This window comes from Pseudorca crassidens, chromosome 1 (genome assembly GCF_039906515.1).
Source record: "Pseudorca crassidens isolate mPseCra1 chromosome 1, mPseCra1.hap1, whole genome shotgun sequence".
Classification (NCBI taxonomy): Eukaryota; Metazoa; Chordata; class Mammalia; order Artiodactyla; family Delphinidae; genus Pseudorca; species Pseudorca crassidens.
Window position 1 is genome coordinate 100,191,458 of NC_090296.1, and position 144,179 is coordinate 100,335,636.

A 144,179-nucleotide genomic window follows, 5' to 3' on the forward strand; every position below is an offset into this window, starting at 1 on the left:
GAATCCTCCCTCTAGCTCATCAGCCTCAGGACAGAGCCCCACCAATTTCCACCAGACTATAGACACAAGCACTATGGGGCTGCAGGCCAAGCAGCTAACTGAGCAGGGGCACAGCCACACCCACCAGCCAACGGGTGGCTTAAGACCCTCTCAATGCACGGTTGCCCCTGGACATGGCCCAGCCAACAGAAGCCCCAGGACCAGCCTCCACACCTCAGTGCACAGGCACTAGATCCAAGACGCCCAGGACACCTCAGGCAGAGACCCTGGATCCAAACTCCATCCACCAGTGGGCAGGCACCAGCCTCAGGATCCCTGGCCACTCTGACAAGTGAGCCTGCTCCGACAAGTGGCCTTGGAATCAGCCTCAACTCTTGTCAGGTGATTACTGCACAGGGATTGGATGGAGCTTGGACCTACCCAAGAGCAAGCCTGCTCTAGCAGTGGGATCAGCCTCATACACCAACAGGCACACACCAGCTCCAGGAATACCACAGCCCAGCAGCCTGTGTAACCAGGCCACTCACTTGCAGGCCAGAAACAGCCAGGGACTCAGCTGGCTCCTGACCCTGCCCATCAGAATGCCAATACAAGATTAGGGATACCCCAGACCCTGCAGATAACTGTGTCCGGGACAGTTATCCAACACCAACTCTGAGAATTCTGGGTCCTACCGCCAGAACTCAGGACCTGTGTCTTCCTCCCAGTAGCCAGCATAGCCCCAGGACCAGTGACTGGGCACTAGCCCTGCTATCACCTGGACTGCAATTCAACCCATAAATGATCCAGCACTAGATTTGGTGTCCCCCAGAGTTGTGCAGCCAGCTGCCTTATGATTTAGCCTCACCAAGCAGCACAGACAGCCTCCATACTAGGCAGAGTCTGGCAAACATGCACTCTGGGGGCAGCCAAGCCTACCAGACCACCCACAGTAGTCAGCCCACCACAACAGAAGAGCCCAAGCAGCCCACACAGGGGGTACACCTAGAACATATAGTTCTAGTGACCAGGGGACAGTGGGCTGCTGGGACACATAGGACCTCTCCTACAAAAGGCCACTTCTCCAAGGTCAGCAAATGTAACGAGCCTACTACATACATAGCAATAAAAACAGCAAGTTAAGCAAAATGACGTGACACAGAAACACGATCCAAATGAAGGAACAAGATAAGAACTCAGAAGAAGATCTAAGTGAAGTGGAGATAGGCAATCTCCTCAACAAAGAGTTCAAGGTAAGGACTGTAAAGATGATCAAAGAACTCAGGAGAAGAATGGACGGCCAGAGCAAGAAGTTAGAAGCTTTTTTAAAGAGTTACACTCCTAAGAACAACCAAACAGAGATGAGGAATACAATAACTGAAATGAAAATTACACTTAAAGGAAACTACTGTAGACTCGATACAGAGGAATGGATCAGAAAACTAAAGGACAGAGTACTGGCAATCACTGAAGATGAACGGTAAAACAATAGATTAAAATGAAATGAGGAAAGTTGAACAGACCTATGAACATCAAGTATACTAACATTTGCATTATACTGGTCCCAGAAGCAAAAAGGAAAGAGAAAGCAGTGTAGAACATACTTGAAGACATAAAAGCTGAAAACTTCCCTAACCTGCGAAAGAAAACAGACATTCATGTCCAGTAAACACAGTAAGGCCAAAACAGGATCAAACCAAAGAGGACCACACCAAGACCCATTGTAATTAAAATAGCAAAAAAATAAAGATAAAAAGACACTAGTAAAAGGAGCAAAGGAAAAGCGTCAAGTTGCAAACGTGGGAACTTGCATAAAGTTATCAGCTGACTTTTCAGGATAACCTCTGCATGCCAGAAGGGAGTGGCATGGTATATTCAAACTCATGAAAGGGAAAATCCTATAACCAAAAATACTCTACCCAGAAAGGCTCTCCTTCAGATTTGATGGAGAGATCTAAAGTTTCTAAAGTAAAACTAAGACCTCAGCATTGCCAAACGAGCTTTATGAGATATCTTAAAGGGGCTATTCTAAGTGAAAGAGAAAAGGCCTCGACTGAATCATAAACATTAGGAAAGGAAACTTACTAAAGGAAAAACCTCATTGGTTAAGGCAAATATTCAATAAAGGTAGTAAATCAACTATGTACACAGCTAGTAGGAAGGATGAAAGGAAACACTAATAAAATCATCTATATTCACAACAAGAAGTTAAGGGGCACACAAAACAAGTAGATGTAAAATATAAGGTCAAATTCAGTAACTGTGGGGGAGGAGAGTAAAAATGCAGGGTTGTTAATGTCCATTTGAAATTAAGAGCTCAGCAACTTAAAATTATCTCTCTCTCTCTGTCTCTCTCTCTCTGTCTCTCTCTCTCTGTCTCTCTCTCTCTCTCTCTCTCTCTCTCTCTCTCTCTCTCACACACACACACACACACACACACAAAACTGAAAGAAATCCAAACATAATATTAAAGATAGTCCTCACATCACAGATGAAGGGAATAAAAGGGGAAGAAAGGAACACTGAAGAAATTAATTAGGGATTCTAAAAATACCCAGAGAGAAATGAAAATGAACACACAATGATCCGAAACCTATAGGACACAGCCAACACAGTTCACGGGGGAAGTTATAGTGATACAAGCTTATTCTTAGGAAACAAGAAAAAATATCAAATAAACAACCTAACATTACACCTGAAGGAATTAGAAAAAGAAGAAAAAACAAAACTCAAAGCTGTCAGAAACAAAAATTAAGAAAACAATACCATATGCAATTACACCAAAAAGAATAAGATACCTAGAAACAAACACACCTAAGCAGGTAAAAGACATGTACTCAGAAATCTATCAGCCATTGGTGAAAGAAGTTGAAGGCAACAGAAAAAGATGGGAAAATATAGCAGGTGCATGGACTGGAAGAATTAATACTGTTAAAATAACCGTACTACCAAAGACAATCTACAGATTTAATGCAATCCTTATCAGGATACCAAAGCATTTTCACAGAACTTGAACAAATAATTTTAAAATTTCTATAGAAACACAAAGACCCCAAATAGCCAAAACAATCTTGAGAAAGAACAGAGCTGGAGGCATCATGCACCTTGACTTCAGACTATACTACAAAGCTACAGTAATCAAAGAGAATAGTACTGGAGCAAAAACAGACATAAAGATCACTGGAATAGAATAGAGATATAGAGATCTCGGAAATAAACTCACACACTTATATTTAATTGATTTATGACAAAGCAGGCAATATGGAGAAAACACTGTTCAATAAATGGTACTGGGAAAACGGGTCAGCTACATGGAAAATAATAAAATTAGAGTATTTTAGCCCACCATATATAAAATAAACTCAAAAGTGAATAAAGACCTAAATGCAAGACAGAAACCATAAAACCCTTAGAGGAAAATATAGAACATTCTTCAACATAAATGATAGCAACAGTTTTAGGTTCAGTCTACTAAGGCAAATGAAACAAAGCCAAAAATAAACAAATGGGACTTCACTAAACTTAAAAGATTTTGCATAGTAAAGGAAACCAAAGACAATATAAAAGACAACGTGCTGAAAGAGCAACAATATTTGCACATGATAAGAAGTTAACACAAAACGTGGACCAATGAAGTGTTAATATCTAAAATACAGAAACAGCACATACAATTCAATATCAAAAAACACCCAAAATCTTTTTTAAAAAAATTAGAACACCTAAATAGACATTTTCCAAGGAAAAAATACAGATATATAGCCAGAACTCATAAAGATGCTAAACATAGCTAATCGGCAGTAAAATGCAAATCAAAACTATGAGATATCACCTCACTCTTGTCAGAATGGCTGTCATCAAAAAGATCACAAATAAAGGTTAGTGAGGATGTGGAGAAAAGGAAACTTTTGTACACTGTTGATGTGAATGTGAATTAGTGCAGCTACTGCAGAAATCAGAATGGAGGTTCCACAAAAAACTAAAAATAGAACTACCATAATATCCAGCAATTTCACTCGGGTATATATCAGAAGAAAACAAAAACACTACTTCAAAAGAATAACTGCACCCCAAAGTTCAAAACAGTGTTATTTGCCATAGACAAGATATAGAGTCAAACTAAGTGTTCATCAATAGGTTACTGGATTAAAAAAAAGTTTTTTTTATGGTGACTTCAAAAAAAAAAAATGAAATTTTGCCATTTGCAAGAACATGGATGGACTTGGAGGGTATCATGCTTAGTAAAGTATGTCGCAGAGAAAACAAGCCTGGTATGATATCATTTACACGTGGCATCTAAACAACTGAATACAACAACAACAACACAACAGACTCACAGATTAAAGAACAGACTAGTGGTTACCAGCAGGGAGAGACAGTGTTGTGGAGGAGCAAAATAGTGGTAGGAGATTCTGAGGAAGAATCCACTATGTATAAAATCAATAATCTACAGTGACGTACTGTATAGTATGGGGAATAAGAGACACTCTTTTATAATAAGTATAAATGGAGAAGAACCTAAACATTTATGAATCACTATGTTGTACCTTTGAAACTGATATAATAATGTAAATTAAGTATAGATCAATAAAATATAAACTAAGAAACAATAAAGGGGAGACACAGATTATTAGATAGAAATCAATTAAATAAACACAAGTTTTGGAAATCAAGAAAATAAAAAACAACATGTAAGAAATAACATTGGCATTTAAAGTGTACAATCTATTCATTTAAAAGAAATGATTTAAGTGGTAAAAAATGTTACCCATTCTCACAATTTTGTATATCTAAATTATTATCTACAAAAATATGTAACAAATATTCACTCAAAAAGAAAGAGAAACTTTGGATTAACCAATTTTAGTGTAGAAATTTAATATCAAAGACTATCTAAAATTGATTTGAATTAGTTCTGTCAACGTTGAATAAGTTCTTTTAGCCACTTCTAGTCTCTTTGTGATGTAAAATCTTTTATAGCATACAAATCAACCTTTCTACATTATTCCATTAGACATACATAGAAGTTAAAAGAAATGAGAAGACAGAACAATCAACTAAGAAGGTGAATTTACTGAGAAACAGTCATTCTTTCTCCCTCTTTCTTTTCTTTTCCTCCTTTTCCAGGTCTCTCCGTTCCAATCAAGAGAAGTCTTGAGAGTTCTGAGAATATTTCTTTAAGGGCTTCAAATTACCATACCTAAGTCCTCTGCCACAACTACACACACGGGAACAAAAATAAACCTGTGCTATCTACTCATGTAGGAGGGATTCGTGCAAAATAAACTCCTACATGGAGACCAACAGGTGAGTTTTCTACCCGTTCTTTATAATGCCCTTCCATTATAGTAAATCCTACACATTACGAGGCAGAAGGGGTTATGTGAGCTTTACCTTGAAGTCAAAAATCTTGCATTCATTTCAAGTACCTGGTGATCATAGGGTACAGCCAGGGAAGGTGCCATCCCCCTTGGGGGGGGGGCAGTGAATGGGCTCCCGCAGCCATGCACCTCCGGATGTACAGATTCTGGAGAAACAAAGGGCGGTCACACCACAGTCAGCCTGTCAGGCTGTCGGACCACTGGGCAACCCCCCCAGCCTGGAAGTGCCCCATCAGTTGCTGAAAGCAAAACTCTGTCCCCCCTGTGAAGCCAGGCAATTTGGGCCAGAGAGTCAGAGGAGACCGGTAATCAACTCCTCCTCTCTGCTCACCTCCTTGGGGTTACAACAACCCCATCTCCAAACCCAAATCTGACCCTGCAGTGCCAAACTGGCAGTGGCAGGTGGGCTCTGCCGGTGCTTCACCGCCATCTGGCGGTTGTCCGCTCTAATGGCAACCCTCAGCCCTTTCTCCTCCTCCTCCCCTAGTCCTGGGGGCTGCCATGCCCTCTGCAGCTGCTGGCCTGATTTCATTATCCTTTTTTCTCCAATTACAACGAAGTGTCCTACAGAGGTTTGGAATCTCTTGAAGAAGGAGGATCTTTTAGTCAATACACCTTAACCGTGAGAATCTGGTTTCAAGAATGAACCTGAAATACTGTATTTTTGTCCTGATGATTCCAAGGGGAGACAGCTCAAGTTTTCTAACTCATAAGAAAAACCAAGGTAAATAGGATATTCTGAGCCAGAGATGAAAAAGCAGTTTTTAGCACCCACTCGTCATGTGATATGACTGTATTTAATCAATCAGCTGCCACTGGTTTTTAAATCCCACGACCCAACTTTAAATCAATCAGCTGCTTACCTCTAACTCACGTGACTTGGCTCTGAATAGACATGCAGAGGTATAAAAATGACATTCTGAACAATAAATGGAAAAACAACATCTTATAAAGTTTTTCTCTTTTCTAATGGACAATTCATTGTATACAGAGTAAAGTATTCTATTCTGGATTTCTTGAACTGTAAACACATACAATGTCTCCTTTGGTGTGGCTGACTTATTTTGTTTTTTTCGTTGTTGTTGTAAACATCTTTATTGGAGTAGAATTGCTTTACCATGTCGTGTTAGCTTCTGCTGTATAACAAAGTGAATCAGCTATTCGTATACATGTATCCCCATATCCCTGCCCTCTTGCATCTCCCTCCCTCCCTCCCTATCCCACCCCTCAAGGTGCTTACAAAGCACCGAGCTGATCTCCCTGCACTATATGCAGCTGCTTCCCTCTAGCTATCTATTTCACCTTTGGTAGGGTATACATGTCCATGCCACTCTCTCACTTCGTCCCAGCTTACCCTTCCCCCCGCCCCTTGTCCTTAAGTCCAGTCTCTATGTCTGCATCTTTATTCCTCATCAGTGACTCCTGCGAGGGGTGGATACTTCCTTTTATGCTCAGGGAATATCCCCTAGTTTGAATATGATTTGAGTTTGATCCTGTGAAACCATCAGAACTTCCCACCAGAATAAATGAGTAGATTCTGGCCTTTATTAGTATGCATAATGAACACGGGTGTCCGGGCTGTACTTGCCAACCCTCCTATTTTACCCATCTATTTTTATCCACCTTCCACCCTGTGAGTACTTTTGACCAACCCTGAGCTCAGACCCCTGACTTATTAGAGTGACTTTTTCACACTTTCTTTAAAAATGGACAGGTAATAAAAAGAATTTAACCTAGAAGCAGCAGCTCAGTAAGGGAAATAAAATCACCAGAAGTTATATAATCACAGCCACAGCCATCCAGGGCTCCTGTCTTATCTGCTGGGTCATAAGAATGTGACCTTCCTAAATTTGGAGGGCATCCAATCAAACAAGTAAAGGTGTTGCTCACCTCTGGCTCTTAGAGAGATTGCTAGGCAGTCTACCCAGTGTACACTAACTGGAAAACACTGTCATGGTTTTGAAACACCCATGTTCCAGGAAAGCTTTTTGGGGAGCATGGGAAAGTTTTATTTATTTTTTTGACATGAAGCAAAAAATAAATCACCAAGCTGTTTGTGCACAGGACTTCTTAAGAGGGCAGTAGAAGGAAGGAATAGGCAGAAAAGACAATCTCCTCTGACGTGAAGGTAGTTTTTCCAAAAGAGTAGGATTTAGGCACAGTTTAAGGAGAAAACTTTTAAATAGCTGGGACAGCTCCAAACTGCAGTTTAGGGAACGAGTGCTTCAAAAGAACAGTGCTTTAAAAGTCCTGGCAAGGCAGCAAGAGGATGAAGAGTTTGTTTTGCATAGTTTTGAACACAGGAGTAAAGAAGCAGAGGCATCTCTGACTAAACGGCCCTGAGATCCTATGGCATCAATGGGTCAGTTGCAGGGGGCAGGGGGTGTGGGGGGCGATATTTCTCTCTCAACGTTTCCCAGGGCAGCTACCCCTCCCTACCCTACCCCCCTACTCCCTTCACCCTTCCTCCCTCCACTGTTGGGTCCCCAGGGACAGCACTTCTTAAGCTGGAAGGCTCAGGCACCATCTCTGCAGTCTGGATTCTTCCTGGAGCCTGAGAAGTTCTGGGACAGGAAGGCAGGTCTGCAAGGCCGCTGGGGTGCAGTCGGACCTGGAAGCCTGGAGGGGAACTGGAGCCCTGAAGCCCACCCACGTCCTTGAAGCCAAAGGAGGAACACATCCTCTTAACAGTTCTTCTCAGGGGTCAGCGTGCTCCCCACCTGATGGTGATCCATACTCACTTGGGGCAGCAAGGACTGCCTCTAACTGGCCCCCTCGATTCCGCCTTAAGGGTCCTCGGACATATGTGAGAGCACAGGCCCCGGTTCTCCTTAGTCAGCTGAGGCCAGTGCTGCGGGGGTCCCTCCAGTCCCATCCCCCAGCCCCTCCCTCTGGGACTGTATCTAATAGAAGAAAGAGCACAGAGGAATTGGCTGAATCAAGGGACCTGGGAGTCTGGGTATGAGTTTGAAGACCGAGAACCTAAGGCGCAATTACATATTATTGGAAACTCTTGTGGGGTGTGTGTGGGGAGATTAGGAGGCTGAGAGGCTGAGTGGACCTGGTGAGTCCAGCCCCAGGACACCACACAGCCCCGCCCCCCCTTCCCTGCCATCAGACAAGGGGTGCCGCAACTCCAGCCGGGACTCTGCACTTTCCCCTCCCTGATTCTGCTCAAGAAGTGCAGGTGGCCCCCCTCTGAGGGCAGGGGTAAGACAATGGACCAAGTCCCCGTGGACTAAGGTGCTGCTGGTAGCTCTTCCTGAACAGCAGTGCTGGCTTGGAGCGAACGCTTGCACCACCAAATTTGGTCTTGTCCTGCAGCTGAGGGACGCAGGCTTTAAGTCAGGTGCACTGGCTTTAAATCAATCAGCCCCACTTTAAGTCAGGTGACCCGACTTAAATCACTGTGTGCCCCTCAAGCCTGCAACTTGAAAAGTTGGGAACTTCACGTTGATCCCAGCAGCTCACATAGCTGAATGCACACTGTAGTCACCCCCAAGCCTGCCTTAGATGCAGGATATAAGGTAAGGGGATGGGCGTGCACTCATGGTGATGAGGGTGTACTTCATGTACCAGAAGGGTCTAGGTACTCTGGGGTACAGCAAGCAGTGCACGATACAGCAGCTCCCTGGCAAAGCTGGTGATGCACAGGGAGAGCGGGCACACCCAGGCATGCATAGGGTCTAGGACGGGAGCTGGGGCACAGCCAGCCGGGAGGGTGTGAAAGCGGAGGATCTGAGCCTTCTCGAGAAAGGCAGACACCGAGGATGGATAAGAAACAAAGACCATATGAAACATGGATTTGAAAAACACACCCTGCCCTTGAAATTGGGGTGGGAGCACCCCAGATTTGAATCCTCTTAATCCCCAGTTGCTAGTGCTTTGGCAGTTGCCCAGTTACTTAAAAAATGTGACTGATAATATCTAACCCATATAATACTGTATTTGTAGTCGTTTTGCGTGTTTATGTTTCTATAGTGAAATAACCTTTTCTACAAGAAAAATGTATATTTTCTGAAATAAATTAAAACCCCTTTTCAAAAAGTACTATATAGGACTTCCCTGATGGCACAGTGGTTAAGAATCTGCCTGCCAAGGCAGGGGACATGGGTTGAAGCCCTGGTAAGGGAAGATCCCACATGCCGCAGAGCAGCTAAGCCCATGCGCCACAACTACTGAGCCTGCAGGCCACAACTACTGAAGCCCACGTGCCTAGAGCCCATGCTCCACAGCAAGCCCAACAAGAGAAGCAACCGCAATGAGAAGCCCGTGCACCACAACAAAGAGTAACCCCCGCTCGCTGCAATTAGAGAAAGCCCATGCGCAGCAACGAAGACAAAACGCAGCCAAAAATAAATTAATTTTTTAAAAAGTACTATATCCTCTGTACATGTTCTCTGGGAAGAACAGAAAGGAGTGGGAGAGTGAGAAAGACCAAAACTTACTGCACATCCCTGATGCAGGTGCTCTGCTGGCTCAGATAGTTTAACCCCACTTTACAGAGAAAATAACCTCAGAGAGGTTTCGTAATTTTCCCAAAGCCAAACAGCTATTGGGTGGCAGAACCAGGATCTGAACCAAGTCTGTTACCTTCAAAGCCTAAGTCCTCATCACAACAAAACTCAATTAATATTTACATTTATCGAATTACAATGAAAACTGGGGAGTTCTTGGCACAATCCTAAATAAGAGTGAGAAAGAAAGGAATAGCATTGTTCCTACAGTCAACCAAAATTTTTGGAGCAGCTGCTAAATACCTGGGCATTTGGGGGGTTCAGCAGTGATCACGACAGGAAGAGTCCTGCTTCCATGAACCATGTAGTGGGCAGGAGAGACGGGTGCAACTTGGGTGAGGGATTTCACCTTGCTGGGCCTCTGTTTTCTCATCTGGAAAATGGGACGGGTGCTCCTCATTTTGTGGGATTGTCCAGCCCTCACAATCTCTGATTCCATAAGAAGCATTTCTTTTCCTGTTTCTTAAAATCCAATCAGGCCATGAGCTGTGATGAATGTCCTTAGCTGCTCCCCAAGTCACTCTATTTCCACCCATTTCCCGTGATCAGGTGTTTCCCTCAACATGACTCACAATCAATCAAGTCACAGAAGCTAAGGGGCACCCAGCAGAATTCCAGCCTGGCTTCCCAGGAGCTCTGCGGTCTACCTGGCCAGGTAAACTTAACTCACCTGGGACAAGGTGGCCATCCCTAGTTTCGCATCAACATGATCTCAGGCACAAACCTCCTCGTTTTTCCATTTTGTCTTTAAGTTACTCGTTGAAACAATTGCACAAGTATGAAAAAGACATAAAATCAGGCATCCTGTGCCCCCAGTGCCTACTAATAAATGATTTTCTGCCACTTTAATGATAGAGAACACTTCAGCATTCCGCTGCCCGTATTACTTTTCATTTTTGTTGATATTTGTACTGAATACATCTTTCAATATTTTAACAACGGAACATTTATTTAGGTTGTTCCACACAAAGCCTTCAGTGGTAAGGGTTTTGTTGTTATATTTCTATTATGTTTTCTTTAAAAGTCATTATCCTGTTTAAATGGGTTAAGTCAATTTTATGGGCATTTATCATGATATTAATGAAATTAATATATACAGGGCAGTGGTACAAGTTACTTGGACTTGAGAGCCTCTATTAGCACAGTTAAATATAAATATTATATGTATATAAGCTAAATTACATGCCGAGTGAGATTCTCCTACTTTTTACACTCTGAGCCAATCAAGCCTGTGAGAAATGGAATATTTCTTGCCATCTCAGTAAACAAAGGATGTCACAGTCATCAGCACTTGCAGCCATCCAGTGTGAGCCGCGGGCCCCGAGAAATTCAGGATACGCAAATACAGAATGCAGGCCCCAGAGAGCTGAGGGTGCACGTCAAAGGAAGGATTTCAGTGACCCCTGACTCTGGCATCTTCGCATACAAAGAAAAGCGCTACATTCCTCACCTTGGGAGAGCTGGTTTTCCTTAGTTAACAATCACCTTTTGATGTTCCCCATTACCTTTGCCAGGCCCCTGCCCTGTCCCCTCCCCCCGGTACTTTAGCTCAGGGAGGAAGGAGCGCAGAGGTACTCGGCTGAATAAGAGGCCTTGCGAGCCTCCGGAGTTTTCAGCCGCTTTTCCCGCAGTCAGGAGAAGGGGCGCTGACGACTGACCGTGCGCCTCCCTTGCCCCGTTTTCCCTCAGGACGCTCAGGCCGACCGCCCTCCCCACGCCCCCCAGGCCCCGTGAGCCACGCCAAGAACAGGGGCGAGAGGAGGGACCGAAGTTCCCCAGGACCAGACGCTGGGGGCCGCTCTTTCTACACAGCAGCGCCGGGTGGCAGTGAACACCTGCCCCTCAGAAGCTGGTCTTGCGCTGTCGCCCGGGCACCGGACCAGGCGGAGGGTCGTCGCCCACTTACCGGCCCGCCGTCCCCACGACTGTCACGGCTTCGGCCGCCGGGGCCGCTCCATAGCCGGAAGCCTCAGTGAGGCCGCCCTCCCCTCGGGCTCCGGGCCAGCTCCGTGACGACGGAGGGAAGAGACCCCGAGCTGCGGGAATTCCAGCTCTGCGGAAACGCGGGCTCCGTTCTGGGCGCAGGGGGTGGGACCACTCTTCCTCGAGGCCTTCCGGGAGAGAAGGGGGCGCCGGGGGACGGAGCCGCTAGGAGCGTAGGGCCCCGTCGGTGGTCCTGGAGGGGCGGCGCTGCCTGGGGGCCCCGCCCACTGAGACCGCAGCCCAGGCCTTTTTCCTGGAATCCTAAACAAAATGTTAGAAAGATACACGGTCTACAGTAAATATTCACAAATGATTGTTGCTTCTGTGCTTACTATTCTATTAAACGTGTAAAATCCATAAAACACTTTAAGTTCAAAGTTAACTATGAATTCTTACCTTTCCGTATTATGTCTCTGCTATTCCCAATTGTGGTTAATGAATCATAGACTGTGGCATCACTAGTTAAACATGAGCTTGTTAAAAAAATGGAGTTCAAGTCCACCAGAACTACTGAATCAGAATCTGAACTTTTAAAGTCTCCCCAGTGTACTTGTGTACCCATGAATAGTTGAAAGGTTCATTTCTACCTTGACATGTCTTTTCTGTCTGAGAGATTCACACATTTTATCCAGTTTGATGTAAATAAAACACTCAAAAATGCATATGCCTGTGTTGAAACCATCATTTTATCATTTCTTTTCCAGATAAGAATAGTCTCTATACTGGTTTTGTGGATCACATGCCATCCTCTTTTCTTGTAGTAAGAAATAAGATAGAGAAACTTACTGTGTAAAAAAATTACTTACATATATATATATATATAAGTGGATAATTCAAGACATTCTTCTAAATTAAAAACAGTTCTCTTAACTTGCTGTTTTCTTATTGGGTCTCATTATGAACTCTTCCCCTGGCCACACGATATGTGTACTTTTAGTTTCAGGGACTGCTGACATTCCAGGTTGTGCCCATAGATTTCTCTCAAGAGCTCTGGGAGTGCCTAGACCAAGATCAATGGGAATTGTTACAGGGAAGTGCTGTTACCCAAGTATAGGAACCTTCTCTCCTTGGGTGAGGATACCTTCCTTCCAGATTCCTTATCCACCCACAGGGTTTAGAGTCCTTCATTTGTAGAATGTCTCCTAGAATCTTCTGCTTCCTACAATAGGCTTTCAGGTTGCAACGTTTCAGGAAAGATTGGGAATTTGTGGGTGTAATTTATCTTATTCTTTAAAACTGCAGCCTCCCTTTTAATATACTTTGTAACTGCTTGGGATGTGTCTATATGAACTGTGTACTATATGCTTCTGTTATAGTCCTTATAATATTTTATTGTCTTATTTTTTGTAACAATTTTCCATGGATTATTTGGGCTTAACATATATTAAAAGGGAAACTGCGATTCTGGGACTTCCTGGTGATGCAGTGGTTAAGAATTCGCCTGCCAATGCAGGGGACACGGGTTCAATCCCCGGTCCGGGAAGATCCTACGTGCCACGGAGCAACTAAGCCAAGGGGCCACAACTACCGAACCTGCATGCCACAGCCTTAACCTGCCTCAGCCTTAACCCTGTCTCACACAACATGAATTCCTCTTCCCATATCTTATACATTAATTGATGTAAATGTAGGCATACTATTTATATTAGCCATATCACAACTAGCCATTTATTCCATCCTCTCATCTGGATGAGCTTCACATTCAAAATACTCACTCACTGGAGCCCTAGTGAGTAGACAGTACAACATACTATCTCATATGAAGTAACATAGCAGTTATTCTATTCTCAGTCTCACAGATAAATGGATCATTTACACTTTCAACAGTAATTATTACACAAGAACACCTATGACTTATTTTCTCCTGACCGCTACCCAGAATTTGATTATCTCCGCAGTAGCAGAAATCCAATGAAACCACACTAGATTCAACAGAAGTAGAATCAAAACCTGTATATGTCTTCAGTGTAGAAAATGTAGCAGGCCCACACACCCCGTCTTTCCTAGAGAATATGTCAATTTCCTTATAATAAACATTTCCACAACAATCTATTTTTAGGAGCATTGGACAATCCCTAGGTGCCAGAATTATATACAGCCCAAGTCACCATTAAAACACATCTAACAATCTCCTTTCTATGAATTCGAGCATCCTACCCACAATTTTGATATGATCAATGTCTACATCTCTTATAAAAAGTTTTTTTACTACTAACATTAGCCTGATGTATATGAGAGTTTTCACTACCTGTCATCATACCAGGCAACCCACCACAAACTTAAGAAATATGTCTGACAAAAGAGTTACTTTGATAGAGGAAATCATAGAGGTTTCAATGCTCTTATTCCTGGAATTGAATTCTTCCTAAGAATTTTACATTCTCCATGCTACCACTTTACACCACATGCTATGTAGTAAGGTTCTCTAAGTAAGCTTCAGGCCCATACCCCCAAAATGTTGTTGTATATCCTTCCTGTACTAATAAACTCTCATTGTTTTTACTATCATTCTACTGACTATTATCTCAGGAAATATAATTGTATAACAAGCTCACACTGGTTAATGGTATCCCCATTCTAATAAAAAACATGAACCCATAAGCTACAGAAGCATCCAACAAATATTTCCTAAAACGATCCACCACATCAATACTACTTATAATGGCTATTATCATTAATCTAATATACTCTGGTCAAGGAACACAAAGAATAACAAAAATCCAGCAGCATCCACCCTCATGACAATCGCCCCTTGTCACAAAAGTAGGACTTTCCCCATTTCACTTCTGAGTGTCTGAAGTCACACAAGGCATCCCATGAACAGCAGGCCTGATGCTATCAGCCTGACAAAATTGCACCCCTATCAGTTTTATCCCACATGTCACCATTCATCACGCTAAATATACTATTAATCATAGTGATATTATAAATCATAGCTGGAGGCTGAGGCAGACTTGGCCATACTCACCTGGAAAAAATTACACCCTCCTCATCAATTGCCCATATAGGATGAATAACAGCTATTATAAAGTATATTCCAATTATAACAATCCTAAACATACTAATTTATATCATAACAACACCCTCTTCTTATTTATGCCCAGATATTGTACTACAAGAGTATCATTATCACACACATGAGATAAAACACCTCCCATCACAATCCTTTTCCTCACCATTATAGTATCATTAGGACATCACCCATCACTATCAGGGTTTTTACCCAAATGAGTAATTATCCAAGAGATAACAAAAATGATAACATCCTTCTACCAACACTAATAGCCATCATAGCAGTCCTCAACGTATATTTCTACTTGCAGGATACTCCACATCACTAACTATGTTCCCTTCATTAAACAACACAAAAATAAAACAATTTGAACATACAAAGAAATAACCTTCCTATCATTACCAATCATAATATCCACACGATTACTACACATAACACCCATTCTATCAGTGCTGGACTAGGAATTTAGGTTAGTTCAGACCAAGAGCTTTCATAACCCTGAACAAGTAAAATTTACTTAATTCCTAAAAATAAGGATTGCAAGCCTTCATCCTACGTCAATTGAATGTAAAGCAAACATTGTAATTCAGCCAAATCTTTACGAGATTGATGAGTTTTAACCCCAGGAAACTTTAGTTAACAGGCCAATCCTCTAGTCAACTGGCTTCAGTCTACTTCTCCTTCATTTGAGAAAGAAAAAAAGAGAAAAAAGACAGGAAAATCTCTGGCAGAATTGAAGCTGCTTCTTTGAAATTACAATTCAATTTGTTGATTCAGCACAGGGTTTACGAGAAAGAGGGCTCAATGTGTCTTTACATTTACAGTCGAATGCTAGCTCAGTCTTTTTACCTCTGTTCATACACTGCTGATTATTTTCAACAAATCACAAAGATATCAGCATTTTGTATTTACTATTTGGTGCTTGAGCTGGAGTAGCAGGCAGCACCTTAAGTATATTAATCCAGGCTGAGCTATGCTAACCTGGAGCGCTACTTGGAGATGCCCAAATCTGTAAGGTAGTCATAACAGTCCCTGCACTTGTAATAATTTTCTTTAGAGTTGTACCCATTATGATTGCAGGGTTTGAAAACTGACTTGGCCCACTAACAACTCGGACACCTGAGGTAGCGTTTCCCCGAATAAATCATATAAACTTTTGACTACTTCCCCTATCATTCTTACTCCTACTCATATAACCAATAGTAGAAGCTGGTTCTGGTACCAGTGGAATCCCATATTCAGCTATCTGGCCCACGCAGGAGCCTCGGTCGACCTAACCATTTCCTCCTTTTATTTAGCAGGTGTCTCTTCAATTCTTGGTGCTATTATTTTTATTACTATAGTCTTTAATACAAAACCAGCAGTCACATCCCAATACCAAACACCATTATTTGTTTAATCTTCCCCAGCTATAGCCATCTTAATATAATTACCAATGTCAGTCCAAGCAACCAGAATTGCCATACTGTTAAGAGATAGAAATCTCAACACTACTTTCTTTGACCCTTCAGGAGGAGACCGAATCCTATACCAACACCTATTTTGATTCTTTGGTCACCCTGAAGTCTGTATTCATGGCCTACCAGGGTTTGTTATAAACTCACATATCATTACATACTATTTAGGACAAAAAGTGCCTTTCAGCTATTTGGGAATAGTATGAGTCATGTCTACTGGCTTTTTAGGATTTCTCTTGTGGCCCCATCATATGTTTACCATAGGGATAGCTGTCAACTCAGGAGCATACTTTGCATCAGCTACCGTAATTACTTCTATCCCTACAGGAGTAAACGTATCTAGTTGATTAGCAACTCTCTCTTTAATTTTTCGTTTCTTTTTTTTTTCCTTTGGCTGTGTTGTCTTGGTTGCTGCACGTGGGCTTTCTCTGCTTGCGGTGAGTGGCAGCTTCTCTTCGTTGCAGTGTGCGGCCTTTTCATTGCAGTGGCTTCTCTTGTTGCAGAGCACGGTCTCTAGGCGCGTGGGCTCAGTAGTTGTGGCTCACAGGCTGTAGAAGGCAGGCTCAGTACTTGTGGTGCACGGGCTTTTTCTCGGCGGCATGTGGAATCTTCGGGGACCGGGGATCAAACCCATTTCCCCTGCATTTGCAGGCGAATTCTTAAGCACTGCATCACCAGGGAAGTCCCTGATTAGCAACTCTTCACGGAGGTAATATTATATGACCTCCCACTCTATTATGAGTTTTAGGCTTTATTTTCCTTTTTACAGTAGGTGGTTTGACAGGAGTCATCTTAGCCAACTCATCCCCAGACATTGTCCTCTAGGATACATACTATGTAGTAGCACACTTCCATGACCTAATGTCCATGGGAGCAGTCTTCACTATTATAGGAGGCTTCCTACACTGATTCCCACTATTCTCAGGTTATACAGTTAACTCAGCATGAGCAAAAACTCACTTCACAGGTATATTTGTAGTAGTAAATATGACTTCCTGCAGCACTTTCTTGGCCTCTCAGGGAGGTTACTACATTACTCTGAGTACCCTGAGGCACCACAACATGAAATATTTTGTCTTTAGGCTCATTCATCTCAGTAGCAGCAGTAATGCTAATAATCTTCATACTGTGAAAAACATTTATGTCCAAACCAGAAGTCTCAGCAGTGGAAACTAAACTGCTACTCCTAACCTAGAATGGTTGCATGGATGCCCTCCACCATATCGTATGTTTGAAGATCCTACCTATGTAAATGTAAAATAAGGAAGGACTCAAGTCCTTTTCAAGCAGTTTGGAGCCAAAAGCATAACAATTATGTCTTTCTCAATAAATGAGATAAAAGTAAAAATGATGTAAATTTTTCAAAGTTAAATTATAGGCTAAAATAGTTTATATCACGAAGGCATATCAATTTCATCTAGGCTCTCAAGATACAACATCACCGATTATGGAAGAACTTTTACACTTTCATCACACACATTAATAGTGATTTTTAAAAGAAGTTCTCTACTCCTCTATATTATTTCACTAATATTGACAATTAAACTAACTCATATATGTACAATAGATGCACAGGTAGAGAAAATTTGAACAATTTACCAGCCATTATTTTCATCTTAATTGCCCTGTCATCTCTGTGAATCCTTTACACGATACATGAAATCAATAACTCTTCCCAAACCATAAAAACTATGGGTCAGTAATGATACTGATGCTACAAATACACAGATTATGAAGATTTAAATGTTGACTCCACTGTAATCCCCACATCAGAGCTAAAACCAGGAGAATAATGACTAATAGAAGTCAACAACCTAGCAGTATAGAGATAGTCATTGAATATTAGTTTCATCTGAAATTGTTGTACACTCCTGAGCTGTTCCTTCTTAGGCCTAAAAAGAGCTGCTATCCCAGGATGGCTAAATTAAAGAATCTTAATACCGACAGGACCAAGCCTATGTTGTGGACAATGATCAGTAGAGGTCGTTTTCCTGAGTTCAAAGACAGGACAGAGGGATATGGCTGAGATATGGGGTGAATCTGGAGCCCATGGGGATGCACTGTCCAAGCTCCAGGATAGGAATGGGGCCTCTGGGGTCCCAGGCCACCCACCACGCCCTCCCGAGCAGGATCTTGGCACCATTCCCTGTCAGTGATGAGGCAGCCCTAGCACTTGTCATACCCCAGTGCTGTGTCCTATGTGGGTCCCATGCTCTTGGGACCACACCCACACTCTTCAGGTCCATGCTGCAGGGTCCTTCATGCCTCAGGAGTAGAGACCACACAGCAAGCAGTTCCCTCCCCAACCAGCAGGAGGAGGGAAGGAGAGCAGGGGCACCAGGGGAATCTCACTCAGACAACAACACCCCAGGGGTGCCAGCGGGGCCAGTGATGATGCAGATGAGGCACAGACCAAGAGATGGGACCAGAGGGCCCAACAGGCAGCTGGTCAGGTCCTGGCTCATCTGCACCCCGGACACCTTTGTTCCTCATACACCCCCTTCCTCATACACCCTCTCCTTAAATGCAGATTCTTCAGATGCAAACAGGCAGAGCTTCAGACTGAAAGTCAGCTCTTCCAAAGTGACCCGTCAGCAAACACTGCAGGATTCCACTCCAGTGGGTGCCCTGGAGTCGACAACTCAGGGACTGAAGTGGATATCGGTGCCAGGGGCAGTGGGAGGGAATGGGGAGTGAGACTTGCATGGTTGTCGAATTTTGGTTTTGCAAGGTGAAAAGTTCTAGGAATGGTGGTGATGGCTCCACGAGAAAGTGAATAGATATGATGCCTCAGAAACGTGCACTTAAAATGGTGATGATGGTAAAGGGTATGTGACGTGTGTTTTATTTCACTTAAAATTACTTGTTAAAATAATGCCTTGTTAATTGAGATTCCATTTCGACTCCCCTTCATCACAAATGTCGGAGGCCCAGACACAGTCCCCTACCTTAGGGGCCATCACGGTACCCTCACATGGCACATGGGAGACCATTCTTGGGGGGGGCTAGTCTGTGCTCACCTGACCTTTGTCCAGGGGGACCCAGGCAGTGATGACCCCCATAGATTAGACATATGATATGATATGATATTAATATGATACCACCAAGTGTTGTCACTCACCAGAACACAGAGCAGCAACCCACTCAAACATGCCTGACCTCATATGAATGTGAGAAGATTAAGAGAAGAAAAGGTACCACAGGTTAATCAGGGCAACACACTTAATGCAGAGGTTGGAAATCTCAAAGGGGAAAAGAAACACTGCAGGCAAACAGCACATATGGGGTCTCCCCATACATGTGATCCTGACCCATGCAGATGTGGTGAGACCCACACATTCCCCACACCCTTTACCTGGGATTGCACATCCACACTCACCACGGTGACTCCACCTCCCCAGACCCTGCACCTAAAGTCACACGTTCTCTCTCAAAATGTGACCCATCCTACCCAGACCCCTCTGCCTGAGTCACATGTCCACAGTCCCAGGGTGAACCGCCCTCACCAGACTCCCCCAACTGGGGTCACACATGCACAGTCTCCAGGGTGACCTCACCTCCCCAGACCCTGCACCTGGGGGACATGTCCCCTTTGTCAGGACACCATGGCTCTGCTGGTGGCTCCCCTAATGTGGAAACAAGCTGTGTTCCTGGGACCTCCTGGGATGGGAAAAAGTGGCAGGTGGGTCTCCTCTCCCCACACTTGTCCCAGAGAAGTCCTCCTCTTTTCACTTTGGTTCTGTTGATTTTACCTCTTTTTAAAGCTTTCATGCTAGAGGTGAACACATTACTTGGTTCTGGCAGGCTCAGTCCTTTCTTGTCTCACATACTTGTTGAGATAACTCATAGGACAGCAGGGCTGAAAGCCGAGGGGCAGCTCTGGACGCTTCTGAGTAGGGACGGTAGACTGGAAGGAGAGCTCAGCAGCAGCCTCAGCTGTTACCCATCGGCCTTTTGCCCAAACTGCGTGCCCTGCAATCAATTCACCAGCTAAACCTGCCTCCCTACGCACCATGCACATGATGGTGAATTGGAATGATTGCCAGGTAGCCCTCCTGCGGATTCTCCACAAGCCCTATGGAAGGTGAACCTTGCAGGGATTAAGACTAAGGCCCCGACCATAGCACTGACCCTTGGGAGGACCAGGTAACCACACTCAGAAGAGAGGCTGTTACTTAGATAAGCCCACCTCAGCTCCAGACCCCAGACATCTAAGCACTGACCTTCAGATGCAGGCACGGAGCTTCCCAGTACTGCGGCCAGGCTGGGTCTCTACCCAGGTTCCCATAGTCCTAGCGTACACAGAACACAGTCAGGTCTAAATCTTCTTATTATGGACAACACATGGTCAGCTCTAAACATAATCAGTAGACAGGACAGGCAGAGGTCTAAATCTACCGTGTAGACAGAACTTGATCATGTTTAAACTAGCTTAGGGCTGATCTCATAGGAGGTACAGGTCACACACATGGGTCCCTCATCTTTGGACACCCACATCAGGAAACTGAACAAAATCTTTGTCATTAAACATTTCAACAGGCAAAACAGAAATGTTACCAATATCTCTGGCCACCTGATGGTCAGGATCCACGGGTGAGCCACGAACTTAGAGTGCAGCCCAGTCTGCTGCCAGGATAGACAAGAACTGGCCTGATTCCAGCCTCCCAGGCTTCCAGAAGGAGGCGGCCGCACTGGAAGCCCAGGCAGGACAGTCCTGCATGGTCCGGGCCGGGAGATCCGGTCTGTGCATTCCGCTGGTCGATTCCGGGCGGGACGCTCAGGGCCACTGACAGCCCTGCACTCAGGTCCTGCTTCCCTGCAGCGTGTGCGTGTGTGTGTGTGCGTGTGCGTGTGCGTGTGTGTAGAGGGGGCGGTGGCTGACGGCTCCCATGGCTCCGGTCCCGGGCACCGCGCTGTCTTCGAGGGGAGGCACGGGGAGCGGTAGGGGCACAGAAGCCGTTGGAGAGGACAGCCCACCGTGGAATTCCTTGCACACTGGCTCGCCCCACCTGGTGACCCGTCTGCCCATCGTGGGCCGCATGTCACCCCCCAGCCCCCACCCCCGAGGGCAGGGCGCATGCTCTTTCAACAGCACAGGGTCTCACATGAAGGAGACCCAGTGGGGACTGTCACGCCCCCACTCCTGATGCTGAGTTTGGGAGAATGAACCCCCTTGACTGGGCGATGGGACCCTGTGAGGAAAGAGGTGGCGGCCCCATCCAAGTCAGGGCCTGGCTGAGAGATGGGAACACAGGAGCCAAGTGTAGAGCCTGGAGGCCAGGCCAACAGGAGGGGCACCCCCAGCCTTGGCCGGGCTCTCCAACTGTGACATTGTAGCTTTAGGGGACCTGGGACAGGTGACTGAATGTAATGGGGGTCTAAACTGGACACTGAATGTGGCTTAAAGAAGGTGTGAAGGATGTTACTGAGACAGTGACAGTCATTGGAAGACAGACTCTGTGTCAGGACATCCTGCTCCATCCATTTAAATCCCTGAGATCTGTGCCCTTTACGTGGCTACGCAGGATTGTTAGAGCAGCTGCATGTGGATGTATCTGCAAGTGGTTCCAGCAAACACACAGTTGTGCACACAGGCAGGCACAGCACACACACAAACATATGCAGGTGCACAGCACAAATATATTCACACACTAGCATATGAACACACATGCACATATATGCCCAGGCATACACTAACGTGAGCAAGTGCACACTAACGTGTGCAAGTGCACACACTTATGCACATGCACAGCATATGTATGCAAACAGGCACATGCACATGCATGTAATAGCACACACACAGGGAATAAAGTCTATCCATAAAGTGAATCCATAAAGCATTAAGCCCTGAACACAAGTGAAGCTGACATGTATTTTTCACTTTTCTTAGCTTTGATGTTTTTCACAATAAAAAATTTAAGAAAAAAGTTAATGGCAAATGACTTTTGATTCATAGGAGTTTCTGACGTTATTCCACAAATATTATGACAGGAGAAATGAATGTAGATATTACATGTGTCCACTAATGGATGAATGGAGAAGAAAAACATGGTCCATCAATACAACGGGATGTTATTCAGCCTAAAAAGGAAGGCAATTCTGACCCAGGCTGCAGCAGGGATGAACCTTGTGGGCATTATGCTCAGTGTTGTAAGCTACACACAAAAAAACAAACAGTGCTTGATCCACTCATACAAGGTCCCTAGAGCAGTCGGAAACATAGAGACAGAAAGTAGGATGTTGAGTGCCAGGGGCTGAGGGAGGGAAAATGGGGACTGAGTGTTTAACGGGGACTCTTTCAATTTTGCAAGATGAAAAAGTTCTGGAGAACGATGGCAGTCAGGTTTGCACAACAGTGTGAATTACTTCTTGACCCTGAAATGTGCACTTTAAAATGGTTAAGATAGTAAAGTTTATGTTTTGTGTATTTGACCACAATTTTTAAAACTTTTTAAAAAACAACAGGAAGTAATCCATGAATACCACAAGATGCACAACTTCACTAACAACCGAGGGATTAAAACCATAAGAAAACTACTGTGCACACACCTACCAGAATGGCAGACATGAAGACACAGTATCAAATATCAGCAGGATGTGGAGCAATGGAAAGCCTGGTGCACAGTAGGGGGTGCAACCACTTGTGAAACAATCGGGCCTCAGAGAACGAAGTCTGTGCACACAGACCCACAGTGTTCTTCCCAGCTGAACACAAACCCCCCAGCTCTGCACCAGGACACACGGACATGGACTCTGCAGCCACAGGAGCCAAACCTGAAAGAAACTGAAGGCCATCACAAGCGTATGCAGAAATAAACCATGCGTGCTCCTATGAAGGAATATTCCACAGCGATGGAGTACATTTTGTTTAAAGGTAGTAAAACTATAAAAAATATTTTTTAAAAAAACTATATTCACAAGATGAAAGAATCTATAATTCTAGCACCTAGGAATTGTCGAATGATCCTAAAAATAGATTGTTGTGGAAACGTTTATTATAAGGAAATTGACATATTCTCTAGGAAGGACGGGTGAATGGGCCTGCTACATTTTCTACATTGAAGACATATACAGGTTTTGTTTCGACTTCTGTGAAATCAAGTGGGGCTTCATTGGATTTCTGCTACTGTGGAGATAATCAGATTCTGGGTAGGGGTCAGGAGAAAATTAGTCATAGGTGTTCTCGTGTAATAATTACTGTTGAAAGTATAAATGATCCATTTATCAGTAAGACTGAGAATGGAATAACTGCTACGTTACTTCATATGAGATTGTGTGTGCTACTGTCCCTAGGGCTCCAGTGAGTGAGTATTTTGAATGTGAAGCTCATCCAGATCAGAGGATGGAATAAATGGCTAGGCTTGATATGGCTAATATAAATAATATGCCTACATTTATATTAATTAATGGATAAGATATGGGAAGAGGAATTAACGTTGTGAGAGACAGGGATAAGGCTAGCATTGGGGAAATAATATATAAATTGATGATGTTGATGGACATAGAGGTTCTTTAATAAGTAATTTGAATGCCTCAGCAATGGGTTGTAATAATCCATGGGGGCTGATGATTTTTGGCCCTTTCTGAATTTGTATATAGCCTAAGATTTTCCATTTAGTTAATATGAGGAATGCTATGGTGAATTAAATTGGATCATTTGTGAAAGAATGTTGATTATAAACATATTCTTAGGAAGAGGACTTGAAACAGTGCAGATAAAGGTTTCAGTTTTACATAATTACTGGGCTCTGCCACCATAACAAACCCGGTTCTACAGTAAGGTATGTATAAATTAATTGAATGTAGATTTTATCATCATTTAGCTTGCAGACTTTTTGTAAAGTAAGCCGTATTGCTCTTGTCCTTTCGTACTGGAAGAAACCTGCAATAGAGAGAAAGCAACCAGGATGACTCCAGTCTGAACTCAGATCACGTGAGACTTTAATCATTGAACAGACAATTAATAGCAGTTATACGATTGAAATGTCGTCATCCAGCATCAAGGTCATAAACCATATTGCCGAAATGAACTCCAGAATACAATTACACTGTTATCCCTAGTAAAACTTGTTCCGTTGATCAGTGTTTTAAAAGAACAGGTGATAAAGCATTTTGACTAGCTGGTTTAAATTTTGATCACTCAGAGGTGGTTTTATTCTCCAAAAAATAAATGGCACACGGGCTTAAGGTGCACCGGCTTCAGTAGTTGTGGTGCACAGGCTCAGTAGTTGTGGCCCACTGGCTTAGCTGCTCCATGGCAAGTGGGATCCTCCCAGACCGAGATCAAACCCGTGTCCCCTGCATTGGCAGGCGAATTCTTAACCACTGCATCACCACGGAAGTCCCAGAATCGCAGTCTCCCTTTTAGTATACATTAAGCCCAAATAATCCATGGAAAATTGTTACAGAAAATAAGACAATAAAATATTGTAAGGACTATAACAGAAGCATATAGTACACAGTTCATATAGACACATCCCAAGCAGTTAAAAAGTGTATTAAAAGGGAGGCTGCAGTTTTAAAGAATAAGATAAATTATACCCACAAACTCCCAATTTTTCCTGAAATGTTGCAACCTGAAAGCCTATTGTAGGAAGCAGAAGATTCCAGGAGACATTCTACAAATGAAGGACTCTAAACTCTGTGGGTGGATAAGGAATTCTGGAAGGAAGGTATCCTCACCCAAGGAGAGAAGGTTCCTGTACTTGGGTAACAGCACTTCCCTGTAACAATTCCCATTGATCTTGGTCCAGGCATTCACAGTCTTCTTGAGAGAAATCTATGGGCACATCCTGGAATGTCAGCAGTCCCTGAAACTAAAAGTACACATATTGTGTGGCCACGGGAAGAGTTCATAATGTGGCCCAATAAGAAAACAAGAGAACTGGTTTTAATTTAGAAGAGTGTCTTGAATTATCCACTAATATATATATATATATATATATATTTTACAAAGTAACTTTCTCTACCTTATTTCTAACTACAAGAAAAGAGTGTGGCATGTGATCCACAAAATCAGTATAGAGACTATACTTATCAGGAAAAGAAATGATAAAATGATGGTTTCAACACAGGCATATGCATTTTTGAGTGTTTTATTTATGTCAAACTGGATAAAATGTGTGTATTTCTTAGACAGAAAAGATACGTCGAGGTAGGAATGTATCTTTCAGCTATTCATGGGTACACAAGTACACTGGAGAGATTGTAAAAGTTCTGATTGTGATTCAGTAGGTCCGGTGGGCCTAAGTTCTATTTTTTAAACAAGCTCATTTTTAACTAGTGACGCCACAGTCTATGATTCATTAACCACAATTGGGAATAGCAGAGACATAATAAGGAAAGGTAAAAATTCATAGTTAACTTTGACCTTAAAGTGTTTTATGGATTTTACACCTTTAATAGGATAGTAAGCACAGCAGAAACAACCATTTGTGAATATTTACTATAGACCGTGTATCTTTCTATTTTGTTTAGGATTCCAGGAAAAAGACCTGGGCTGCGGTCACAGTGGGCGGGGCCCCCAGGCCGGGCCGCCCCTCCAGGACGCCCGTTGGGGCCCTGCACTCCTTGCGGTTTCCTCGCCCGGCACCCTCCTCCCGCCCGGAAGGCCTCGGGGCAGAGCGGTCCCACCCACTAAGACCAGAACGGAGCCCGCGTTTCCGCAGAGCCGGAACTCCCGGCGGCTCGGGGTCTATTCCCTCCGCCTTCTGGGAACTGCCCCGGAGCCCGAGGGGAGGGCGGCCTCACTGAGGCTGCCGGTTCTGGAGGGGCACCGGCGGCCGAAGCCGCGACAGTCGTGGGGACGGCGGGCCGGTAAGTGGGCGCCGACGCTCCGCCTGTTCCGGTGCCCAGGCGGCAGGGCAAGACCAGCTTCTGACGGGCAGGAGTTCACTGTCACCCGCCGCTGCTGTACAGAAAGAGCGGCCCCCAGCGTCTGGTCCCGGGGAACTTCGGTCCCTCCTCTCGCCCCTGTCCTTGGCGTGGCTCATGGGGCCTGGGGGGCGTGGGGAGGGGGGGTCGGCCTGAGCGTCCTGAGGGAAAACGGGGCAAGGGAGGCGCAGGGTTCGTAAATATCCCCTCCTCCCGTCTGCGGGGAAAGCGGCTGAAAACTCCTCCCGAGGCTCGCAGGCCCCTTATTCAGCAGAGTCCCTCTGTGCTCCTTCCTCCCTGAGCTAGAGTACCGGGGGGAGGGGACAGGGCAGGGGACTGACGCAGGTAATGGGGAACATCAAAAGGTGATGGTTGACTGAGGAAAACCTGCTCTCCCAACGTGAGGAATGTAGCGCTTTCCTTTGTATGCGAAGATGACAGAGTCTGGGCTCACTGAAATCCTTCCTTTGATGTGCACCCTCAGCTGTCTGGGGCCTCCATTCTGTATTTGCATATCCTGAGTTCCTCAGGGCCCGCGGATCACACTGGAGGGCTGCAAGTGCTGATGACTGTGACATACTTTGTTTACTGAGATAGCAAAAAATATTCCATTTCTCACAGGCTTGAGGGGCAGACAGTGAAAAAGAGTCAGAGAATCTCACTCAGCATGTTCTTTAGTTTACATATAGATAATATTTTTACCTAACTGTGCTAATAGAGGTTCTCAAGTCTTATCAAATTGTACTACTGCCCTCTAGGTATTTATTTCATCAATATTCATAAGATAAATGCCTATAGATTTGACTTAATCCATTTAAATAGGATAATGATTTTTAAAGGAAACGTAATAGAAATATAACAACAAAGCCTTTACCACTAAAGACTGGGTCTGCAACAACCTACATAAATGTTCATTGTTCAAATATTGAAAGATGTGTTCAATAGAAATATCAGCAAAAATGACAAGTAATAAGGGCAGCAGAATGTTGAAATGTTCTATCTTTATCATTAAAGTGGCAGAAAATCATTTATTAGTAGGCACTGGGGGCAGAAAATGTCTGAATTTATATCTTTGTCATATTTGTACAGTTGTTTCAACAAGTAACTTAAAGACAAAATGGAAAAACAAGGAGGTTTGTGCCTGAGATCATGTTGATGTGCAACTGGGGATGGCCACCTTGTGCCAGGTGAGTTAAGTTTACCTGGCAGGTAGACCGCAGAGCTCCTGAGAAGCAAGGGTTGGAATTTTTCTCCTGGGTGCCCCTTAGGTTCTGGGACTTGACTGATTGTGAGTCATGTTGGGGGAAAGACCTGATCACAGGAAACTGTGGGAATAGAGTGATTTAGGTTGCAGCTAACAACATTCATCACGGCTCATGGCCTGAATGAATTTTAAAGAAACAGGAAAACAAATGCTTCTTATGGAATCAGAAAATGTGAGAGCTGGACAATCCCACAAAATGAGGAGCACCCATCCCATTTTCCAGATGAGGAAACAGAGGCCCAGCAAGGTGAAATCCCTCACCCAGGTTGCACCCGTCTCTCCTCCCCACTACATGGTTCATGGAAGCAGGACTCTTCCTGTCGTGATCACTGCTGAACCCCCCAAATGCCCAGGTATTTAGCAGCTGCTCCAGAAATTTTGGTTGACTGTCGGAACAATGTTATCTCTTTCTTTCTCACTCTTATTCAGGATTGTGCCAAGAACTCCCCAGGTTTCAATGTAATTCGATAAATGTAAATATTAATTGAGTTTTGTTGTGATGAGGACTTAGGCTTTGAAGGTAACAGACTTGGTTCAGATCCTGGTTCTGCCACTCAATAGCTGTTTGGCTTTGGGAAAATTAATAAACCTCTCTGAGCTTATTTCCTTGTTTGTAAAGTTGGGATAAATATATCTGAGCCAGCAGAGCACTTGCATGAGAGATGTGCACTAAATATTGGTCTTTCTCACTCTCTCACGCCATCTCTCTGTTCTTCCCAGATAAGTTGTACAGAAGGATATAGTTCCTTTGAAAAATAATTAATTAATTGATTGATTAATTAGTTTTTGGCTGCGTTGGGTCTTCATTGCTGTATGCGGGCTTTCTCTAGTTGCGGCAAAAGGGGGCTACTCTTTGTTGATGTGCACGGGCTTCTCATTTCGGTGGCTTCTCTTGCTGCACTTGTGGAGCACCGACTCTAGGTGCGCCTTCTTTAGTAGTTGTGGCCTGCAGGCTCAGTAGTTGTGTTGCCTGGGCCTAGCTGCTCCGTGGCATGTGGGATCTTCCCTGACCAGGGCTCTAACCCATGTCCCCTGCGTTGGCAGGCAGATTCTTAACCACTGCGCCACCAGGGAAGTCCAGTATAGTACTTTATAAAGAGGGGTTTTAATTTGTTTCAGATAGTGTACATTTTTCTTGTAGAAAAGATTATTCCACTCTAGAAACATTAACATGCAATAGCACTACAAATGCAGTATTATATGGGATAGATATTATAAGTAATTTTATAAGTAATTGGGTAAAGGCCAAAGCACTAGGTACTGGGGAGTAAGAAGACTCAAATCTGGGGTGCCCCCCCACACCAATTTCAAGAGCAGGGTGTGTTTTTCAAATCCATATTTCATCTGGTCTTTGTTTCTCATCCATCCTCGGTGTCTGCCTTTCTCGAGAAGGCTCAGATCCTCCGCTTTCAGACCCTCCTGGCTGGCTGTGCCCCAGCTCCCGTCCTGGACCCTCTGCATGCCTGGGTGTGCCCACTCTCCCTGTGCATCACCACCTTTGCCAGGGAGCTGCTGTATTGTGCACTGCTTGCTGTATCCCAGAGTACCTAGACCCTTCTGGTCCATGAAGTACACTCTCATCACCATGAGTGCACGCCCATCCCCTTACCTTATATCTTGCCTCTAAGCCAGGCTTGGGGGTGACTACAGTGTGCATTCAGCTATGTGAGCTGCTGGGATCAAAGTGAAGTTCCCAACTTTAGAAGTTGCAGGCTTGAGGGGCACACAGTGATTTAAAGTCGGGTCACCTGACGTAAAGGGGGTGCTGATTGATTTAAAGCCAGGGCAGCTGACTTAAACCCGCTTCTCTCAGCTGCAGGACGAGACCAACTTTGGCGGTGCTCGGGTTCGCTCCAAGCCAGCACTGCTGTTCAGGAAGAGCTTCCAGTAGTGCCTTATGCAGGGGGACTTGGTGCCTTGTCTTGCCCCTGCCCTCAGAGGGGGGCCACTTGCTCTTTTGGAGGAGAATCAGGGAGGGGGAAGTGCAGAATCCTGGCTGGAGTTGCGGCACCCCTTTTCTGATGGCAGGGAAGGGGGGGCGGGGCTGTGTGGTGTCCTGGGGCTGGACTCACCAGGTCGACTCAGCTTCTCAGCCTCCTAACCCCCCCCCCACACCCCACAAGAGTCTCCAATAATATGAAATTGTGCCTTTGGTTCTTGGTCTTCAAACTCATACCCAGACTCCCAGGTCCCTTGATTCATCCAATTCTTCTGTGCTCTTTTTTGTATTAGATACAGTCCTAGAAGAAGGGGGTGGGGATGGGACTGGAGGGACCCCCGCAGCACTGGCCTCAGCTGACTAAGGAGAACCGGGGCCTGCGCTCTCACTTATGTGTGAGGACCCTTAAGGTGGAATCGAGTGGGTCAGTTAGAGGCAGTCCTTGCTGCCTCAAGTGAGTATGGATCACCGTTGGATGGGAAACACTCTAAGCCCTGAGAAGTACTGTTAGGGGGATGTGTTCCTCCCTCGGCTTCAAGGACGTGGGTGGGCTTCAGGGCTTCAGTTCCCCTCCAGGCCTCCAGGTCCGACTGCACCCCAGCGGCCTTGCAGACCTGCCTTCCTGTCCCAGAACTTCTCAGGCTCCAGGAAGAATCCAGACTGCAGAGGTGGTGCCTGAGCCTTCCAGCTTAAGAAGTGCTGTCCCTGGGGACCCAACAGCGGAGGGAGGAAGGGTGAAGGGAGTAGGGGGGTAGGGTAGGGAGGGGTAGCTGCCCTGGGAAACGTTGAGAGAGAAATATCGCCCCCCACACCCCCTGCCCCCTGCAACTGACCCATTGATGCCATAGGATCTCAGGGCCGTTTAGTCAGAGATGCCTCTGCTTCTTTACTCCTGTGTTCAAAACTATGCAAAACAAACTCTTCATCCTCTTGCTGCCTTGCCAGGACTTTTAAAGCACTGTTCTTTTGAAGCACTCGTTCCCTAAACTGCAGTTTGGAGCTGTCCCAGCTATTTAAAAGTTTTCTCCTTAAACTGTGCCTAAATCCTACTCTTTTGGAAAAACTACCTTCACATCAGAGGAGATTGTCTTTTCTGCCTATTCCTTCCTTCTACTGCCCTCTTAAGAAGTCCTGTGCACAAACAGCTTGGTGATTTATTTTTTGCTTGATGTCAAGAAGAAACCTTCCCCATGCACCCCAAAAAGCTTTCCTGGAACATGGGTGTTTCAAAACCATGACAGTGTTTTCCAGTTAGTATACACTGGGTAGACTGCCTAGGAGTCCCTCCAAGAGCCAGAGGTGAGCAACACTTTTACCTATTTGATTGGATGCCCTTCAAGTTTAGGAAGGTCCCATTCTTATGCCCCAGCAGATAAGACAGAGCCCTGGATGGCTGTGTCTGTGATTAGATAACTTCTCATGATTTTCTTTCCCTTACTGTGCTGCTGCTTCTAGGGTTAATTCATTTCATTACCTGTCCATTTTTTTTTGTTTTTTTGGGGGGGGAGTAAGCAGGCCTCTCACTGTTGTGGTCTCTCCCGTTGTGGAGCACAGGCTCCAGACGCGCAGGCTCAGCGACCATGGCTCACGAGCCTAGCCGCTCCACGGCATGTGGGATCCTCCCGGACCGGGGAACGAACCCGTGTCCCCCGTACTGCAGGCAAACTCTCAACCACTGCGCCACCAGGGAAGCCCTACCTGTCTATTTTTAAAGAAAGACTGACAAAGTCACTGTAATAGGTCAGGAGTCTGAGCTCAGAGTTGGTCAAAGGTACTCACAGGGAGGAAGGTGGATAAAAATAGGTGGGTAAAATAGGAGGGTTGGAACGTACAGCCGTGTTCACCGTGCGTACTAATAAAGGCCAGGATCTCATTTATCTGTGGTGGGAAGTTCTGATGATTTCACAGGATCAAACTCAAATCATATTCAAAATAGGGGGCTTCCCAGAGGGCGCTGAAGCACCGGAAGAGCCCACCTGCACTCCCACTTTGGCATTCCAGGATCAGAGTTGGGTTTGGAGATGGGGTTGCTGTAACCCCAAGGAGGTGATCAGAGAGGAGGAGTTTATTACTGGTCTCCTCTGACTCTCTGGCCCAAATTGCCTGGCTTTACAGGGGGGACAGAGTTTTGCTTTCAGCAACTGAGGGGTCACTTGCAAGCTGCTAGGGTTGCCCAGTGGCCCGACAGCCTGACAGGCTAACTGCGGTGTGACCGCCCTTTGTTTCTCCAGAATCTGTACATCAGGAGGTGCATGGCTGCGGGAGCCCATTCACTGCCCACCCCCAAGGGGGATGGCACCTTCCCTGGATGTACCCTATGATCACCAGGTACTTGAAATGACTGCGAGTTTTTATCTTCAAGGAAGAGCTCACATAACCGCTTCTGCCTCATAATGTGTGGGATTTATGATAATGGAAAGACATTATAAAGAACGGGTAGAAAACTCACCTGTTGGTCTCCATGTAGGAGTTTATTTTGCACAAATCCCTCCTACATGAGTAGATAGCAGAGGTTTATTTTTGTTCCTGTGTGTGTAGTTGTGGCAGAGGATGTAGGTATGGTCATTTGAAGCCCTCAAAGAAATATTCTCAGAACTCTCAAGACTTTTCCTGATTGGAACGGAAAGAGAGCTGGAAAAGGAGGAAAAGAAAAGGAGGAGGGAGAACGAATGACTATTTCTCAGTAAATTCACCTTCCTGGTTGATTGCTCTGTCTTCTCATTTCTTTTAACTTATATGTATGTCTAATGGAAAAATGTAGAAAGGCTGATTTTTATGCTTTAAAAGATTTTACATCACAAAGAACCTAGAAGTGGCTAACAGAACTTACTCAAGTCAATGTAACATAGAGACTTTGATATTAATTTGTATACTAAAGTGGGTTAATCCAAATTTTCTCTCTCTTTTTGAGTGAATATTTGTAACATATTTTTGTAGATAATAATTTATCCTAGATATACAAAATTGTGAGAATGGGTACCATTTTTCACCCCTTAAATGAATAGATCGTACACTTTAAATGCCAATGTTGTGTCTTACATGTTGTTTTTTAATTCCTTGATTTCCAAAACTTGTGTTTATTTAATTGATTTCTATCTAATAACCAGTGTCTCCCCTTTATTGTTTCTTACTTTATATTTTATTGATCTATAGTTAATTTACATTATTATATTAGTTTCAGAGGTACAACACATAGTGATTCATTAATGTTTAGCTTGTTCTCCATTTATACTTATTATAGAAGAGTGGCTCTGTTCCCCATGCTATACTGTACATCACTGTAGATTATTGATTTTATACATAGTGGATTCTTCCTCAGAATTTCTACCACTATTTTGCTCCTCCATCCTGTCTCTCCCTGCTGGTAACCACTAGTCTGTTCTTTAATCTGTGAGTCTGTTTTGTTGTTGTTGTATTCAATTTTTTAGATGCCACGTGTAAGTGATAACCTACCAGGCTTGATTTCTCTGCGGCTTATTTTACTAAGCATAATACCCTCCAGGTCAATCCATGTTCTTGCAAATGGCAAAATTTCATTTTTTGCTGAAGTCATCATAGAAAATCTTTTTTGTCCCCTAACCTATTGATGAACACTTAGTTTGACTCTATATCTTGGCTATGGCAAATAACACTGTTATGAACATTGGTGTGCAGTTATGTTTTTGAAATAGTGTTTTTGTCTTCTTCTTATATACCCAGGAGTGAAATTGCAGGATATTATGGTAGTTCTATTTTTAGTTTTTTGTGCAACCTCCATTCTGCTTTCCACAGTAGCTGCACTACTTCACATTCACATCAAGAGTGTACAAGAGCTTCCCTTTCCACATCCTCACTAACCTTTGTTATTTGTGACCTTTTTGATGACAGCCATTCTGATAAGCCTGAGGTGATATATCTCATTGTTTTGGTTTGCATTTTATTGCCAATTAGCTATGTTTAGCAGCTTTGTGAGTTCTGACTCTCTCTCTGTATTTTTTCCTTGGAAAAATGTCTATTTAGGTCTTCACATTTTTTATAAAAATATTTTGTGTGTTGTTCTGATATTGAGTTGCATGTGCTGTTTCTGTAGTTTAGATATGAACCCTTACTTGGTCATCTTTTTGGTGTTAACCTCTTATGTGCAAATATTGTCTCTCCTTCAGCAGGTTGTCTTTTCATTTTGTCTTTGATTTCCTTTGCTGTGCAAAATCATTTAAGTGTAGTGAAGTCCCATTTGTTTATTTTTGCTTTTGTTTCATTTGCCTTTGTAGACTGAACCTAAAACTGTTGCTATCATTTATGTTGAAGAATGTTCTGTATTTTCCTCTAGGGCTTTAGGGTCCTACATTTAGGTCTTTATTCAGTTTTGTGTTTATTTTATATATGGTGTGCTGAAATGCTCTAATTTTATTCTTTTCCATGTAGCTGACCAGTTTTCCCAGTACCACTTATTGAAGAGACAGTTTTTTCTCCATATTGCGTGCTTTGTGATAAATCAATTAAATATATGTGTGTGGGCTTCTTTCTGGGATCTCTTCTATTCCAGTGATCTTTGTGTCTGTTTTTGCTCTGGTCCAATTCTCTTTGATTACTGTCGCTTTGCAGTATAATCTGAAGTCAAGGTGTGTGATGCCTCCAGCTCTTTTCTTTCTCAAGATCGTTTGGCTATTTGGGGTCTTTGTGTTTCTATACAAATTTTAAAATTACTTTTTCAAGTTCTGTGAAAATGCTTTGGTATTCTGATAGGGATTGCATTAAATCTGTAGATTGTCTTTGGTAGTATGGTTATTTTAAGAGTATTGATTCTTCCAGTCCATGCACCTGCTATATTTTCCCATCTTTTTCTGTTGCCTTCAACTTCTTTCACCAATGGCTGATAGATTTCTGAGTACATGTCTTTTACCTGCTTAGGGGTGTTTGTTCCTAGGTATCTTATTCTTTTTGGTGTAATTGCATATGGTATTGTTTTCTTAATTTTTGTTTCTGACAGCTTTGAGTTTTGTTTTTTCTTCTTTTTCTAATTCCTTCAGGTGTAATGTTAGGTTGTTTATTTGATACTTTTCTTGTTTCCTAAAAATAAGCTTGTATCACTATAACTTTCCCCTGTGAACTGCGTTGGCTGTGTCCCATAGATTTTGGATCATTATGTGTTCATTTTCATTTGCCTTGGGTATTTTTAGAATCCCTCTTTAATTTCTTCAGTGTTCCTTTCTTCCCCTTTTATTCCCTTCATCTGTGATGTGAGGACTATCTTTAATATTATGTTTGGATTTCTTTCAGTGGTGTGTGTGTGTGTGTGTGTGTGTGTGTGTGTGTGTCTGATTATTTAAGTTGCTGAGCTCTGAATTTCATATGGACACTAACAACACTGCATTGTTACTCTGCTCCCCCTCAGTTACTGAATTTGACCTTGTATTTTACATCTACTTCTTTCATGTGTCCCTTAACTTCTTAATGTGAATATAGATGATTTTATTACTGTTTTCTTTCATCCTTCCTATTAGCTGTGTACATGGTTGACTTACTGCCTTTGTTGAATATTGGCCTTATCCAATGAGGTTTTTCCTGTAGGAAGTTTCCTTTCCTAATTTTTATGTTTCAGTCGCTCTTCAAAAAGCTATGACAGATGCATTCCAGAAATTGCTGATTGTGGTTTTAGGTAAGACCTTTTTGATTGTCGTTGAAGTGCTTCAGTTTCAGTGAGCCAATAAACTTATTTGAAAAGTTAACTGGATGAAAATAATGGTTATCTAAAACATTACATATTCTTTCATTCACCAGATGCTTTCCCAGCAACAGTCTTACATTTGTTCTTTGTGGAATTTCTGAGAAGAACAACAGCAAATATTATTGTCCCCAGTGTTTAGATGTAGAATGACTTGCCTCAGTTCATACAGAAAGTGTTTGATCCAGTTCTTCCTCAATTGCTTGCTTCTCATACAGAATAGTGTAGTGATTATAAGCCTTGGACACCTGTGTTTGAGTCCTAACATTGTCTCTTAGGTTTTGTTGCTGTTGTTGTTGCAATTTTAGGTTTTTCTAGCCAGAGACATTTGAAGGCATTTAATATCTCTAAGCTGCAATTTCTTTATCTGCATATAGGGTTAGTAATTCAGCTTACCACCAAATGGCGGATATTGTAAGAGTAAATGACATGATGAATGTAAAAGGCTTAGAACTATGCCTGAAACATAGTAAGCAGACAAAATATATTGACTAGTATTATTACTGTTGTTTTCTTGTTGAAGTGTTTATTTCTGATAAATTGGGTGAATATGATTCTTATATAATAATCGGCTAAGTTTTTGTGAGCCTTGAAACTGGTCATGCTATTGAATAGCATTGATTATGTTCCCTATCCAGTTATACAGCGGTGAGAATGTCACAGGCTGTGCCCAAAGGAAACTTTATGATTAGTAGATTCCGGGAACAGAATTGCTCCCCTGCTTCACAGCCCTGCAGGCTGAGAGACTGAGAAATCCTAGCTAAGTTGTCAGCGACCTTATTGGCTTGTAAGAGTTGACCCTGGATTGGACTTGGCCTTCCAGCCTGGGCAGTCCTTCCAGTGAAGTTTGACTTCCCTGGTCATCAGGCAGAATCTCCATCCGCTGTCAACTCTGGGTAACAACCTTTAGGAAACAAACTAAATGCCTGGGTTGTTTGTGCCTAATATGCCAAGGTACTCCTTATATGTACACGAAACCCCTTAGACCAAAAAGCCTGGTGGCTCTAGCTTGCCTTGAGGCAAGCTGTATTGTCCAAAGGGTACATGGGCCAGTTTCTGCCAGTAGAGTGTTCAAATGCTCTCTCTCTCTGTCTCTGTCTCTAAAGCTTTGTTCATTTTATCTGGTAGAATTTTGGTCCCAAGGAGTAGGCACTTGCCTTGCTTCTAATAGGAAGTATCTATTATAGTCCAGTGGTATCTCTCCCAGGTTTGAACTCACTTTGACCCCCACCTGATGCCTTCCTATTTAATTGTATTGTGATGGAACATTTTTGTTTCCACAGCTTTTAATTTCTATGTCCTTATTCCTTAGTTCTTATTTCTAAGATCATAAAGTTTTTGAACCAAAGTTGATACTTCTTATATATGTCTTCACAAATAATTATAATAAAAACTGACGTGTCAGATGAGGGAACTTCTAGGAAAATGCTCTTATTTTCTGCTTTTAGAAGTCAAAAGAATGTCTAATTATTCGGTGCTACCATTGTATATAGGAAGTTTTAGAACAAGAACACTTCTGAATTGATCCTTGTTAACTTTATTACAGAAAGTGGTAAAACAGCTGTGGCATATAGACCCTGTGAAGATGTCACAGATGCTAGAACCGAAGAGGAACTACAGGATTTAATTCAAGTGTGTGCAGTTAAAAACTCAAGAGATACACAGCCAGTGTAGCCATAATTCAAAACAATCAGCAGGATTTGGAAGACTTCAGCATATCTACTCAGTTCTGTCTTCCTTAGGAAAAGGTGAAACTCTGAAACTGCTTTTGAGGCAGGGCATTTCTAGGACTTCTCCAAGTCCCGGACCTTGTCTCTGGCCCCTTATTTGAAGTTTGGAGAGCAGGATTGAGGGCCACCAGTGTACATCTATGGTTGTGGACACAGGAGAAGGCACAGGCCTTTTAGAACTCCCCTCAAATAGAATTGCAGGGACTTGGGAACAAAGTAACTATGGTCTTAAGTGTGATTATGCTACACTGTTTAAAAACTATTCATGCCTTTCAAGTAAGGTATACTACCCAGATCTCAGCATCTCATATGTATCTTGTGTTAAATATTTTGCCAAAGAACCTTTCTGTAAAACAGTTATATGGATGCCTCGAATTAGGGATTAAGTTGTCAACGTAATTTCTGAAAGAAAACATTAATGTACTGCATATAGGATTTTTATTTAAAAGGAGCAAAAAATGTGTTTCATGTCATTGAGAGCTTAATTTTTGGCTAGATTTGTGATTATTTAACTCCCCCCAATGTTGCAAAGTTTGTTTTGAAGGGAAAAAAGTAGAGAAAGAAAAGGTGGTTGTGTTCTGAAAAATGTAAAAATTTTGAAAGTTTTTTCCTGTACAAACTAATTATTTTAAATCAGTCAAGGGAACTTGAAACGTATCCATGTTTGGGCTTTAAGAAGTCTAGCTTCCTATGAAATGTGAGAGGAAAGGGTTCCGTATTGATACAAAAGATTCTGGAAACCTAATTATAACAACAGATCCACTCCTAAATGAGGCCAATCTTGGAATCAGTTCCATTTAGAAACCATCATGTGCTAGGCACTGGAAATAAGGTGAAGCTCCTTCTCTCTTGGAATTTAGGTGTTAAAGGTGTAGCAGATGATTAAAAAGGAGTAAAATTAAATAGATTATGAAAAGGACTGTGAAGAAATTAAACTTCGTGCTCGTTACAGTATTTCAAGAAAATTACTTATCATGCTGACTTTAACATTCTAAGTGTCTTCTCCATATGTGCACACAGGGTAGACTTCTGAAAAGTGACACTGTAGTTTTTTCTAGATTAATGGCTCTGTTGAGAGAAGTTGGGATGTGGGAAGTCTTCCCATGCCAATGTAAAGGGCCATTCACTTGGTTTTAGACTCTCTTTCCCAGAATGAATTGCTCACCTGCCCGAAAACCCTCCTACAGAAGTTCTGGAGTCATCACTGATTCAGTGGTGACCCCTAATAACAGAGTGGTGTATGAATATTGAGACGTGAATACTGAGAGTTTGGAGGAAATGGCAACAGTTTCGAATAATTGTAAGGTGTGTTCCCCTCCCGCCACCCTAACTGGTGCTCATTTTGCAGGTCAGCTACTTTTCTTGTCAGCCGTGTGGCCAAAGGCAGGAAGAATGTCTTTCAGACTTCAGCTTTGTGGAGGAAGAGTTCAGATTGCCAGAACTGGACTAGCACTTTTGAATTTCCCAGAATGCCAGGTCCTTTGGTTTCCTCGGGAAGCTCTGCATCCTTCCCTCCCCAGTCCACCCCTGGGGTGCTGGAGTTTGGGGCCACTCGGGTCTGCAGCCCAAATCCCGCCTCATTGTTTGAAGCCAGGGTGGGCAGGGCGGGGTTGGGAAGAGGGCCCGGCAGGAGGTAATTGTTGCCTTTGCAAGGGGAAGGATGGCTTGCGCCCTGGGGACTCTGGGAAAAAGGCCTACACTGGTGGTGCGGATTGGATCTCCGCACAAGCCTAATAACTGTGGTGCAACTAAAGACGTCATAAATAACTTATGGTCCTATAGGTTAGGGAAATTAAAATCAAAAAGACACAGCCACCCCACAGTTTGGGACGGCTCTGTTTACAAGAATCTCATTTACGGTAGTGTGAAAAATATATAGAAAATACATTGCTGTAGCGTAATGCAATATACTTTCTTTGCTGACTACTCTTCAATAAGAAATGTGGGTTTCATACCCCTTCAGCTCAAAAATTCTGTGATTTCTCTTGACACAAGGAAATGATAGTGGGTACGTTCAATGGCCCGAAGGTGATTTCAGACTCAAGGTGAAAAGAGCTCTTCTACACCTGGCTTTGGAAAAGACTCTCTTACCTGTCTCGTGGGTCAGAAATCCAGTTTCACGCAGTTCACACATTTTGCGTTAATGAAGGTGTTGAGGCTGTGTCTGGAACTGGATTAGCAATTTGTACAGATGCCTATTTTTAGCGGCCTCCTTCCTTTCCCTTGTTAGTTTGCTGATGTCTACCTTGGGGAGAGAGCACCAAGTGTCAGTTGTTCTTTTGCCTGCACACCGGAGAGCAGGCTCATGAGGTCTCTTCACCAGGAGGTTTTACTAGCGTCAGTACAACGTCTTAAACTCACCACCTTTCCTAAACATCCAGTAACAGCAAGAGTTCCTTATAAGAATCAGAGTTTCACTATAGTTATGGAGGCAACACAGGACAATACATTGTGGAAATAAATAAATAAATAAATCGCAGTTTAAAACTAATGAATTCATTCAAAAACATTCACTGAGTGCCATGCCCACTGTGTGTCAGCACTGTACTAAGTGCTGGGGATACAAAGACGCATAGGGCAGGGACTTTCTCCCCAAGAAACTTTCATACTGAAAGGAGAAAGATGGATGTTGATGGGAAAACATATGTGAGAGCTATTCAAGCATCTATGCAGCAGGGTAACAAGGTGAGGGAGGTGGGTGATGAAGTAGAAAATGGGTGTTAGTTTGGAAAAGATTTGTAATGGAAGAGGCACCAACTCGTTCCCTTTGAATTTGTGTTCCTCTTAAATGACAGAAAAAGTTAGGGAAAGAATCAGAACTATCTGGTGTTGGAAATAAATTAGTACTGTACTCCTAAAACTCGTTCACAGTTACTTTCAAAAGATTGTCACAGTATAGTAAGTCTTTGTTTTGGGCTAAGTCTTTCTAATAGACAAAGCTAATTTGATTCAGGAAACATGTGCCATGGTGAGACATAAACTTTATTGCATCTCTTTCCAAACCAAGCCACCAAGGGAAGACAGCACCCTTGAGTTAAGTCATTTTACTACCTATAATGACATATTACTGGGGTGTTTATAATTTGCCTGCATTAAATAAGTTTGGAAAAGGGACCCAGCTTAGGTGCATTTATCATGAATTAAATGAAGCTTAGGGTTCAGGGCTCCTCACTTGCATAGGTCCCTTCCAAGGTCTTGAGAAGGGTCCTAACGATTTTTGTATTCATAACTTTGCATGTTTTTATTAGATAGGATTTCTCAACGTAGATGAGCTTCAGACCCCACAAAACCTTGAGTCATCACCGGGTTTCAGGTAAGTATAATTCAGCAGGTTTCTTGAATGAAACCTCTATGTTACTGAGAAACATCAGGTGAAGTAGTTGGCAGTGTGGTAGTCTATTTTAAATCCGAAATCTACTTCAAAAATGAGCCAAGAGCTTATTAATTAATAAAGTACCACTTTTTGAATGTTGGTAGTAATCATATCTCTTTCAGATAAAATCAGGAGTGAAATATATTATGGAAAAGCAGCAGTGGTTGATAACCCTAAATGTTAAGTATACTTTTTTTTCTGACTTTAAAATGTTTCTCCTTCATTCACCTATGCAGGTCCAGACTGATGGCTTATTTTTAAAATTCTTTTAGTCACTTCTTTGGTTCTAACAATACAAGCTCCTAGATTTTAGAAACTGAAGGGCTCTACAATGTACAAAGGCTATATAACTTAATGAGACAGAGAACATTCACATGCTGCCTTGTCTGTGGTACATCAATATTGTACCAAGAACATAAGGACTAAGAGAGAATAAGAGGAAAATCAAAGCCTTATCCCTATTAAATTATTTACCTCATTGTTGAGAATATCAATGAGGGAGGTGTGGCCACACTATGAAGGCAAATTGAGCTGTCATCACAGAGCAACCCTAATGCTGCCCCAGTCAACTATCATTGGTTTCCTTTAGATAGCTATGTACACACAAAAGCTAACACACTTCAGGGTGCTGTCATCACTTTTTGCTATGTACTAGAATCCTGGCAGCTTCTCAGATTTAGAAAGGCATAAACACTAAAAACAAAAAAACTTGGGTCTGCCCTTTGGGGTGATTCAGGATGGCTGTTTTATTTGTAATAGTTAAAAATTTTGAGATTGTCACACCTAGCAACTACTATGCTTTTCTTCTCCCAACTGCATCTTATTCTTCCCACCTGTAGTATTTTCTCCCATTCTATATGTTTTTCCACTTGCTTGATAGTGTCCTTTGGAGCACAAACTTTATAAATTTTATAAAATCCCATTCATGTATTTTTCCTTTGGTTCTTTGTGCTTCTGGTATATCTAAGAAACTGTTGTCTAAAGCAAGGTGATAAAGATTTACTCCTGTGTTTTCTTCTAAGAGTTTTATAGCTTTAGCTCTTATGTTTGGATATTTGATCCATTTGGAGTTAATTTTCATATATGGTGTGAAGTGCAGGAGTCCAGCTTCATTATTTTGTGTGTGGATGTACAGTTGTCCCAGGATCATTTGAAAAGACTGTTCTTTCCACATGGAATTGTTTTGGCATGCTTGTTGAAAATCAGTAGACCATATACATGAGGGTTTATTCTGTTCCATTAATTTACATGTCTGTTCTTATTCCAGTACCACACTGTGATTGCAGTAGCTTTGAACTGAGTTTTGAAACCAGGATGTGTGAGTCCTCCCACTTTGTTCTTTACCAACATTGTTTTGGTTATTCTGTTTCCTTGAATTCCCATATGAATTTTAGAATTAGCTTGGCAATTTCTGGAAAGAAATCAGCTGGGATTTTGATAGGAATTGCAGTGGAACCATAGGTCGATTTGGGAAGTAGTGACATTTTAATAAGATTATCTTCCAGTCCATGAATCCAGCATGTCTTTATATTTATTTAGATCCTTTTCAATTTCTTTCAACAGTTTTGTACTTTTCAGTGTGAATCTTGCACTTACTTGGTTAAATTTTTCCCTAAGTATTTTATTTGTTTTGATGCTGTTACACATGGAATTGTTTTCTTAATTTCATTTTTGGATTACTCATTGCTGGTGTGTAGAAATAATATTGATCTTATATCCTACAACCTTCCTGAATTCATTTATTAATGCTAACAGTTATTTTCCTACATTCCCAGGAATATATCTTGTGGTCTACCAGTTTCCCAGGAATACATTGGAACATTTAAAAGTCTCTGTGGACATCTCATTTCTCAGCTTTTCTTTTTAAGCTTTTTCGTTAGGCTGTTTTTTGCCCCAAACTGATATCCATTGCCTCATGCAACCGCCATGTTAAAATATTTGCTTGAAAATGTTTTCCAGTAATGCCACCTGAGAAGTGGCTTTTCTCACTAGACAGCTCTCAGGTCACAGGGAAGCCTTTCAAGTGAGGTCTTCCAGGGACCACAAGACATGTAAAACAATGATAGTTCTTTGGGAATGAGGCTTTGAAGGCCATCCCAGTCCATGCTTCTCCTTCTGGTACCAGGGATGTGGGCTGTTTTTCAAGGCTACCACTGGCATGGAGATCAAAGGTCAAGGACAAGTTCAAGCAACACAGATCTCATTGTTCTTACAGAAATTAATTTGTTTTCCTTGAATAAATTGCTCCTCAATGTGCAGCAACCTGTTGGTTAAATTTCCAGAGTTCAGAAGAAGTTGATTCTGACCATTTTTGCCAGTTTTATTGTTGTTGTTGTTATTGGTATTGTTGCTTCTATGGAGGGATGAATTTTCAGATGTCCTTCCTCCATCATTTTTACTGATTTTCCTGCAATGTTTTTTAAAATCTCTGACGTCTCAATGACCATAGGCTAATTAAATATTTGTCATGGGAGACGATTAAGGGAAAAATAAAAAGAGAAATAAATAAAAAAATAAAATGAGAAAATATAATTCTCATAGAGGCTTTCCCAGATGGGTAGATGAAGTTTGAAAAGGTATTTCTATATTTAGTGCTCTCAAAATTAAGGTTCAAGTAACAGATGTTTAAAACACGCCCACTTGTTTTTTCATTCAGGTTAAACACAGGCTTTAGAGTCAGAACTGAGTTCAAATTCCATCTCTGCTTCTTACTAGCTTGATGACATAGGACAAGTTATGAAACTTCTCTGTGCCTCAGTGTCCTCATTTGTACAATGGGGTAATATATCTATCACATAAGGTTACTATGAGGATTAACTGTTAAATGCTGATCACAGATGCCTGGCAACCCAAAAGATATTAGTTTTGATAGTTATCTTTCTAATATTCTGGAAAAATACGCTAGTAATTCTTGAGTAGAGTTAACCTAAAGTTAGATATTCTTTTCTTTCTTCCTGTTTCTTTTGGGGTTTTTTTTCCCCTTATTTGTTTTAAAGAATTAAGAAAAAAAAAGAAAGAAAGTACTAAGAAGGAAATCCATCCCAGCATTTTGGAATAAAATTTTGCTCCCCAAAATTAATTTGTTTATTTTATTGATATATAAACAAAATGTTATTTATTCGGGAAACATTTAGTAAATACCTAGTAAATATTAGGCACTGTGTCAGGCAGAGGAATAATAATGACAATAAAGTGTGATCCCTGCTCTCATGTTGCTGACAGTCTAAGAGACTGACAAGTAAACAGGTGATTACATACACAGTAACAAAGGCTGTGATACACGTATACACGTGGGAGTATGTGACGGGAGTATGGCTTTCACCAGTTCCTCTTGGATTTATCTCTTCTTCTTAGGCTCCAGAACCAAGGAATTAGCCCTATTTTTGTCTTTAACTGGGTAGTTTAAATCATTAAATTTAAAAAAAATTATAGAGATGAAAGAAAAACACCTTGAATTATGGAGGACACTAGGAATAGTACGTTTTTACAGAGCAAGGGCTTCCTACCAGCATAGTCACTTTGATGGTTTTGAACCTGAAAAGTTCTTTGGCATATTTTTTCTTTGCTAGCCACTTTTTTCTATTTTCTTCTTTGTTTCTCTTCTCCACTTTATCATCTAGAGACCTGGGTAGTTCCCAATGAAAGAGTGTTTTACAGATTCTTATAGTGATTTATAGGTAAAAACAGAAAATGATTTTTTTTTAACCTTCAAGTTCCATACCAAAAAAAATGAATATAAGCTTTCATGGAAGTAATTGAAAATGCACATAATTTTAATTCCATTCCATTTTTCAGAATTCTCAATGGTAATCCTTTGATGACAGTTGAAGATTCTTATCTTTTTAAATTGTCAGCATTAAAATATTTGTAAGTATTGCAACAGTTTCATGGCTCAAGATGTAATTTCTGCTCTTTTTTACTTTCGTCAGAGATTGAGTATTTTGCCTAAAAAGTCATAATTTAGATTTTAACTGGGTTATTGAAAATAAGAGTTATTGGCACACAAAAGAATTAAGAAAGAATATATATGGGTAAGACAGCCAGCAGGGAATGAGAACAGTGTTGAAGAACACATATAGTTATGAAGATGTAGATGCATGTAGGAATATTATTTATCCCAGAAAGCAAAAAGGAATAAGGGGTACATTATTTTTTTAAATGAGTGATCAAAGAGGTAGATGCAGTTGAAAATGAGAAGTTTGGATAATAAAAAATGATTTTGCTGTTCAGCACCATGGTCATTAATTTGATGATGCAAATTTAAATTTCTTCAATAAGAGTTCTTTAGAATTATCATCTATGGCAAGTCAGAAGCTAGAATTGAAGTAATCACATGTTAAGTATCTTTTGAAGTTTAGAATTTTTGTCTTTGGGTTTTATATCATGCATGTTTGGGCTTCTCCTTCAGAGACATGGGAACAACACAAGTGTCACTTACAACAGTTGAAGGCATGTTCATGATGACCCTTGAATTGGAAAAACTGTAAGTTGATTTTTCTGACATTTATTTTCACTCAATTGTTTTTATAGGTTTGTTTTATTATTTTCTTAAGTCAGGTTTATTTATGTATAATTTTCATTTCACAAAATTCACTATTTTTAAATACACAGTGTGATGTGTTTTGACAAATGTACACTTCTGTAGCCACCACCACATTTGAGGTAAAGAAAACTTCTGCACTCCCAAAAGACCCCTCATGTCCCTTTGTAGTCAATCCATCCTCCTCCCACTACCAGCCCCTGGCAACCAACAATCTGATTTTTGTCCGTATAATGTTGTCTTTTCCAGAATATCTTATAACTGAAAGCATGTGTTATATAGCCTTTTGTTTTTGGCTTCTTTCACTTACCAGTCTCTTTGGAGATTCATCTGTTTTGCTGCACCTGTCAGTAGTTCATTCCTTTTTATTGCTGAATAGTATTCTAGTTGTGTGGATACACAGTTTGTTTACACATTAATCGTTTGATGAACATTTGAGTTTTTTCTAGTTTTCTGGCTATTATGAACAAAGCCTCTGAAAACACTCACATGTGTGTGTGAGCATATGTTCTGTGCGATCATATGTTTTCATTTCTTTGGGGTAAAATACCTAAGGGTGGGATTGCTTCATCATATGCTAAGTGCATATTTAACTTTTTAAGAAACTGCTAAACTGTTTTCTAAAGTGCCTGTGCCATTTTGGTTTCCCACGAGCAGTCTATGAGAGTTGCAATTTCTCCACATCATCACCTGATCCTTATATATGTTTTTTTTTAAAAAAAATTAACATTTCTAGTATGTGTGTAGTTGCATCTCGTGTTTTTTGCCACATTTTGCATTTCTGTAATAACTGATGACGTTGAGTGTCTATTCATGTGCAAACATCTTTTTAAATGAAGTGTCTGTTCAAATCCATTTTTTAATTGGATATTTATATTGAGTTTTAAGAGTGCTTTATATAAAAAGCAATGGAAAAAGTCCTTTCTCTCAGGTATGTGTTTAGTAAATATCTTCTCCCAGATTATGACTTATTTTCTTTGTATTAGAGTGTCTCTGAAGACTAGAAGTTTGAAATTTTTGATGATCTCTAATTTAGCAATTTTTCTTTTATTTTCCATATTTATTTAATTTATTTCTTTGCTTGTGCTGTGTCTTAGTTGCCGCAGATGGACTCCTTAGTTGCAGCTCATGGGCTTCTTAGTTGTGGCATGTGAACTCTTAGTTGCGGCATGCATGTGGGATCTAGTTCCCTGATCAGGGATTGAACCTGGGCCCCCTGCATTGGTAACTCGGAGTCTTAACCACCAGGGAAGTCCCTTAGCAATTTTTCTTAGGTGGTTTGTGCTTTTTTGTGTCTTATCTAAGAAATCTTTGTCTGAGACCCCATTGTCTAACCCAAAATCACAACGATTTTCTCCTATGTTTTCTTCCAGAAGTTGTATAGTTCCATTTAGGTCTATGATTCATTTTGAGTTAATTTTCATATATGTTTTGAGGGAAGGGTCAACTTTCATTTTTTTGCAGTTTAAAAAACTATTTCTGTAGGACCCTATTGTGACAGTTTATTACACAACTTACTGCACCTTAAACTGTGCCATCCCCCCTCCAATATGGCAAGCTAATAGAAACTTTCTGTTATGCCAAGGCTAGGTGAGGGGATTGCATGAGATTAGTATGCAGAAAGGGCCCTGCATTTAGCACTCTATTCCAACCATCTTAGGTCAGCTGACAAATGACTGTCTTCACCACGCCATCACACATTGTTCACTGCTCTAGCCTCATCTTCTTCAGCCTCCCACAGCATCTGCCACAATTGCGATCCCTCTCTTGTCAGGTAGATGCCCTCCTCTCTGGATATTAAAAATTATTTCCCTATGTAACTACAATACTGTTAACACACAGTATTGAAGAAATTAAATTCCTACACAGTAATATTACCTAATAAAGACTTGCTCTTCAAATTTCCCCAATTGTCTCTCTCATATAATATCATTTCTTTTAACAGCTTTTTGAGGTATCATTGACATACAGTAATCTGTTTTCACACACACACATACATACACACCATGAAGACATCACCAAAATCAAAATGTCCATCACATCAGAAAGTTTCTTAATGTCTCTTTATAATTCTTCCTTCGTATCGTTCCTTGCCCTTCCCAATCGCCATGCAACCATTGATCTGCATTCTGTTTGCATTTTCTAGAATTTTATGTAAATAGAATCATACACTGTATACTTTTTTCTAACTGGCTTCTAACTCAGCATGATTATTTTAATCTTCATCCATATTGATGTATATATCAGTAATTCATTTCTGTTTATTGCTGAATAGTATTCCAGTATATGGATGTACCCCAATTTATCTATTCACCATTGATGGACTTGTGAGTTGTTTCAGTCTTTGTCTATAACAGATAATATTGCTATGAATATTTGTTTACAAGTCTTTGTATGGATGTATACTTCCATTTCTCTTGGGTAAATACCTGCAAGTAGAATGGCTTGATCATTGGTAAGTGTATGTTTTATTTTTAAAAAATACCTGTTTTCCATACTGGTCTGATCATTTTACATCTCTACCAGCAGTGTATGAGAGTTGCATTTTCTTCACATTGCGGCCAACACTTGCTATGCTCAGTATTTTTAATTTTAGATAGTTTAATAGGTGTGTAGTTGTATTTCACTGTAGTATCCCTAATGATTAATCATGTCAAACATCTATTCATATGCTTATTTTCCATGTGTATATCTTTGAATCTTTTATCTATATTTTTCTGGAGTTTTGAGAGTTCTTTATATATTCTGGAAATTAGTCCTTTATCCAATATATAAGTTGCTAAGCATTTTTTCCCATTCTGTGACTCATCTTTTCATTCTCAGGAGTATCTTTTGCAGGGCAGAAATTTTTAATTTTGATGGTGTCTAATTTATCTATTTTTTCTTTTATGCATTATGTTTTTGGTGTTGTATCTAAGAAATTTTGCCTAACTCAAGGTCATAAAATTTTTCACCTGTTTTCTTCTAGAAGTTTTATGTTTACATTTAGATCTCTGAACCGGTTTCAGTTCATTTCTGTATATGGTTTGGATGGAAGTTCTTTTTTTTTTTTTTTTTTGCGCACCTGGATATTCAATTGTTCCAGCATCATTTGTTGAAAAGACTATCGTTTCTCCACTTAAATGCCTTTGAACCTGAAAGTCAGTTGTCCACATCTCTCTACTTTTGAACTTCCCATTCTGTTCCTTTGATTTTTTTTTGTCTGTCTTTACACTACTATCACAATGTCTTGAAAGTGTAGCTTCATAACCCTTGAAATCAGTTACTGTTAGTTCTTCAACTTTGTTCTTTTTCAACGTTGTTTTAGTTATTCTAAATTTTATTTCCATATGAATTTTAGAATTAGCTTGTCAATTTCTGTAGAAAAGCCTACTGGGATTTTGATCTATAAAACAGTTTGGGGAGAATTGATGTCTTAACAATATTGAACCTTCTGATCCATGAATACATTATATCTCTCCATTTATTTAGGTCTTCCTTAATTTCCCCTAGCAATATTTTTCAGTTTTCAGTGTGCAAGTCTTTTACATCTTTTGTCAGATTTATTTAAGTATTTTATATGTTTGATTCTATTATAAGTAGTATTAAAAAACTTTGATCTCTGATTGTTGGTTGAGATAAATTAATCTTTTTGTATGTTGATCTTGTACGCTGCAAACTTGATAAACTCATTTATTAGTTCCAGTAGCATTTTTGTAATTTCTATCAGGTTTTCTACATAATCATGTTATCTGCAAATAAAGATAGTTCTACTTCTTCCTTTCCATTCTGAATATCTCTTATTTTTTGTTGCCCTATTGCACTGGCTAGAACCTTCAGTGCAATGTAAAATAGAAGTAATGAGAGTAGACATCCTTGCTTTTGTCCTGATCCTGGAGAGAAAGTACTTTGTCCTTCACCATTAAATATGATGTTAGGTTTTTTTGTAGAAGTCATTTATCAAGTTCAGGAAGTCTCCTTCCATTCCTATTCTACTGAGAGTTTTTTTTTTCCTTTAATCAGGAATGGATGTTAGATTCTCTTTTCTTGCATCTATTGCAATGATTATGTGATTTTTCCCTTCTTTTCTTAATTTGTTTATTTATTTTTGGCTGCATTGGGTCTTCATTGCTGCATGCAGGCTTTCTCTGGTTGTGGTGAGCAGGGACTAAACTTCGTTGCAGTATGCCGGCTTCTCATTGCGGTGGCTTCTCTTGTTGCAGAGCACAGGCTCTAGGTGAACAGGCTTCACTAGTTGTGGCACATGGGCTCAGTATTTGTGGCTCACAGGCTCTAGAGCACAGGCTCAGTAGCTGTGGTGCACGGGCTTAGTTGCTCCGTGGCATGTGGGATCTTCCAGGACCAGGGCTGAAACCCATGTCCCTTGCACTGGCAGGTGGATTCTTAACCACTGCCCCACCAGAGATGTCCTGATTTTTCTTTTTTATAGTGTACTAAGTTAGGTAAATTGATTTTCAAATATTAAACCAACCTTTCTTTCCTGAGATAAACCCCACTTGGTCATGATGTATCATCTTTTTATATATTACTGGATTTGATATGCTAAAATTTTATTAAGAATTTTTGTCTCTGTGTTCATGTGAGATATTGGCCTATGTTTTCTTGTAATGTCATTGTCTAATTTTGATACGGTGAAAGTTGGCCATATAAAAAAGTTGGGAAATATTCCCTTCTCTTCAACTTTCTGGTAGAGTTTGTGTAGACTTGGCATTATTTTATTTCTTAAATGTTTGGTAGAATTTATCAGTTAAGCCACCTGAACTTGAAGCTTTCTTTGTTGGAAGGCTTTAAACTGCACATCCAATTTCTTTAATACCTTTATTCTTTAATAAACTTTAGCAGTGCATGTCTTTCAAGGAATTTGTCCATTTCATCTTGAATTTATTGGTATAAAGTATTCTATAATATTCTCTTATTATCCTTTTAATATCTATAGTATTTTTCTGTTTTCCATTTTATTTATTTCTACCTTGATCTTTATTGTGTTCTTTCTTCTCTTACTCTGTGATTAATTTGCTCTCGTTTTCCCAGTTTGAGGTGGAAGTTGGGGAAGCTGAGTACAGCGTTAGCAATATCCCACATGTTGACATATTATGTTTTCAGTTTCAGTGAATTCAAAATACTTTCTGATTTCCCTTTTGATTTCTTCTTTGACCACAAAGTTATTCAGAAGTGTGTTCTTTGGTTTCCAAATATTTGGAACTTTTTCAGATTTGTTAATTTCTAATTTATTTCCATTGTGTTCAGAGACATATACTGAATGACTAAAATCCTTTAAAAATTTTTTTAAGTATTTTAAAAAATTTATTATTTTGCTGCGTTGGGTCTTTGTTGCTTCGCCTGGGCTTTCTCTAGTTGTGGCAAGCAGGGGCTGCTCTTCGTTGCAGTGCATTGGCTTCTCATTGGATAACTTCTCTTGTTACAGAGCACAGGCTCCAGGTGCGTGGGCTTCAGTAGTTGTGGCACACAGACTTTAGAGTGCAGGCTCAGTGGTTGTTGGCTATGGACTCAGTTGCTCCACGGCATGTGGGATCTTCCCGGGTCAGGGATCAAACCTGTGTCCCCTGCATTGGCAGGCAGATTCTTAACCACTGAACTACCAGAGAAGTCCCTATTCCTGTATTCTTAATCTTTTGTGTAGATCCATATTCCAATCTGGTGTCATTTTCCTTCTGCTTAAAAATACTTATTTTAAAATTTCTTATAGTGAAATTCTACTAGTAATGAATTCTTTCAGCTTTTGTATGTCTGAGATAGCCTTTATTTTACTTTTGCTTTGGCAGATCTGGGTATAGAATTCTAGCTTGATAGAATTCAATTCACTACTTTAAAGATGTTATTCCACTGAGATCTCATTTACATTGTTTCCAACAAAAATTCTGCTGTCATTGTTTTCTTTCTTCCTCTGCATGTATTGTGTAGTTTTTTCCTCTGGCTGCTTTTAAATTTTTCTCTTTATTGCTGGTTCTGGGCAATTTGATTATTTTTTGTGCCTTTGTGTAGTTTTGTCCATGTTTCTTATGCTTAAATTTCATTGATCTTCTTGAGTTTGTGGCTTTGTAGTGTTTACCAATTTGGGAAAATTATGGCTATTATTTCTTCAAATTTTTGTATTTCTCCTCTCCTTCATGGACTCTAAGTACACATGTATTAGGCCACTTGAAGTTGTTGCACAGCTCACTGATGCTCTATTCATTTTTGTTGTTGTTTTGTTTTGTTACTCTTTTTGTTTCATTTTGGATAGTTTCTCTTACTATGCCTTAATGCTCACTTACCATTTCTTCTGCAGTGTCTAATCTCCCATTAAGCTCGTTCAATATCTTTTCATTTACACATGGTTTTTAACCTCTAGAAGCTAAATTTGGGTCTGTTTTACATTTTCCATGCCTATACTTAACATTTTCAGTGTATAGTCTGAGTTTTTTTAACATATGAAATACAGTTATAATAATTTTTTAAATATTCTTTAACGTCAGTTCTAACATCTGTATAGATTTTACGTTAGTTCTGATTGATTGCCTTTTCTCCTCAGTATGGGTCATATTTTCCTACTTCTTTGCATGCTTGACAATTTTTCATATGATCCCAGATATTGTGAGTTTTAGTTTATTGTGTACTATATGTATTTATATTCCTGTAAAATGCTTGGGATTTGTTTTGGGTGAAATTAAGTTACTCAAAACAATTTTATTCTTTTAGGTCTAGCTTTTAAGATTTGTTGGGTAGGAGTCCAAGTACCCTTTAGTCTGGAGCACATTATTTGCAACTACTGAGACAAGTCCTTTCTGAGTATCATGAGAGTTTCCAGTCTGACTTGTAGGAACAGCTGTTATTCCTACAACCCTGTGTGATATCCAGATATTCTTATTATTAATCCCTTCATGTGGTCCTTTTCCTGGCATCAAGTAATTCCTCACAGAGATGTACTGACAAATACTTCGTTGAATTCTCAAGAGATCCCTCTGCATATCTCCAGAGTTCTTTGTCTGTGCACTTCTTTTCTCTCTGGTAGTCTGCTTTGTGAACTCTAGTTACCTTGGTTTTCCCAGACTGTCAGCTCAATTTCCTCAGTCAGGGAGTCCACCATTCTCTGCCTGGACTTCTCTTTCCTGTACGATGACCAGGGCACTCTCTCAGAGAAGTAAGTTAGGGCAATTATAGGGATCACTTCATTTATTTCCCATTTCCTGGGGATCACTGAACTTTATTGCCTGAGGTCCAGTTTCTTGAAAACTGTTGTTTCATATGTTCTGTCTGATGTTTTCATTGTTTCAGGTGGGAGGTTAAATGGTCCTTGTAACTTCATCTTGACCAGAAGCCAATAACATTCCTTAAGTGTGTTTTGTTTTGATACAGGGTCCAATTAAAGATCAGGAATTGCATGTCATGCCTTTGTTTCCTTTAATCTGGAATATTTCCCTAGCACTTTTTTTTTGGTCTTTTATGACATTGGTGTTTTTGAAGAATCTAAGCCAGTTGTCGTGAAATTGCCCCACAATCAGTATTTGTCTGTTCCATCATTAGGTTCAAAGGAAATATTTTGGGGAAGAATACTATATAGGTGATGTATTCTTCATACTTCATCACTTCAGGTGTCCCAGTACTAAGTTTGATCACTTGATTAAGGTGGTATCTTCCATATCTCTCCATTGTAAAGTTATTTTTCGCCTTGGTAATTGATAAATCATATGTGGGTTGATACTTTGGGATCAGTGAAGATCCTACTTTCAAACAACTCTTCACCCAACTGTGCATCAATGATAATCCTAGTGTGAATCGATTATTGCATTGATAGATGCAAAATGACACTTTCCTAATTCTATCTTTCCTTTTGCATTTATTAGCTGACATTATTCTATAAAGAAGAGCTCCCCCACTTTTCATTTTGCATATCATTATGAACTCATCTGCTTTTTTTTTCAATTAACTATGTTATACCTTATAACTATGTTATACCTTATAATTATGTTATACCTTTTGTCCAGATTTGGCCAATGCGATCTCTGTTATTGTTTAACCACACGATGCTTTTCTATTACTAGAATAATTTCTACTATATTACTGCTCACAAATAGGACCTGAGAAAGGGACTCCAGAAGGTGCGGTCTTATTCAGACTCTTCTTAGAAGTCTGCCTTCTTCCTCTGTACTCTCAACCCAAAGTGAGGATTTCGGGTTGGAAGGAGATACTTCTGAATTAAACTACAGATCAGTGTCACCCAATTCTAATCCCTATTCCCTTTTTTCTAGGCATACCGTACCTACTGCCATTCTAATCCTTCTGTTGGGCACCTCTCTCCTCCTCTGTATTTATTTACAACAGTCAAGAGCAGCAATTGGCAAACCGGCCCCTATCCAGTTCTGCAGTCCATACGCCCCAAGAACTCCTTTTTGCACTGGTCTGTGGTGGCCTTGGCCTACCTCTTCTACCTACTCAAGTAACTCTTTTACCACGAATTTAATTACCTGTGTTTCCATTTATAGGATCTTACCTAGCCTTATGGCCTGCTGCCTCTGCCAATTTAAAAATATTATTGAGGTTGTCTGAAAGACAGTCAAGCTGCATTGTGACAGCGAATGCCTGACAGACGTCACACGTTGTGGTGAGTCTCAATTGCAGGATAATAAATTTTTAATTTAATGTTTTAATTTTTATTTTTAATCAATGATGATACATTTTAAAATTAATGATGTAATTGCATTATTTTAATTCATTAACTGAGAGTTCCAACTCCCTAAGTTTCTAAGAATTACCCCCTGGCTAAAAATCAGATTCTTGTTTACATTATTAAGCTAATAATATCTCAGTTACATTGTCAGCTTAATAATGTAACTGATCCGCATACATAAAGGAACAAGAGAAAGGAATGAAAGGGGGAAGGGAATTAACATTAATGGCCACATATCCTATGCTGTGCTCTGTGCAAATGAGAACTTATTGATATAGTGCCTCACAGTTTGTAAACTGATTTTATATACATTAGGTCTCAAGTACCCTTTGTCTTATAGGACAGGTGTAAATATATTTTTGTTTATTCTGTTTGTTTCTGCAATTTTATAAAGAGTACAAGTGATGCTGTTTTATGTCCTCTTTGGAGCCTGAGAGTTTCGGGTTCCATAACCGGAAGCTGCTACCTAGCCCTTCTAATGGAATGGAGAGCTAGCTTATTCTTAGACTGTCAAGCTCTGAACTTGCTCTGAATCTCAAGCTTTTCTATCCACAAAACACTCAGGAACTTTCAACTGTTTTTCTATATATTAGATTTATTGGCACTAACTTTTTAAAAAGTGCGGGCACGCGTTCTCTGGCGCAGTCCGCTTGCGCCCTGAGCCGCGCACGCGTTTTGACGATAGGATGGTGCAGCTGGTACCTTTTGCGGTTCCCATTGCGGGTGACAAAACCCTGCTGCTGTGGGAGCTGAGCTCTCAACCCACGGCCGAGGCCTTGCAAATGAGACGAGCCAGAGCAGAGGGAGGGGTGGAGGAAGCCGCCCCGTGCCCCAGTAACTGGGCTCCCCGGGGTACTGCTTCAGTACCTCATCTGCCTGTGGTCTCCGCTGAGAGGAATCATAGTTCTAGAGATGACCTGAGCAGTCAGCTCTGCCCCATAGACTTCTGAGAGATAGTTCCCAACAGAAGTCATTGCCTCCTAATGCTTCTCAAAGCTTAGGATTTCAGAGGGAAACTTGTTCATGAAATGAGAAGTGTTTGGAGTTGCAGGCTCACCACAGTTACCTGTGCGAAGGGCTGGGGGAATATAAGGGAATGGGCGGTTTGGTTTCCTGGGCCTGAAATTTACTGCACTTCCTTAGCGTGGGACCGCCCTACAGCATTCTCTCTTCACAGTCTTCTCCCAGTTTGGCCTTCTGTATTCTGTCTGAGTCTTCCCAAACGCAGCAGTGGGTGGTCCTGGGTTCTATGCCATCATCAAGTTTTATTCAGCAAGGGATGCCCACAGAGCCCAAAAGGCATGCGACCAGAAGCAACTTTTTCACACATCTCCAGTGAAGGTGGGTCCAAATGTGGAATTCCTCGCTCTACTGGGATGAAGTGCTGAATTTAAAACTAATAGGCCATTCGGAATTCCCTGGCTGTCCAGTGGATAGGACTCTGCACTTTCACTGTTGAGGGCCCGGGTTCAATCCCTGGTCTGGGAACTAAGATCCCAGGGGGAAAAAAAAAAAAGGCCAGCCTTTCTACAGCACTGTGGTGTACAGAATGCTCTCAGATGCACTGCTCCACTGATCCCCCAGTTCCCCAGTTGTTTCTTTTTTGTTAGATGAATAAACTAGAACTCAGGATGGTTAAGTGACTTACTTAAGGTTCATGACAGTAAACGTGGAAACTAGAGGCCAAACCCAAACTTAACTGATGTTAAACCCCATGTCATTTTATGCTGCCCTTTAATTTAAGAAATCTTCACAAGAGTCTTCCTTTTATTTACTTTTATGTGGATTTTAAATGTGTGAGGTTGACAATTTTTTGTTTATTTATTTATTGCTGCGTTGGGTCTTTTTGCTGCATGCTGACTTTCTCTTTTGGCGGCGAGCGGGGGTTGCTCTTCGTTGCCGTGCGTGGGCTTCTCATCGCGACGGTTTCTCTTGTTGTGGAGCACGGGTTCTAGGCACGCGGGCTTCAGTAGTTGTGTCTCACAGGCTCTAAGCACAGGCTCAGTAGTTGTGGCACACGGGCTTAGTTGCTTTGCGGCATGTGGGAACTTCCTGGACCAGGGATCAAACCCGTGTCCCTTGCATTGTCAGGCAGACTCTTAACAATTGTGCCACCAGGGAAGTCCCGAGCTTGACAAACTTTGGTCAGATGTAAGATAAAGGAAGCTTCATTTCATCATCATCATCACTCTCAAACTGCCTATTCAGAACTCCCTTCATATTCCAGAAAATGGTTAAAATATTCTTTAATGCATTGTAGAAACCTTATTCCATATCAACATGCCATCCAATTTTACTTCCCCAGAATTAACATTTCATTATGTGCCTCCATTCAGCCACCATTCCTTTTTCAAGGACCATTTCAATTCCTCTGAATAAGTGAGTGAGGCTTAGATTTCCCAGACCTTTCCCTTTATAATTGTGTGTCTTCTCTGATTGGCTTCTTGCTCTAGCTACTTCCTACTGACCTTGCTGCCTCTTCTCACCCATATTTCTTTACTCACTGATTTCACTTTTATTGAATCTGAGAACTCTCCTCAGCTGTGACTCCAGGTACACTACCTCCCACCTCTGTAATCTGTTTAACACCCACTTCAATCCTGGCTGTACTCCCTGGGATTGAAATGATTTTGTGTCAGACATTCTTTAGTTTGCGGACCCTGCGACCATTTCACGTACCACTCAGATATTACAGATGGTCCTGGAAAGAGTATGAAACAGTTACTTGGTATTAGTTGTAAGTAATGAGTTTTTTTCTTATATTGGACATTAAAGACCATTCCAGAAGCGTAGGTTGTGAGATTTTCACAGCATAAAGCCCGTCACTGATAGAGTACTGAAGAAAATGTTCTCCAAGTCACAATAGAGTTGAGAGGAAAGGGCATTCGTATTAGATTTCTTTATTTAGTGCAGAGCCTTAGTTTACTACCCACAACTCCGAAATTGTTCCTTATTTACTTATGCGTTCTTTTTCAATTTTATTTATTTATTTATTTATTTGGTTGCACCGGGTCTCAGTTGCAGCAGGCAGGGTCCTTGGTTGCGGCTCAAGGGCTTCCCAGTTGTGGCATGTGGGCTCCCCATTTGCAGTAGGCAGGCTCCTTCAGTTGTGGCTTGTAGGCTCCTTAAATGTGGCATGCGAACTCTTAGTTGCAGCATGCATGTGAGACCTAGTTCCCTGACCAGAGATCAAACCTGGGCCACCTGCATTGGGACCAAGGAGTCTTAACCACTGCACCAGCACGGAAGTTCCAATTATGTGTTATTTTATTCACTGGCAGGTATACATACTTCTTAGCTTTTTTCCCCTGTGTTTTTTATAAATACAGAAAAGAGAATAACATCTTAAAATAAAATGAGGAAAGGCCTAATGTATCTGAGTTTTTCTCAGTAGCACGAAGGGAAATGTTTGCCAGCAAGAACTGTGGCAAGGTTATCCCAGATGTGAACTGTCTCTACTACCCAGGGGCTCAGAGCCCTTCTGAAGCTTCCTAATTGTCCAGGACAGCTCCATTATGACTCACCGCACAGGACCTAGCGTCCCATGTGACACTCAGCGTTTAAAAATTAGTCTTCATTTCCCCTTCCCTGCAGGCAGCTTCAGTTGGAGAAAGTAATTTCATTTTATTATGTACTCATTCATTCCCTCAGTCAACAGACCATCACTCCTCTATTATATGACAATATCTATGCTTGTTTCTGGTAACAAGGAAAGAATAATACATGGTTCCTTCAAGCACTTAAGGAGCTCATAAACTAGTGACAGAGGAAGATGCACAAACAAATCAATAATGAATTAACAGTGCTTTTCTTTATTTGTATTATTTGAATTTTTATGACTATATACTATACCCTGTTCCAAATGGAAATAGACATTTAAGAAAGAACTAATGATGTAAAAAAATCCACAGTAATATGTAAGTTCTTTAGAGAGTTAAGAATGGAAATATTTGCACTCTCAAGCTTGTTAATGCAGATGAACCTCTAATTCTTTTCGTTGCTTCATTTACATTTATAGAGGTAGAAGTATTCCCTCTTGTAACAGGGGTTGGTAACTTGGAGAGGGTGTGCTACAGATTAAGGTCCTAATTCAGTGGCAGGTCCATCTTATCTCCTCTTCACGTCATATTCTCAAGCAGGAGCTACAGGATGAGACGAGTAAAACAGTTCACTTCCTTTGCTTACCCCCAGCCCCATAATAGGCCTCTGCTGGGCTTCCTTGGTTGCTTTCATCATCACTTTCACCACCAGAGGTCAGAGAACCTTCTGGTTAATCAGGGGCCCTGGAAATGATGCAGAAAAGTACTGACTTAAAAATAATAAATAACATTTATTTAGGGCTCACTGTGAACTCATTGCCTAAAATATCCTACTTAATCTTCACAACCACTCTATGAAATTGGTATTGATAAATCTCAGGTATATCCAAAATAAGTCTCTATGTAGGGTTGTGATATTTTTAGGTCTTTTATGTCTTTAGGTTCATCTTGGCACCAGACATAAGGCAGTTCAACATAATTCGCTTGCCCTAAACAGCTCCAGATGCCAAGAATTGGCAAATTACTACTTTGATTTCCATGGGTGCTCAAAAAGGATCATCAAGGTAAACTGTAGATTTTCTTTCACTAACAAGACTCTTTTCAACACTGAACTCCTAGACTTTAGAGAGAAGAATAGAACAGGGCTATGGGGAGGAGATGTGGGAGGCTTCCACATGGAAGTATCTGAGCATTGGTCTGCCACCTAGAATTAGTGATAAACTCAATGACTTGGATGGTGGTGTCCATAATTTTCTCCAGTATTTGTATGGTATATCATAAAGAAATAGTGGCCATATCTAGTGATTCATTTGCAAGTCTCAGTTGATTTTGAAGGGATAGCATACCTAAACTATTACCTGGGATTGCTGCAGTTTAGTTTTTATTTCTAACAACAGAATATGTTGAAGTCTAGCCTTTAATTCAAAATTCTAACAGCTTCGGGATCTTTCTAACCTTGAAGAAAGGGAAAATGAAGATATTGTGACAGCACTTCAGAAGCAAAGCCTGAAGTTCTTCTGTGCTTTAGAGGTGGTGTTGACCTCCCACGAGTGCAGGACTCCTGGAGTTGGCATGGCTGAGGAACCTTTGGATAAGTTGGAGGAAGGTCTGCTTTCCAGTATGTGTGTGTGTGGGGAGGTGAGGGAGTGGGATATCTCTTTTTTCCTTTCTTTCTGAAACTCAACTTTTCAGATACATCATCATCTTTTCTAAGCAACTAAAGCCCTGGGCAGAATTGTTCTGCCCGACAATGTAGGTTTTTATCTTAGGGAATACCTGACAGCACCTTAAACTTTAGAATTTTAATACTGACTGCCTGCCAAGAAGCTTAGAAGGAGGGAAAATTAGATTTTTTTGTTTTGTTTTTTTGAGGTTTTTTTTTTTGTTAATAATTTGTTTTGGGCTAAAATAGTCCTTCAAATGCACATATATTCTGGCCTTCAGTTATCCCAAGAAAATCTTTGTCTAAAGATTGAAATAAACTCATGTGTAAATGTTCAGTCCTTTGCCTCCTATAAAAAGGCCTGAGCAGAATAAGTAAACGTAGATCCCTAGAAAGGGGATTCCGATTGGTACTGAGTTTTTTCCTAGAATCCATGGCACTTGGGCTTAGGGTTTTAAGTCAGAGGCAGGGCTGTTAGCGAATGGGGTGGAGGAGGCTCCACCATCCACCTGAGTGGGTGATGGTTGCGTAGAGGCCAGATCATCTGCACTACAACCAAATCTATCTCACTGTATGAGTCCAGCCCTTTACGCACTGGAGAGCAGGGTCTCTAGCAGTGTAGCCTCAGCTTGTCCATTTGAAATCTGTGAGTAATATGAGATTTGTGCCACGTTCTTGGTTTACATTTCCCGTCTAATATTTTAGGAACTTCCAGAATAGATCTGAGCAGTAAAAATATGCCATGCCAGGGTGTACCTGCAACGGAGACATTCACCGTACCCCAGTGTTGTGCCTGCCCTTAATCACTAAGGTAATGAGCTAAGAATCACAGATGCATTTTTAGTTTTAAACGTATAACCTAGAAATCAGTTATTCATATAGGCATTTTAAATTCATCTGTTTTGGTTGGATTTAGGGTCATTATCATTACATATGAAAAGGAATGTAACCCAGAAGCTTGCTATTCAGAAAGCTATGACAGATGCATTCCAGAAATTGCTGATTGTGGTTTTAGGTAAGACCTATTTGATTGTCGTTAAGTGCTTCAGTTTCAGTGAGCAAATAATTTTACTTGAAAAGTTAATTGCATGAAAATAATGGTTATCTAAAACATTACATATTCTTTCATTCACCAGATGCTTTCCCAGCAACAGTCTTACATTTGTTCTTTGTGGCATTTATGAGAAAGACGACAGCACATATTATTGTCCCCAGTGTTTAGATGTAGAATGACTTGCCTCAGTTCATACAGAAAGTGTTTGATCCAGTTCTTCCTCAATTGCTTGCTTATCATACAGAATAGTGTAGTGGTTATAAGCCTTGGACACCTGTGTTTGAGTCCTAACATTGTCTCTTAGGTTTTGTTGCTGTTGTTGTTGCAATTTTAGGTTTTTCTAGCCAGAGACATTTGAAGGCATTTAATATCTCTAAGCTGCAATTTCTTTATCTGCATATAGGGTTAGTAATTCAGCTTACCACCAAATGGCGGATATTGTAAGAGTAAATGACATGATGAATGTAAAAGGCTTAGAACTATGCCTGAAACATAGTAAGCAGACAAAATATATTGACTAGTATTATTACTGTTGTTTTCTTGTTGAAGTGTTTATTTCTGATAAATTGGGTGAATATGATTCTTATATAATAATCGGCTAAGTTTTTGTGAGCCTTGAAACTGGTCATGCTATTGAATAGCATTGATTATGTTCCCTATCCAGTTATACAGCGGTGAGAATGTCACAGGCTGTGCCCAAAGGAAACTTTATGATTAGTAGATTCCGGGAACAGAATTGCTCCCCTGCTTCACAGCCCTGCAGGCTGAGAGACTGAGAAATCCTAGCTAAGTTGTCAGCGACCTTATTGGCTTGTAAGAGTTGACCCTGGATTGGACTTGGCCTTCCAGCCTGGGCAGTCCTTCCAGTGAAGTTTGACTTCCCTGGTCATCAGGCAGAATCTCCATCCGCTGTCAACTCTGGGTAACAACCTTTAGGAAACAAACTAAATGCCTGGGTTGTTTGTGCCTAATATGCCAAGGTACTCCTTATATGTACACGAAACCCCTTAGACCAAAAAGCCTGGTGGCTCTAGCTTGCCTTGAGGCAAGCTGTATTGTCCAAAGGGTACATGGGCCAGTTTCTGCCAGTAGAGTGTTCAAATGCTCTCTCTCTCTGTCTCTGTCTCTAAAGCTTTGTTCATTTTATCTGGTAGAATTTTGGTCCCAAGGAGTAGGCACTTGCCTTGCTTCTAATAGGAAGTATCTATTATAGTCCAGTGGTATCTCTCCCAGGTTTGAACTCACTTTGACCCCCACCTGATGCCTTCCTATTTAATTGTATTGTGATGGAACATTTTTGTTTCCACAGCTTTTAATTTCTATGTCCTTATTCCTTAGTTCTTATTTCTAAGATCATAAAGTTTTTGAACCAAAGTTGATACTTCTTATATATGTTTTCACAAATAAAAACTGACGTGTCAGATGAGGGAACTTCTAGGAAAATGCTCTTATTTTCTGCTTTTAGAAGTCAAAAGAATGTCTAATTATTCGGTGCTACCATTGTATATAGGAAGTTTTAGAACAAGAACACTTCTGAATTGATCCTTGTTAACTTTATTACAGAAAGTGGTAAAACAGCTGTGGCATATAGACCCTGTGAAGATGTCACAGATGCTAGAACCGAAGAGGAACTACAGGATTTAATTCAAGTATGTGGAGTTAAAAACTCAAGAGGTACATAGGCAGTGTAGCCATAATTCAAAACAACCAGCAGGATTTGGAAGACTTCAGCATGTCTACTCAGCCCTGTCTTCCTTAGGGAAATGTGAAACTCTGAAAGTACTTTTGAGGCAGGGAATTTCTAGTACTTCTCCAAGTCCCGAGCCTTGTCTCTGGCCCCTTATTTGAAGTTTGGAGAGTAGGATTGAGGGCCACCAGTGTACATCTATGGTTGTGGACACAGGAGAAGGCACAGGCCTTTTAGAACTCCCCTCAAATAGAATTGCAGGGACTTGGGAACAAAGTAACTATGGTCTTAAGTGTGATTATGCTACACTGTTTAAAAACCATTCATGCCTTTCAAGTAAGGTATATTACCCAGATCTCAACATCTCATATATATCTTGTGTTAAATCTTTTGCCAAAGAACCTTTCTGTAAACGAGTTATATGGATGCCTCGAATTAGGGATTAAGTTGTCAACGTAATTTCTGAAAGAAAACATTAATGTACTGCATATAGGATTTTTATTTAAAAGGAGCAAAAAATGTGTTTCATGTCATTGAGAGCTTAATTTGGGGCTAGATTTCTGATTATTTAACTCACCCCAATGTTGCAAAGTTTGTTTTAAAGGGAAAAAAGTAGAGAAAGAAAAGGTGGTTATGTTGTGAAAAATGAAAAAAAATTGAAAGTTTTTCCTGTACAAAATAATTATTTTAATTTTAATTCAATTTAAATCAGTCAAGGAAACTTCAAACGTATCCATGTTTGGGCTATAAGAAGTCTAGCTTCCTGTGAAATGTGAGAGGAAAGGATTCCGTATTGATACTAAAGATTTTGGAAACCTGATTATAACAACATATCCACTCCTAAATGAGGCCAATCTTGGAATCAGTTCCATTTAGAAACCATTATGTGTTAGGCAGTGGAGATAAGATGAAGCTCCTTCTCTCTTGGAGTTTAGGTGTTAAAGGTGTACCAGACAATTAAAAAGGACTAAAATTAAATAGATTGTGGAACGGACTGTGAAGAAAGTTACCTGGTGCTAGTTACAGTATTTCAAGAAAATTACTTAATATGCTGACTTTAACATTCTAAGTGTCTTCTCCATGTGTTCACACAGGGTAGACCTCTGAAAAATGACACTGTAGTTTTTTCTAGATTAATGGCTCTGTTGAGAGAAGGTGGGATGGGGGAAGTCTTCCCATGCCAATGTAAAGGGCCATTCACTTGGTTTTAAACTCTCTTTCCCTGAATGAATTGCTCACCTGCCCCAAACCCCTCCTACAGAAATTCTTGAGTTATCACTGATTCAGTCGTAACCCCTAAGAACACAGTTGTGAATGTATAATGAGATGTGAATACTGAGAGTTTGGAGGAAATGGCAACATTTTAGCATAATTGTAAGGAGTGTCCCCCTCCCGCCACCCTAACTGGTTTTCATTTGGCAGGTCAGCTACTTTTCTTGTCAGCCGTGTGGCCAAAGGCAGGAAGAATGTCTCTCAGACTTCAGCTTTCAGGAGGAAGTGTTCAGATTGCCAGAACTGGACTAGCAGTTTTGAATTTCCCAGAATGCCAGGTCCTGTGGTTTCCTCGGGAAGCTCTGCATCCTTCCCAACACCCCTCCACCACTGGGCTGCTGGAGACACCCATTAGGATGGCTCAAATGTGAACAATGACAAGAACAAGTTCTGTAGGGGTGGTGGAATAACTTGTTCACAACATAGGCCTGGTCCTGTTGGTATTAGGATTCTTTAATTTTGGCATCCTAGGATAGCAGCTCTTTTTAGTCCTGAGAAGGAACAGCTCAGGGGTGTACAACAATTCAGATGAAACTAACTAATATTCAATGACTATCTCTCACTACTCAGTTGTTTATTTCTATTAGTCATTATTCTCCTGGTTTTAGCTCTGATGTGGGGATTACAGAGGAGTCAACATTTAAATCTTCATAATCTGTGTATTTGTAGCTTCAGTATCATTACTGACCCATAGTTTTTTATGGTTTGGGAAGAGTTATTGATTTCATGTATCATGTAAAGGATTCACAATGATGATAGAGCAGCTAAGATTACAACAATGGCTGGTAAATTGTTCATATTTTCTCTACCTTTGCATCTATTGTATATATATGAGTTAGTTTAGATGTCAATATTAGTGAAATAATATAGAGGACTAGAGAACTTATTTTAAAAATCACTATTGTGTGATGATGAAAATGTAAAAGTTCTTCCATAATCGGTGATGTTGTGTCTTGAGAGCCTAGATGAAATTGGTATGCCTTAGTGATATACAGGATTTTAACCTATGATTTAACTTTGACAAAGTTACATCACTTTTTACTTTTATCTCATTTATTGAGAAAGACATAATTGTTATGGTGTTGGCTTGAAACTGGTTGAAAAGGACTTGAGTCCTTTCTTATTTTACATTTACATAGGTAGGATCTTGAAACATGGGATATGATGTAGGGCATTCGTGTAACCATCCTAGGTTAGGAGTAGCAGTTTCCACTGCTAAGACTTCTTGTTTAGACGCAAATGCTTTTCAAAGAATGAAGATTATTAGCATTACCGCTGCTACTGAGATGAATGAGCCAAAGACAAAATACTTCGTGTTGTGTGTGCCTCAGGGTACTCAGACTAATGTAGTGACATCCCTGAGAGGCCAAGAAAGTGCTGCAGGAAGTCATATTTACTACTACAAATATACTTGTAAAGTGAATTTTTGCTCATGCTGAGTTAACTGTATAACCTGAGAATAGTGGGAATCAGTGTAGGAAGCCTCCTATAATAGTGAAGACTGCTCCCATGGACATTAGGTCATGGAAGTGTGCTACTACATAGTATGTATCCTAGAGGACAATGTCTGGGGATGAGTTGGCTAAGATGATTCCTGTCAAACCACCTACTGTAAAGAGAAAAACTAAAGCCTAAAACTCATAATATAGTGGGAGGTAATACAGTATTACCTCCGTGAAGAGTTGCTAACCAGGGACTTCCCTGGTGACGCAGTGGTTAGGAATTCGCCTGCCAATGCAGGGGACACGGGTTCGAGCCTTCGTCTGGGAAGATTACACATGCCGCGGAGCAAAAAGCCCATGCGACGCAACTACTGAGCCTGCCCTCTAGAGCCCGCAAGCCACAACTACTGAAGCCCACGCGCCTAGAGGCCGTGCTCTGCAACGAGAGAAGCCACTGCAATGAAAAGGCCGCGCACCGCAACGAAGAGTAGCTGCCGCTCATGGCAAGCAGAGAAAGCCCACGTGCAGCAACCAATACCCAACGCAGCCAAAAAAAAGGAGAAAAATTAAAGAAAGAGTTGCTAATCAGCTAGATACTTTTACTCCTGTAGGGATAGAAGTAATTACGGTAGCTGATGCAAAGTGTGCTCCTGAGTTGACAGCTATCCCTATGGTAAACATATGATGGGGCCACAAGAGAAATCCTAAAAAGCCAGTGGACATGACTCATACTATTCCCAAATAGCTGAAAGGCACTTTTTGTCCTAAATAGTATGTAATGATATGTGAGTTTATAACAAACCCTGGTAGGCCATGAATACAGACTTCAGGGTGACCAAAGAATCAAAATAGGTGTTGGTATAGGATTCAGTCTCCTCCTGAAGGGTCAAAGAAAGTAGTGTTTAGACTTCTATCTCTTAACAGTATGGCAATTCTGGCTGCTCGGACTGACACTGGTAATTATAGTAATATGGCTATAGTTGGGGAAGATTAAACTAATAGTGGTGTTTGGTATTGGGATATGACTGCTGGTTTTGTATGAAAGACTATAGTAATAAAAGTAATAATACCAAGAGTTACAGAGACACGGGCTAAACGTAAGAAGAAAATGGTTAGGTTGACAGAGGCTCCTGCGTGGGCCAGATTGTAGGCTAGAGCTGAATATGGGATTCCACTGGTACCAGAACCTGCTTCTACTATTGGTGATATGAGTAGGAGTAAGAATGATGGGGGAAGTAGTCAAAATTTTACATGATATTTTGGGGGAAATGCTACCTGAGGTGTCTGAGTTGTTAGTGGGCCAAGTCAGTTTTCAAACTCTGCAATCATAATGGGTACAACTCTAAAGAAAATTATTACAAGTGCAGGGACTGTTATGACTACCTTACAGATTTGGGCATCTCCAAGTAGCGCTCCAGGTTAGCATAGCTCAGCCTGGATTAATATACTTAAGGTGCTGCCTGCTACTCCAGCTCAAGCACCAAATAGTAAATATAAAATGCTGATATCTTTGTGATTTGTTGAAAATAATCAGCAGTGTATGAACAGAGGTAAAAAGACTGAGCTAGCATTCGACTGTAAATGTAAAGACACATTGAGCCCTCTTTCTCGTAAACCCTGTGCTGAATCAACAAATTGAATTGTAACTTCAGAGAAGCAGCTTAAACTTCTGCCGGTGATTTTCCTGCCTTTTTTTTCTTTCTCAAATGAAGCAGAAGTAGACTGAAGCCAGTTGACTAGAGGATTGGCCTGTTAACTAAAGTTTCCTGGGGTTAAAACTCATCAATCTCGTAAAGATTTGGCTGAATTACAATGTTTGCTTTACATTCAATTGATGTAGGATGAAGGCTTGCAATCCTTATTTTTAGGAATTAAGTAAATTTTACTTGTTTAGGGTTATGAAAGCTCTTGGTCTGATCTAACCTAAATTCCTAGTCCAGCACTGATAGAATGGGTGTTATGTGTAGTAATCGTGTGGATATTATGATTGGTAATGATAGGAAGGTTATTTCTTTGTATGTTCAAATTGTTTTATTTTTGTGTTGTTTAATGAAGGGAACATAGTTAGTGATGTGGAGTATGTTAGCTGCAAGTAGAAATATATGTTGAGGACTGCTATGATGGCTATTAGTGTTGGTAGAAGGATGTTATCATTTTTGTTATCTCTTGGATAATTACTCATTTGGGTAAAAACCCTGATAGTGATGGGTGATGTCCTAATGATACTATAATGGTGAGGAAAAGGATTGTGATGGGAGGTGTTTTATCTCATGTGTGTGATAACGATACTCTTGTAGTACATGATCTGGGCATAAATAAGAAGAAGAGAGTGTTGTTATGATATAAATTAGTATGTTTAGGATTGTTATAATTGGAATATACTTTATAATAGCTGTTATTCATCCTATATGGGCAATTGATGAGGAGGGTGTAATTTTTTCCAGGTGAGTATGGCCAAGTCTGCCTCAGCCTCCAGCTATGATTTATAATATCACTATGATTAATAGTATATTTAGCTTGATGGATGGTGACATGTGATATAAAACTGATAGGGGTGCAATTTTGTCAGGCTGATAGCATCAGGCCTGCTGTTCATGGGATGCCTTGTGTGACTTCAGACACTCAGAAGTGAAATGGGGAAAGTCCTACTTTTGTGACAAGGGGCGATTGTCATGAGGGTGGATGCTGCTGGATTAAAGATTTTTGTTATTCTTTGTGTTCTTTGACCAGAGTATATTAGATTAATGATAATAGCCATTATAAGTAGTATTGATGTGGTGGATCGTTTTAGGAAACATTTGTTGGATGCTTCTGTAGCTTATGGGTTCATGTTTTTTATTAGAATGGGGATACCATTAACCAGTGTGAGCTTGTTATACAATTATGTTTCCTGAGAAAATGGTCAGTAAAATGATAGTAAAAACAATGAGAGTTTATTAGTACAGGAAGGATATACAACAACATTTTGGGGGTATGGGCCTGAAGCTTACTTAGAGAACCTTATTATATAGCATGTGGTGTAAAGTGGTAGCATGGAGAATGTAAAATTCTTAGGAAGAATTCAATTCCAGGAATAAGAGCACTGAAACCTCTATGATTTACTCTATCAAAGTAACTCTTTTGTCAGACATATTTCTTAAGTTTGTGGTGGGTTGCCTGGTATGATGACAGGTAGTGAGAAAAACCCTCATATATATAGGGCTAATGTCAGTAGTAAAAAAACTTTTTATAAGAGATGTATACGTTGATCATATCAAAATTGTGGGTAGGATGCTCGAATTCATAGAAAGGAGATTGTTAGATGTGTTTTAATGGTGACTTGGGCTGTATATAATTCTGGCACCTAGGGATTGTCCAATGCTCCTAAAAATAGATTGTTGTGGAAATGTTTATTATAAGGAAATTGACATATTCTCTAGGAAGGACGGGGTGAATGGGCCTGCTACATTTTCTACATTGAAGACATATACAGGTTTTGATTCTACTTCTGTGAAATCAAGTGGGGCTTCATTGGATTTCTGCTACTGCGGAGATAATCAAATTCTGGGTAGGGGTCAGGAGAAAATTAGTCATAGGTGTTCTCGTGTAATAATTACTGTTGAAAGTGTAAATGATCCATTTATCAGTAAGACCGAGAATGGAATAACTGCTACGTTACTTCATATGAGATTGTGTGTGCTACTGTCCCTAGAGCTCCAGTGAGTGAGTATTTTGAATGTGAAGCTCATCCAGATCTGAGGATGGAATAAATGGCTAGGCTTGATATGGCTAATATAAATAATATGCCTACATTTATATTAATTAGTGGATAAGATACGGGAAGAGAAATTCATGTTGTGAGAGACAGGGATAAGGCTAGCATTGGGGAAATAATATATAAATTGATGATGTTGATGGACATAGAGGTTCTTTAATAAGTAATTTGAATGCCTCAGCAATGGGTTGTAATAATCCATGGGGGCTGATGATTTTTGGCCCTTTCTGGATTTGTATATAGCCTAGGATTTTCCATTTAGTTAATATGAGGAATGCTATGGTGAATTAAATTGGATCATTTGTGAAAGAATGTTGATTATAAACATATTCTTAGGAAGAGGACTTGAAACAGTGCAGATAAAGGTTTCAGTTTTACATAATTACTGGGCTCTGCCACCATAACAAACCCGGTTCTACAGTAAGGTATGTATAAATTAATTGAATGTAGATTTTATCATCATTTAGCTTGCAGACTTTTTGTAAAGTAAGCCGTATTGCTCTTGTCCTTTCGTACTGGAAGAAACCTGCAATAGACAGAAAGCAACCAGGATGACTCCAGTCTGAACTCAGATCATGTGAGACTTTAATCGTTGAACAAACAGACAATTAATAGCAGTTACACGATTGAAATGTCGTCATCCAGCATCAAGGTCATAAACCATATTGCCGATATGAACTCCAGAATACAATTACACTGTTATCCCTAGTAAAACTTGTTCCGTTGATCAGTGTTTTTAGGAACAGGTGATAAAGCATTTTGACTAGCTGGTCTAAATTTTGATCACTCAGAGGTGGTTTTATTATCCAAAAAATAAATGGCACACAGAGTCAAGGTGCACCGGCTTCAGTAGTTGTGGCGCACAGGCTCAGTAGTTGTGGCCCACTGGCTTAGTTGCTTCGTGGCACGTGGTATCTTCCCGGACCAGGGATCGAACCCGTGTCCCCTGCATTGGCAGGCAAATTCTTAAGCACTGCATCACCACGGAAGTCCCAGAATCGCAGTCTCCCTTTTAATATACCTTAAGCCCAAAGAATCCATGGAACGTTGTTACAGAAAATAAGACAATAAAATATTGTAAGGACTATAACAGAAGCATATAGTACACAGTTCATATAGACACATCCCAAGCAGTTACAAAGTATATGAAAAGGGAGGCTGCAATTTTATTTTATTTTTTATTATTTTTTTAACATCTTTATTGGAGTATAATTGCTTTACAATAATGTGTTATTTTCTGCTTTATAACAAAGGGAATCAGTTACACATATGCATATGTTCCCATATTTCTTCCCTCTTGCATCTCCCTCCCTCCCACCCTCCCTATCCCACCCCTCTAGGTGGTCACAAAGCACCAAGCTGCTCTCCCTGTGCTATGCGGCTGAGGGAGGCTGCAATTTTAAAAGAATAAGATAAATTATACCCACAAACTCCCAGTATTTCCTGGAACATTGCAATCTGTAACGCTATTGTAGGAAGCAGAAGATTCCAGGAGACATTCTACAAATGAAGGACTCTAAACGCTGTGGTTGAGCGTTTAGAGCATAAGGAATTCTGGAAGGAAGGTATCCTCACCCAAGGAGAGCAGGTTCCTATACTTCTCTAACATCACATCCCTGTACAATTCCCACTGATCTTGGTCCAGGCATTCTCACTCCTCTTGAGAGAAATCTATGGCCATATCCTGGAATGTCAGCAGTCCCTGAAATTAAAGGTACACATGCCATGTGGCCACGGGAAGTGTTCATAATGTGACCCAAGAAGAAAACAGCAAGTTAAGAGAACTGGTTTTAATTTAGAAGAGTGTCTTCAATTATCACAAATATATATATATACACTACAAAGTAACTTTCTCTACTTTATTTCTAACTACAAGAAAAGAGTATGGCATGTGATTCACAAAACCAGTATAGAGACTATACTTACCTAGAAAAGAAATGATAAAATGATGGTTTCAACACAGGCATATACATTTTGAGTGTTTTATTTATATGAAATTGGATAAAATGTGTGTATTTCTCAGACACAAAAGACATGTAGAGGTAGAAATGTACCTTTCAACTATTCTTGGGTACACAAGTACACTGGGGAGATTGTAAAAGTGCAGATTGTGATTCAGTAGGTCGGTGGGCCTGAGTTCTATTTTTTAACAAGCTCATTTTTAACTAGTGATGCCACAGTCTCTGATCCATTAAGGACAATTTTGAATAGCAGAGACATAATTAGAAAGGTAAAAATTCATATTTAATTTTGAACTTAAAGTGTTTTATGGATTTTACACCTTTAATAGGACAGTAAGCACAGCAGCAACAATCATTTGTGAATATTTACTATAGACCGTGTATCTTTCTAACTTTTTTGTGTAGGATTCCAGGAAAAAGGCCTGGGCTTCGGTCACAGTCGGGGGGCCCCCAGGCCGGGCCTCCCCTCCAGGAACCCCGACGGGGCCCTGCGCTCCTGGCGGCTCCCTCCCCCGGCGCCCCCCTCCCTCCCGAAAGGCCTCGGGGCAGAGCGGTCCCACCCTCTGCGCCCAGAACGGAGCCCGCGTTTCCGCAGAGCTGGAACTCCCGCAGCTCGGGGTCTCTTACCTCCGCCGTCACAGAACTCCCCGGAGGCCGAGGGGAGGGCGGCCTCACTGAGGCTGCCGGTTCTGGAGAGGCCCCGGCGGCCGAAGCCGCGACAGTCGTGCGGACGGCGGGCCGGGTAAGTGGGCGACGACCCTCCGCCTGGTCCGGTGCCCGGGCGACAGCGCAAGACCAGCTTCTGAGGGACAGGGGTTCGCTGCCACCCGCCGCTGCTGTGCAGAAAGAGCTGCCCCCAGCGTCTGGTCCCGGGGAACTTCGGTCACTCCTCTCGCCCCTGGCTCGCGGGGCCTGTGGGGCGTGGGGAGGGGTTCGGCCTGAGCGTCCTGAGGGGAAACTGGGCAAGGGTGGAGCAGGGTCCGGCTGCAGCCTCAGCGCCTCTCCTCCCGACTGCGGGGAAAGCGGCTGAAAACTCCTCCCGAATCTCGCAGGCCCCTTATTCAGCCGAGTCTCTCTGCGCTTCTTCCTCCCTGAGCTACAGTATCGGGGGGGAGGGGACAGGGCGGGGACCTGGCGCAGGTAATGGGAAACATTAAAAGGTGATTTTTAACTAAAGAAAACCAGCTCTCCCAACGTGAGGAATGTAGCGCTTTTTTTGTATGGGAGGATGCGAGAGTCTGGGCTCACTGAAATCCTTCCTTTCATATGCACCTCAGCTCTCTGGGGCCTGCATTCTCTATTTGCATATCCTGAATTACTCAGGGCCTGCGGCTCACACTGGAGGGCTGCAAGTGCTGATGACTGTGACATACTTTGTTTACTGAGCTGGCAAGAAATATTTCATTTCTCACAGGCTTGAGGGGCAGACAGTGAAAAAGAGTAAGAGAATCTCACTCAGCATGTACTTTGGTTTACATATAGATAGTATTTATACTTAACTGTGCTAATAGAGGCTCTCAAGTCCAATCAACTTGTAGTACTGCCCTCTAGGTATTCATTTCATCAGTATCATGAGATAAATGCCTATAGAATTGACTTAATCCATTTAAATAGCATAATGATTTTTAAAGGAAACATAATAGAAATATAACATAAAAACCTTTACCACTAAAGGCTGGGTCTGGAACAACCTACATAAATGTTCATTGTTCAAATATTGAAAGATGTATTCAATAGAAATACCAGCAAAAATGACAAATAATAAGGGCAGCAGAATGTTGAAATGTTCTATCTTTATCATTACAGTTGCAGAAAGTCATATATTAGTAGGCACTGGGGGCAGAAGATGCCTGATTTTATATCTTTGTCATATTTGTACAGTTGTTTCAACAAGTTACATAAAGACAAAATGGAAAAACAAGGAGGTTTGTGCCTGAGATCACGTTGATGTGAAACCAGGGATGGGCAGCTTGTGCCAGGTGAGTTAAGTTTACGTGGCAGGTAGAAGGCAGAGCTCCTGAGAAGCAAGGGTTGGAATTTATCTGCTGGGTGCCCCTTAAGTTCTGTGACTGACTGATTGTCATGTTTTGGGAAAGACCTGATCACAGGAAAAGGGTGGGAATAGAGTGATTTGGGGAGCAGCTAACAGCATTCATCACGGCTCAGGGCCTGAATGAATTTTAAAGAAACAGGAAAACAAATGCCTCTCATGGAATCAGAGAATGTGAGGGCTGGACAATCCCACGAAATGAGGAGCACCCATCCCATTTTCCAGATGAGAAAACAGAGGCCCAGCAAGGTGAAATCCCTCACCCGAGTTGCACCAGTCTCTCCTCCCCACTGCATGGTTCATGAAAGCAGGACTCTTCCTGTCGTGATCACTGCTGAACCCCAGAAAGGGCCAGGCATCTAGCAGCTTCTCCAAAAATTTTGGTTGACTGTAGGAGGAATGCTGTTTCTTTCTTTCTCACTCTTATTCAGGATTGTGCCAAGAACTCCCCAGTTTTCAATGTAATTCGATAAATGTAAATATTGAGTTTTGTTGTGATGAGGACTTAGGCTTTGAAAGTAACAGACTTGGTTCAGATCCTGGTTCTGCCACTCAATAGCTGTTTGGCTTTGGGAAAATTACGAAACCTCTCTGAGCTTATTTCCTCCTTTGTAAAGTTGGGATAAATATATCTGAGCCAGCAGAGCACTTGCATGAGAGATGTGCACTAAATATCGGTCTTTCTCACTCTCTCACGCCATCTCTCTGTTCTTCCCAGAGAAGTTGTACAGAAGGATATAGTACTTTAAAAAAAAAAAAAAATTAATTAATTAATTTTTGGCTGCGTTGCGTCTTCATTGCTATGCACGGGCTTTCTCTAGTTGTGACGAGCCAGGGCTACTGTTTGTTGCGGTGCACGGGCTTCTCATTGCGGTGGCTTCTCTTGCTGCGCTTGCTGTGGTGCACTGGCTCTAGGCGTGCGGGCTTCAGTAGTTGTGGTCTTGCAGGCTGAGTAGGTGTGGTGCATGGGCATACCTGCTCCTTGGCATGTGGGAACTTCCCTGACCTGGGCTCGAACCCATGTCCCCTGCATTGGCAGGCAGATTCTTAACCACTGCACCACCAGGGAAGTCCGGTATAGAACTTCAGAAAGAGGGGTTTTAATTTATGTCAGGTAGTGTACATGTTTCTTGTAGAAAAGATTATTCCACTATAGAAACTTTTAACACGCGATACGACTACAAATGCAGTATTCTATGGGCTAGATCTTATCAGTAAATTTCATAAGTAATTGGGCAAATGAGAAAGCACTAGGTACTAGGGAGTAAGAAGATTCAAATCTGGGGTGCCCCCACCCCAATTTCAAGAGCAGGGTGTGTTTTTCAAATCCATATTTCATCTGGTCTTTGTTTCTCATCCATCCTCGGTGTCTGCCTTTCTCGAGAAGGCTCAGATCCTCCGCTTTCAGACCCTCCCGGCTGGCTGTGCCCCAGCTCCCGCCCTGGAACCTCTGCATGCCTGGGTGTGCCCACTCTCCCTGTGCATCACCAGCTTTGCCAGGGAGCTGCTGTATCGTGCACTGCTTGCTGTACCCCAGAGTACCTAGACCGTTCTGGTACATGAAGTACACCCTCATCACCGTGAGTGCACGCCCATCCCCTTACCTTATATCTTGCCTCTAAGCCAGGCTTGGGGGTGACTACAGTGTGCATTCAGCTATGTGAGCTGCTGGGATCAAAGTGAAGTTCCGAACTTTAGAAGTTGCAGGCTTGAGGGGCACACAGTGATTTAAAGTCGGGTCACCTGACTTAAAGCGGGGGGGCTGATTGATTTAAAGCCAGGGCAGCTGACTTAAACCCCGCTTCTCTCAGCTGCAGGACGAGACCAACTTTGGCGGTGCTCGGGTTCGCTCCAAGCCAGCACTGCTGTTCAGGAAGAGCTTCCAGTAGTGCCTTAGTGCAGGGGGACTTGGTGCCTTGTCTTGCCCCTGCCCTCAGAGGGGGGCCATCTGCTCTTCTGGAGGAGAATCAGGGAGGGGGAAGTGCAGAGTGCCGGCTGGAGTTGCGGCACCCCTTGTCTGATGGCAGGGAAGGGGGGCGGGGCTGTGTGGTGTCCAGGGGCTGGACTCATCAGGTCCACTCAGCTTCTCAGCTTCCTAACCTCCCCACACACACCCCACAAGAGTCTCCAATAATATGTAATTGTGCCTTAGGTTCTTGGTCTTCAAACTCATACCCAGACTCCCAGGTCCCTTGATTCATCCAATTCTTCTGTGCTCTTTTTTGTATTAGTTACAGTCTTAGAAGAAGGGGGTGGGGATGGGACTGGAGGGACCCCCGCAGCACTGGCCTCAGCTGACTAAGGAGAACCGGGGCCTGTGCTCTCACATATGTCCGAGGACCCTTAAGGCGGAATCGAGGGGGCCAGTTAGAGGCAGTCCTTGCTGCCCCAAGTGAGTATGGATCACCATCAGGTGGGGAGCACGCTGACCCCTGAGAAGAACTGTTAAGAGGATGTGTTCCTCCTTTGGCTTCAAGGACGTGGGTGGGCTTCAGGGCTCCAGTTCCCCTCCAGGCTTCCAGGTCCGACTGCACCCCAGCGGCCTTGCAGACCTGCCTTCCTGTCCCAGAACTTCTCAGGCTCCAGGAAGAATCCAGACTGCAGAGATGGTGCCTGAGCCTTCCAGCTTAAGAAGTGCTGTCCCTGGGGACCCAACAGTGGAGGGAGGAAGGGTGAAGGGAGTAGGGGGGTAGGGTAGGGAGGGGTAGCTGCCCTGGGAAACGTTGAGAGAGAAATATCGCCCCCCACACCCCCTGCCCCCTGCAACTGACCCATTGATGCCATAGGATCTCAGGGCCGTTTAGTCAGAGATGCCTCTGCTGCTTTACTCCTGTGTTCAAAACTATGCAAAACAAACTCTTCATCCTCTTGCTGCCTTGCCAGGACTTTTAAAGCACTGTTCTTTTGAAGCACTCGTTCCCTAAACTGCAGTTTGGAGCTGTCCCAGCTATTTAAAAGTGTTCTCCTTAAACTGAGACTAAATCCTTCTCTTTTGGAAAAACGATCTTCACTTCAGAGGAGATCGTCTTTTCTGCCCATTCCTTCCTTCTACTTCCCTCTTAAGTACCCCTGTGCTCAAAGAGCTTGGTGATTTATTTTATGCTTGATGTCAAAAAGAAACCTTCCTCATGCACCCCAAAAGCTTTCCTTGAACATAGGTGTTTCAAAACCGTGACAGTGTTTTGTAATTAGTATACACTGGGTAGACTGCCTAGCAATCCCTCCAAGAGCCAGAGGTGAGCGACACCTTTACTTATTTGATTGGATGCCCTTCAAGTTTAGGAAGGTCACATTCTTATGCCCCAGCAGATAAGACAGAGCCCTGGATGGCTATGGCTGTGATTAGATAACTTCTGATGATTTTATTTCCCTTACTGAGCTGCTTGCTGCTTCTAGGTTAAATTCATTTTATTACCTGTTCTTTTTTTTTTTTTTTTTGCAGTATGCGGGCCTCTCATTGTTGTGGTCTCTCCCGTTGCAGAGCACAGACTCCGGACGTGCAGGCTCAGCGACGATGGCTCACGGGCCTAGCCGCTCCACGGCATGTGGCATCATCCCGGACCGGGGCACGAACCCGTGTCCTCCGCATTGGCAGGCGGACTCTCAACCACTGCGCCACCTGGGAAGCCCTACCTGTCCATTTTTAAAGAAAGGCTGACAAAGTCACTGTAATAGGTCAGGAGTCTGAGCTCAGGGTTTGTCAAAGGTACTCACAGGGAAGAAGATGGATAAAAATAGGTGGGTAAAATAGGAGGGTTGGCAAGTACAACCAGGACAGCCATGTTCACCGTGCATACTAATAAAGGCCAGAATCTCCTCATTTATCTCTGGTGGGAAGTTCTGTTGGTTTCACAGGATCAAACTCAAATCATATTCAAACTAGGGGGCTTCCCTGGTGGCGCAGTGGTTAGGAATCCGCCTGCCGATGGAGGGGATGCGGGTTCGTGCCCCGGTCCAGGAAGATCCCACATGCTGCGGAGCGGCTGGGCCCATGAGCCATGGCCACTGAGCCTGCGCGTTCGGAGCCTGTGCTCCGCAACAGGAGAGGCCACAACAGTGAGAGGCCTGCATACTGCAAATAAAAATACAAACTAGGGGATTTCCCCTGAGCATAAAAGTAAGTATCCACCCCTTGCAGGAGTCGCTGCTGAGGAATAAAAAGCAGATGTAGAGAACCAACGTGAGGACACAGAGAGGGGGAAGGGTAAGCTGGGATGAAGTGAGAGAGTGGCATAGACATATATACAGTACCAAAGGTGAAATAGATAGCTAGTGGGAAGCAGCTGCATATAACACAGGGGGAGATTAGCTCAGTGCTTTGTGACCACCTAGAGGTGGGATAGGGAGGATGGGAGGGAGACGGAAGAGGGGGGGATATGGGGGTGTATGTATACGAATAGCTGATTCACTTTGTTATACAGCAGAAGATAACACAACATGGTAAAGCAATTATACTCCAATAAAGATGTTAACAACAACAGCAAAAACCCCCAAAAAACTTAAGTCAATCAAGCCAAGGGAGACATTGTATGTGTTTACAGTTCAAGAAATCCAGAAGAGAATCCTTTACCCTGTATGCAATGAATGGTCCATTTGAAAAGAAAAAAACTTTCTGAAATGTTGTTTTTCCATTTATTGTTCAGAACATCATTTTTATACCTCTGCATTTCTTACTATTCAAAGCCAAGTCACGTGAGTTACAGGGAAGCAGCTGATTGATTTAAAGTTGGGTCATGTGATTTAAAAAGCAGTGGCAGTTGATTGATTTAAATCCCGGTCATATGACATGAGGAGGGAGCGCTAAAAACTGCTTTTTCATCTCTGGCTCAGAATATCATATTTACCTTGGTTTTTCTTATGATTTAGAAAACTTGAGCTGTCTCTCCTTGGAATCATCAGGAGAAAAATACAGTATTTCGGGTTCATTCTTGAAACCAGATTCTCACGGTTAAGGTGTATTGACTAAAAGATCCTCCTTCTTCAAGAGATTCCAAACCTCTGTAGGACACTTCGTTGTAATTGGAGAAAAAAGGATAATGAAATCAGGCCAGCAGCTGCAGAGGGCATGGCAGCCCCCAGGACTAGGGAAGGAGGAGGAGGAAGGGCTGAGGGTTGCCATTAGAGAAGACAGCCTCCAGAGGGTGCTAAAGCACCGGCAGAGCCCACCTGCACTCCCACTTTGGCACTCCAGGATCAGAGTTGTGTTTGGAGATGGGGTTGTTGTAACCCCAAGGAGATGAGCAGAGAGGAGGAGTTGATTACCGGTCTCCTCTGACTCTCTGGCCCAAATTACCTGGCTTCACAGGGGGGACAGAGTTTTGCTTTCAGCAACTGAGGGGTCACTTGCAGGCTGGTGGGGTTGCCCAGTGGCCCGACAGCCTGACAGGCTGACTGTGGTGTGACCGCCCTTTGTTTCTCCAGAATCTGTACATCCGGAGGTGCATGGCTGCGGGAGCCCATTCACTGTCCACCCCCAAGGGGGATGGCACCTTCCCTGGATATACCCTATGATCACCAGGTACTTGAAATGACTGCGAGTTTTTGACTTCAAGGAAGAGCTCACATAACCCCTTCTGCCTCATAATGTGTGGGATTTACTATAATGGAAGGACATTATAAAGAACAGGTAGAAAACTCAACTGTTGGTCTCCATGTAGGATTTTATTTTGCACGAATCCCTCCTACATGAGTAGATAGCACAGGTTTATTTTTGTTCCTGTGTGTGTAGTTGTGGCAGAGGATGTAGGTATGGTGATTTGAAGACCTGAAAGAAATATTCTCAGAATTCTCAAGACTTCTCTTCATTGGAATCGAAAGAGACCTGGAAAAGGAGGGAAAGAGAAGGAGGAGGGAGAACGAGCGACTGTTTCTCAGTAAATTCACCTTCTTGGTTGATTGTTCTGTCTTCTCATTTCTTTTAACTTCTATGTATGTCTAATGGAATAATGTAGAAAGGCTGATTTTTATGGTTTAAAAGATTTTACATCACAAACTAGAAGTGGCTAACAGAACTTACTCAAATCAATGTTACATAGAGACTTCGTTATTAAATTTGTATACTAAAAGTGGTGAATCCAAATTTTCTTTCTTTTTGAGTGAATATTTGTAACATATTTTTGTAGATAATTTATCTTAGGTATACAAAATGGTGAGAATGGGTACCATTTTTCACCACTTAAATAATTTCTTTTAAGTGAATAGATCGTACACTTTAAATGCCATTGTTGTGTCTTACATGTTGTTTTTTAATTCCTTGATTTCCAAAACTTGTGTTTATTTAATTGATTTCTACCTAATAATCTCCTCTTTTTTTGTTTCTTACTTTATATTTTATTGATCTATAGTTAATTTACATTATTATATTAGTTTCAGAGGTACAACATAGTGCTTCATAAATGTTTAGCTTGTTCTCCATTTATACTTATTATAGAAGAGTGGCTCTATTCCCCATGCTATACTGTACGTCACTGTAGATTATTGATTTTATACATAGTGGATTCTTCCTCAGAATTTCTACCACTGTTTTGCTCCTCCATCCTGTCTCTCCCTGCTGGTAACCACTAGTCTGTTCTTTAATCTGTGAGTCTGTTTTGTTGTTGTTGTATTCAATTTTTTAGATGCCACGTGTAAGTGATAACCTACCAAGCTTGTTTTCTCTGCGGCTTATTTTACTAAGCATAATACCCTCCAGGTCAATCCATGTTCTTGCAAATGGCAAAATTTCATTTTTTGCTGAAGTCATCATAGAAAATCTTTTTTATCCCCTAACCTATTGATGAACACTTAGTTTGACTCTATATCTTGGCTATGGCAAATAACACTGTTATGAACATTGGAGTGCAGTTATGTTTTTGAAATAGTGTTTTTGTCTTCTTCTTATATACCCAGGAGTGAAATTGCAGGATATTATGGTAGTTCTGTTTTTAGTTTTTTGTGGAACCTCCATTCTGCTTTCCACAGTAGCTGCACTACTTCACATTCACATCAAGAGTGTACAAGAGTTTCCTTTTCTCCAATCCTCACTAACCTTTGTTATTTGTGACCTTTTTGATAACAGCCATTCTGACAAGCTTGAGGTGATATATCTCATTGTTTTGATTTACATTTTATTGCCAGATTAGCTATGTTTAGCATCTTTGTGAGTTCTGGCTGTCTATCTGTATTTTTTCCTTGGAAAAATGTCTATTTAGGTCTTCTCATATTTTTAATAAAGATTTTGGGTGTTCTGATATTGAGTTGCATGTGCTGTTTCTGTAGTTTAGATATGAACCCTTGCTTGGTCATCTTTTTGGTGTTAACCTCTTATCATGTGCAAATAATGTCTCTCCTTCAGCAGGTGGTCTTTTCATTTTGTCTTTGGTTTCCTTTGCTGTGCAAAATCTTTTAAGTTTAGTGAAGTCCCATTTGTTTATTCTTGCTTTTGTTTCATTTGCCTTAGTAGACTGAACCCAAAACTTTTGCAATCATTTATGTTGAAGAATGTTCTGTATTTTCCTCTAGGGCTTTAGGGTCCTACATTTAGGTCTTTATTCAGTTTTGCGTATATTTTATATATGGTGTGCTAAAATACTCTAATTTTATTATTTTCCATGTAGCTGACCAATTTCCCCAGTACCACTTATTGAAGAGAAAGTTTTTTCTCCATATTGCCTGCTTTGTCATAAATCAATTAAATATAAGTGTGTGGGCTTCTTTCTGGGATCTCTTCTATTCCAGTGATCTTTGTGTCTGTTTTTGCTCTGGTCCAATTCTCTTTGATTACTGTCGCTTTGCAGTATAATCTGAAGTCAAGGTGTGTGATGCCTCCAGCTCTGTTCTTTCTCAAGATTGTTTGGCTATTTGGGGTCTTTGTGTTTCTATACAAATTTTAAAATTACTTTTTCAAGTTCTGTGAAAATGCTTTGGTATCCTGATAAGGATTGCATTAAATCTGTAGATTGTCTTTGGTAGTATGGTTATTTTAAGAGTATTGATTCTTCCAGTCCATGCACCTGCTATATTTTCCCATCTTTTTCTGTTGCCTTCAACTTCTTTCACCAATGGCTGGTAGATTTCTGAGCACGTGTCTTTTACCTGCTTAGCGATGTTTGTTCCTAAGTATCTTATTCTTTTTGGTGTGATTGCATATGGCATTGTTTTCTTAATTTTTTTCTTTCTGACAGCTTTGAGTTTTGTTTTTTCTTCTTTTTCTAATTCCTTCAGGTGTAATGTTAGGTTGTTTATTTGATACTTTTCTTGTTTCCTAAAAATAAGCTTGTATCACTATAACTTCCCCCTGTGAACTGCGTTGGCTGTGTCCCATAGATTTTGGATCATTGTGTGTTCATTTTCATTTGTCTTGGGTATTTTTAGAATCCCTCTTTAACTTCTTCAGTGTTCCTTTCTTCCCCTTTTATTCCCTTCATCTGTGATGTGAGGACTATCTTTAATATTATGTTTGGATTTCTTTCAGTTTTGTGTGTGTGTGTGTGTGTGTGTGTGTGTGTGTGTGATCATTTAAGTTGCTGAGCTCTTAATTTCATATGGACACTAACAACCCTGCACTGTTATTCTGCTCCCCCACAGTTACTGAATTTGACCTTATATTTTACATCTACTTGTTTTGTGTGTCCCTGAACTTCTTATTGTGAATATAGGTGATTTTATTACTGTTTTCTTTCATCCTTCCCATTAGCTATGTACATGGTTGATTTCCTGCGTTTGTTGAATATTTGCCTTATCCAGTGAGGTTTTTCCTTTAGTAAGTTTCCTTTCCTAATTTTTAGGTTTCAGTCGTGGCCTTTCCTTTTTTACTGAGAAAAGCCCCTTTAAGATTTCTCATAAAGCTGGTTTGGCGTTGCTGAGCTCTTTTAGTTTTGCTTCTCTGTAAAACTTTAGATCTCACCATCAAATCTGAAGGAGAGCCTTGCTGGGTAGAGTATTTCTGGTTATAGGCTTTTCCCTTTCATGACTTTAAATATACCATGTCACTCCCTTCTGGCATGCAGAGGTTATCCTGAAAAGTCAGCTGATAACTTTATGCAAGTTCCCATGTTTGTAATTTGTTGCTTTTCCTTTACTCCTTTTAATAGTGTCTTTTTATCTTTATTTTTTTGCCATTTTAATTACAGTGAGTCTTGGTGTGGTCCTATTTGGGTTGATCCTGTTTTGACCTTACTGTGTTTACTGGACATGGATGTCTGTTTTCTTTCCCAGGTTATGGAAGTTTTCAGCTCTTATGTCTTCAGGTATGTTCTACACTGCTTTCTCTTTCCTTTTTTGCTTCTGGGACCAGTGTATAGCAAATATTAGTACACTTGATGTTGTTTCACAAGTCTGTTCAACTTTCCTCATTTCATTTTAATCTATTGTTTTACCGTTCATCTTCAGTGATTGCCAGTACTCTGTCCTCAGTTTTCTGATTCATTCCTCTGTATCATTTAGTCTACAGTAGTTTCCTTTTAGTGTATTTTTCATTTCAGTTATTGTATTCCTCATCTCTGTTTTGTTGTTCTTTAATGGTCTAACTCTTTTTAAAAAAATTCTAACTTCTTGCTCTGGTCGTCGGTTCTTCTCCTGAGTTCTTTGATCATCTTTATAGTCATTACCTTGAACTCTTTGTTGAGGAGATTGGCTATCTCCACTTCACTTAGATCTTCTTCTGAGTTCTTATCTCGTTCCTTCATTTGGATCGTGTTTCTGTGTCACCTCATTTTTCTTAACTTGCTGTTTTTATTGCTATGTATGTAGTAGGTTCGTTACATTTCCTGACCTTGGAGAAGTGGCCTTTTGTAGGAGAGGTCCTATGTGTCCCAGGAGCCCACTGTCCCCTGGTCACTAGAACTATATGTTCTAGGTGTACCCCCTGTGTGGGCTGCTTGGGCTCTTCTGTTGTGGTGGGCTGACTACTGTGGGTAATCTGGTAGGCTTGGCTGCCCCCAGAGTGCATGTTTGCCAGACTCTGCCTAGTATGGAGGCTGTCTGTGCTGCTTGGTGAGGCTAAATCATAAGGCAGTTGGCTGCACAACTCTGGGGGACACCAAATCTAGTGCTGGATCATTTATGGGTTGAATTGCAGTCCAGGTGATAGCAGGGCTAGTGCCCAGTCACTGGTCCTGGGGCTATGCTGGCTACTGGGAGGAAGACACAGGTCCTGAGTTCTGGCTGCAGGACCCAGGAGTCACAGAGTTGGTGTTGGATCACTGTCCCTGACACAACTATCTGCAGGGTCTGGGGTATCCCTAATCTTGTATTGGCATTCTGATGGGCAGGGTCAGGACCCAGCTGAGTCCATGGCTGCTTCTGGCCTGCAGGTGAGTGTTCTGGTCACACACACTGCTGGACGGTGGTATTCCTGGAGCTGGTGTGTGCCTGTTGGTGTATGGGGCTGATCCCACTGATAGAGCACGTTTGCTGTTGGGTAGGTCCAAGCTCCATCCAGTCCCTGTTCAGTAATCACCTGCTGATGGTGAGGCTGATTCCAAGGCCAGAGCAGTTAATCTGGTGATCCCGTGGAGCATGTTTTAGAAAGGGAGAGGGTAGAGATGGAAACAGCAGTCAGAAGACAGTTATACCCATCCAGGTGAAATGAGAGACTAAGGTGGAATCAATGGAAATAAGATAGTCAGCTATCGTCAAGAGTAGGTAGTTTCGAATAAAAGTCAATATGATAGAAAGTGTAATCCTGGATTAACGTTACATATTAATGATAGGAGTAACACCCTTTCAAGTTTTGTGAAAGGGTATCTTTTATTTCTTCCGGTAAAGAATTGGCCTAGAGAAACGGAACTATACTGAGAAATGTGTAAATATAAGAATATTCCTCCTAATATTAGAAATTATAATGATATATAGAGATAAAAATGTTGAGCTCATAATCTAGAATTTGATAAGGCCACAAAAGTTGGAATCTAATCAATGCCTCTGCTCTCAGGAAAGATTACCTCCAAAATCTATAACGATCTATAGTTGTATATTTAATTTATGAGGATCCTGTAGGTGAGACTCTTAAGAGAGGTGAAGTCAGGGTTAGGGGCTCTGGAAGGTTCAAATAGTAATTCGTAAGGTTAGGAGATTAGAACAAAGCTTCTTATTTATTATTATCTTTCTAACTTCTACTAGTTATTCCTACTAATTAGATATCTAATAGCTAATTGAGGCAATATTTTCCTTTTACCTTTCCTAGAGACTTATCCTGCAATAAAATACCGTCTATCGAAAAACGTACATGTGAACCACTACCTTTTTGGCAGTTTATGTAAGTTACAAATATAACTTCATTATATTTGGAATTTTTATAAAGCTTAACTTTTATAAAATTAATTTGTTACTCATTCTGAAATATGATTAAAATTCCTACTAAAATTAGGTAGCAAATCCTTTTTGTCTCTAGCAAAGATTAGTATGAGAATTATTGCACAGATCAGAGGAATCTTTATGGAGCAGTGGTTCTCAACCAGGGTGATTTTGCACGCAGGTGACATTTGGTAGTGCCTTGAGATATTTTTGCTTGTCAGAACTGTATATGCTACTGGCATCTAGTGGACAGAGGTCAGAGATGCTACTAAACATCCAGCTGTTCAGGGGAGCCTCCCACAGCAAAGAATTATCCAGCCAAAAATGCCAAGAGTGCTGCCTTTCTAGAGAAGTAAAGAACACTTAACACAAGTATTTAATGAACATTTACTATTTTGTATCTAATGCACCACATATATAATCATGAAAGTATAAATCATAATATCTTCCACAGTGAGATTTCTTTAGTGTATGGAGGGAGTGGTGATGTTATGGTTCATCATATATAAATTAGAATGATTGCCAAAGGATAAATGTTCTGAAAGAATATATATTTTTCTCCCTTTTTTTTTTTTTTTTTTTTTTAGTGGTATGCGGGCCTCTCACTGCTGTGGCCTCTCCCGTTGCAGAGCACAGGCTACAGACACGCAGGCTCAGCGGCCATGGCTCACAGGCCCAGCCGCTCCACGGCATATGGGATCTTCCCAGACCGGGGCACGAACCCGTGTCCCCTGCATCGGCAGGCGGACTCTCAACCACTGCGCCACCAGGGAAGCCCTTTTCTTCTTCTTTTGCTTGTGTCTTTTTTTGTAGAAATCTTGGTTGCAATTTACTCACAGAACTGAGCTTTGGAACATCCAGGCCCGGCATGGAATGCAGTTTTTCCACAAGTAGTAAGTGAAATAGAAGACGAATACATGTAAGAAACTGTGTGTAAAAGCATCATGCGGTTATTGGTTAGCTGGGTGTAAGACCAGTATGAATTCTGGAAAACATGTCTTGAGAGCCAATTATTTTATTTTTTCAAATGAGGAAACTAAGGAACAAAGAGGCCAAGAGACTTGTATAAGTCATATATATGAAACGCTCTGCTTTCCATAGTACTGATCTTTGGCACAGGCAATAAAAGGCACCAAGCAAAAACACTCAAATTAGCATTGTCAAGGAATCCTATTGATGCCTCTCCAATATGCGAATGGTCCATGAAGTTCCACTTTTGAATTTAAATTTGAATCCTGCTCATGTGCAAAGTTCCTAACTGCTTAAAATGTATGCAACACAGAGCTGCAAAGAACTAAGTTTAGCACCGAATTCTTCAGGGAGCAAAAGGTGTGGGTGCTTCCCCAACCATTATTAGCTCTTTTAAATGGTAAAGCAGAAAGAATTCCTGAACACCCACCACAGGGCTCTCCCCAGCCACCCAGAACATTATTTTTCAAAAAGCATATATCTCTGAAGTGAATTATCTGTGGCCAATGGGAACCTTTGAGATATGGAAAAAGACGTTGTTTGTGTTCAGCTGTAGTGTGAAAAATATAAAGAAAATACATTGCTGTAGCCTAATTCAATATACTTTCTTTGCTGACTACTCTTCAATAAGAAGTGTGGGTTTTACACTTCAGCTCAAAGGGGTTTTACCCCTTCAGCTCAAAAATTCTGTGATTTCTCATGACACAAGGAAATGGTAGAGAGTATGTTCAATGGCCCGAAGGTGATTTCAGACTCAAGATAAAAAGAGCTCTTCTACACCTGGCTTTGGAAAAGACTCCCTTATCTGTCTTGTGGTTCTGAAATCCAGTTTCACACAGTTCACACATTTTGGGTTAATGAAGGTGTTGAAGCTGTGTCTGGAGCTGGATTAGCAATTCCTGCAGATGCCTATCTTTAGCGCTCTCCTTCCTTTCCCTTGTTAGTTTGCTGATGCCTACCTTGGGGAGAGAGCACCAAGGGTCAGTTTTTCTTTTCCAGCACACCGGAGAGCAGGCTCATGAGGTCTCTTCACCAGGAGGTTTTAGTAGCGACAATACAATGTCTTAAACTCACCACCTTTCCTAAACATCTTATAACAGCAAGAGTTCCTTATAAGAATCAGAGTTTCACTATAGTTATGTAGGCAACACGGGAAAATACATTGTGGTAATAAATAAATAAATCACAGTTTAAAAATTAATGAATTCATTCAAAAACATTCATTGAGTGCCATGCCCACTGTGTGTCAGCACTGTACTAAGTGCTGGGGATACAAAGACGCATAGGGCAGGGACTTTCTCCCCAAGAAACTTTCATACTGAAAGGAAAAAGATGGATGTTGATGGGAAAACATATGTGAGAGCTATTCGAGCATCTATGCAGCAAGGTAACAAGGTGAGGGACGGGGGTGATGAAGTAGAAAATGCGTGAAGTAGAAATGCGTTAGAAAATATTTGTAATGGAAGAGGCACCAACTTGTTCCTTTTGAATTTGTGTTCCTCTTAAATGACAGAAAAAGGTAGTGGAAGAATCAGATCTATCTGGTGTTGTAAATAAGTTAGTACTGTACTCCTAAAACTCTTTCACAGTTACTTTCAAAAGATTGTCACAGTGCTTCCCTGGTGGCGCAGTGGTTGGGAGTCCGCCTGCTGATGCAGGGGACGCGGGTTCGTGCCCCGGTCCGGGAAGATCCCACATGGCGCGGAGCGGCTAGGCCCGTGAGCCATGGCCGCTGAGCCTGTACGTCTGGCGCCTGTGCTACGCAACAGTAGAGGCCACAACGGTGAGAGGCCCGCGTACAGCAAATGGAAAAAAAAAAAAAAAAAAAGACTGTCACAGTATAGTAAGTCTTTGTTTTGGGATAAGTCTTTCTAATAGACATAGCTAATTTGCTTCAGGAAGCATTTGCCTTGGTGAGATATAAACTTTATTGCATCTCTTTCCAAAGGCTAGCCACCAAGGGAAGATGCCACCCTCGAGTTAAGTTATTTTACTACCTATAATGACATATTACTGGGGTGTTTGTAAGTTTCCTGCCTTAAATAAGTTTAGGAAAGGGCCCCAGCTGGGGTGGATTTATCATGAATTCAATGAAGCTTAGTCTTCAGGGCTCCTCACTTGCAGAGGTCCCTTCAAAGGTCTTGAGAAGGGTCCTAGCGATTTTTGTATTCATAATTTTGCATGTTTTTATTAGATAGGATTTTCCAAAGTAGATGAGCTTCAGGCCCCACAAAACCTTGATTCATCACCGGGCTGCAGGTAATTATAAGTCAGTAGCTTTCTGGAATGAAGCCTCTATGTTATTGACAAACATCAGGTGAAGTAGTTAGCAGTGTGGTAGTCTATTTTATATCTGAAATCAACGTCAAAAATGAGCCAAGAGCTTATTAATTAATAAAGTACCACTTTTTGAATGTTGGTAGTAATCATATCTCTTTCAGATAAAATCAGGAATGAAATATATTATGGAAAACCAGCAGTGGTTGAAAATCCTAAATGTTAAGTGTACTTTTTTTTCTGACTTTAAAGTGTTTCTCCTTCATTCAGCTATGAAGGTCCAGACTGATGGCTTATTTTTAAAAATTCTTTTAGTCACTTCATTGGTTCTAAGAATACAAGGTCCATGATTTTAGAAACTGTAGGACTCTACAGTGTAGAAAGGCTATATAACTTAACCAGACAGAGCACATTCACATGCTGCCTTCTCTGTGGTACATTAATATGGTACCAAGGGCTTCCCTGGTGGTGCAGTGGTTGAGAGTCCGCCTGCCGACGCGGGGGACGCGGGTTCGTGCCCCGGTCCGGGAGGATCCCTCATGCCGTGGAGCAGCTGGGCCCGTGGGACATGGAGGTTGGGCCTGCGCGTCTGGAGCCTGTGCTCTGCAGCGGGAGAGGCCGCAACAGCGAGAGGCCCGCGTACCGCAAAAAAAAAAAAAAAAAAAAGTAAAAATAATATGGTACCAGGAACATAAGCACTAAGAGAGAATAAGGGGAAAATCAAAGCCTTATCCCTATTGAATTATTTACCTCATTGTTGAGAATATCAGTAAGGGAAATGTGGCCACACTATGAAGGCAAATCGAGCTGTGGTCACAGAGCCGCACTAATGCTTCCCCAGTCAGCTAGCGTTGGTTTCCTTTAGATAGCTATGTACACACAAAAGTTTACACACTTCAGGGTGCTGTCATCACTTTCTGCTATGTACTAGAATCCTGGCACCTTCTCAGATTTAGAAAAGCATTAACACTAAAAACAAAAATAACTTGGGTCTGCCATTTGGGGTGATTCAGGGTGTCTGTTTCATTTGTAATAGTTCAAAATTTTGAGATTGTCACACCTAGCAACTACTATGCTTTTCTTCTCTCAACTGCCTCTTATTCTTCCCAACTGTAGTATTTTCTCCCATTCTATATGTTTTTTCACTTTCTTGATAGTGTCCTTTGAAGCACAAACTTTTTAATTTTTATAAAATCCAATTCATCTATTTTTCCTTTGGTTGTTTGTACTTCTGGTATCATATCTAAGAAACTATTGTCTAATGCGAGGTCATAAAGATTTAGTCCTGTGTTTTCTTCTAAGAGTTTTATAGCCTTAGCTCTTACATTTGGATATTTGATCCATTGGGAGTTTATTTTCATATATGGTGTGAAGTGCAGGAGTCCAGCTTCATTATTTTGTGTGTGGATGTACAGTTGTCCCAGGATCATTTGAAAAGACTGTTCTTTCCACATTGAATTGTTTTGGTACGCTTGTTGAAAATCAATAGACCAAAAATATGAGGGTTTATTTCTATACTGTCATTTCTGTTCCATTGATATACATGTCTTGTCTTATTCCAGTACCACACTGTGATTGCAGTAGCTTTGAACTGAGTATTGAAACTAGGATGTGTGAGTCCCCCACTTTGTTCTTTACCAACATTGTTTTGGTTATTCTGTTTCCTTGAATTGCCATATGAATTTTAGAATTAGCTTGGCAATTTCTGGAAAGAAATCAGCTGGGATTTTGATAGGAATTGCAGTGGAACCATAGGTCGATTTGGGAAGTAGTGACATTTTAATAAGATTATCTTCCAGTCCATGAATCCAGCATGTCTTTATACTTATTTAGATCTTCTTCAATTTCTTTCAACAGTTTTGTACTTTTCAGTGTAAATCTTGCACTTACTTGGTTAAATTTTTCCCTAAGTATTTTATTTCTTGTGGTACTCCTACACATGGAATTGTTTTCTTAATTTCATTTTTGGATTACTCATTGCTGGTGTGTAGAAATAATATTGATCTTATATCCTACAACCTTGATGAATTCTTTTATTAATGCTAACAGTTATTTTCCTACATTCCCAGGAATATGTCTTGTGGTCTACCAGTTTCCCAGGAATACATTGGCACATTTCAAAGTCTCTGTGCACATCTCATTCCTCAGCTTTTCTTTTTAAGCTTTTCGGTTGGGCTGTTTTTTGCCCCAAACTGATATCCATTGCCTCATGCAACAGCCATGTTAAAATATTTGCTTGAAAATGTTTTGCAGAAATGCAACCTGAGGAACGGCTTTTCTCACTAGACAGCTCTCAGTCAGGTCAAAGGGCAAGCCTTTCAAGTGATGTCTTCCAGGGGACCACCAGACATGTATTACAATGACAGTTCTTGGGGAATGAGGCTTTGAAGGACCTCCTAGTCCATGCTGCTCCTTCTGGTACCAGGAATGTGGGCTGTTTTTCAAGGCTACCACTGGCATGGAGAGCAAAGGTCAAGGACAAGTTCAAACAACACAGATCTCATTGTTCTTACAGAAATTAATTTGTTTTCCTTGAATAAATTGCTCCCCAATGTGCAGTAAGCCTGTTGGCTAAATCTCCAGAGTTCAGAAGAAGTTGATTCTGACCATTTTTGCCAGTTTTGTTGTTGTTGCTGTTGTTACTGGTATTGTTGCTTCTATGGAGGGATCAATTTTCAGATATCCTTCCTCCATCATTTTTACTGATTTTCCTGCAATATTTTTTTAAAAATCTCTAAAGTCTCAATGACCATAGGCTAATTAAATATTTGTCATGGGAGATGATTAAGGAAAAAATAAATTAAAAGATGAATACTAACTAAAAAGAGAAAATATAATTCTCATAGAGGCTTTCCCCGATGGGTAGATGAAGATTGAAAAGGTATTTCTATATTTAGTGCTCTGAAAATTAAGGTTAAATTAACAGATGTTTAACACACCCCCACTTTTTTTTTCATTCATGTTAAACACAGGCTTTACAGTCAGAAGTGAGTTCAAATTCCAGCTCTGCTTCTTACTAAATTGATGACTTAGGACAAGTTATGTAAGTTCTCTGTGCCTCAGTTTCCTCATTCGTACAATGGGGTAATATATCTATCACATAAGGTTACTGTGAGGATTGACTATTAAATGCTGATCACAGATGCCTGGCAACCCAAAAGATATTAGTTTTGGTAATTATCTTTATAATGTTCTTCAAAAATATGCTAATAATTCTTGAGTAGAGTTAACCTAAAGTTAGATATTCATTTCTTTCTTCCTGTTTCTTTTTGGTCTTTTTTCCCCTATTTGTTTTAAAGAACTAAGAAAAAAAATAGAGAAAGAACTAAGAAGAAAAGCTATTCCAGCATTTTGGAATAAAATTATGTTCCCCCAAATTTGTTTATTTTATTGATATATAAAGAAAATTTTATTTATTTATTCAGCAAACATTTATGAAATACCTAGTAAGTATTAGGCACTGTGTCAGGCACAGGAATAATAATGACAATAAAGTGTGGTCCCTGCTCTCAAGTTGCTGACAATCTAGGGCACTGACAAGTAAACAGGTGATTACATCACACTAACAAAGGCTATGATAGAAGAATACACATGGTACTATGTGCTGGGAGTATGGCTTTCACCAGTTCCTATTGGATTTATCTCTCCTTCTTTGGCTCCAGAACCAAGGAATTAGCCCTATTTTTGTCTGTAACTGGGTAGTTTAAATCATGAAATTTTTAAAAATTTGTAGAGATGAAACACCTTGAATTATGGAGGACACTAGGAATAGTAGTTTTTTACAGAGCAAGGGCTTCCTACCAGCATAGTCACTTCTTGGGTTTTGAACCTGAAAAGTTCTTTGGCATATTTTTCCTTTGCTAGCTACTTTTTTTTCTATTTTTTTGTTTGTTTCTCTTCTCCACTTTATCATCTAGAGACCTGGGTAGTTCCCAATGAAAGAGTGTTTTACAGATTCTTATAGTGATTTATAGGTAAAAACAGAAAATGATTTTTTTTTAACCTTCAAGTTCCATACCAAAAAAAATGAATATAAGCTTTCATGGAAGTAATTGAAAATGCACATAATTTTAATTCCATTCCATTTTTCAGAATTCTCAATCGTAATCCTTTGACAACAGGTGAAGATTCTGATCTTTTTAAATTGCCAGCATTAAAATATTTGTAAGTATTGCAACAGTTTCATGGCTCATGAGATAATTTCTGCTCCTTCTTTCTTTCATCAAAGATTGAGTACTTTGGGTAAAAAGTCATAATTTAGATTTTAACTGGGTTATTGAAAATAAGAGTTATTGGCAAAGAAAAGGATTAAGAAAGAATATATACGGGTAAGACAGCCAGCAGAGAATGAGAACAGTGTTAAAGAACACATATAGTTATGGAAGATGTAGATGCATGTAGGAATATTATTTATCCCAGAAAGCAAAAAGGAATAAGGGGTACATTATTTTTTTAAAAAAGAGTGATCAAAGAGGTAGATGCAATTGAAAATGAGAAGCTAGGATAATAAAAAATGATTGTGCTGTTCAGCACCAAGGTCATTCATTTGGTGATGCAAATTTAAATTTCTTCAATAAGAGCTCTTTGTAATTATCACCTGTGGCAAGTCAGAAGCCAGAATTGAAGTAATCACATGTTAAGTATCTTTTGAAGTTTAGAATTTTTGTCTTGGGTTTTATATCATGCATGTTTGGGCTTCTCCTTCAGAGACATGGGAACAACACAAGTGTTGCAGCAATTGAAAGCATCGTCATGATGACCCTTGAATTGGAAAAACTGTAAGTTGATTTTTCTTACATTTATTTTCACTCATTTGTTTTTTTTAGGTTTGTTTTATTATTTTCTTAAGTCAGGTTTATTTATGTATAATTTTCATTTCACAAAATTCACTGTTTTTAAATATACAGTGTGATGTGTTTTGACAAACGTATAGTTAGTTCTGTAGCCACCACCACATTTGAGGTAAAGAACATTTCTGCACTCCCAAAAGACCCCTCATGTCCCTTTGTAGTCAATCCATCCTCCTCCCACTACCAGCCCCTGGAAACAACCAGTCTGATTTTTGTCCATGTAATGTTGCCTTTTCCGGAATGTCTTATAACTGAAATCATGTGGAATGTAGCCTTTTGTTTTTGGCTTCTTTCACTTAGTCAGTCTCTTTGGAGATTTATCTGTTTTGTTGCACCTGTCAGTATTTCATTCCTTTTTATTGCTGAGCAGTATTCTAGTTGTGTGGATATACAGTTTGTTTACGTATTCAGTGATTGATGACCATTTGACTTTTTTCTAGTTTTTTGGCAGTTTTGAACAAAGCCTCTGAAAACACTCACACGTATGTGTGAACATATGTTTTGTGCGAGCATATGTTTTCATTTCTTTGGGGTAAAATACCTAAGGGTGGGATTGCTTCATCATATGCTAAGCGCATATTTAACTTTTTAAGAAACTGCTAAACTGTTTTCTAAAGTGCCTGTGCCTTTTTGCTTTCCCACTAGCAGTTTATGCGAGTTTCAGTTACTCCACATCATCACCTGATCCTTATATTTGTTTTTTTAAAAAATTTAGCCTTTCTCGTAGGTGTGTAGTTGCATCTCGTGGTTTTTGCCACATTTTGCATTTCTGTAATAGCTGATGATGTTGAGTGTCTGTTGATGTGCAAATATCTTTTTAAAGAAGTGTCTGTTCAAATCCATTTTTAAATTGAATATTTATATTGAGTTTTAAGAGTGCTTTATATAAAAAGCAATGAAAAAAGTCCTTTCTCTCAGATATGTGTTTAGTAAATATCTTCTCCCAGATTGTGACTTATCTTCATTGTATTACAGTGTCTCTGAAGACTAGAAGTTTGAAATTTTTGATGATCTGTAATTTAGCAATTTTTCTTGTTTTTCATATTTAGTTAATTTATTTATTTTGCTGTTCTGGGTCTTAGTTGCGGCAGATGGGCTCCTTAGTTGCGGCTCATGGGCTTCTTAGTTGTGGCATGCGAACTCTTAGTTGCGGCATGCATGTGGGAACTAGTTCCCTGACCAGGGATCAAACCCGGGTCCCTGCATTGGGAACTCAGAGTCTTAACCACCAGGGAAGTCCCTTAGCAATTTTTCTTAGATGGTTTGTGCTTTTTTGTGTCTTATCTAAGAAATCTTTGTCTGAGACCCCATTGTCTAACCCAAAATCACAAAGATTTTCTCCTATGTTTTCTTCCAGAAGTTGTATAGTTCCATTTAGGTCTATGATTCATTTTGAGTTAATTTTCATATATGTTTTGAGGGAAGGGTCAAGTTTCATTTCTTTGCAGTTTAAAAACTATTTCTGTAGGACCCTATTGTGACAGTTTATTACACAACTTACTGCACCTTAAACTGTGCCATCCCCCCTCCAATATGGCAAGCTAATAGAAACTTTCTGTTATGCCAAGGCTAGGTGAGGGGATTGCATGAGATTAGTATGCAGAAAGGGCCCTGCATTTAGCAGTCTGTTCCAACCGTCTTTGTCAGGTCAGCTGACAAATGACTGTCTTCACCATGCCATCACACATTGTTCACTGCTCTAGCCTCATCTTCCTCAGCCTCCCACAGCATCTGCCACAATTGTGATCCCTCTCTTGTCAGCTAGATGCCTTCCTCTCTGGATATTAAAAATTATTTCCCTATGTAACTACAATACTGTTAACACACAGTATTGAAGAAATTAAATTCCTACACAATGATATTACCTTATAAAGACTTGCTATTCAAATTTCCCCAGTTGTCTCTCTCATATAATATCATTTCTTTTAACAGCTTTTTGAGGTATAATTGACATAGAATAATCTGTGTTCACACACACGCATATATAAACACCATGAAGACATCACCAAAATCAAAATGTCCATCTCCTCAGAAAGTTTCTTAACGTCTCTTTGTAATTCTTCCTTCCCATTGTTCCTGCCCTTCCCAATCACCATGCAACCCTTGCTCTGCTTTCTGTTTGCATTTTCTAGAATTGTATGTAGATGGAATCATAGAGTGTATACTTTCTTCTAACTCATTTCTAACTCAGCATGATTATTTTAATTTTCATCCATATTGTTGTATATATCAGTAATTCATTTCTGTTTATTGCTGAATAGTATTGCATTATATTGATGAACCACAATTTATCTATTCACCATTGATGAACATTGAGTTGTTTCAGTCTTTGTCTATTACAGATAAAGTTGCTATGAATATTTGTGTACAAGTCTTTGTATGGATGTATACTTCCATTTCTCTTGGGTAAATACCTGCAAGTAGAATGGCTAGATCATTGGTTAGTGTATGTTTAAGTTTTTAAAAAATACCTATTTTCCATAGTGGTTTGATCATTTTACATCTCTACCAGCAGTGTATGAGAATTGCATTTTCTTCACGTTGCGGCCAACACTTGCTATGCTCAGTATTTTTAATTTCAGATAGTTTAATAGGTGAGTAGTTGTATCTCACTGTAGCATCCCTAATGATTAATCATGTCAAACGTCTTTTCATATGCTTATATTCCATCTGTATATCTTTTTATCTTTTATATATATTTTTCTGGAGTTTTGAGAGTTCTTTATATATTCTGGAAATTAGTCCTTTATCGAATATGTAAGTTGCTAAGTATTTTCTCCCATTCTGTGACTCATCTTTCCGTTCTCTCGGGAGTGTCTTTTGCAGGGCAGAAATTCTTAATTTTGATAGTGTCTAATTTATCTATTTTTTTCTTTCATGGGTTATGCTTTTGGTGTTGTATCTAAGAAATTTTGCCTAACTCAAGGTCATAAAATTTTTCACCTGTTTTGTTCTAGAAATTTTATACTTTTATGTTTTACATTTAGATCTTTGAACCAATTTGAGTTCATTTCTGTATATGGTTTGGATGGAAGTTCTTTTTTTTGTTTGGTTTTTGCACCTGTGTATTCAATTGTTCCAGCATCATTTGGTGAAAAGACTATCATCTCTCCACTTAAATGCCTTTGAACCTGAAAGTCAGTTGTCCACATCTCTCTACTTCTGAACTTTCTATTCTCTTCCTTTGATCCTTTTGTCTGTCTTTACCCTACTATCACAATGTCTTGAAAGTGTTACTTCATAAGCCTTGAAATCAGTTACTGTTAGTTCTTCAACTTTGTTCATTTTCAACGTTGTTTTAGTTATTCTAAATTTTATTTCCACATGAATTTTAGAATTAGGTTGTCAATTTCTATAGAAAAGGCTACTGGTATTTTGATCTATGAATCAGTTTGGGGAGAAATGATGTCTTAACAATATTGAACCTTCTGATCCATGAATACATTTTATCTCTTCATTTATTTAGGTCTTCCTTAATTTCCCCCAGCAATATTTTACAGTTTTCACTGTGCAAGTCTTCTACATGTTTTGTCAGATTTATTCTAAGTATTTTATATGTTTGATTCTATTATAAGTAGTATTTTAAAACTTTGATCTCTGATTGTTGAGATTAATTAATCTTTTTGTATGTTCATCTTGTACCCTGCAAACTTGAGAAACTCATTGATGAGTTCCAGTAGCAATTTTGTAGATTCTATCAGGTTTTCTCTGTCATCATGTTATCTGGAAATAAACATAAGTTTAGTTCTTCCTTTCCTTTCTGAATATCTCTTTTCTTTTTGTTGCCCTATTGCACTGGCTAGAACCTTCAGTGCAATGTCAAATAGAAGTAATGAGAGCAGACATCCTTGCCTTTGTCCTGATACTGGCGAGCAAGTTCTTTGTCCTTCACCATTAAATATGATGTTAAGTGTTTTGTAGAAGTCATTTATCAAGTTGAGGAAGTCTCCTTCCATTCCTCGTCTGCTGAGGGCTGTTTTTTTTTCTTTAATCAGGAATGGATGTTAGATTTTTTCATTCTTTTCCTGCATCTATTGCAATGATTATGTGATTTTTCCCTTCTTTTGTTTTCTTAATTTGTTTATTTATTTTTGGACTGTATTGGGCCTCCATTCCTGCACGCAGGCTTTCTCTAGTTGTGGCAAGCAGGGACTACTCTTCATTGCAGTATGCCGGCTTCTCATTGCGGTGGCTTCTCTTGTTGCAGAGAATGGGCTCTAGGTGCACGGGCTTCACTAGTTGTGGCACATGGGCTCAGTAGTTGTGACTCACGGGCTCTAGAGCTCAGGCTCAGTAGTTCTGGTGCATGGGCTTAGTTGCTCCGTGGCATGTGGGATCTTCACTGACCAGGGGTCAAACTCATGTCCCCTGCAGTGGCAGGTGGATTCTTAACCACTGCCCCACCAGAGATGTCCTGATTTTTCTTTTTTAGTGTAGTAAGTTGGTAAATTGATTTTCAAATATTAAACCAACCTTTCATTCTTGAGATAAACCCCACTTGGTCATGATGTATCATCTTTTTATATATTATTGGATTTGATATGCTAAAATTTTGTTAAGATTTTTTGCTTCTGTGTTCATGAGAGATATTGGTCTATAGTTTTCTTCTAATGTCATTTTCTAATCTTGATACGGTGAAAGTTGGCCTTATAAAATAAGTTGGGAAGTATTCCCTTCTCTTCAACTTTCTGGTAGAGTTTGTGTAGACTTGGCATTATTTTATTCCTTAAATGTTTGGTAGAATTTATCAGCTAAGCCACCTGAACTTGAAGCTTTCTTTGTTGGAAGGTTTTAAACTGCACACCCAATTTCTTTAATATCTGTATTCTTGAATAAACTTTGGTAGTGCATGTGTTGCAAGGAATTTGTCCATTTCATCTTGAATTTATTGGTATAAAGTATTCTATATATTCTCTTATTATCCTTTTAATATCTATAGTATTTTTCTGTTTTCCATTTTATTTATTTCTACCTTGATCTTTATTGTGTTCTTTCTTCTCTTACTCTGTGATTAATTTGCTCTCGTTTTCCCAGTTTGAGGTGGAAGTTGAGGAAACTGAGTACCGCATTAGCAATAACCCACATGTTGACATATTATGTTTTCAGTTTCCGTGAGTTCAAAATACTTTCTGATTTCCCTTTTGATTTCTTCTTTGACCACAAAGTTACTCAGAAGAGTGTTCTTTGGTTTCCAAATATTTGGAACTTTTTCGGATTTGTTAATTTCTAATTTAATTCCATTGTGGTCAGAGACATATATTGAATGACTAAAATCCTTTCAAAAATTTTTTTAAGTATTTTTTTTAATTAATTTTTTCTGCGTTGGGTCTTTATTGCTTCGCCTGGGCTTTCTCTAGTTGCGGCAAGCAGGGGCTCCTCTTCGTTACAGTGCATTGGCTTCTCATTGGATGACTTCTCTTGTTGCAGAGCACAGGCTCTAGGTGCGTGGCCTTCAGTAGTCGTGGCACACAGGCTCTAGAGTGCAGGCTCAGTAGTTGTGCCGTGCGGGCGTAGTTGCTTGGCAACATGTGGGATCTTCTCGGACCAGGGATCGAACCCATATCCCCTGCATTGGCAGGCAGGCAGGTTGTTAACCACTGAACCACCAGGGAAGTCCCAATTGCAGTATTCTTAATCTTTTGTGTAGATCCATATTCCAATCTGGTGTCATTTTCCTTTTGCTTAAAAATACTTCTTTTAACATTTCTTATAGTGAAATTCTACTTGTAAAGAATTCTTGCAGCTTTTGTATGTCTGAGACAGTCTTTATTTTGCTTTTGTTTTGATACATCTGGGTATAGAATTCTAGCTTGATAGAATTGGCTGACTGACCACTGACTTCTCATTTACATTGTTTCCAACAAAAATTCTGCTGTCATTGATATCTTTGTTCCTCTCTATGTAGTGTATAGGTTTTTCCTCTGGCTACTGTTAAATTTTTCTCTTTATTGCTGGTTCTGGGCAATTTGATTATTTTTTGTGCCTTGGTGTAGTTTCGTCCATGTTTCTTATGCTTAAAGTTCATTGATCTTCTTGACTTTATGGCTTTATACTGTTTACCAATTTGGAAAAGTTTTGGCTATTATTTCTTCAAATTTTTGTATTTTTCCTCTCCTTCATGGACTCTAAGTTCACATGTATTAGGCCACTTGAAGTTGTTGCACAGCTCACTGATGCTCTATTAAGTTTTGTTGTTGTTTAGTTTTGTTACTCTTTTTGTTTCATTTTGGATAGTTTCTATTACTATACCTTAATGTTCACTGACCCTTTCTTCTGCAGTGTCTAATCTGCAATTAACCTCATTCAATGTCTTTTTCATTTAGCCATTGTTTTTAATTGCTAGAAGCTCAATTTGGGACTGTTTTACGTTTTCTGTGCCTGTTCTTAACATTTTCAGTGTTTTGTCTGGGTTTTTGAACATATGAAATACAGTTATAATAACTTTTCTTCATGTATAAAAACTTAAAATGTTCTTTTCTGCCAATTCTAACATCTGTATAGATTATGGGTTAGTTTTGATTGATTGCCTTTTCTCCTCACTATGGGTCATAGTTTCCTACTTCTTTGCATGCTTGGCAATTTTTCATATGATCCCCGATACTGTGCGTTTTTGTTTCTTGTGTGCTATATATATTAAATTCTTGTAAAATGCTTGGGCTTTGTTTTGGGTGGAATGAAGTTACTCAAAACAATTTTATTCTTTTAGGTCTAGCTTTTAAGATTCATTGGGTAGGAGTCCAAGTAGCCTTTAGTCTGGAGCTCATTATTTGCAACTACTGAGACAAGTCTTTTCTGAGTATCATGAGGTTTTCCAGTTTGACCTGTAGGAACAGGTACTATTCCTACAACCCTGTGTGATATCCAGATATTCTTATTATTAATCCTTTCATGTGGTTCTTTTCCTGGTATCAAGTAATTCCTCACACAAATGTACTGACAAATACTTTGTTGAATTCTCAAGAGATCCCTCTGCATATCTCCAGACTTCTTTGTCTGTGCACTTCTTTTCTCTCTGGTAGTCTGCTTTGTGCACTCTAGTTACCTTGGTTTTCCCAGACTGTCAGCTCCATTTCGTCAGTCAGGGAGTCCACCAGTCTCTGCCTGGACTTCTCTTCCCTGTACCATGACCTGGAAACTCTCTCAGAGAAGTAAGTTAGGGCAATTATGGGGATCACTTCATTTATTTCCCATCTCCTGGGGATCACTGAACTTTATTGCCTGAGGTCCAGTTTCTTGAAAACTGTTGTTTCATATGTTCTGTCTGATGATTTCATTGTTTCAGGTGGGAGGTTAAATTGGTCCTTGTTACTTCATCTTGGCCAGAAGCCAATAACATTCAGTCTGTTTTATTTTGATACAGGGTCCAATTAAAGATTAGGCATTGCATGTCATATCTTTGTTTCCTTTAATCTAGAATATTTCCCTATTTTTATTTTGGTCTTTTATGACATTGGTATTTTTGAAGACTCTAAGCCAGTTAGCTTGTAAATTGCCTGACAATCTGGATTTGTCTATTTCCTCATTGGATTCAAAGTATATATTTTGGGGAAGAATACTATGTAGGTGATGTATTCTTCATACTTCATCAGTTCAGGTGGCCCAGTGCTAAGTTTGATCACTTGATTAAGGTGGTATCTTCCATATCTCTCCATTGTAAAATTATTTTTCCCCTTGGTAATTGATAAATCATATGTGGGGTGATACTTTGGGATCAGTAAAGATCCTACTTTCAAACAACTCTTCACCCAGCTGTGCATCAATGATAATCCTTGTCTGAATCGATTATTACATTGATAGATGCAAAATGACACTTTCCTAATTCTATCATTCCTTTTGCATTTATTAGTTGACATTATTATATAAAGAAGAGCTCCCCCACTTTTCATTTGAGTATCATTATGAACTTATGTGCTTTTTTATAAGTTAACTAGGTTATACCTTATTATAATGATAGTGTTATTCTTTGGAATGTTCCTTTTGTCCAGATTTGGCCAAAGCGACCTCTGTTATTGTTTAACCACACGATGCTTTTCTATTACTAGAATAATTTCTACTATATTACTACTCACAAATAGGACCTGAGAATGGGACTCCAGAAGGTGCGGTCTTATTCAGACTCTTCTTAGAAGTGTGCCTTCTTCCTGTGTACTCTCAACCCAAAGGGAGGCATTGGGGTTGGAAGGAGATACTTCGGATTTAAACTACAGATCAGTGTCACCCAATTCTAATCCCTATTCCCTTTTTTCTAGGCATACCATATCTACTGCCATCTTAATCCTTCTGTTGGGCACCTCTCTCCTCCTCTATATTTATTTACAACAGTCAAGAGCAGCAATTGGCCAACCGGCCCCTATCCAGTTCTGCAGTCCATATGCCCCAGGAACTCCTTTTTGCACTGGTCTGTGGTGTCCTTGGCCTACCTCTTCAACCTACTCAAGTAACTCTTTTACCACGAATTTAATTACCTGTGTTTCCATTTATAGGATCTTACCTAGCCTTATGGCCTGCTGCCTCTGCCAATTTAAAAATATTATTGAGGTTGTCTGAAAGACAGTCAAGCTGCGTTGTGACAGCGAATGCCTGACAGACGTCACACGTTGTGGTGAGTCTCAATTGCAGGATAATAAATTTTTAATTTTTAATTTAATATTTTAATTTTTAATCAGTGATGATAAATTTTAATATTAATGATGTAATTGCATTATTTTAATTCATTCATTCAGAGTTCCAGCTCCCTAAGTTTCTAAGAACTACCCCCTGGCTAAAAATCAGATTCTTGGTTACATTATTAAGCTAATAATAGCTCAGTTACATTGTCAGCTTAATAATGTAACTGATCCGCATAGTTAAAGGAACAAGAGAAAGGAATCCAAGGGGGAAGGGAATTAACATTAATGGCCTCATATCCTATGCTGTGCTCTGTGCAAATGAGAACTTATTGATATAGTGCATCACAGTTTGTTAACTGATTTTATATACATTAGGTCTCAAGTACGCTTTGTCTTATAGGACAGGTGTAAGTATAGTTTTGTTTATTTTGTTTGTTTCTGCAATTTTATAAAGAGTACAAGTGATGCTGTTTTATGTCCTATTTGGAGCCTGAGAGTTTCGGGTTCCATAACCAGAAGCTGCTACCTAGTCCTTCTAATGGAATGGAGAGCTAGTTTATTCTTAGACTCTCAAGCTCTGAACTTGCTCTGAATCTCTTGCTTTTCTATCCACAAAACACTCAGGGGCTTTCAACTATTTTTCTATATATTAGATTTACTGGCACTAACTTTTTAAAAAGCACGGGCGCCCGTTTGCTGGTGCAGTCCGCTTGTTCCCCGAGCAGCGCTCGCGCGGTGATGTTAGGATGCTGCACTTGGTACCTTTTGTGGTTCCCATCGGGGGTGACAAAACCTTGCTGGTGTGGGAGCTGAGCTCTGGATCCACGGCCGAGGCCTTGCAAGTGAGAGGAGCTGGAGCGGAGGGAAGGGTGGAGGAAGCCGCCCCGCGCCCCAGTAACTGGGCGCCCCGGGGTACTTCTTCAGCACCTCATCTGCCTGTGGTCTCCGCTGAGAGGAATCTTAGTTCTAGAGGCGACCTGAGCGGTCATCTCACCCCCATAGATTTTTGAGACATAGTTCCCAACAGAAGGCATTGCCTCCTAATGCTTCTCGAAGCTTAGGATTTCAGAGGGAAACTTGTTCATGAAATGAGAAGTGTTTGGAGTTCCAGGCTCACCACAGTTAAGTGTGCAAAGGGCTGGGGGAATATAAGGGAATGGGCGGTTTGGTTTCCTGGGCCTGAAATTTACTGCACTTTCTTAGTGTGAGACCACCCTACAGCATTCTCTCTTCACAGTCTTCTCCCGGTTTGGCTTTCTGTATTCTGTCTGAGTCTTCCCAAATGCAGCAGTGGGTGGTCCTGGGTTCTATGCCATCATCAAGTTTCATTCAGCAAGGGATGCCCACAGAGCCCAAAAGTCATGTGACCAGAAGCAGCTTTTTCACACATCTCCAGTGAAGATGGGTCCAAATGTGGAATTCCTCGCTCTACTGGGATGTGGTGCTGAACTTAAAACTAATAGGCCATCGGGAATTCCCTGGTGGTCCAGTGGTTAGGACTCTGCACTTTCACTGCTGAGGGCGCTGGTTCAATCCCTGGTCTGGGAACTAAGATACCAGGGCGGGAAGAAAAAAAGGCCAGCGTTTCTACAGCACTGTGGTGTACAGAGTGCTCTCAGATGCACTGCTCCACTGATCCCTCAGTTTCCTAGTTGTTTCTTTCTTTTTTTTAGATGAAGAAACTCGAACTCAGGATGGTTAAGTGACTTACTTAAGGTTCATGACAGTAAATGTGGAAACTAGGCCAAACCCAAACTTAACCGATGTTAAACCCCATGTCATTTTATGCTGCCCCTTAATTTAAGAAATCTTCACAAGAGTCTTCCTTATATTTACTTTTATGTTGATTTTAAATGTGTGAGGTTGACAATTTTTTTAAATTAATTAATTAATTTATTTGTGGCTGCATTGGGTCTTGTTGCTGCGTGCCGGCTTTATTTGTGGTGAGCGGGGTTGCTCTTCGTTGCGGTGCGTGGGCTTCTCATCGCGATGGCTTCTCTTGTTGCGGAGCACGGTTTCTAGGCACGCAGGCTTCAGTAGTTTTGGCTCACAGGCTCTAGAGCACAGGCTCAGTAGATGTGGCACACGGGCTTAGTTGCTCTGCGGCATGTGGGATTTTCCAGGACCAGGGATCGAACCCGTGTCCCCTGCACTGGCAGGCGGACTCTTAACAACTGTGCCACCAGGGAAGTCCCGAGCTTGACAAACTTTGGTTAGATGTAACATAAAGGAGGCTTCATCATCTTCATCACTCTCAAACTGCCTATTCAGAACTCGGTTCAGATTCCAGAAAATGGTTAAAATATTCTTTAATGCATTGTAGAAACCTTATTCCATATCAACATGCCATCCAATTTTACTTCCCCAGAATTAACATTTCATTATGTGCCTCCATTCAGCCACCATTCCTTTTTCAAGGACCATTTCAATTCCTCTGAATAAGTGAGTGAGGCTTAGATTTCCCAGACCTTTCCCTTTATAATTGTGTGTCTTCTCTGATTGGCTTCTTGTTCTGGCTACTTCCTACTGACCTTGCTGCCTATTCTCACCCATATTTCTTTACTCACTGATTTCACCTTTACTGAATCTGAGAACTCTCCTCAGATGTGACTCCAGGTACACTACCTCCCACTTCTTTATCTTGTTTAACACCCTGGCAGTACTTCAATCCTGGCAGTACTCCCTGGGATTGAAATGATTTTGTGTCAGACATTCTTTAATTTGCAGACCCTGCGACCATTTCACATAACCACTCAGATACTGCAGATGGTCCTGGAAAGATTATGAAACAGTTACTTGGTATCAGTTGTGAGTAATGAGTTCTTTTCTTATATCGGACCTTAAGACCATTCCATAAGTGTAGGTTGGGAGATTTTCACAGCATAAAGCCCGTCACTGATAGAATAATGAAGAAAAGTTCTCCAAGTCACAATAGAGTTGAGAGGAAAGGGCATTCGTATTAGATTTCTTTATTTAATGCAGGGCCTTAGTTTACTACCCACAACCCCGAAATTTTTCCCTACTTTACTTATGCGTTCTTTTTCAATTTTATTTATTTATTTGGTTGCACCAGGTCTCAGTTGCAGCAGGTGAGCTCCTTAGTTGCGGCTCAGGGGCTCCCCAGTTGTGGCATCTGGGCTCCCCATTTGCAGCAGGCAGGCTCCTTTTTTTGTGGCTCGCAGGCTCCTGAAATGTGGCGTGCAAACTCTTCGTTGCAGCATACACGTGAGACCTAGTTCACTGACCAGGGATCACTGACCTAGTTCACTGACCAGGGATCGACCCCAGGACCCCTGCATTGGGAGCATGGAGTCTTAACCACTGCACCAGCACGGAAGTTCCAATTACGTGTTCTTTTTTTCATTGGCAGGTATACATACTTCTTATCTTACTTCCCCTCTGTTTTTTATAAATAAATAAAAGAGAATAACATCTTAAAATAAAATGAAGGATAGGCCTAATGTATCTGAGTTTTTCTCAGTGCACGAAGAGAAAGGTTTGCCAGGAAGAACTGTGGCAAGTTTATCCTAGATGTCAGCCGTCTCTACTACCCAGGGGCTCAGAGCCCTTCTGAAGATTCCTAATTGTCCAGGACAGCTCCATTATGACTCACCGTACAGGGCCTAGCATCCCATGCGACACTCAACATTTAAAAATTAATCTTCATTTCTCCTTCCCAGCAGGCAGCTTCAGTTGGAGAAAGTAATTTCATTTTCTTATGTACTCATTCATTCCCTCAGTCAACAGACCATCACTCCTCTATTGTATGCCAAGATCTATGCTTGTTTCTGGTAACAAGGAAAGAATAATATATCGTTCCTTCAAGCACTTAAGGAGCTCATAAACTAGTGACTGAGGAAGATGCAGAAACAAATCAATAAAGAATTAACAATGCTTTGACTTTATTTGTATTATTTGAATTTTTATGACTATATTTATATACTACACCCTGTTCAAAATGGAAATGGACCTTTAAGAAAGAACTAGTGATATAAAAACTCCACAGTAATATGTAAGTTCTTTAGAGAGTTAAGACTGGAAATATTTGCACTCTCAAAGAAGCCTGTTAATGCAGATGAACCTCTAATTCTTTTGGCTCCTTTATTTACATTCATAGAGGTATATGTATTCCCTCTTCTTACAGGGGTTAGTAACTTGGGGAGGGGGTGCTACAGATTAAGGTCCTAATTCAGTGGCAGGTCCATCTTGTCTCCTCTTCACGTCATATTCTCAAGCAGGAGCTACAGGGTGAGACGAGTAAAACAGTTCACTTCCTTTGCTTACCCCCAGCCCCATAATAGGCTTCTGCCGGGCTTCCTTGGTTCTTTCATCATCACTTTCACCACCAGAGGTCAGGAAACCTTCCAGTTAATCAGGGGTCCTGGAAATGGTGCAGAAAAGTACTGACTTAATAAATAACATTTATTTAGGGATCACTGTGAACTCATTGCTAAAAATTTCCTACTTAATCTTCACAACCACTCTATAAAATTGGTAATGTTAAATCTCAGGTATATCCAAAATGAGGTCTCTATGTAGGGTTGTGATATTTTTAGGTCTTTTATGTCTTTAGGTTCATCTCGGCACCAGACCTAAGGCGGTTCAACATAATACACTTGCACTAAAGAGCTCCAGATGCCAAGAATTGGCAAATTACAACTTTGGTTTCCGTGGGTCGTCAAAAAGGATCATCAAGGTAAACTCTATAGATTTTCTTAGACTAACCAGACTCCTTTTAACATTGAACTCCTAGACTTTAGAGAGCAGAACAAAACAGGGCTATGGGGAGATGTGAGAGACTTCCACATGAATGTATCTGAGCATTGGCCTGCCACCTAGAATTAGTGCTAATCTCAATGACTTGGATGGTGGTGTCCATAATTTTCTCCAGTATTTGTATGGTATATCTTAAAAAAAACAGCGGTCCATATCTAGTCATTCATTGGCAAGTCTCAGTTGATTTTGAAGGGATAGCATACCTAAACTATTACCTGGGATTGCTGAAGTTTGGTATTTATTTCTAACAACAGAATATGTTGAAGTCTAGCCTTTAATTCAAAATCCTAACAGCTTCAGGATCATTCTAACCTTGAAGAAAGGGAAAATACAAATATTGTGACACCACTTCAGAAGCAAAGCCTGAAGTTCTTCTGTGCTTTAGAGGTGGTGTTGACCTCCCACGAGTGCAGGAGTCCTGGAGTTGGCATGGCTGAGGAACCTTTGGATAAGTTGGAGGAAGGTCTGCTTTCCAGTATGTGTGTGTGTGGGGAGGTGAGGGAGTGGGATTTCTCTTTTTTCCTTTCTTTCTGAAACTCAACTTTTCAATTACATCATCACCTTTTCTGAGCAACTAAAGCCCTGGGCAGAATTGTTCTGCCTGACAATATAGGTTTTTATCTTAGGCAATACCGGACAGCACCTTAACCTTTAGAATTTTAGAACTGACTGCCTGTCAGGAAGCTTCGGAGGAGGGAAAATTAGTTAGGAATTTTTTTTTTTTGGTTAATAATTATTTTTGTGCTAAAATAGTCCTTCAAATACAGATGTCTTCTGTCCTTCAGTTATCCCAACAAAATCAATTTCTAAAGGTTGAAATAAACTCATGTGTAAATGTTCAGTCCTTTGCCTCCTATAAAAGAGCCTGAGCAGAATAAGTAAACGTAGATCCCTAGAAAGGGGATTCTGATTGGTACTGAGTTTTTTCCTAGAATCCATGGCACTTGGACTTAGGGTTTTAAGTCAGAGGCAGGGCTGTTAGCGAATGGGGTGGAGGAGGCTCCACCATTCACCTGAGTGGGTGATGGTTGCGTAGAGGCCGGATCATGTGCACTACAACCAAATCTATCTCACTGTATGAGTCCAGCCCTTGATGCAGAGGATAGCAGGGTCTGTAGCAGTGTAGCCTCAGCTTGTCCGTTTGAAATCTGTGAGTAATGTGAGATTTGTGCCACGTTTTTGGTTTACATTTCCCGTCTAGTATTTCAGGAACTTCCAGAATAGATCTGAGCAGTAAAAATATGCCATGCCAGGGTATACCTGCAACGGAGACATTCACCGTACCCCAGTGTTGTGCCTGCCCTTAATCACTAAGGTAATGATCTAAGAATCACAGATGCATTTTTAGTTTTAAACATATAACCTAGAAATCAGTTATTCATATAGGCATTTTAAATTCATCTGTTTTGGTTGGATTTAGGGTCATTATCATTCCTTATGGGAAGGAAGGTAACCCAGAAGCTTGCTATTCAGAAAGCTGTAACAGCTGCATTCCAGAAATTGCTGAATGTGGTTTTAGGTAAGACCTTTTTGATTGTCCTTGAAGTACTTCAGTTTCAGTGAGCAAATAAACTTATTTGAAAAGTTAATTGGATGAAAATAATGGTTATCTAAAACATTACATATTCTTTCATTCACCATATGCTTTCACAGCAGCAGTCTTAAATTTGTTCTTTGTGGCATTTATGAGAAGAACGACGGCAAATATTATTGTCCCCAGTGTTTAGATGTAGAATGACTTGCCTCAGTTCATACAGAAAATGTTTGATCCAGTTCTTCCTCAATTGCTTGCTTATCATACAGAATAGGGTAGTGAATATAAGCCTTGGACACCTGTGTTTGAGTCCTAACTTTGTCTCTTAGATTTTGTTGTTGTTGCAATTTTAGATTTTTGTAGCCAGAGACATTTGTAGGTATTTAATATCTCTAAGCTGCAATTTCTTTATCTGCAAATAGGGTTAGTAATTCAGCTTACCACCAAATGGGGGATATTGTAAGAGTAAATGGGATGATGAATCTAAAAAGCTTAGAGCTATGCCTGAAACATAGTAAGCAGACAAAATATATTGACTATTAATATTACTGCTGTTTTCTTGTTGAAGAGTTTATTAGATTATGTGTTTGGAATCAGTTTAATTTCCGTTTTCATTTCTGATGTATTGGGTGAATATGATTCTTGTATAATAATCAGTTATGTTTTTGTAAACCTTGAATGTGGTCATGGATTGAATAGGATTGATTTTCTTCCCTATCGAGTTATGCAGCGGTGAGAATGGCACAGGCTGTGCCCAAACGAAACTTTATGATCAGTAGATTCCCGGAACAGAACCGCTCCCCTGCTTCACAGCCCTGCAGGGTTAGAGACTGAGAAATCCAAGCTAAGTTGTCAGAGACCTTATTTGCTTGTAAGAGTTGACCCTGGACTGGTCTTGGCTTTCCAGCCTGAGCAATCCTTCCAGTGAAGTGTGATTTCCCTGGTCATCAGGCAGAATCTCCATCCGCTGTCAACTCTGGGTAACAAGCTTTAAGGACCAAACTAAATGACTGGGCTGTTTGTGCCTAATATGCCAATGTACTCCTTATATGTACCCAAAACTCCTTAGACCAAAAAGCCTGGTGGCCATAGCTTGCCTTGAGGAAAGCTGTATTGTCCAAAATGTACATGGGCCAGTTTCTGCCAGTAGAGTGTTCAAATGCTCTCTCTCTCTGTCTCTGTCTCCAAAGCTATGTTCATTGTATCTGATAGAATTTTGGTCCCAAGGAGTAGGCACTTGCCTTACTTCTAATAGGAAGTATCTATTATAGTCCAGTGGTATCTCTCCCAGGTTTGAACTCACTTTGACTCCCACCTGATGCCTTCCTATTTAATTGTATTGTGATTGAACATTTTTGTTTCCACAGCTTTTAATTTCTATGTCCTTATTCCTTAGTTCTTATTTCTAAGTTCATAAAGTTTTTGAACCAAAGTTGATACTTCTTATATATGTTTTCACAAATAATTATGATAAAAACTGCCATGTCTGATGAGGGAACTTCTAGGAAAATGCTCTTATTTTCTGCTTTTAGAAGTCAAAAGAATGTCTAATTATTCGGTGCTACCATTGTATACAGGAAGTTTTAGAACAAGAAAACTTCTGAATTGATCCTTGTTAACTTTATTACAGAAAGTGGTAAAACACCTGTGGCATATAGACCCTGTGAAGATGTCACAGATGCTAGGACCGAAGAGGAACTACAGGATTTAATTCAAGTATGTGGAGTTAAAAACTCAAGAGGTACATAGCCAGTGTAGCCATAATTCAAAACAACCAGCAGGATTTGGAAGACTTCAGCATATCTACTCATCTCTGTCTTCCTTAGGAAAAGGTGAAATTCTGAAACTGCTTTTGAGGCAGGAAATTTCTAGGACTTTTCCAAGTTCCGAGCCTTGTCTCTGGTCCATTATTTGATGTTTGGAGAGCAGGATTGAGGGCCACCAGTGTACGTCTGTGGTTGTGGACACAGGAGAAGACACAGGCCCTTTAGAACTCCCCTCAAATAGAATTGCAGGGACTTGGGAACAAAGTAACTATGGTCTTAAGTGTGATTATGCTACACTGTTTGAAAACTATTCATGCCTTTCAAGTAAGGTGTATTACCCAGATCTCTTATATATCTTGTGTTAAATATTTTGCCAAAGAACCTTTCTGTAAACCAGTTATATGGATGCCTCGAATTAGGGATTAAGTTGTCAACGTAATTTCTAAAAGAAAACATTAATGTACTGCATAAAGGATTATTTTTTTAAAGGAGCAGAAAATGTGTTTCATGCCATTGAGAGCTTAATTTTTGGCTAGATTTCTGATTATTTAACTCACCCTAATGTTGCAAAGTTTGTTTTGAAGGGACGAAGGTAGAGAAAGAAAAGGTGGTTATGTTCTGAAAAATGATAAAATTTTGAAAGTTTTTCCTGTACAAAATAATTATTTCAGTTCAATTTTAATCAGTCAAGGACAGTTCAAACGTATCCATGTTTGGGCTTTAAGAAGTCTATCTTCCTGTGAAATATGAGAGGAAAGGATTCCATATTGGTACTAAAGATTTTGGAAACCTGATTATAACAACAGTTCCACTCCTAAATGAGGCCAATCGTGGAATCAGTTCCATTTAGAAACCATTATGTGCTAGGCACTGGAAATAGGATGAAGCTCCTTGTCTCTTGGAGTTTAGGTGCTAAAGGTATAGCAGACAATTAAAAAGGACTAAAATTAAATAGATTATAGAAAGGACTGTGAAGAAAGTAAACTGGGTGCTAGTTACAGTATTTCAAGAACATTACTTAACATGCTGACTTTAACATTCTAAGTGTCTTCTCCATATGTTCACACAGGGTAGACCTCTGAAAAGTGACACTGTAGTTTTTTCTACATTAATGGCTCTGTTGAGACAAGGTGGGATGGGGGAAGTTTTCGCATGCTAATGTAAAGGGACATTCACTTGGTTTTAGACTCTCTTTCCCAGAATGAATTGCTCACCTGCCCCAAACCCCTCCTACAGAAGTTCTGGAGTCATCACTGATTCAGTGGTGACTCCCTAGTAATAGAGTTGTGAATGAATCATGAGACGTGAATACTGAGAGTTTGGAGGAAATGGCAACATTTTAGCATAACTGTAAGGAGTGTTCCCCTCCCGCCACCCTAACTGGTGCTCATTTTGCAGGTCAGCTACTTTTCTTGTCAGCCGTGTGGCCAAAGGGAGGAAGAATGTCTCTCAGACTTCAGCTTTGAGGAGGAAGAGTTCAGATTGCCAGAACTGGACTAGCACTTTTGAATTTCCCAGAATGCCAGGTTTTTCGTTTCCACGGGAAGCTCTGCATCCTTCCCTCCCCAGTCCACCCCTGGGCTGCTGGAGTTTGGGGCCACTCGGGTCTGCAGCCTAAATCCTGCCTCATTGTTTGGGGCCAGGGTGGGCAGGGCGGGGTTGGGAAGAGGGCCGGCAGGAGGTAATTGTTGCCTTTGCAAGGGGAAGGATGGCTTGTGTCCTGGGGACTCTGGGAAAAAGGCCCATTCTGGTGGCGTGGATTGGATCTCCACACGAGCCTAATAACTGTGGCGCAACTAAAGATGTCATAAATAACGGATGGGACGTTATGCGGGGCCGGGGCGCGCGGTTGCTAACGTGAGCCCTCGCATCGGGGTGCTGGCATAGAAGTTCGGTTTGGCTCTGAAGGAGGATGTGGCTCCGGCTCCTCACTGGCCTGGGTCGCTGCGCCTGGGAGCCGCCGCATGTTATGTCGCGGCTGCGCCTCTGTGTCGTGCCTGCGCTCCACGGCTCTTCCTCACATGGCAAGGACGATGGCTTCTAGTCCAGGCAGTTCAGCCTCCGAAGTGGGCCATGGGCCCCATCCAGGTGACCCCCAACCCCCCGCGGCTGACAGAGGCTTTGTATTCACACACCTCAGAACCCCTCCCAAATTGCCCCATGCCCCTTACATCCCTGGCAGAAGCCGGGGGCTTTAATTACTTGACGTCCTTGTCTCCATTCCAGATGTTGGCCCCGCCTCATCAGGAGTTGACTGAGACTGAGGTTCCATACCCGGAAACGGATTCGGTTGGAGAGATGCCTACAGGGACAGATCAGTTTGCTGTTCCACGTGAGGATCTGAATAACAAGCAAACCCAACATCAAAAGTTCCCAGAGGCAGTTCCAGTGCAAGAGCTCCCAGAGGCAGTTCCAGTTCTAGACTGGGATAGAATTAGCCCTTGTTTCTGCCTTCTGGACACAAAAGTAAGACTAAAGACACAGGTCTGGATCAGGCTGAAGCTCACCAATCGTTTGAAATACTTGTTCCACCTCTAGGTAGTAAGAGCTCAAAACCAATGAAGTTTATGGTTTCATCCCCAAACCTGAAGAAAGATCTAATTCAACATCAACGGCATGCCAAAGTTGTTGTTGGAACTACAGGCCAATTTCAAAAAAAAACACTCAGGGTCTAGAACAACATTGCAGGGTCATTATTTAGATCCCAGTATGTATGCCATTTAACCTGAGGAGAGCATACCTAGGGATTTTTCTGGGAGCCCAGATAAAACTATGGAGCCCCCAGAGGAAGCTGAAACTTCTCCATCCCAGCAGGAGGCCCAACCTCCTCATCCAGAGCTCACTGAGGAGGCTGAAACTTTACCCCCACAGGAGCCCCCTGCTCAGCATCCACAAAGCCCTGAGCAGGCTGAATCTTTTTCAATCTTTCAGTCTTCTAAACTTCTGCAGCTTTTCCTGGGCTTTAAAGAAGACTCCAATCTACCTGGTGAAACCTGTTTGCTGCAATTCTGCCTTGGTTTCAACTCCTCTTCGTTGCCTTACCTCAATATATTTTTCGACGAAAGTTGTCCTTTTTAACTCTGCAGGTTTGTGAACTGCAGTGCCCCTGAGCTCCATTTTTCAACTCGCTCTTTTGTGAACTGACCGCAAAACCGCAGGATTGCTTCAGGCCCTATTCTGGTTCCGGGGTGGCAGGCTGAGGCTTTGGTTAATTCTTCCTCCTGATGGGAAATTAGAGGTGCATGTGCCCGTCCGAACACCTACAGCTGTTCTCTCATTGGTTCCCCGTCATCCCGTTCATCCTCCGCACTGATTGCAGACTGTGCGAAACAGGAGGTTTAAGGCGCTGACTCTCCAAATGGGGAGATTGTTAGTAAAGCGGCTGGAATGGCGAACCCGAGCACCAGGAGAGGAAAAGTGAGGTACGTTTGAGAAACCTTTCCCGATCACACGGTGTACCATCCTCTGGGTTTCCCATGCGTGTTTTAGCTGTAGGAAGATACCCTTAAACCTGGAGAGTTGGGGCCCATGGAATGGGTAGCGCGCAGTACTGCTTTAAAGGGTCTGCATTTGCTCACCCAACCTCACCAATCCTCTCAGCCCCAAGTGTCCAGCCTCATGTGTCATCCAGCTGTAGGGGGTAGCTAAGGTCAATCCAGGGTGCATCACAGCCCCTGGACGAATTTTGTAAGAATTTCTCTCTCTTTCACTCTGTTTGTGTTTTGTTTGTTTTTCGAAATTTATTTTTATAATGGGCTTCAGCTGAATTTCACTGCAGTATTTCTGCCGCCCTACACACACTTGATTCCCTTACGGAGACATATCAATACATAGGTTTTAAGATTCTGACTTGTCACATATATTCCTCTGCGGTGCATAGCGGGTGTTGAGTCCAGTTCACTGAGCAAAGAGTAGGTCTTCTCTATTACATATTTGGTTTATGGAACGGGATCCGTGCTAAATTTAAACTCTGGTTTTATGCATCACCCCACCTCACCTCTCCCCTTAAGCAGGCATAAGTGCATCTTCTACATGTGTGACTGTGTTCTGTTTTGTAATTCAGTTCATGCGTAGCCATGTTTACATTCCGTCTGTGAGTGATATCTTATGATAAGTTTCTTTTTCTGTGTGACTTCTTTCACTTAGAATCTTCGTACCTAAATCCACTCATTATGCTGCTGCTGGCCTTATGACAGTGATTTCAAGGCTGAGTGACATTCCATTGTACATAAGTACCACAACTTCTTTATCCATTTTTCTCTTTCCTGGGGTGTTTAAGTTGTACCCAAGTGGAGGATTTTGTAAACAGAGGAGCCCTAAGCTTTGGGGTGGCTGTGTCTTGTTGATTTTTATATTTCCCAAGATATATGCCCACGAGTGGAAGTGCCCTATGCTCTGTAGCTCTGTTTTTCACATGTTTCCGGAAACACCGTACACTTCTCCAGAGTGGCTGTTGGCAATTAAAATCCGGCCAATCAGGGTAACAAGGCTCCCTGGTCTGCATGGCCTGTCCTGCCTCTCTGGTTCTTACACTTTTTTCGGATGGCCCTTTGGACCGGTTGAAGAGAGACTTCTTTGCTGTGCGGATTTCCATTGCCCGCTTCCTCGATTGGCCAAGAAGGGCGTATGCGTTTTTGCCTGAATATATTCAGGCAAAAACGCATACGCCCTTTTTGGGCAACTGCGTCATCGTCGAAGTTCGGCCGCTTTTCATGTGCTTTAAAGGAGACTCTAATCTACCTGGTGAAACCTGTTTGCTGCAATTCTGCCTTGGTTTCAACTCCTCTTCGTTGCCTTACCTCAATATATTTTTCGACGAAAGTTGTCCTTTTTAACTCTGCAGGTTTGTGAACTGCAGTGCCCCTGAGCTCCATTTTTCAACTCGCTCTTTTGTGAACTGACCGCAAAACCGCAGGATTGCTTCAGGCCCTATTCTGGTTCCGGGGCGGCAGGCTGAGGCTTTGGTTAATTCTTCCTCCTGATGGGAAATTAGAGGTGCATGTGCCCGTCCGAACACCTACAGCTGTTCTCTCATTGGTTCCCCGTCATCCCGTTCATCCTCCGCACTGATTGCAGACTGTGCGAAACAGGAGGTTTAAGGCGCTGACTCTCCAAATGGGGAGATTGTTAGTAAAGCGGCTGGAATGGCGAACCCGAGCACCAGGAGAGGAAAAGTGAGGTACGTTTTAGAAACCTTTCCCGATCACACGGTGTACCATCCTCTGGGTTACCCATGCGTGTTTTAGCTGTAGGAAGATACCCTTAAACCTGGAGAGTTGGGGCCCATGGAATGGGTAGCGCGCAGTACTGCTTTAAAGGGTCTGCATTTGCTCACCCAACCTCGCCAATCCTCTCAGCCCCAAGTGTCCAGCCTCACGTGTCATCCAGCTGTAGGGGGTAGCTAAGGTCAATCCAGGGTGCATCACAGCCCCTGGACGAATTTTGTAAGAATTTCTCTCTCTTTCACTCTGTTTGTGTTTTGTTTGTTTTTCGAAATTTATTTTTATAATGGGCTTCCGCTGAATTTCACTGCAGTATTTCTGCCGCCCTACACACACTTGATTCCCTTACGGAGACATATCAATACATAGGTTTTAAGATTCTGACTTGTCACATATATTCCTCTGCGGTGCATAGCGGGTGTTGAGTCCAGTTCACTGAGCAAAGAGTAGGTCTTCTCTATTACATATTTGGTTTATGGAACGGGATCTGTGCTAAGTTTAAACTGTGGTTTTATGCATCACCCCACCTCACCTCTCCCCTTAAGCAGGCATAAGTGCGTCTTCTACATGTGTGACTGTGTTCTGTTTTGTAATTCAGTTCATGTGTAGTCATGTTTACATTCCGTCTGTGAGTGATATCTTATGATAAGTTTCTTTTTCTGTGTGACTTCTTTCACTTAGAATCATCGTACCTAAATCCACTCATTATGCTGCTGCTGGCCTTATGACAGTGATTTCAAGGCTGAGTGACATTCCATTGTACATAAGTACCACAACTTCTTTATCCATTTTTCTCTTTCCTGGGGTGTTTAAGTTGTACCCAAGTGGAGGATTTTGTAAACAGAGGAGCCCTAAGCTTTGGGGTGGCTGTGTCTTGTTGATTTTTATATTTCCCAAGATATATGCCCACGAGTGGAAGTGCCCTATGCTCTGTAGCTCTGTTTTTCACATGTTTCCGGAAACACCGTACACTTCTCCAGAGTGGCTGTTGGCAATTAAAATCCGGCCAATCAGGGTAACAAGGCTCCCTGGTCTGCATGGCCTGTCCTGCCTCTCTGGTTCTTACACTTTTTTCGGATGGCCCTTTGGACCGGTTGAAGAGAGACTTCTTTGCTGTGCGGATTTCCATTGCCCGCTTCCTCGATTGGCCAAGAAGGGCGTATGCGTTTTTGCCTGAATATATTCAGGCAAAAACGCATACGCCCTTTTTGGGCAACTGCGTCATCGTCGAAGTTCGGCCGCTTTTCATGTGCTTTAAAGGAGACTCCAATCTACCTGGTGAAACCTGTTTGCTGCAATTCTGCCTTGGTTTCAACTCCTCTTCGTTGCCTTACCTCAATATATTTTTCGACGAAAGTTGTCCTTTTTAACTCTGCAGGTTTGTGAACTGCAGTGCCCCTGAGCTCCATTTTTCAACTCGTTTTGTGAACTGACCGCAAAACCGCAGGATTGCTTCAGGCCCTATTCTGGTTCCGGGGCGGCAGGCTGAGGCTTTGGTTAATTCTTCCTCCTGATGGGAAATTAGAGGTGCATGTGCCCGTCCGAACACCTACAGCTGTTCTCTCATTGGTTCCCCGTCATCCCGTTCATCCTCCGCACTGATTGCAGACTGTGCGAAACAGGAGGTTTAAGGCGCTGACTCTCCAAATGGGGAGATTGTTAGTAAAGCGGCTGGAATGGCGAACCCGAGCACCAGGAGAGGAAAAGTGAGGTACGTTTTAGAAACCTTTCCCGATCACACGGTGTACCATCCTCTGGGTTTCCCATGCGTGTTTTAGCTGTAGGAAGATACCCTTAAACCTGGAGAGTTGGGGCCCATGGAATGGGTGCGCGCAGTACTGCTTTAAAGGGTCTGCATTTGCTCACCCAACCTCACCAATCCTCTCAGCCCCAAGTGTCCAGCCTCATGTGTCATCCAGCTGTAGGGGGTAGCTAAGGTCAATCCAGGGTGCATCACAGCCCCTGGACGAATTTTGTAAGAATTTCTCTCTTTCACTCTCTGTGTTTTGTTTGTTTTTCGAAATTTATTTTTATAATGGGCTTCCGCTGAATTTCACTGCAGTATTTCTGGTGCCCTACACACACTTGATTCCCTTACGGAGACATATCAATACATAGGTTTTAAGATTCTGACTTGTCACATATATTCCTCTGCGGTGCATAGCGGGTGTTGAGTCCAGTTCACTGAGCAAAGAGTAGGTCTTCTCTATTACATATTTGGTTTATGGAACGGGATCCGTGCTAAGTTTAAACTGTGGTTTTATGCATCACCCCACCTCACCTCTCCCCTTAAGCAGGCATAAGTGCGTCTTCTAAATGTGTGACTGTGTTCTGTTTTGTACTTCAGTTCATGCGTAGCCATGTTTACATTCCGTCTGTGAGTGATATCTTATGATAAGTTTCTTTTTCTGTGTGACTTCTTTCACTTAGAATCATCGTACCTAAATCCACTCATTATGCTGCTGCTGGCCTTATGACAGTGATTTCAAGGCTGAGCGACATTCCATTGTACATAAGTACCACAACTTCTTTATCCATTTTTCTCTTTCCTGGGGTGTTTAAGTTGTACCCAAGTGGAGGATTTTGTAAACAGAGGAGCCCTAAGCTTTGGGGTGGCTGTGTCTTGTTGATTTTTATATTTCCCAAGATATATGCCCACGAGTGGAAGTGCCCTATGCTCTGTAGCTCTGTTTTTCACATGTTTCCGGAAACACCGTACACTTCTCCAGAGTGGCTGTTGGCAATTAAATTCCGGCCAATCAGGGTAACAAGGCTCCCTGGTCTGCATGGCCTGTCCTGCCTCTCTGGTTCTTACACTTTTTTCGGATGGCCCTTTGGACCGGTTGAAGAGAGACTTCTTTGCTGTGCGGATTTCCATTGCCCGCTTCCTCGATTGGCCAAGAAGGGCGTATGCGTTTTTGCCTGAATATATTCAGGCAAAAACGCATACGCCCTTTTTGGGCAACTGCGTCATCGTCGAAGTTCGGCCGCTTTTCATGTGCTTTAAAGGAGACTCCAATCTACCTGGTGAAACCTGTTTGCTGCAATTCTGCCTTGGTTTCAACTCCTCTTCGTTGCCTTACCTCAATATATTTTTCGACGAAAGTTGTCCTTTTTAACTCTGCAGGTTTGTGAACTGCAGTGCCCCTGAGCTCCATTTTTCAACTCGCTCTTTTGTGAACTGACCGCAAAACCGCAGGATTGCTTCAGGCCCTATTCTGGTTCCGGGGCGGCAGGCTGAGGCTTTGGTTAATTCTTCCTCCTGATGGGAAATTAGAGGTGCATGTGCCCGTCCAAACACCTACAGCTGTTCTCTCATTGGTTCCCCGTCATCCCGTTCATCCTCCGCACTGATTGCAGACTGTGCGAAACAGGAGGTTTAAGGCGCTGACTCTCCAAATGGGGAGATTGTTAGTAAAGCGGCTGGAATGGCGAACCCGAGCACCAGGAGAGGAAAAGTGAGGTACGTTTTAGAAACCTTTCCCGATCACACGGTGTACCATCCTCTGGGTTTCCCATGCGTGTTTTAGCTGTAGGAAGATACCCTTAAACCTGGAGAGTTGGGGCCCATGGAATGGGTGCGCGCAGTACTGCTTTAAAGGGTCTGCATTTGCTCACCCAACCTCACCAATCCTCTCAGCCCCAAGTGTCCAGCCTCATGTGTCATCCAGCTGTAGGGGGTAGCTAAGGTCAATCCAGGGTGCATCACAGCCCCTGGACGAATTTTGTAAGAATTTCTCTCTTTCACTCTCTGTGTTTTGTTTGTTTTTCGAAATTTATTTTTATAATGGGCTTCCGCTGAATTTCACTGCAGTATTTCTGGTGCCCTACACACACTTGATTCCCTTACGGAGACATATCAATACATAGGTTTTAAGATTCTGACTTGTCACATATATTCCTCTGCGGTGCATAGCGGGTGTTGAGTCCAGTTCACTGAGCAAAGAGTAGGTCTTCTCTATTACATATTTGGTTTATGGAACGGGATCCGTGCTAAGTTTAAACTCTGGTTTTATGCATCACCCCACCTCACCTCTCCCCTTAAGCAGGCATAAGTGCGTCTTCTAAATGTGTGACTGTGTTCTGTTTTGTACTTCAGTTCATGCGTAGCCATGTTTACATTCCGTCTGTGAGTGATATCTTATGATAAGTTTCTTTTTCTGTGTGACTTCTTTCACTTAGAATCATCGTACCTAAATCCACTCATTATGCTGCTGCTGGCCTTATGACAGTGATTTCAAGGCTGAGTGACATTCCATTGTACATAAGTACCACAACTTCTTTATCCATTTTTCTCTTTCCTGGGGTGTTTAAGTTGTACCCAAGTGGAGGATTTTGTAAACAGAGGAGCCCTAAGCTTTGGGGTGGCTGTGTCTTGTTGATTTTTATATTTCCCAAGATATATGCCCACGAGTGGAAGTGCCCTATGCTCTGTAGCTCTGTTTTTCACATGTTTCCGGAAACACCGTACACTTCTCCACAGTGGCTGTTGGCAATTAAAATCCGGCCAATCAGGGTAACAAGGCTCCCTGGTCTGCATGGCCTGTCCTGCCTCTCTGGTTCTTACACTTTTTTCGGATGGCCCTTTGGACCGGTTGAAGAGAGACTTCTTTGCTGTGCGGATTTCCATTGCCCGGTTCCTCGATTGGCCAAGAAGGGCGTATGCGTTTTTGCCTGAATATATTCAGGCAAAAACGCATACGCCCTTTTTGGGCAACTGCGTCATCGTCGAAGTTCGGCCGCTTTTCATGTGCTTTAAAGGAGACTCCAATCTACCTGGTGAAACCTGTTTGCTGCAATTCTGCCTTGGTTTCAACTCCTCTTCGTTGCCTTACCTCAATATATTTTTCGACGAAAGTTGTCCTTTTTAACTCTGCAGGTTTGTGAACTGCAGTGCCCCTGAGCTCCATTTTTCAACTCGCTCTTTTGTGAACTGACCGCAAAACCGCAGGATTGCTTCAGGCCCTATTCTGGTTCCGGGGCGGCAGGCTGAGGCTTTGGTTAATTCTTCCTCCTGATGGGAAATTAGAGGTGCATGTGCCCGTCCGAACACCTACAGCTGTTCTCTCATTGGTTCCCCGTCATCCCGTTCATCCTCCGCACTGATTGCAGACTGTGCGAAACAGGAGGTTTAAGGCGCTGACTCTCCAAATGGGGAGATTGTTAGTAAAGCGGCTGGAATGGCGAACCCGAGCACCAGGAGAGGAAAAGTGAGGTACGTTTTAGAAACCTTTCCCGATCACACGGTGTACCATCCTCTGGGTTACCCATGCGTGTTTTAGCTGTAGGAAGATACCCTTAAACCTGGAGAGTTGGGGCCCATGGAATGGGTAGCGCGCAGTACTGCTTTAAAGGGTCTGCATTTGCTCACCCAACCTCGCCAATCCTCTCAGCCCCAAGTGTCCAGCCTCACGTGTCATCCAGCTGTAGGGGGTAGCTAAGGTCAATCCAGGGTGCATCACAGCCCCTGGACGAATTTTGTAAGAATTTCTCTCTCTTTCACTCTGTTTGTGTTTTGTTTGTTTTTCGAAATTTATTTTTATAATGGGCTTCCGCTGAATTTCACTGCAGTATTTCTGCCGCCCTACACACACTTGATTCCCTTACGGAGACATATCAATACATAGGTTTTAAGATTCTGACTTGTCACATATATTCCTCTGCGGTGCATAGCGGGTGTTGAGTCCAGTTCACTGAGCAAAGAGTAGGTCTTCTCTATTACATATTTGGTTTATGGAACGGGATCTGTGCTAAGTTTAAACTCTGGTTTTATGCATCACCCCACCTCACCTCTCCCCTTAAGCAGGCATAAGTGCGTCTTCTACATGTGTGACTGTGTTCTGTTTTGTAATTCAGTTCATGTGTAGTCATGTTTACATTCCGTCTGTGAGTGATATCTTATGATAAGTTTCTTTTTCTGTGTGACTTCTTTCACTTAGAATCATCGTACCTAAATCCACTCATTATGCTGCTGCTGGCCTTATGACAGTGATTTCAAGGCTGAGTGACATTCCATTGTACATAAGTACCACAACTTCTTTATCCATTTTTCTCTTTCCTGGGGTGTTTAAGTTGTACCCAAGTGGAGGATTTTGTAAACAGAGGAGCCCTAAGCTTTGGGGTGGCTGTGTCTTGTTGATTTTTATATTTCCCAAGATATATGCCCACGAGTGGAAGTGCCCTATGCTCTGTAGCTCTGTTTTTCACATGTTTCCGGAAACACCGTACACTTCTCCAGAGTGGCTGTTGGCAATTAAAATCCGGCCAATCAGGGTAACAAGGCTCCCTGGTCTGCATGGCCTGTCCTGCCTCTCTGGTTCTTACACTTTTTTCGGATGGCCCTTTGGACCGGTTGAAGAGAGACTTCTTTGCTGTGCGGATTTCCATTGCCCGCTTCCTCGATTGGCCAAGAAGGGCGTATGCGTTTTTGCCTGAATATATTCAGGCAAAAACGCATACGCCCTTTTTGGGCAACTGCGTCATCGTCGAAGTTCGGCCGCTTTTCATGTGCTTTAAAGGAGACTCCAATCTACCTGGTGAAACCTGTTTGCTGCAATTCTGCCTTGGTTTCAACTCCTCTTCGTTGCCTTACCTCAATATATTTTTCGACGAAAGTTGTCCTTTTTAACTCTGCAGGTTTGTGAACTGCAGTGCCCCTGAGCTCCATTTTTCAACTCGCTCTTTTGTGAACTGACCGCAAAACCGCAGGATTGCTTCAGGCCCTATTCTGGTTCCGGGGCGGCAGGCTGAGGCTTTGGTTAATTCTTCCTCCTGATGGGAAATTAGAGGTGCATGTGCCCGTCCAAACACCTACAGCTGTTCTCTCATTGGTTCCCCGTCATCCCGTTCATCCTCCGCACTGATTGCAGACTGTGCGAAACAGGAGGTTTAAGGCGCTGACTCTCCAAATGGGGAGATTGTTAGTAAAGCGGCTGGAATGGCGAACCCGAGCACCAGGAGAGGAAAAGTGAGGTACGTTTTAGAAACCTTTCCCGATCACACGGTGTACCATCCTCTGGGTTTCCCATGCGTGTTTTAGCTGTAGGAAGATACCCTTAAACCTGGAGAGTTGGGGCCCATGGAATGGGTAGCGCGCAGTACTGCTTTAAAGGGTCTGCATTTGCTCACCCAACCTCACCAATCCTCTCAGCCCCAAGTGTCCAGCCTCACGTGTCATCCAGCTGTAGGGGGTAGCTAAGGTCAATCCAGGGTGCATCACAGCCCCTCGACGAATTTTGTAAGAATTTCTCTCTCTTTCACTGTCTTTGTGTTTTGTTTGTTTTTCGAAATTTATTTTTATAATGGGCTTCCGCTGAATTTCACTGCAGTATTTCTGCCGCCCTACACACACTTGATTCCCTTACGGAGACATATAAATACATAGGTTTTAAGATTCTGACTTGTCACATATATTCCTCTGCGGTGCATAGGGGGTGTTGAGTCCAGTTCACTGAGCAAAGAGTAGGTCTTCTCTATTACATATTTGGTTTATGGAACGGGATCCGTGCTAAGTTTAAACTCTGGTTTTATGCATCACCCCACCTCACCTCTTCCCTTAAGCAGGCATAAGTGCATCTTCTACATGTGTGACTGTGTTCTGTTTTGTACTTCAGTTCATGCGTAGCCATGTTTACATTCCGTCTGTGAGTGATATCTTATGATAAGTTTCTTTTTCTGTGTGACTTCTTTCACTTAGAATCATCGTACCTAAATCCACTCATTATGCTGCTGCTGGCCTTATGACAGTGATTTCAAGGCTGAGTGACATTCCATTGTACATAAGTACCACAACTTCTTTATCCATTTTTCTCTTTCCTGGGGTGTTTAAGTTGTACCCAAGTGGAGGATTTTGTAAACAGAGGAGCCCTAAGGTTTGGGGTGGCTGTGTCTTGTTGATTTTTATATTTCCCAAGATATATGCCCACGAGTGGAAGTGCCCTATGCTCTGTAGCTCTGTTTTTCACATGTTTCCGGAAACACCGTACACTTCTCCAGAGTGGCTGTTGGCAATTAAAATCCGGCCAATCAGGGTAACAAGGCTCCCTGGTCTGCATGGCCTGTCCTGCCTCTCTGGTTCTTACACTTTTTTCGGATGGCCCTTTGGACCGGTTGAAGAGAGACTTCTTTGCTGTGCGGATTTCCATTGCCCGCTTCCTCGATTGGCCAAGAAGGGCGTATGCGTTTTTGCCTGAATATATTCAGGCAAAAACGCATACGCCCTTTTTGGGCAACTGCGTCATCGTCGAAGTTCGGCCGCTTTTCATGTGCTTTAAAGGAGACTCCAATCTACCTGGTGAAACCTGTTTGCTGCAATTCTGCCTTGGTTTCAACTCCTCTTCGTTGCCTTACCTCAATATATTTTTCGACGAAAGTTGTCCTTTTTAACTCTGCAGGTTTGTGAACTGCAGTGCCCCTGAGCTCCATTTTTCAACTCGCTCTTTTGTGAACTGACCGCAAAACCGCAGGATTGCTTCAGGCCCTATTCTGGTTCCGGGGCGGCAGGCTGAGGCTTTGGTTAATTCTTCCTCCTGATGGGAAATTAGAGGTGCATGTGCCCGTCCAAACACCTACAGCTGTTCTCTCATTGGTTCCCCGTCATCCCGTTCATCCTCCGCACTGATTGCAGACTGTGCGAAACAGGAGGTTTAAGGCGCTGACTCTCCAAATGGGGAGATTGTTAGTAAAGCGGCTGGAATGGCGAACCCGAGCACCAGGAGAGGAAAAGTGAGGTACGTTTTAGAAACCTTTCCCGATCACACGGTGTACCATCCTCTGGGTTTCCCATGCGTGTTTTAGCTGTAGGAAGATACCCTTAAACCTGGAGAGTTGGGGCCCATGGAATGGGTAGCGCGCAGTACTGCTTTAAAGGGTCTGCATTTGCTCACCCAACCTCACCAATCCTCTCAGCCCCAAGTGTCCAGCCTCACGTGTCATCCAGCTGTAGGGGGTAGCTAAGGTCAATCCAGGGTGCATCACAGCCCCTCGACGAATTTTGTAAGAATTTCTCTCTCTTTCACTGTCTTTGTGTTTTGTTTGTTTTTCGAAATTTATTTTTATAATGGGCTTCAGCTGAATTTCACTGCAGTATTTCTGCCGCCCTACACACACTTGATTCCCTTACGGAGACATATCAATACATAGGTTTTAAGATTCTGACTTGTCACATATATTCCTCTGCGGTGCATAGGGGGTGTTGAGTCCAGTTCACTGAGCAAAGAGTAGGTCTTCTCTATTACATATTTGGTTTATGGAACGGGATCCGTGCTAAGTTTAAACTCTGGTTTTATGCATCACCCCACCTCACCTCTCCCCTTAAGCAGGCATAAGTGCATCTTCTACATGTGTGACTGTGTTCTGTTTTGTACTTCAGTTCATGCGTAGCCATGTTTACATTCCGTCTGTGAGTGATATCTTATGATAAGTTTCTTTTTCTGTGTGACTTCTTTCACTTAGAATCATCGTACCTAAATCCACTCATTATGCTGCTGCTGGCCTTATGACAGTGATTTCAAGGCTGAGTGACATTCCATTGTACATAAGTACCACAACTTCTTTATCCATTTTTCTCTTTCCTGGGGTGTTTAAGTTGTACCCAAGTGGAGGATTTTGTAAACAGAGGAGCCCTAAGCTTTGGGGTGGCTGTGTCTTGTTGATTTTTATATTTCCCAAGATATATGCCCACGAGTGGAAGTGCCCTATGCTCTGTAGCTCTGTTTTTCACATGTTTCCGGAAACACCGTACACTTCTCCAGAGTGGCTGTTGGCAATTAAAATCCGGCCAATCAGGGTAACAAGGCTCCCTGGTCTGCATGGCCTGTCCTGCCTCTCTGGTTCTTACACTTTTTTCGGATGGCCCTTTGGACCGGTTGAAGAGAGACTTCTTTGCTGTGCGGATTTCCATTGCCCGCTTCCTCGATTGGCCAAGAAGGGCGTATGCGTTTTTGCCTGAATATATTCAGGCAAAAACGCATACGCCCTTTTTGGGCAACTGCGTCATCGTCGAAGTTCGGCCGCTTTTCATGTGCTTTAAAGGAGACTCCAATCTACCTGGTGAAACCTGTTTGCTGCAATTCTGCCTTGGTTTCAACTCCTCTTCGTTGCCTTACCTCAATATATTTTTCGACGAAAGTTGTCCTTTTTAACTCTGCAGGTTTGTGAACTGCAGTGCCCCTGAGCTCCATTTTTCAACTCGCTCTTTTGTGAACTGACCGCAAAACCGCAGGATTGCTTCAGGCCCTATTCTGGTTCCGGGGCGGCAGGCTGAGGCTTTGGTTAATTCTTCCTCCTGATGGGAAATTAGAGGTGCATGTGCCCGTCCGAACACCTACAGCTGTTCTCTCATTGGTTCCCCGTCATCCCGTTCATCCTCCGCACTGATTGCAGACTGTGCGAAACAGGAGGTTTAAGGCGCTGACTCTCCAAATGGGGAGATTGTTAGTAAAGCGGCTGGAATGGCGAACCCGAGCACCAGGAGAGGAAAAGTGAGGTACGTTTTAGAAACCTTTCCCGATCACACGGTGTACCATCCTCTGGGTTTCCCATGCGTGTTTTAGCTGTAGGAAGATACCCTTAAACCTGGAGAGTTGGGGCCCATGGAATGGGTAGCGCGCAGTACTGCTTTAAAGGGTCTGCATTTGCTCACCCAACCTCACCAATCCTCTCAGCCCCAAGTGTCCAGCCTCACGTGTCATCCAGCTGTAGGGGGTAGCTAAGGTCAATCCAGGGTGCATCACAGCCCCTGGACGAATTTTGTAAGAATTTCTCTCTTTCACTCTCTGTGTTTTGTTTGTTTTTCGAAATTTATTTTTATAATGGGCTTCCGCTGAATTTCACTGCAGTATTTCTGGTGCCCTACACACACTTGATTCCCTTACGGAGACATATCAATACATAGGTTTTAAGATTCTGACTTGTCACATATATTCCTCTGCGGTGCATAGCGGGTGTTGAGTCCAGTTCACTGAGCAAAGAGTAGGTCTTCTCTATTACATATTTGGTTTATGGAACGGGATCCGTGCTAAGTTTAAACTGTGGTTTTATGCATCACCCCACCTCACCTCTCCCCTTAAGCAGGCATAAGTGCGTCTTCTAAATGTGTGACTGTGTTCTGTTTTGTACTTCAGTTCATGCGTAGCCATGTTTACATTCCGTCTGTGAGTGATATCTTATGATAAGTTTCTTTTTCTGTGTGACTTCTTTCACTTAGAATCATCGTACCTAAATCCACTCATTATGCTGCTGCTGGCCTTATGACAGTGATTTCAAGGCTGAGCGACATTCCATTGTACATAAGTACCACAACTTCTTTATCCATTTTTCTCTTTCCTGGGGTGTTTAAGTTGTACCCAAGTGGAGGATTTTGTAAACAGAGGAGCCCTAAGCTTTGGGGTGGCTGTGTCTTGTTGATTTTTATATTTCCCAAGATATATGCCCACGAGTGGAAGTGCCCTATGCTCTGTAGCTCTGTTTTTCACATGTTTCCGGAAACACCGTACACTTCTCCAGAGTGGCTGTTGGCAATTAAATTCCGGCCAATCAGGGTAACAAGGCTCCCTGGTCTGCATGGCCTGTCCTGCCTCTCTGGTTCTTACACTTTTTTCGGATGGCCCTTTGGACCGGTTGAAGAGAGACTTCTTTGCTGTGCGGATTTCCATTGCCCGCTTCCTCGATTGGCCAAGAAGGGCGTATGCGTTTTTGCCTGAATATATTCAGGCAAAAACGCATACGCCCTTTTTGGGCAACTGCGTCATCGTCGAAGTTCGGCCGCTTTTCATGTGCTTTAAAGGAGACTCCAATCTACCTGGTGAAACCTGTTTGCTGCAATTCTGCCTTGGTTTCAACTCCTCTTCGTTGCCTTACCTCAATATATTTTTCGACGAAAGTTGTCCTTTTTAACTCTGCAGGTTTGTGAACTGCAGTGCCCCTGAGCTCCATTTTTCAACTCGCTCTTTTGTGAACTGACCGCAAAACCGCAGGATTGCTTCAGGCCCTATTCTGGTTCCGGGGCGGCAGGCTGAGGCTTTGGTTAATTCTTCCTCCTGATGGGAAATTAGAGGTGCATGTGCCCGTCCAAACACCTACAGCTGTTCTCTCATTGGTTCCCCGTCATCCCGTTCATCCTCCGCACTGATTGCAGACTGTGCGAAACAGGAGGTTTAAGGCGCTGACTCTCCAAATGGGGAGATTGTTAGTAAAGCGGCTGGAATGGCGAACCCGAGCACCAGGAGAGGAAAAGTGAGGTACGTTTGAGAAACCTTTCCCGATCACACGGTGTACCATCCTCTGGGTTTCCCATGCGTGTTTTAGCTGTAGGAAGATACCCTTAAACCTGGAGAGTTGGGGCCCATGGAATGGGTAGCGCGCAGTACTGCTTTAAAGGGTCTGCATTTGCTCACCCAACCTCGCCAATCCTCTCAGCCCCAAGTGTCCAGCCTCACGTGTCATCCAGCTGTAGGGGGTAGCTAAGGTCAATCCAGGGTGCATCACAGCCCCTGGACGAATTTTGTAAGAATTTCTCTCTCTTTCACTCTGTTTGTGTTTTGTTTGTTTTTCGAAATTTATTTTTATAATGGGCTTCAGCTGAATTTCACTGCGGTATTTCTGCCGCCCTACACACACTTGATTCCCTTACGGAGACATATCAATACATAGGTTTTAAGATTCTGACTTGTCACGTACATTCCTCTGCGGTGCATAGGGGGTGTTGAGTCCAGTTCACTGAGCAAAGAGTAGGTCTTCTCTATTACATATTTGGTTTATGGAACGGGATCCGTGCTAAATTTAAACTCTGGTTTTATGCATCACCCCACCTCACCTCTCCCCTTAAGCAGGCATAAGTGCGTCTTCTACATGTGTGACTGTGTTCTGTTTTGTAATTCAGTTCATGTGTAGTCATGTTTACATTCCGTCTGTGAGTGATATCTTATGATAAGTTTCTTTTTCTGTGTGACTTCTTTCACTTAGAATCATCGTACCTAAATCCACTCATTATGCTGCTGCTGGCCTTATGACAGTGATTTCAAGGCTGAGTGACATTCCATTGTACATAAGTACCACAACTTCTTTATCCATTTTTCTCTTTCCTGGGGTGTTTAAGTTGTACCCAAGTGGAGGATTTTGTAAACAGAGGAGCCCTAAGCTTTGGGGTGGCTGTGTCTTGTTGATTTTTATATTTCCCAAGATATATGCCCACGAGTGGAAGTGCCCTATGCTCTGTAGCTCTGTTTTTCACATGTTTCCGGAAACACCGTACACTTCTCCAGAGTGGCTGTTGGCAATTAAAATCCGGCCAATCAGGGTAACAAGGCTCCCTGGTCTGCATGGCCTGTCCTGCCTCTCTGGTTCTTACACTTTTTTCGGATGGCCCTTTGGACCGGTTGAAGAGAGACTTCTTTGCTGTGCGGATTTCCATTGCCCGCTTCCTCGATTGGCCAAGAAGGGCGTATGCGTTTTTGCCTGAATATATTCAGGCAAAAACGCATACGCCCTTTTTGGGCAACTGCGTCATCGTCGAAGTTCGGCCGCTTTTCATGTGCTTTAAAGGAGACTCCAATCTACCTGGTGAAACCTGTTTGCTGCAATTCTGCCTTGGTTTCAACTCCTCTTCGTTGCCTTACCTCAATATATTTTTCGACGAAAGTTGTCCTTTTTAACTCTGCAGGTTTGTGAACTGCAGTGCCCCTGAGCTCCATTTTTCAACTCGCTCTTTTGTGAACTGACCGCAAAACCGCAGGATTGCTTCAGGCCCTATTCTGGTTCCGGGGCGGCAGGCTGAGGCTTTGGTTAATTCTTCCTCCTGATGGGAAATTAGAGGTGCATGTGCCCGTCCAAACACCTACAGCTGTTCTCTCATTGGTTCCCCGTCATCCCGTTCATCCTCCGCACTGATTGCAGACTGTGCGAAACAGGAGGTTTAAGGCGCTGACTCTCCAAATGGGGAGATTGTTAGTAAAGCGGCTGGAATGGCGAACCCGAGCACCAGGAGAGGAAAAGAGAGGTACGTTTTAGAAACCTTTCCCGATCACACGGTGTACCATCCTCTGGGTTTCCCATGCGTGTTTTAGCTGTAGGAAGATACCCTTAAACCTGGAGAGTTGGGGCCCATGGAATGGGTAGCGCGCAGTACTGCTTTAAAGGGTCTGCATTTGCTCACCCAACCTCACCAATCCTCTCAGCCCCAAGTGTCCAGCCTCACGTGTCATCCAGCTGTAGGGGGTAGCTAAGGTCAATCCAGGGTGCATCACAGCCCCTCGACGAATTTTGTAAGAATTTCTCTCTCTTTCACTGTCTTTGTGTTTTGTTTGTTTTTCGAAATTTATTTTTATAATGGGCTTCAGCTGAATTTCACTGCAGTATTTCTGGTGCCCTACACACACTTGATTCCCTTACGGAGACATATCAATACATAGGTTTTAAGATTCTGACTTGTCACATATATTCCTCTGCGGTGCATAGGGGGTGTTGAGTCCAGTTCACTGAGCAAAGAGTAGGTCTTCTCTATTACATATTTGGTTTATGGAACGGGATCCGTGCTAAGTTTAAACTGTGGTTTTATGCATCACCCCACCTCACCTCTCCCCTTAAGCAGGCATAAGTGCATCTTCTACATGTGTGACTGTGTTCTGTTTTGTACTTCAGTTCATGCGTAGCCATGTTTACATTCCGTCTGTGAGTGATATCTTATGATAAGTTTCTTTTTCTGTGTGACTTCTTTCACTTAGAATCATCGTACCTAAATCCACTCATTATGCTGCTGCTGGCCTTATGACAGTGATTTCAAGGCTGAGTGACATTCCATTGTACATAAGTACCACAACTTCTTTATCCATTTTTCTCTTTCCTGGGGTGTTTAAGTTGTACCCAAGTGGAGGATTTTGTAAACAGAGGAGCCCTAAGCTTTGGGGTGGCTGTGTCTTGTTGATTTTTATATTTCCCAAGATATATGCCCACGAGTGGAAGTGCCCTATGCTCTGTAGCTCTGTTTTTCACATGTTTCCGGAAACACCGTACACTTCTCCAGAGTGGCTGTTGGCAATTAAAATCCGGCCAATCAGGGTAACAAGGCTCCCTGGTCTGCATGGCCTGTCCTGCCTCTCTGGTTCTTACACTTTTTTCGGATGGCCCTTTGGACCGGTTGAAGAGAGACTTCTTTGCTGTGCGGATTTCCATTGCCCGCTTCCTCGATTGGCCAAGAAGGGTGTATGCGTTTTTGCCTGAATATATTCAGGCAAAAACGCATACGCCCTTTTTGGGCAACTGCGTCATCGTCGAAGTTCGGCCGCTTTTCATGTGCTTTAAAGGAGACTCCAATCTACCTGGTGAAACCTGTTTGCTGCAATTCTGCCTTGGTTTCAACTCCTCTTCGTTGCCTTACCTCAATATATTTTTCGACGAAAGTTGTCCTTTTTAACTCTGCAGGTTTGTGAACTGCAGTGCCCCTGAGCTCCATTTTTCAACTCGCTCTTTTGTGAACTGACCGCAAAACCGCAGGATTGCTTCAGGCCCTATTCTGGTTCCGGGGCGGCAGGCTGAGGCTTTGGTTAATTCTTCCTCCTGATGGGAAATTAGAGGTGCATGTGCCCGTCCAAACACCTACAGCTGTTCTCTCATTGGTTCCCCGTCATCCCGTTCATCCTCCGCACTGATTGCAGACTGTGCGAAACAGGAGGTTTAAGGCGCTGACTCTCCAAATGGGGAGATTGTTAGTAAAGCGGCTGGAATGGCGAACCCGAGCACCAGGAGAGGAAAAGTGAGGTACGTTTTAGAAACCTTTCCCGATCACACGGTGTACCATCCTCTGGGTTTCCCATGCGTGTTTTAGCTGTAGGAAGATACCCTTAAACCTGGAGAGTTGGGGCCCATGGAATGGGTGCGCGCAGTACTGCTTTAAAGGGTCTGCATTTGCTCACCCAACCTCACCAATCCTCTCAGCCCCAAGTGTCCAGCCTCATGTGTCATCCAGCTGTAGGGGGTAGGTAAGGTCAATCCAGGGTGCATCACAGCCCCTGGACGAATTTTGTAAGAATTTCTCTCTTTCACTCTCTGTGTTTTGTTTGTTTTTCGAAATTTATTTTTATAATGGGCTTCCGCTGAATTTCACTGCAGTATTTCTGGTGCCCTACACACACTTGATTCCCTTACGGAGACATATCAATACATAGGTTTTAAGATTCTGACTTGTCACATATATTCCTCTGCGGTGCATAGCGGGTGTTGAGTCCAGTTCACTGAGCAAAGAGTAGGTCTTCTCTATTACATATTTGGTTTATGGAACGGGATCCGTGCTAAGTTTAAACTGTGGTTTTATGCATCACCCCACCTCACCTCTCCCCTTAAGCAGGCATAAGTGCGTCTTCTAAATGTGTGACTGTGTTCTGTTTTGTACTTCAGTTCATGCGTAGCCATGTTTACATTCCGTCTGTGAGTGATATCTTATGATAAGTTTCTTTTTCTGTGTGACTTCTTTCACTTAGAATCATCGTACCTAAATCCACTCATTATGCTGCTGCTGGCCTTATGACAGTGATTTCAAGGCTGAGCGACATTCCATTGTACATAAGTACCACAACTTCTTTATCCATTTTTCTCTTTCCTGGGGTGTTTAAGTTGTACCCAAGTGGAGGATTTTGTAAACAGAGGAGCCCTAAGCTTTGGGGTGGCTGTGTCTTGTTGATTTTTATATTTCCCAAGATATATGCCCACGAGTGGAAGTGCCCTATGCTCTGTAGCTCTGTTTTTCACATGTTTCCGGAAACACCGTACACTTCTCCAGAGTGGCTGTTGGCAATAAAATTCCGGCCAATCAGGGTAACAAGGCTCCCTGGTCTGCATGGCCTGTCCTGCCTCTCTGGTTCTTACAGTTTTTTCCGATGGCCCTTTGGACCGGTTGAAGAGAGACTTCTTTGCTGTGCGGATTTCCATTGCCCGCTTCCTCGATTGGCCAAGAAGGGCGTATGCGTTTTTGCCTGAATATATTCAGGCAAAAACGCATACGCCCTTTTTGGGCAACTGCGTCATCGTCGAAGTTCGGCCGCTTTTCATGTGCTTTAAAGGAGACTCCAATCTACCTGGTGAAACCTGTTTGCTGCAATTCTGCCTTGGTTTCAACTCCTCTTCGTTGCCTTACCTCAATATATTTTTCGACGAAAGTTGTCCTTTTTAACTCTGCAGGTTTGTGAACTGCAGTGCCCCTGAGCTCCATTTTTCAACTCGCTCTTTTGTGAACTGACCGCAAAACCGCAGGATTGCTTCAGGCCCTATTCTGGTTCCGGGGCGGCAGGCTGAGGCTTTGGTTAATTCTTCCTCCTGATGGGAAATTAGAGGTGCATGTGCCCGTCCAAACACCTACAGCTGTTCTCTCATTGGTTCCCCGTCATCCCGTTCATCCTCCGCACTGATTGCAGACTGTGCGAAACAGGAGGTTTAAGGCGCTGACTCTCCAAATGGGGAGATTGTTAGTAAAGCGGCTGGAATGGCGAACCCGAGCACCAGGAGAGGAAAAGTGAGGTACGTTTTAGAAACCTTTCCCGATCACACGGTGTACCATCCTCTGGGTTTCCCATGCGTGTTTTAGCTGTAGGAAGATACCCTTAAACCTGGAGAGTTGGGGCCCATGGAATGGGTAGCGCGCAGTACTGCTTTAAAGGGTCTGCATTTGCTCACCCAACCTCACCAATCCTCTCAGCCCCAAGTGTCCAGCCTCACGTGTCATCCAGCTGTAGGGGGTAGGTAAGGTCAATCCAGGGTGCATCACAGCCCCTGGACGAATTTTGTAAGAATTTCTCTCTTTCACTCTCTGTGTTTTGTTTGTTTTTCGAAATTTATTTTTATAATGGGCTTCCGCTGAATTTCACTGCAGTATTTCTGGTGCCCTACACACACTTGATTCCCTTACGGAGACATATCAATACATAGGTTTTAAGATTCTGACTTGTCACATATATTCCTCTGCGGTGCATAGCGGGTGTTGAGTCCAGTTCACTGAGCAAAGAGTAGGTCTTCTCTATTACATATTTGGTTTATGGAACGGGATCCGTGCTAAGTTTAAACTGTGGTTTTATGCATCACCCCACCTCACCTCTCCCCTTAAGCAGGCATAAGTGCGTCTTCTAAATGTGTGACTGTGTTCTGTTTTGTACTTCAGTTCATGCGTAGCCATGTTTACATTCCGTCTGTGAGTGATATCTTATGATAAGTTTCTTTTTCTGTGTGACTTCTTTCACTTAGAATCATCGTACCTAAATCCACTCATTATGCTGCTGCTGGCCTTATGACAGTGATTTCAAGGCTGAGTGACATTCCATTGTACATAAGTACCACAACTTCTTTATCCATTTTTCTCTTTCCTGGGGTGTTTAAGTTGTACCCAAGTGGAGGATTTTGTAAACAGAGGAGCCCTAAGCTTTGGGGTGGCTGTGTCTTGTTGATTTTTATATTTCCCAAGATATATGCCCACGAGTGGAAGTGCCCTATGCTCTGTAGCTCTGTTTTTCACATGTTTCCGGAAACACCGTACACTTCTCCACAGTGGCTGTTGGCAATTAAAATCCGGCCAATCAGGGTAACAAGGCTCCCTGGTCTGCATGGCCTGTCCTGCCTCTCTGGTTCTTACACTTTTTTCGGATGGCCCTTTGGACCGGTTGAAGAGAGACTTCTTTGCTGTGCGGATTTCCATTGCCCGCTTCCTCGATTGGCCAAGAAGGGCGTATGCGTTTTTGCCTGAATATATTCAGGCAAAAACGCATACGCCCTTTTTGGGCAACTGCGTCATCGTCGAAGTTCGGCCGCTTTTCATGTGCTTTAAAGGAGACTCCAATCTACCTGGTGAAACCTGTTTGCTGCAATTCTGCCTTGGTTTCAACTCCTCTTCGTTGCCTTACCTCAATATATTTTTCGACGAAAGTTGTCCTTTTTAACTCTGCAGGTTTGTGAACTGCAGTGCCCCTGAGCTCCATTTTTCAACTCGCTCTTTTGTGAACTGACCGCAAAACCGCAGGATTGCTTCAGGCCCTATTCTGGTTCCGGGGCGGCAGGCTGAGGCTTTGGTTAATTCTTCCTCCTGATGGGAAATTAGAGGTGCATGTGCCCGTCCGAACACCTACAGCTGTTCTCTCATTGGTTCCCCGTCATCCCGTTCATCCTCCGCACTGATTGCAGACTGTGCGAAACAGGAGGTTTAAGGCGCTGACTCTCCAAATGGGGAGATTGTTAGTAAAGCGGCTGGAATGGCGAACCCGAGCACCAGGAGAGGAAAAGTGAGGTACGTTTTAGAAACCTTTCCCGATCACACGGTGTACCATCCTCTGGGTTACCCATGCGTGTTTTAGCTGTAGGAAGATACCCTTAAACCTGGAGAGTTGGGGCCCATGGAATGGGTAGCGCGCAGTACTGCTTTAAAGGGTCTGCATTTGCTCACCCAACCTCGCCAATCCTCTCAGCCCCAAGTGTCCAGCCTCACGTGTCATCCAGCTGTAGGGGGTAGCTAAGGTCAATCCAGGGTGCATCACAGCCCCTGGACGAATTTTGTAAGAATTTCTCTCTTTCACTCTCTGTGTTTTGTTTGTTTTTCGAAATTTATTTTTATAATGGGCTTCCGCTGAATTTCACTGCAGTATTTCTGGTGCCCTACACACACTTGATTCCCTTACGGAGACATATCAATACATAGGTTTTAAGATTCTGACTTGTCACATATATTCCTCTGCGGTGCATAGCGGGTGTTGAGTCCAGTTCACTGAGCAAAGAGTAGGTCTTCTCTATTACATATTTGGTTTATGGAACGGGATCCGTGCTAAGTTTAAACTGTGGTTTTATGCATCACCCCACCTCACCTCTCCCCTTAAGCAGGCATAAGTGCGTCTTCTAAATGTGTGACTGTGTTCTGTTTTGTAATTCAGTTCATGGGTAGCCATGTTTACATTCCGTCTGTGAGTGATATCTTATGATAAGTTTCTTTTTCTGTGTGACTTCTTTCACTTAGAATCATCGTACCTAAATCCACTCATTATGCTGCTGCTGGCCTTATGACAGTGATTTCAAGGCTGAGTGACATTCCATTGTACATAAGTACCACAACTTCTTTATCCATTTTTCTCTTTCCTGGGGTGTTTAAGTTGTACCCAAGTGGAGGATTTTGTAAACAGAGGAGCCCTAAGCTTTGGGGTGGCTGTGTCTTGTTGATTTTTATATTTCCCAAGATATATGCCCACGAGTGGAAGTGCCCTATGCTCTGTAGCTCTGTTTTTCACATGTTTCCGGAAACACCGTACACTTCTCCAGAGTGGCTGTTGGCAATTAAAATCCGGCCAATCAGGGTAACAAGGCTCCCTGGTCTGCATGGCCTGTCCTGCCTCTCTGGTTCTTACACTTTTTTCGGATGGCCCTTTGGACCGGTTGAAGAGAGACTTCTTTGCTGTGCGGATTTTCATTGCCCGCTTCCTCGATTGGCCAAGAAGGGCGTATGCGTTTTTGCCTGAATATATTCAGGCAAAAACGCATACGCCCTTTTTGGGCAACTGCGTCATCGTCGAAGTTCGGCCGCTTTTCATGTGCTTTAAAGGAGACTCCAATCTACCTGGTGAAACCTGTTTGCTGCAATTCTGCCTTGGTTTCAACTCCTCTTCGTTGCCTTACCTCAATATATTTTTCGACGAAAGTTGTCCTTTTTAACTCTGCAGGTTTGTGAACTGCAGTGCCCCTGAGCTCCATTTTTCAACTCGCTCTTTTGTGAACTGACCGCAAAACCGCAGGATTGCTTCAGGCCCTATTCTGGTTCCGGGGCGGCAGGCTGAGGCTTTGGTTAATTCTTCCTCCTGATGGGAAATTAGAGGTGCATGTGCCCGTCCGAACACCTACAGCTGTTCTCTCATTGGTTCCCCGTCATCCCGTTCATCCTCCGCACTGATTGCAGACTGTGCGAAACAGGAGGTTTAAGGCGCTGACTCTCCAAATGGGGAGATTGTTAGTAAAGCGGCTGGAATGGCGAACCCGAGCACCAGGAGAGGAAAAGTGAGGTACGTTTTAGAAACCTTTCCCGATCACACGGTGTACCATCCTCTGGGTTTCCCATGCGTGTTTTAGCTGTAGGAAGATACCCTTAAACCTGGAGAGTTGGGGCCCATGGAATGGGTAGCGCGCAGTACTGCTTTAAAGGGTCTGCATTTGCTCACCCAACCTCGCCAATCCTCTCAGCCCCAAGTGTCCAGCCTCACGTGTCATCCAGCTGTAGGGGGTAGCTAAGGTCAATCCAGGGTGCATCACAGCCCCTGGACGAATTTTGTAAGAATTTCTCTCTCTTTCACTCTCTTTGTGTTTTGTTTGTTTTTCGAAATTTATTTTTATAATGGGCTTCAGCTGAATTTCACTGCGGTATTTCTGCCGCCCTACACACACTTGATTCCCTTACGGAGACATATAAATACATAGGTTTTAAGATTCTGACTTGTCACATATATTCCTCTGCGGTGCATAGCGGGTGTTGAGTCCAGTTCACTGAGCAAAGAGTAGGTCTTCTCTATTACATATTTGGTTTATGGAACGGGATCTGTGCTAAGTTTAAACTGTGGTTTTATGCATCACCCCACCTCACCTCTCCCCTTAAGCAGGCATAAGTGCGTCTTCTACATGTGTGACTGTGTTCTGTTTTGTAATTCAGTTCATGTGTAGTCATGTTTACATTCCGTCTGTGAGTGATATCTTATGATAAGTTTCTTTTTCTGTGTGACTTCTTTCACTTAGAATCATCGTACCTAAATCCACTCATTATGCTGCTGCTGGCCTTATGACAGTGATTTCAAGGCTGAGTGACATTCCATTGTACATAAGTACCACAACTTCTTTATCCATTTTTCTCTTTCCTGGGGTGTTTAAGTTGTACCCAAGTGGAGGATTTTGTAAACAGAGGAGCCCTAAGCTTTGGGGTGGCTGTGTCTTGTTGATTTTTATATTTCCCAAGATATATGCCCACGAGTGGAAGTGCCCTATGCTCTGTAGCTCTGTTTTTCACATGTTTCTGGAAACACCGTACACTTCTCCAGAGTGGCTGTTGGCAATTAAAATCCGGCCAATCAGGGTAACAAGGCTCCCTGGTCTGCATGGCCTGTCCTGCCTCTCTGGTTCTTACACTTTTTTCGGATGGCCCTTTGGACCGGTTGAAGAGAGACTTCTTTGCTGTGCGGATTTCCATTGCCCGCTTCCTCGATTGGCCAAGAAGGGCGTATGCGTTTTTGCCTGAATATATTCAGGCAAAAACGCATACGCCCTTTTTGGGCAACTGCGTCATCGTCGAAGTTCGGCCGCTTTTCATGTGCTTTAAAGGAGACTCCAATCTACCTGGTGAAACCTGTTTGCTGCAATTCTGCCTTGGTTTCAACTCCTCTTCGTTGCCTTACCTCAATATATTTTTCGACGAAAGTTGTCCTTTTTAACTCTGCAGGTTTGTGAACTGCAGTGCCCCTGAGCTCCATTTTTCAACTCGCTCTTTTGTGAACTGACCGCAAAACCGCAGGATTGCTTCAGGCCCTATTCTGGTTCCGGGGCGGCAGGCTGAGGCTTTGGTTAATTCTTCCTCCTGATGGGAAATTAGAGGTGCATGTGCCCGTCCGAACACCTACAGCTGTTCTCTCATTGGTTCCCCGTCATCCCGTTCATCCTCCGCACTGATTGCAGACTGTGCGAAACAGGAGGTTTAAGGCGCTGACTCTCCAAATGGGGAGATTGTTAGTAAAGCGGCTGGAATGGCGAACCCGAGCACCAGGAGAGGAAAAGTGAGGTACGTTTTAGAAACCTTTCCCGATCACACGGTGTACCATCCTCTGGGTTTCCCATGCGTGTTTTAGCTGTAGGAAGATACCCTTAAACCTGGAGAGTTGGGGCCCATGGAATGGGTAGCGCGCAGTACTGCTTTAAAGGGTCTGCATTTGCTCACCCAACCTCGCCAATCCTCTCAGCCCCAAGTGTCCAGCCTCACGTGTCATCCAGCTGTAGGGGGTAGGTAAGGTCAATCCAGGGTGCATCACAGCCCCTGGACGAATTTTGTAAGAATTTCTCTCTTTCACTCTCTGTGTTTTGTTTGTTTTTCGAAATTTATTTTTATAATGGGCTTCAGCTGAATTTCACTGCAGTATTTCTGCCGCCCTACACACACTTGATTCCCTTACGGAGACATATCAATACATAGGTTTTAAGATTCTGACTTGTCACATATATTCCTCTGCGGTGCATAGCGGGTGTTGAGTCCAGTTCACTGAGCAAAGAGTAGGTCTTCTCTATTACATATTTGGTTTATGGAACGGGATCCGTGCTAAGTTTAAACTGTGGTTTTATGCATCACCCCACCTCACCTCTCCCCTTAAGCAGGCATAAGTGCGTCTTCTAAATGTGTGACTGTGTTCTGTTTTGTAATTCAGTTCATGGGTAGCCATGTTTACATTCCGTCTGTGAGTGATATCTTATGATAAGTTTCTTTTTCTGTGTGACTTCTTTCACTTAGAATCATCGTACCTAAATCCACTCATTATGCTGCTGCTGGCCTTATGACAGTGATTTCAAGGCTGAGTGACATTCCATTGTACATAAGTACCACAACTTCTTTATCCATTTTTCTCTTTCCTGGGGTGTTTAAGTTGTACCCAAGTGGAGGATTTTGTAAACAGAGGAGCCCTAAGCTTTGGGGTGGCTGTGTCTTGTTGATTTTTATATTTCCCAAGATATATGCCCACGAGTGGAAGTGCCCTATGCTCTGTAGCTCTGTTTTTCACATGTTTCCGGAAACACCGTACACTTCTCCAGAGTGGCTGTTGGCAATTAAAATCCGGCCAATCAGGGTAACAAGGCTCCCTGGTCTGCATGGCCTGTCCTGCCTCTCTGGTTCTTACACTTTTTTCGGATGGCCCTTTGGACCGGTTGAAGAGAGACTTCTTTGCTGTGCGGATTTCCATTGCCCGCTTCCTCGATTGGCCAAGAAGGGCGTATGCGTTTTTGCCTGAATATATTCAGGCAAAAACGCATACGCCCTTTTTGGGCAACTGCGTCATCGTCGAAGTTCGGCCGCTTTTCATGTGCTTTAAAGGAGACTCCAATCTACCTGGTGAAACCTGTTTGCTGCAATTCTGCCTTGGTTTCAACTCCTCTTCGTTGCCTTACCTCAATATATTTTTCGACGAAAGTTGTCCTTTTTAACTCTGCAGGTTTGTGAACTGCAGTGCCCCTGAGCTCCATTTTTCAACTCGCTCTTTTGTGAACTGACCGCAAAACCGCAGGATTGCTTCAGGCCCTATTCTGGTTCCGGGGCGGCAGGCTGAGGCTTTGGTTAATTCTTCCTCCTGATGGGAAATTAGAGGTGCATGTGCCCGTCCGAACACCTACAGCTGTTCTCTCATTGGTTCCGCGTCATCCCGTTCATCCTCCGCACTGATTGCAGACTGTGCGAAACAGGAGGTTTAAGGCGCTGACTCTCCAAATGGGGAGATTGTTAGTAAAGCGGCTGGAATGGCGAACCCGAGCACCAGGAGAGGAAAAGTGAGGTACGTTTTAGAAACCTTTCCCGATCACACGGTGTACCATCCTCTGGGTTTCCCATGCGTGTTTTAGCTGTAGGAAGATACCCTTAAACCTGGAGAGTTGGGGCCCATGGAATGGGTAGCGCGCAGTACTGCTTTAAAGGGTCTGCATTTGCTCACCCAACCTCGCCAATCCTCTCAGCCCCAAGTGTCCAGCCTCACGTGTCATCCAGCTGTAGGGGGTAGGTAAGGTCAATCCAGGGTGCATCACAGCCCCTGGACGAATTTTGTAAGAATTTCTCTCTTTCACTCTCTGTGTTTTGTTTGTTTTTCGAAATTTATTTTTATAATGGGCTTCCGCTGAATTTCACTGCAGTATTTCTGGTGCCCTACACACACTTGATTCCCTTACGGAGACATATCAATACATAGGTTTTAAGATTCTGACTTGTCACATCTATTCCTCTGCGGTGCATAGCGGGTGTTGAGTCCAGTTCACTGAGCAAAGAGTAGGTCTTCTCTATTACATATTTGGTTTATGGAACGGGATCCGTGCTAAGTTTAAACTGTGGTTTTATGCATCACCCCACCTCACCTCTCCCCTTAAGCAGGCATAAGTGCGTCTTCTAAATGTGTGACTGTGTTCTGTTTTGTAATTCAGTTCATGGGTAGCCATGTTTACATTCCGTCTGTGAGTGATATCTTATGATAAGTTTCTTTTTCTGTGTGACTTCTTTCACTTAGAATCATCGTACCTAAATCCACTCATTATGCTGCTGCTGGCCTTATGACAGTGATTTCAAGGCTGAGTGACATTCCATTGTACATAAGTACCACAACTTCTTTATCCATTTTTCTCTTTCCTGGGGTGTTTAAGTTGTACCCAAGTGGAGGATTTTGTAAACAGAGGAGCCCTAAGCTTTGGGGTGGCTGTGTCTTGTTGATTTTTATATTTCCCAAGATATATGCCCACGAGTGGAAGTGCCCTATGCTCTGTAGCTCTGTTTTTCACATGTTTCCGGAAACACCGTACACTTCTCCAGAGTGGCTGTTGGCAATTAAAATCCGGCCAATCAGGGTAACAAGGCTCCCTGGTCTGCATGGCCTGTCCTGCCTCTCTGGTTCTTACACTTTTTTCGGATGGCCCTTTGGACCGGTTGAAGAGAGACTTCTTTGCTGTGCGGATTTCCATTGCCCGCTTCCTCGATTGGCCAAGAAGGGCGTATGCGTTTTTGCCTGAATATATTCAGGCAAAAACGCATACGCCCTTTTTGGGCAACTGCGTCATCGTCGAAGTTCGGCCGCTTTTCATGTGCTTTAAAGGAGACTCCAATCTACCTGGTGAAACCTGTTTGCTGCAATTCTGCCTTGGTTTCAACTCCTGTTCGTTGCCCTACCTCAATATATTTTTCGACGAAAGTTGTCCTTTTTAACTCTGCAGGTTTGTGAACTGCAGTGCCCCTGAGCTCCATTTTTCAACTCGCTCTTTTGTGAACTGACCGCAAAACCTCAGGATTGCTTCAGGCCCTATTCTGGTTCCGGGGCGGCAGGCTGAGGCTTTGGTTAATTCTTCCTCCTGATGGGAAATTAGAGGTGCATGTGCCCTTCCGAACACCTACAGCTGTTCTCTCATTGGTTCCCCGTCATCCCGTTCATCCTCCGCACTGATTGCAGACTGTGCGAAACAGGAGGTTTAAGGCGCTGACTCTCCAAATGGGGAGATTGTTAGTAAAGCGGCTGGAATGGCGAACCCGAGCACCAGGAGAGGAAAAGTGAGGTACGTTTTAGAAACCTTTCCCGATCACACGGTGTACCATCCTCTGGGTTTCCCATGCGTGTTTTAGCTGTAGGAAGATACCCTTAAACCTGGAGAGTTGGGGCCCATGGAATGGGTAGCGCGCAGTACTGCTTTAAAGGGTCTGCATTTGCTCACCCAACCTCACCAATCCTCTCAGCCCCAAGTGTCCAGCCTCACGTGTCATCCAGCTGTAGGGGGTAGCTAAGGTCAATCCAGGGTGCATCACAGCCCCTGGACGAATTTTGTAAGAATTTCTCTCTCTTTCACTCTCTTTGTGTTTTGTTTGTTTTTCGAAATTTATTTTTATAATGGGCTTCAGCTGAATTTCACTGCAGTATTTCTGCCGCCCTACACACACTTGATTCCCTTACGGAGACATATCAATACATAGGTTTTAAGATTCTGACTTGTCACATATATTCCTCTGCGGTGCATAGGGGGTGTTGAGTCCAGTTCACTGAGCAAAGAGTAGGTCTTCTCTATTACATATTTGGTTTATGGAACGGGATCCGTGCTAAGTTTAAACTCTGGTTTTATGCATCCCCCCTCCTCACCTCTCCCCTTAAGCAGGCATAAGTGCGTCTTCTACATGTGTGACTGTGATCTGTTTTGTAATTCAGTTCATGTGTTGCCATGTTTACATTCCGTCTGTGAGTGATATCTTATGATAAGTTTCTTTTTCTGTGTGACTTCTTTCACTTAGAATCATCGTACCTAAATCCACTCATTATGCTGCTGCTGGCCTTATGACAGTGATTTCAAGGCTGAGTGACATTCCATTGTACATAAGTACCACAACTTCTTTATCCACTTTTCTCTTTCCTGGGGTGTTTAAGTTGTACCCAAGTGGAGGATTTTGTAAACAGAGGAGCCCTAAGCTTTGGGGTGGCTGTGTCTTGTTGATTTTTATATTTCCCAAGATATATGCCCACGAGTGGAAGTGCCCTATGCTCTGTAGCTCTGTTTTTCACATGTTTCCGGAAACACCGTACACTTCTCCAGAGTGGCTGTTGGCAATTAAAATCCGGCCAATCAGGGTAACAAGGCTCCCTGGTCTGCATGGCCTGTCCTGCCTCTCTGGTTCTTACACTTTTTTCGGATGGCCCTTTGGACCGGTTGAAGAGAGACTTCTTTGCTGTGCGGATTTCCATTGCCCGCTTCCTCGATTGGCCAAGAAGGGCGTATGCGTTTTTGCCTGAATATATTCAGGCAAAAACGCATACGCCCTTTTTGGGCAACTGCGTCATCGTCGAAGTTCGGCCGCTTTTCATGTGCTTTAAAGGAGACTCCAATCTACCTGGTGAAACCTGTTTGCTGCAATTCTGCCTTGGTTTCAACTCCTGTTCGTTGCCCTACCTCAATATATTTTTCGACGAAAGTTGTCCTTTTTAACTCTGCAGGTTTGTGAACTGCAGTGCCCCTGAGCTCCATTTTTCAACTCGCTCTTTTGTGAACTGACCGCAAAACCTCAGGATTGCTTCAGGCCCTATTCTGGTTCCGGGGCGGCAGGCTGAGGCTTTGGTTAATTCTTCCTCCTGATGGGAAATTAGAGGTGCATGTGCCCTTCCGAACACCTACAGCTGTTCTCTCATTGGTTCCCCGTCATCCCGTTCATCCTCCGCACTGATTGCAGACTGTGCGAAACAGGAGGTTTAAGGCGCTGACTCTCCAAATGGGGAGATTGTTAGTAAAGCGGCTGGAATGGCGAACCCGAGCACCAGGAGAGGAAAAGTGAGGTACGTTTTAGAAACCTTTCCCGATCACACGGTGTACCATCCTCTGGGTTTCCCATGCGTGTTTTAGCTGTAGGAAGATACCCTTAAACCTGGAGAGTTGGGGCCCATGGAATGGGTAGTGCGCAGTACTGCTTTAAAGGGTCTGCATTTGCTCACCCAACCTCACCAATCCTCTCAGCCCCAAGTGTCCAGCCTCACGTGTCATCCAGCTGTAGGGGGTAGCTAAGGTCAATCCAGGGTGCATCACAGCCCCTGGACGAATTTTGTAAGAATTTCTCTCTCTTTCACTCTCTTTGTGTTTTGTTTGTTTTTCGAAATTTATTTTTATAATGGGCTTCAGCTGAATTTCACTGCAGTATTTCTGGTGCCCTACACACACTTGATTCCCTTACGGAGACATATCAATACATAGGTTTTAAGATTCTGACTTGTCACATATATTCCTCTGCGGTGCATAGGGGGTGTTGAGTCCAGTTCACTGAGCAAAGAGTAGGTCTTCTCTATTACATATTTGGTTTATGGAACGGGATCCGTGCTAAGTTTAAACTCTGGTTTTATGCATCCCCCCTCCTCACCTCTCCCCTTAAGCAGGCATAAGTGCGTCTTCTACATGTGTGACTGTGATCTGTTTTGTAATTCAGTTCATGTGTTGCCATGTTTACATTCCGTCTGTGAGTGATATCTTATGATAAGTTTCTTTTTCTGTGTGACTTCTTTCACTTAGAATCATCGTACCTAAATCCACTCATTATGCTGCTGCTGGCCTTATGACAGTGATTTCAAGGCTGAGTGACATTCCATTGTACATAAGTACCACAACTTCTTTATCCACTTTTCTCTTTCCTGGGGTGTTTAAGTTGTACCCAAGTGGAGGATTTTGTAAACAGAGGAGCCCTAAGCTTTGGGGTGGCTGTGTCTTGTTGATTTTTATATTTCCCAAGATATATGCCCACGAGTGGAAGTGCCCTATGCTCTGTAGCTCTGTTTTTCACATGTTTCCGGAAACACCGTACACTTCTCCAGAATGGCTGTTGGCAATTAAAATACGTCCAATCAGGGTAACAAGGCTCCCTGGTCTGCATGGCCTGTCCTGCCTCTCTGGTTCTTACACTTTTTTCGGATGGCCCTTTGGACCGGTTGAAGAGAGACTTCTTTGCTGTGCGGATTTCCATTGCCCGCTTCCTCGATTGGCCAAGAAGGGCGTATGCATTTTTGCCTGAATATATTCAGGCAAAAACGCATACGCCCTTTTTGGGCAACTGCGTCATCGTCGAAGTTCGGCCGCTTTTCATGTGCTTTAAAGGAGACTCCAATCTACCTGGTGAAACCTGTTTGCTGCAATTCTGCCTTGGTTTCAACTCCTCTTCGTTGCCTTACCTCAATATATTTTTCGACGAAAGTTGTCCTTTTTAACTCTGCAGGTTTGTGAACTGCAGTGCCCCTGAGCTCCATTTTTCAACTCGCTCCTTTGTGAACTGACCGCAAAACCGCAGGATTGCTTCAGGCCCTATTCTGGTTCCGGGGCGGCAGGCTGAGGCTTTGGTTAATTCTTCCTCCTGATGGGAAATTAGAGGTGCATGTGCCCGTCCAAACACCTACAGCTGTTCTCTCATTGGTTCCCCGTCATCCCGTTCATCCTCCGCACTGATTGCAGACTGTGCGAAACAGGAGGTTTAAGGCGCTGACTCTCCAAATGGGGAGATTGTTAGTAAAGCGGCTGGAATGGCGAACCCGAGCACCAGGAGAGGAAAAGTGAGGTACGTTTTAGAAACCTTTCCCGATCACACGGTGTACCATCCTCTGGGTTTCCCATGCGTGTTTTAGCTGTAGGAAGATACCCTTAAACCTGGAGAGTTGGGGCCCATGGAATGGGTAGCGCGCAGTACTGCTTTAAAGGGTCTGCATTTGCTCACCCAACCTCACCAATCCTCTCAGCCCCAAGTGTCCAGCCTCACGTGTCATCCAGCTGTAGGGGGTAGCTAAGGTCAATCCAGGGTGCATCACAGCCCCTGGACGAATTTTGTAAGAATTTCTCTCTCTTTCACTCTCTTTGTGTTTTGTTTGTTTTTCGAAATTTATTTTTATAATGGGCTTCAGCTGAATTTCACTGCAGTATTTCTGCCGCCCTACACACACTTGATTCCCTTACGGAGACATATCAATACATAGGTTTTAAGATTCTGACTTGTCACATATATTCCTCTGCGGTGCATAGGGGGTGTTGAATCCAGTTCACTGAGCAAAGAGTAGGTCTTCTCTATTACATATTTGGTTTATGGAACGGGATCCGTGCTAAGTTTAAACTCTGGTTTTATGCATCACCCCACCTCACCTCTCCCCTTAAGCAGGCATAAGTGCATCTTCTACATGTGTGACTGTGTTCTGTTTTGTAATTCAGTTCATGCGTAGCCATGTTTACATTCCGTCTGTGAGTGATATCTTATGATAAGTTTCTTTTTCTGTGTGACTTCTTTCACTTAGAATCATCGTACCTAAATCCACTCATTATGCTGCTGCTGGCCTTATGACAGTGATTTCAAGGCTGAGTGACATTCCATTGTACATAAGTACCACAACTTCTTTATCCATTTTTCTCTTTCCTGGGGTGTTTAAGTTGTACCCAAGTGGAGGATTTTGTAAACAGAGGAGCCCTAAGCTTTGGGGTGGCTGTGTCTTGTTGATTTTTATATTTCCCAAGATATATGCCCACGAGTGGAAGTGCCCTATGCTCTGTAGCTCTGTTTTTCACATGTTTCCGGAAACACGTACACTTCTCCAGAGTGGCTGTTGGCAGTTAAATTCCGGCCAATCAGGGTAACAAGGCTCCCTGGTCTGCATGGCCTGTCCTGCCTCTCTGGTTCTTACACTTTTTTCGGATGGCCCTTTGGACCGGTTGAAGAGAGACTTCTTTGCTGTGCGGATTTCCATTGCCCGCTTCCTCGATTGGCCAAGAAGGGCGTATGCGTTTTTGCCTGAATATATTCAGGCAAAAACGCATACGCCCTTTTTGGGCAACTGCGTCATCGTCGAA

General features: G+C 42.2%; 1 protein-coding gene, 2 long non-coding RNA genes and 1 pseudogene across 4 annotated transcripts; all 4 read left to right on the plus strand.

Annotated features, from left to right (window-relative positions):
* The first annotated feature begins 34,986 nt into the window (after positions 1 to 34,986).
* On the plus strand, positions 34,987 to 38,599 carry LOC137231130 (uncharacterized). Of its 2 annotated transcripts, XR_010946403.1 has the most exons (4): positions 34,987 to 35,041; positions 35,746 to 35,871; positions 36,658 to 36,739; positions 38,186 to 38,599. It is a non-coding gene; the product is annotated as an uncharacterized lncRNA (long non-coding RNA). The 2 variants fall into 2 exon arrangements; XR_010946400.1 differs by having other exon boundaries at positions 35,746 to 36,739.
* Positions 38,600 to 43,833: 5,234 nt separating this feature from the next.
* On the plus strand, positions 43,834 to 53,439 carry LOC137229308 (uncharacterized). Its single transcript, XR_010945623.1, has 3 exons — positions 43,834 to 44,077; positions 44,619 to 44,693; positions 53,234 to 53,439. It is a non-coding gene; the product is annotated as an uncharacterized lncRNA (long non-coding RNA).
* A 665-nt stretch (positions 53,440 to 54,104) lies between these two features.
* LOC137219149 (RAD52 motif-containing protein 1-like) lies at positions 54,105 to 104,515 on the plus strand. Its single transcript, XM_067727320.1, is given in 9 exon segments — positions 54,105 to 54,281; positions 54,562 to 54,759; positions 57,899 to 58,021; positions 58,395 to 58,563; positions 59,537 to 59,635; positions 61,238 to 61,323; positions 62,784 to 62,911; positions 99,694 to 99,812; positions 104,393 to 104,515. Coding segments are annotated over 7 exon segments (954 nt in total). The 3' UTR covers positions 62,886 to 62,911; positions 99,694 to 99,812; positions 104,393 to 104,515.
* LOC137229301 (RAD52 motif-containing protein 1-like) lies at positions 100,566 to 105,910 on the plus strand (annotated as a pseudogene).
* Positions 105,911 to 144,179: the final 38,269 nt, after the last annotated feature.